At 40.5% G+C, this 144,179-nt stretch overlaps 2 protein-coding genes across 3 annotated transcripts in view; one reads left to right on the top strand and one right to left on the bottom strand.

Annotated features, from left to right (window-relative positions):
- Positions 1-40,416: 40,416 nt before the first annotated feature.
- Positions 40,417-128,841, top strand: BTBD7 (BTB domain containing 7). Of its 2 annotated transcripts, none has more exons than XM_046647351.1 (11): positions 40,417-40,622; positions 75,560-75,747; positions 76,440-77,519; positions 107,542-107,750; positions 109,314-109,389; positions 112,638-112,798; positions 115,210-115,353; positions 116,938-117,016; positions 120,036-120,214; positions 121,694-122,131; positions 123,556-128,841. In XM_046647351.1, the coding sequence occupies exons 2-11, from the start codon at positions 75,666-75,668 to the stop codon at positions 124,369-124,371; spliced, it is 3,264 nt and encodes a 1,087-aa protein (XP_046503307.1). In that variant the 5' UTR covers positions 40,417-40,622; positions 75,560-75,665; the 3' UTR covers positions 124,372-128,841. The 2 variants fall into 2 exon arrangements, with proteins under 2 accessions (XP_046503307.1, XP_046503306.1); XM_046647350.1 differs by having other exon boundaries at positions 116,827-117,016.
- A 13,690-nt stretch (positions 128,842-142,531) lies between these two features.
- UBR7 (ubiquitin protein ligase E3 component n-recognin 7) overlaps positions 142,532-144,179 on the bottom strand; it is a 13,662-nt gene continuing 12,014 nt past the window's right edge. Inside the window, exon 11 of the mRNA XM_046647514.1 lies at positions 142,532-142,702. Within this exon, the coding sequence (XP_046503470.1) occupies positions 142,610-142,702 (93 nt within the window). The 3' untranslated portion in view covers positions 142,532-142,609. The remainder of the gene's footprint in view (positions 142,703-144,179) is intronic.

Genomic DNA, 144,179 nt, shown 5'->3' with positions numbered 1-144,179 from the left:
CACCTCACTCCTTTCTTGAATCTTGCAAACTCCACTGCCTCAGCTGCAGCTGTATGTCACTGGAGTCTGTCTACTCAGGCCTCTACGGATCCCACAAACGGAAAGGGAATACCGTCGTCATGTGTAAGCTCGCATGGGGCTGTAGGTGAGTGTGTAAGAGAAAGCTAGAGAAAATGAGAGGGGACAAAAGAAAGAGAGAGAGAGAGAGAGATTTGGAGTTCAAAGTGTTTCCACTACCAGGGCTGCTGCCCCTGGGGTTTATCCTGAAGAAGCAAACATAAATATATTACAATGCAATGTCATACCCTGGATTGGATCCTAGAACAGAAAAAGGATGTTAGTGAAAAACCTGATGAAATCTGAATAAAGTCTGGACTTCGGTTAACAGAAATGTAACAATTTTCATTTGTTAGTTTTGACAAGCGTCCCACGGTTATATGAGGTGTTAACGTTAGGGAAAACTGGAAAGGGTATATGGAAACTCTGCATTATCTTCGCAACTTTTCTGTAAATCTGAAATAATTCCCAACTAAAAAGTTTATTTAAAAGTATGTATGCATATATATGTGCATATAACACACACACATATAGTTATATATGGACATATACATGTAAGACTAAATAGAGAGCGCCAATGTAAGAATTTCTTTTCTTCAGAAAACCACCAACTCGAGTCTACTCCAGAAGGTACTAGTGAATAATGTTAACTTTCCTGAAGATTGTGAGGGAAGATGAGGGAAAGGTTTTACATCATCACAAAGCACATGAAAAACTTAAATCTTTATAAATTTGTTCTGTTTGTCCCCAAAAATCTGTCTGGCTGCCTCAACATTCTTTTCTCCCAATACATATTAAGTGTTCTGGTTATCTATTGCTGCATAACAAACTACCCTGAAACTTAGCGGCTTAAAAGAACCAATTATTATAACAATTTTGTTGGTCAGGAATTTGGGCAGGACTAAGCTTAGTGATTTTTCTGTTCTACGTGGCATCAAGTGAAGTCACTAGGTCATTCAGCTAGCAGATGGAATAATGTAGAGGGTCCAAGATGGCATCCCTAACACGTCTGGCACCTTGGCAAGATGACTAGAAGGCTGGGCACAGCTTGAACCACTGTGCCTATACACAGCCTCTCTACCAGAGTGGCCTCCAAATAGTTGGACTTCTTACATTGCAGCTCAGGGCTCCTACAGTGTTTGCAAGGATAGGAAGTGGAAGCTGCCAGTCTCTGAGGGCCTGTGCCCAGAAACTAGCATAGCATCACTTCTACCACATTCCATTCATGAGAGTAGTCACAGGAGAGTCTAGTCACTGCCTAGATTGAAAAGGAAGCAGCACAGATGCACCTCCCCATGGGAGGAGAGTCAAAGAATCTGGAGCTATGCTGCATCTGCCACACTAAGTGCTTAGCACACATTTCAGACTGATTTGTCTGATGAAGGAAAAAACTGAGTCTCTGCCTTCAAAAAGCTAGCTCATGATGTAGTCCAAATGACAGACACATAGACGATTATTAAGCTAGAGAGATATATTTTATTGTGTAAAAGAGATCGTTCTGCTTTCATTTCCTGGGAATTGATTGAAAATTGAATGAATTATCTTTGATTCATGGGAGCTTATCTTATTCTTTAATTCAAGTTGGACCATGGTTTCATTTTAAAAATATTTTCTATATTAGCACTAGTAAGTTAAAATACAGCCGTTTTCTTAAATTCTAAATTTAAGAGTTAAGATGATACTTTAAACGTACTGAGTGTGCCAAATTTTCTTTTCAAGAGTATATGAACATCTATTAAAACACAAAAAACAACAAGTGCTAACAAGGATACAGAGCAACTGGAACATTCATACCTTGCTAGTTGGAATGCAAATGGTACAGCTACTCTGGAAAAACAATTGAAAAGTTTCTTATAAAGTTAAACACACACCAGCAATTTCTCACCCCTAGAGCAGAGGTTGGCAAACTATTTCTGTCAAGGGCTAGCTAGGAAATATTATAGGCTTTGTGGGACATACAGTCTCTGTTGCAACTATTCAACTGTCATTATACCCTGAAAGTCACCATAGACAATTTGTAAATTAATGAGCATGGCTGTATTTCAATAAAACTTTATTTATAAAAACAGGCAGTGGGCTGGATTTAACCATTGGGCCTAGAGAAATAAAAACTTATATTTACACAAAAATGTTTACAGCAGCTCTCTTCATAACTGCCAAAAACTGAAAACAACCCAAATGTCCTTCAACAGATTAATGCATAAACAAACCCTGGCATATCCATAAAATGGAATTCTACTCAGTAATTAAAACCAACACTGATGCATCAAACAAAATGAAGGAATCTCAAAGGAATTATGCTAAGTGAAAGAAGCCAGTCTCAAAAGGTTGTTTGATGTATGAATCCATTTATGTGACATTCTAGAAAAGATAAAACCAAAGGAACGGAGATAGGTAGCAGACAGGGGTTAGGAACGTGGGAGGACGCACCTGCAAAAGAACCCAGCACAGGCAGTCTTCCGGGAGGACAGCACAGTTCTGTATTCTGACTGCGGTGGTCGTTACAAATTTATACATGTGGTAAAAGTAAGAAATGTACACCTCCTTAAAAAAGTCAATTTTTACATGTTATTTTTACAATAAATAACATGAAAAGGTTTTTTTCACTATAAATTCATCAAGCAAAAAGACTATTTCTGTAAACAAGAACTGGAGTGGAGAGATTAGGATTGGAATCACATTTAAATTCCCACTCAAAACTGTAAAGGCATTTACAATAGTTTATTTATATGTCCCTTGCTTTTTTTCTGCCTTCAGCCTTGAAGTTCAGAGACTTCTCAAGTATATATGTTGAAGTTAAACATTCTATATAGTTTTGTACTAGATCTGCACATTGCAGTCCTTCTACTTCAGAAGAGTTTTCTACTATAATTTTGTATGTCTGTTTCTGTTTTGCTTTATTCTCTTCTTTAGGAACAATTATACACATGTAAACCGAACCAGTGAACCCTGGGCCACTGAAGTCCAACGTGAACTTAGCCGCTACACCACTGGGCTGGCCACAGGGCCACGAAAATATGAGTAGCTGAATCTAACAAGAGCACAGTTAGGAGGACAGTTAAGAGGTGAACCTGGGGCTGGATGAAAAGAGGTGGTCAATGTAAGAGAAGTTAAAAATGTAAAATCAGTAAGATTTTGTAAGATTAGGGCTACGGTAAAGAAAAAGACAGTCAAGGGGGGTTCTTACATTTATTTCTGGTATAGGCAGCTGAAATAGAGACCATATTATCACTTTTGAGATTCAAGGCAAACCTGATTCACTTCTCCTCATGTTTACTTTCATCAGCTTAAATTACTTGTGTTATCTTCCTAAAACCAGATCCTACCACTCTCCTGTTCAAAAGCCTTTAAGAGCTTTCCTCTATGTATAATAAAATTTTTAATCCATAAAATGGTCTATAAACTGTGGTGTCTCCCACCTACCCCATCATCATGTTCTCACACTTTCCCTCTCACCCACAACACTTAGGGTTGTGTAGCTTTCTGCAGTTCTATCAAGTATCAAGATCTTGGCCACCTTAAGGTCTCATACACGATGTTCCTTCTGTCTAAACTTTTAATTTCCTTCTCCCATTCTTCACCTATTTATCTTTCAGGTCTCAACTTAAATATTCTAGCAAATATACCCTCAATGACTACCTCTCCACCAGCTGAAGTTAGGCCCCCTGATTTTTCCGCATATCCTATTTGTGATTATGTATTTAAGCTTACGTGCTTGTCTGTCTCCCCCTCTAGACTAAGTTAGGGCAGTGACTTTATCTATTTGCTTCCTCAGTATACATCCAGTACCTAGCACAGTGGGACAGGGGTAGACAGGAGGTGCTTGAATACTGAATGAATGTATGCACACAAGAAGAAGAGCAGATATGAGAGGAGAAAGATTTCAGGTTTGGATGTTTTTAATCTGAAGTGTCTGCAATATCCAAGAGAAAATGCTAGGCAGGCAGACATAACCACCTGGATTTCAGAAGTCAGATCTAGGACAGAAAGACTGACTTGGGAGTAATCAACAAGTAGATGGCAAATGAAGTCATCCAAAGGGATGACAATATACAGGCAGAATAAGTTTTAAACAAAAGGGGATGGAAAGTTAAGACTAAGAAAGAACAATCAAATTCATGGGAGGTAAATAAGAAGTAGACAAACTATAAGTGTGTGATATCATTGAAGATTATTTCAAAAACAGAGTAAACAGTGCTAAATACTGCAAAAAGCTAAGGACTAAAAACTATCTACTAGATGTAGTGACAAAGCCACTGATAACTTTAGATAGCAATATCAACAGGATAGGAGCAGAAATAAATTTTCAGTCAGGTGAAAACTAAATGGGAGAGAAAGTTGAGAAGGCTACCAAAAACTTGAATGTTTATGTTAAAAGTGAGCGGAAGGGATTTTTTTCTTTTTTAAAGAACAGAAGCTGAGCATATTAAAATTATCATGAGATCGAATCAGTAGAGTGAGAAATCAAAGTTAGACACTCGCTAGAGCTTTGTATCCCACAGGATAGGAAGGATGTAGGACCCAGAGCACAGGCAAAGGGATTAGCCTTAGAATGGTAATTCTCCTTCCACTGCAATTTGAGGAAAGATGGTGGGGCCAGCCCAGTGGTGCAGTGGTTAAGTTTGCATGTTCCACTTCGGAAGGCCAGGGTTCGCCAGTTCGGATCCCAGGTGTGGACCTGTGCACTGCTTGTCAAGCTATGCTGTGGCAGCATCCCATATATAAAGTAGAGGAAGAGGGGCACAAATGTTAGCTCAGGGCCAGTCTTCATCAGCAAAAAGAGGAGGATTCGCAGCAGATGTTAGCTCAGGGCTAATCTTCCTCAAACAAACAAAAAACAACAAAAATATAAAGAGGGGTAGAATTCAGTTACATTTGTAGATATTGGGGAAGTCATTAAGGAATAGTTTCACCTTTCTCTGTGAAGTAGGAGGTGAGGCAGTCTGCTAAGACTGAGTAGGGGTCTAACAGAATAAGAAGTCAAAATGAGATTTAACATAGCCACTACCATGAAAAGAGAAAAGAATTTCAAGCAGCACTGCAGGCTTATGAGTTTGGAGACAATGAATTTCTTATAGCACTAATAGTGTGATTCTTTGATTCCCTCTCTAGCACTTGCTTGAGCCAAAATCCAGGACTAAGACTGATCCAGGGTTTGTACTCTGTAGGGTACATAAACAAAAAGATAAAAGGCAAAGAAGTTAAAGGTATGGCAATAGAACACTTAAAGTGGATAAGGTGAAAAGACCAGATAAGTGAAAAAGGAAAAATCAGAGGATCCTGATGGAGGAGAATGGAGCAGAAGTCTAAGTGATGCCAAGGAAAGGTGTGGTGGGAACAATGGAGCAATAAAGCCGAGAGGAGTGAAGGCTGATGTCATGTATATGACATTAGAGAAGTGATTTTCACCATTGATGGGCCTACCCATTGATAAACATACATCATATTGCATGTTTATGTTTCTGCAGATGTGCATAAGTTATAAATAGGATCAATTTTAAAATAGTACTTGATCTATAAAGTTTAATTCTTACTAACCTCAGGTTTACTGTTAAAAATTCTTTTCAAAATGTCCTGCTTACATGGTAAGCCACAAAGTCTTTCAATGATGATATAATAATTTGAATAAAGCAAAAAGTTAAAAACAACTGGTCTAGGTCAACCTGTTCATTTTACAGAAAAGGAAACTGGCCTCCAGAAATTAAGTGATCTACCCAAATTCAGCAACTTGCCATAGCAACAGAATTTTAAAAATAAAGGGAACTTAACAGAAAACATTTTTCCTGTATTGAAAAACAGCTCACTCTTGATTCTTCTGAAGAGAAATATTTTATAATTATCACCTTTCTCATAAAAACTAAGAATATTTCCCACAAATATTGAATTTATCATGCTTACTAATTAAATATTATCATGCTTATAAATATATTACATATGATTTACAAGGTCTTGCCTACATGTAGACCTAAATTTACAAATTCTATAAATTTTTTTGCCAAATGTTATGAAAGAAAAATATGCTAAGTCAACATAAATGCTACATTTTATTTATACTGCTAACTAAAATTATCCCATTTCTTCTATAATCTTCCTCAACACAGCACTACAGACAGCTACTAAGAGAAAAGATGGAAACTGGAGAGACGAACCCTGTCTGTCTTACCAGCAGTTTAACCCACTCAATTAGTATTTAAAAAAAAAAGCTCAGAATATGTGCCAAGCATTAAGCTGGAAAAACACTTAGATAGAACTGTCTGTGTTACCATCTACAGAATACTTAATAGATGTTCACAAATACTTGTTTATACGAAGAAGCAACTTCAGTCTTCTGATCAAAGAGTAAATATTCTGATTTATCCAATATGCTTCACCTAAGGATTAAAAATACTACCACAACAGGGCCAGCCCCATGGCACAGTGGTTAAGTTTGGTGTGCTCCACTTCAGCAGCCAAGGTTCACGAGTTCGGATCCTGCGCACAGACTTACACCACTTGTAAGCCATGCTGTGGCAGCAACCCATACACAAAATAAAGGAAGACTGGCAGAGATGTTAGCTCGTGGCTAATCTTCCTCAGCAAAAAAAATATATATATTACCTATTACTGTATCTCACTCTTCCTCCAGGAATTTTAAATCTGGCTGTGGAGATGAGACAGATAGACATTATTGTCTATATGCTATGAGTTAACCCTTTATCAGATACCAGAATTTTATACCCAACTGGATGTTGGCCAATAAAGTAATTATCTGGGAAACGGATAGTGAAAGCTCTAATCCACCAATGATATCATTATCAAAATACTCTATAATCTCCCCTTCACAGTTTCCCTCAGTCAGTTTCACCAAGAAAATCATTAATCATCAAATCTCACTTTTTAAACCAAGAGTTGCACTACTTCATTTATTCCCCAAAGTCAAACTCACATTTTTTTAACTATTCCACAAAAACCCAACCTCAAGAGGTGGTTTCTCCACACTTAATTCTTCCCAAAAGAACATCCTGAAAATTCTTAAAATTTCACAGTAAGAATTCCCAAAGTTTCACAAATGGGAGCAAGACCTCCTCTAAGAATTACACTTGGTCCTCATTATTTGTAGATTCCATATTTGCATATTCTACTTGCTAAAACTGATTTCCAAACCCAAAATCAACACAACGCTTTCACATCATTCACAGACGCATAAAGTGGCAAAAGTTTTCTATCAGCCAATGCTGAGGTTAAATAAGGCGACATTCTGTCTTCTTGTTTCAGCTGTCATACTGTAAACAAGTGGCCTTTCTAAGGTCTATTTAGTGTCACATCTTTTACATTTTTGTACTTTTTGTTGATTTTGCTCCTTAAAGTGCCCCACATGCATAGTTCTGAAGTGCTGTACAGAGTTTCTAGGCACAAGAAGACTATGATGTGTCTTATAGAAAAATATGCATATTAGATAAGCTTCATTCAGGCTTGAGTTATAGTGCTGTTGGCCATGAGTACGATGCTTATGAATCATGAATCGACGACATACATTAAATAAGGTGTCTTTAAACAGAAACACATGAAGCAAGGTTATGAATTAATAGGTTGACAAAAAGGTGACTAGAGGCTCACAGGAACCTAACCCTGTATTTGCTCTAAGAGCAATATTTTAATATTCACTAATTCAGTGTTCACAGTGACTTTATAGAACATAACTACCCCAAATAACACAAATCAACTATACCTCGAATGTGGCACCTTTATGCATGTAAAATTAAGTAACAAGACAGGGCAAAAGGGTTCATCCATGAAAATAAGCTATCATTTCCCAACACATAGCATTATTCCATGAGAATACTCAATAAATAAGAGTGTCAAATAAATGGTTCCGAAAATTAAGTGCTAAAGTTCTATGGAAAAGATTCCTAGAGATCAGTATTTTTCCCCAGCCAGGAGAAAAGTAAACCAGTCTTTTGTCATTAGTTGGAACACAGGGAGGCAGACATCAGAAGCTTAAACACAAAGTCATCAGAGTCAGAGAAGAAAAAACTAAGTTCAAAATGGGCAGCAGGAATGTGGTCTTGGTGAATACAAGAAACCAGAAGATTGAGTCTGTGTCCTGATGGGCCAGAGTTCTTTAAAGAGCCTAAGAACAGGTTTGCCACTAGTGAACAGAGAAAGTAGATCGAACAAATTAGTAAGATTTCAATTAGCCACTCTACTCATACCTTTAAATTTTAGGAGTATCACAAACGCTTTTCATGGTTTCCCTCTGAAAAATTATTTTATCCAATTGTGATAGCTAATTTTGTGTCAACTTGGCTAGGCCACAGTACCCAGATATTTTGCCAAATACTACTCCAGATGTTTCTGTGAAGGTATTTTTCGGATGGGATTAACATTTAAATTAGGAGACTTTGAGTAAGGTAGACTGCCCTCTATAACGTGGATGGGCCACATCTAATCAGTTGAAGGCCTTAAGAAAAATACTGACTCCCCCTGAGGAAGTTAAATTCTGCTAGAATACTGACTTCAGACTCAAACTGCAACTCTTTCCCTACTCTCCAAGCCTGCTGGTCTACCCTGCAGATTTTGGACTTGCCAGCCTCCACAATTGTGTGAGCCAATTGCTCAAAATCAGTCAGTTTTTCTCCCTCTCTTTCTCTCTATACAGTCACGAGCCACATAATCATGTCTGGTCAAGGATGGACCGCATATACCACAGTGGTCTCATAAGACTAGTACCACATGTGTAGTGTGTAGCAGGCTACACCATCTAGGTTTGTGTAACTGGACTGCGTGATGTGCACGCAATGATGAAATCACCTAACAACACATTTCTCAGGACGTGTCCTGTCGTTATGTGAGGCATGACTGCATACACACACACGTACACGCATGCTATTGGTTCAGTTTCTCTGGAGAACCCTAATACACCAATATAAATTTCAAAATGGAAAGATAAGAATAGTAAAGCAATGAGAATGCAAGTTCTCCAAGCCCTACAAGAGGCAGGGATCCATTTCTGGCTTACTGGCCTTGGACACTACCTGCCACATCACAGGAATGCACTCCTTGCTGAATGAACGACTATTAGCAAACATACCTTCTCTTAACAATAAATCCTATTTATTGATTACTCTGTCTAAGGCACCATGCTAGGAAGTGTTTTATCTTTGTTCAATGTTTTATTCCCCCATAACATCCCTTCAAGATGAAAATTTTAAGTTCCTATCACAGAGAGAAGGAAATCGAAGCTCAAAGTTGCACTACACCGGCCAGTCACCCCAGTCAGCAGAGCGAGCTAAAATCCCAACAGCTGAACACGACTCTTCAAACTTGAAAGATGACATGGAGAGACTAATAGAATCAATAAATTAAGAGAGATATTAATAAAGTACACAGGTACTTACTAAATCCTGGAACGTAGAAATTTAAAGAAGCGTTTTAAGACAAATTAATTAAAAGTTATATTTCTCAAATTAATAAAAAGTTCATTTCACAGTGAAAATCAGTGCCTGGACCTCACTACTGTAAGTGGCAGTACCAATGGGACACAAAAATGGTGGGAAGAACCATTTAACTGAACTTATGCTGCCTTGCTGCTACATATCCCGTCTTTCGATGATGTCACTGGAGACGTGCATTCGCTCCCATAATATAACCCTTGACGGCACCATCCCAGTCACTACGTCTGACCCTTCCCAGCAGTTCTCATTATTGCATTTTTCACGAGTAAATTTCCATCAGCTCTAAGGATGTTCAGAAAACAATCTGTGATCACATCTAATACCAAGCATGAACGTTTCCATTTTATTTAATAGTTTTCAATGACTATACAACGCATCTTTATAGAATGCACAGGATTAAAACAGTGCAAAACATTTCCCATAAACATCCGGTTATGAAAGCGAATACCCACAATGGCTGCATCACCAACCCAGCTAAGCGCCTTTTCTCATTTATGGAAGCCGCGGCCTTGTCTGAAAGCGCGCTGGACGCCAGCTGGGGCTGCACACGCTCTTCCGTCTACTGCCTTCCGAACTGCTTCAGGCTGCTCAGCACATAGCCACACGGCGTTAAGAAGGCGGTAAAAAAGACCACGAGCCCGACGCCCATTTCCTGGAACAGAAGATGCAAAGTGCTGTCAATGGGGACGGCTTCCCGGGCCAGACACTTTCTGCCCAACAGGACCGCCTGAACCGTTTTGAGGAATTTGGCTGTTGTCCTAGAAACGGGGGCCTGACGAAACCTAAAAAGCAGGCATTCCATTCCTCGACGACCCAACTTAAAATTTGTGGAAAAAACTCATTTTTCCTCTAACGGTTCCCCGGTTCCGACCTCCGAACGCTGGAAGCTAGACGCTGCCCAGGATTCCCACCATTTTAGGGAACACGCTAAGTCTCGGCGACCAAGAGGGCGTTGGAGGGCGGCAGAGGCTCTGCGGCCAACGCCGGCTCCGCCCCTCGGACTCCGCGCCCGACACGCGGCCGCACGCAGGCCCGCCCCTCGGGCCCCGCCACGCGCGCTCGGTTCCCCACAGCGGCCTCGGAGCCCCTCAGACGGCGGGAGCCTCCTACGTGAGCGAGGGCCCCAGCCGACTGCCTCCCCGCCCGTCGGGGCGCCCCCGCCTCGGCCACACGCTCCCACCCGCCCCGTCCCGTCCGGGCGCCATGGCTGGTGCGCCCCAACTCACCACGGGCGACGCGGGCTCTTGGCGGCCACGGGGTTCCGAGTGGCCCAGGCGGCGGCCGAGCTGCAGGCCAAGCGGGATCACGCGGCGGCGGCGGAGGAGGAGGAGCAGGCAGAGAACGGGCAGGCGAGACATGGCGCGTTCGTCGAGGCGAGGCCGAGCGGACGGTATGGCATGGCACGCGCGAGGTAAGCCCTGACGGGATGAGCTCCAAGACTGACGTGGCCGATCTGCGCAGGCGCCCTGGGCCACGGACAGTGCCTGCTTGCCCTGTCCCCGCCCACGCCGGCTTAGCCCCGCCCCTTCCGCTCACTGCCCTGCTATGCTCCGCCCCTGCCCCGCCCCTTCCGCTCAACGCACTCTCCTCAGCCCTAAGCTCATTCGTATTCATTGCTGCCCCTCGGGCATTCTCTGTCTCATCCCGGTCCAAATACGGCACCCATCATCCCTCTGCTGCTAGATTGGGCTTCCTACTCCTCCCAAACTGCCTTCTCACCTGCCTGCCCTACCCAGCTTCCCAACACCATGCGCAGTATCTCAATTTTTTGCTGCGACACGTGAGGGATGCAGCACCCATTCGCTTCCCTTTATCTTTCTTTCTTCTCCACTTATACCTTTCAACGTGCCGTTACTTCTCATTGGCAGAATTTATAACTTTTATGCTTTGTTCTCTAATGTTGATTAAATCTTACTTACAGTGTCAATACATTAACTCCCAACGTTGAAAACCAAGAACGAGTATCTGTAGTGTGCTGAGGATATAAAAAATATTCATGGCAGAATCAAATAGAGCATTTGAACCCAACAGAGAAGACGATGTAATTATGTCACTAAACTTGCAGTTCTTGAAGGGAAAAATGGAATATATTGTGATTTTTAAATGTAATACTATAAGAAACCTTTATCTACTCTTTGAAAATGATCCAGTTTCTACACAATATTTTCTTTTTAGGCCTATTATACAGCCAGCATTCTAGAATTTCCTTTGATTTCCCTGTTTCTGCAAACTGGTATTTTCTTCTTTCTTAGAATCTTATTTCATTCTGCTATAATACATCTTTAAGCAATTCATTCAGAAAGGATCTATGAATGATAGATTCCTCAGCCCTTGGAAGTCAAAAAATCTATTTTGCTCCCTATTTAAATGCTCATTTGGCTAGCTATGGAACTCTGCCTCAAAATCATGGTCCCTCAGAAAACTTAAAGGCATTATTTCCTCTTTCTAGCAACTAGTATAACTGATAAGAAGCATGATAATATAATTCTCATCTCTTGATGTACCTTCCATGTTTTTATTTTTGAAATCTTTTAAGGGTTTCTTTTTGTCTTTGAGCTTGTGAAGTTTCTCCAAGATATGGCTAGATGTGGGTCTTTCTTCATTCACACTGATTGACAATGGGTGAGACTTTCAATTTGAATACTTGGCTCTTTCTTTGGCTCTGGGAGATCTACTTCTATTGTTTATTTTCTTCTATTTCCTCTATTCTCAATCTGAAACTCCTGTTAGATGGGTGTTGGCCCTTCTTGGTGGGTCTTCTTTGTATTTCAACTTTTCTCTTTTTTTTCTCCTTGTTTGACATTCTGGAAGATACCCTTGACTTTTTTTCTAGCCCTTCTATTGACTCTTTCACTTTAGAATTATATTTCTAACACTTATTAATTATTTTGGGGGTTTTTTTAGAGTGCCTATTCATATTTTATAGATGCACTGACACCTCAAGTTTCTCTGAGCATATTAGTTTGAACATTTTTAATAGTTCTCTTCTGGTCCCTGAACTATTTCTGTTTCTTCTAGGGTGAATTCTATTTATTCACTTTGGCCCTGCTGGTTTTGCTCAACTATCTTATGACCCTTGGTTGTCCTTTCATGTTTATGAATATGAAGGACCAGGTGAATTACTTGAGTTCTTTTCTATTACCAATCTCTCCCCAGAATGAAAATGCTGATTACATGATTGTGTGCAAGCTGAGTATGTCAGCTGCCAGGCAGGAAGACATCCTCCCTCACCCCTATGCCAAAGTGAGTAGGATTCTACATTAGACTTCCCAACTCCTGCCATCCCAGGAAATAACTTAGTTTCTTTAGAAGAATTTCTCTAGCCTCTGCGTAGGATAAACACTGCCAAAATACACACAAGGTTGGGGGAAGAGAAGAGGAGCAGTTGACCCACATATCCTTTCCACTGACTGTTTTCCATCAGTTACCTTGAACTGGTGCCTTTCCTCCCACTCCAGTTGTTTGTAGATGTCATTTTAAGTGGCTGGGATGCTGTAGAAAGATCCTCTCTTGTCCACTGCAGTTTCTTCTGTGCTGAGAGCTGTGGCTCCTTCTTCTCTGCTTTACCCATCAATAAGATCTCATCTACCTTCAGTCTTAGAGAAATTCACCAAAATCTTGGATTTGCTGATGTAGCCCTGCTTCTCCACCCCTTATTTCATTCATGGATTCATTTCCTCTTGTAATTCTTTACTGTAACTGTAATGGGTTTTCAGGAAGAGGGATTGGTAAACATGTGAGCTCATTCATTTACTTCAAAGTGGATGTCCCACTTGAATCACTGGGATTACTAAATGTCATGGGAAGCTACTAGAGGCTCTAAGTAGAGGCAATGTGATCTGATTTCCGTTTTTCAAGGATCACCCTGACTGCTCTGTGGAGAAATATGGGGTAAGAGGTTATTGCAGTAATTGACACCCACTAACCTCATGTGCTGTCTAATATAATATCCACCAGCCATAGGCCGCTTCTGAGCCCTTCAAATGTTGCAAACTGAATTTTTAATGTTATTTAAATTTAATTTGAAAACTGATACTTGATTCAGTTGTTGGAAAACTTTTAAATTGGGAACAACTGGCGTATTTGAATCTACTTTTTCAACTATAAACTTTATGAAATCTAAATGCAAATGGAGTATTTCAGATGAAAACTTAGCATCCAAAATGAAATGTGGCTGTAAGTGTAAAACACAAAGATTTAGTGCCTTAGTCTGTTCAGGCTGCTAAAACAAAGTAGCAAAGACTGGGTAGTTTAAGCAACAAACATTTATTTCTCACAGTTCTGGAGACTGAGAAGTCCAATATCAAAACATAGATTTGGTGTCTGGTGAGAGCTTGCTTTCCGGTTCATAGACAGCTGCCTTCTCGTTGTGTCCACACATGGCAGAAGGGGCAAGGGATCTCTCTCGGGTCCCTTTTTACGAAGGCACTAATCCTATCCATGAGGACTCCATGCTCATGACCTAATCACCTCCCACAGGCCTCCCTCCACATACCGTCACAATGGGAGTTAGGATTTCAACATATGAATTTGGAGGGGAGAGGGAGAACATAAACATTCAGTCCATTGCATTTAGTAAGAAAGAAAAATGTAAAACATCTCATTAATACAGTTTTTATATTTCTTACATATCGAAATGATACAATTTTGGATAAATTTGGTTAAAAATAATAAACAATAAATATTGTACCTGTTTCTTTTTAGTTCTTTTAACACAGTAATGAGAAAGTTTAAAATTACACACAAGGTTCACATTATATTCCCCTTGGACCACTCTGCTCTAGAATCCTACCCTGACGGATCAGGTCGTGCATGAATGTGCCTGGCTACCCCCTTAACCTCTTCTCCTGGTCTCCACTCTCCCTTTTGTTCATGATGCTTGAGCCACACCAGCATCTTGAACCTACCTAGCTTTGTTCTGTCTCACTTGCTCGTCCTTGCCTAAGAAATCTGCCCTGGACACTCCCACGACTGACTCCCCTACATCATTCAGTTCTTGGACTACCCTGCAAGAAGCAGCCATCGCTCTGCTGCCAATTGCTTTCTTTTCCTCATGGCCCGTAACCACCATCTGAACTTATACATCTGATTTGGTAATTGTGTGTCTTCTTCACTAGGAGGTGGGCACTGCAAGAGCAAGAGTCTTGTCTGACTCGCTCACCCTGCAGCACCCCAAAGAGCACCTCACACGTAGATAGTACCCCATAAATATTTGTTGAAGGAATGCTCACACGTCTGTGCTCTCTTTTCCTTTCCCTACTAAAGACACTGTCTGGAGAGGGTGGAGGATTAAATGCTAGAGGAATTATACCCTCTCCCACGCAGCAGAAGCTAACAACGTAGGCAAGGGAGGCACTGGATTGTGAAGAGAGGAATTGAATGCATGATGGCACATTTTAACATTGGTCATTTCTTTTCAGCCATGAGGTTAACCACGAGAGAGCACAGCCAGATATTAATGTACAATTGTTCCCAGATGTTTCTCTCCTTCTGTGGGCCAAAGAGGACTCTAGTTTTGCCTACTCAATTTCTTTCTTTCCCTCATCCTCCAAGATAGGGGGAAGAGGAGTGTCAGAACTATCTCTTTGAACTCTTGTAATGCAGAATCAGGAGGAAAGGGGAAGGGGAGGACAGGAAGCCCAAGATACTATTGGGAGCAGTTTTTTAAAGAGTTGAAGAGAAAGGAGTGTGAAGAGTTGCACTGCGTGAGAAGAGTAGAAGAAAAATGAAAGGGAATTTTGAGGATCGTTGTAGTCTATGTATCCACTTTAGGATATCTGAAAAATTGCAATTAAAAAACTTGTAATTTTGAAATTGCTTTTGGGTCACAAATTATATGTCTCAATTGACATGTCTGAGCCTGGACCACATGGTCAATGACTGTAGATGTTTAGACCATTTATATTAAATGCAAATAAATGTAAATAATAAAAGGCAGAAGTTGTCATATTAGTTTTTTTTAATGATGCAACTATGGGGCTGGCCCGGTGGCACAGTGGTTAAGTTCACACATTCCACTTCAGCGGCCCGGGGTTGGCCAGTTCGGATCCCGGATACGGACAAGGCACCACTTGGCACGCCATGCTGTGGTACCACGTCCCACATATAAAGTAGAGGAAGATGGGCACGGATGTTAGCTCAGGGCCAGTCTTCTTCAGAAAAAAGAGGAGGATTGGCAGCAGGTGTTAGCTCAGGGCTAATCTTCCTCAAAAATAAATAAATGAATAAATTAAATATGCAACTATATACTGTCTAAAAGAAACCCACTTTAAAGATGAAGGTATAGATAGGCTAAAAGAAAAAGATATACTGTGCAAATGCTAGTTACAGAAAGCTGGAGTGGCTATACTATCAGACAAAGTAAAAATCAGAGCAAGGAATATTAGCTTAGAGGAGGAGAGACATTTCATAATGATTAAGGGATCAATTCATAAGAGGACAAAAAATACCAAAATGTATATGCACTTGATAACAAATTTTCAAAATACTTGAAGAAGGGGCTGGCCCCGTGGCCAAGTGGTGAAGTTTGCATGCTTTGCTTGGCAGCCAGGGTTTCACCTGTTCGGATCCTGGGCCTGGACCTAGCACTGCTCATCAGGCCATGCTGACGCGGCATCCATATAGCAGAACTAGAAGGACCTACAACTAAAATATACGACTACACATTGGGGGGCTTTGGGGGAGAAGAAAAAAAAAGATTGGCAATAGTTGTTAGTGCAGGGCCAATCTTAAAAAAAAGAAAAGAAAGAAAGAAAATAGTTAAAGAAAAAACTGATAGAACCAAAAGGAAAAATAGACAAATCCACAATTATAGTTGGAGAATTCAAAACTCTTCTCTGAATAATTGACAAAACAAAGTAGACAAAAAATCATTAAGGATATGGAAACTTGAACACCTCCATCATATTGGAGTAACAGACATTTCTAGAACACTTCGTTTAACAATACCCAAACACACATTCTTTCCAAGTGCACATGTAATATTTACCAAGATAGAATATATTCTGTGCGATAAAACAAATCACAATAAGTTGAAAGGATTAAACTCCTACACAGGATATCTTTTGACAACAATGGAATTAAATTAGAAATCAAAACTAGAAAGGTATCTGAAAGAAAATCCTCAAATATTAGAAATCAAGCAACACACTTCTAAGCAACCCATAAGTCAAAGAAGAAGTCACAAGGAAAATTAGAAAATATTTTCAACTGCATGAAGATTACAACACAACACATCAGACTTTGTGGGATGTAGCTAAAGCAGTACTTACAGGGAAATTTTTGGCATTAAGTGAAAATATTTAGAAAAGAGCAACAGTGTAAATAAGCCTTATATCTCTACTTGTGAAATAAAAGACTTTCTTTCTTATTAAAGACTTTCTTTTACTCTAGACAGGAGACCAGATGGAATATTAGAATGATGTTGGACTTTCAGTGTAACAAATCTAGGTTCAATTCCTGGCTTTGTTGTTTTTTAACTCTGTCACATTGGGCCACTTGCATCCTCTCACAGCCTTAGTTTCCTTGCTTGTGAAATTGTGTTAATAACACTTACATCTCAGGAATGCTGAGAGGATTAAATGTGCCTTTGGCATGTAGAGGGGCACACAATGGGTATCATACTTATTCATGTGTCACCAACAGGGGAGGGCAAATTGTGGGTTAGGGCACAGCAAACACTCGAAGTAGATCTAAAGAGGAGCCACGTAGGAAAAGTTGCTAACCCTGCAACCTAGAATCAGCTGTCATCTTGTTAGAGGAACTCGAACTACTGAATGGCCTAAATCAAGAGCTGTAGAGCCCAGGTAATGAGGTAATTTCTACCCTTGCACTTCTTTTTGTGTAGTATCTGTCTTCGTCTAGGAATCCTAGATACTTTCCTACAATTTTCTCTGAATGGTTCTTTTTTGGTTCCAATATTATTGACAGCTACCATATTCTGTGATCCTTTCTTTTCCGGGACCCACCTCTCCCACATCCACATTGTGGTGGTAGTGGTGGTTGTTATTATTATTGCTATTATTAAGCACTTCTAAAGCACTGACTCTGTGCCTGGTACTGCTCTAAGAACTTTACAAGTATTAACTCTCTTACTCTCCCATACACTTCTGAGGTAGGAGCTGATATTATCCCCATTTACAGATAAAGAAATTGAGAGACAGAAAAATCAAGCAAGTTGCCCATAGTTACATTAGTGGTTTGTGAACTTTTTTATCTCAGGACCGCCTTGAAGATTACTGATGACTCTAAGGAGCTTTTGTTTATGTAGGTTATAACTAATAATACTTACTCTATTAGAAATAAAAACTAAGAAACGTTTAAAATATTTATTAATTCACTTAAAAATAACAGCAACAGGGGCCGATCCAGTGACATAGTGGTTAAGTTCGCACACTCCACTTCAGTGGCCTAGGGTTCATGGGTTCGGATCCCAGGCACATACCTCCACACTGTTCATTAGGCCATGCTGTGGCAGCATCCCGCATACAAAATAGAGGAATATTGGCACAGATGTTAGCTCAGAGACAATCTTCCTCAAGCAAAAAGAGGAAGATTGGCAACAGATTTTACCCCAGAGCCAGTCTTCCTCACCAAAAAGAAAATTATAATAACAGTAACAAACACATCACATACTAACATAAATAATGTTTTTATGAAATATATATATTTTTTTTAAATAGTGAGAATAGTGGCATTGTTTTACATTTTTAAATCTCTTAAATGTCAGGCTTAATAGATTAAGCCACCTGGATTCTCTCATCTGTTTTTGTGTTCAATCTGTTGTCATATTACATGTCATGCAGCCTCTAGAAAATGCTGCTCTACTCCCTTCAGAGAACGACTATAAGAGTCAAATAGCTTAGTATTATTAGGAAAATAATTTGTGTGAAAATTAATAAAGGGAAAGCTCATTTAAAATGGAGTCAGGAGGTAGGAGGGGGGAGCTCCCACACAGTACTACTCAAGGTCAGTTACAGGAAGGATTGTCAGTTACAGACCCCAACAAGAAGAATTGTCAACAGGAAAGAACCATCAATTACAGGCCTCTACAGGAAAGATATATATTGCTTCTCTTGGAGGAAATTGGCTAGCCCGGGAACTAAGCAGATGAGAACCTGTCATCCACCCTGAATTCTTGCTTTCCTCCAATAGACTTTTGTTTAAAACAACGTCTCCCAATTTCCTCCTTTTTGCTCTATAAAATAAATTCCCTTCCTTTTCTTCTTGAACTTGCCTATGGCCTTTGCTATAGCTTGCTTGTCCCAAATTGCAATTTCTCTGCTATTCCCAAATAAACCCATTTTGCTGGTAAAATAACAGCTGTATTATTTTTTAGGTTAACATTATTTGGTGTCAGAAGTAGGATCCAGAAAAGACTACCAACAACTTCAAAGCTGGTGAACAAACAAGCATCAGTACCCACACACTGAACCCATTGAGCTCAGTGCTTTCTCACCAACCCTGGAGTTTGAGGGTAAGTTTCTTCCTGATTTGAGCTCCACCCTTTTCGTGTCTAGAGCTCTCCAGGCTTTATTCAGGATCTATTTTACAAAAGCTTTGTCTTTCTGTATAAAGGCTTTTATCCTTTCTGTAAGTACTTGTTTGGCCTTTGGTCCAATTCCTTTTGGACCCAGGCTGTTCCTATTGGAACTGTGCTGTTTTAGCCTTTCAGCTGACTCCTTCAGGATTAGGCTGTTCCTATGGGAACTGGGCCATTCAGCTTCGGCTTGACTTCTTCAGAATCAGGCTGTTTCTATTAGAACTGTGCTAGCCTTTTGTCCAATTCCTTTGGAACAGGGTTGTTCCTACTGGAACTGTGCTGGTCTTTGGTTCAATTCCTCCTGGAACTGGGCTATTCTAATTGGAACTATGCTGGTATTTGGCCTACAGCCTGTTTAGGAATTTTTACTTTGCTCTAAAGAAAAACCTCTGAGAAATAGGATCCCCGTCATCTAAATATTTAAGGGCACCCCCTCCTTCAGGGACCCTGGCCGTTTTTATGTTTAAAAACTGCACTCCATCCTCATGACCGTTTCTAACTAAATGGACCAATTTAACCAAAAGGAATTTAGAAACACCAATGGCCATTAGTGGGCAATTTTGAACTCCCCTAACATACTTTTCTTAAAAGTAAGTTGGACAGCCAAGGCTCTAAAATTGTCAAAACTGAATGGAACACCTATTTGGATTGGTATTTTGAGGCTTCCAAATGTTATCAGAAGTCTAAAATTGTCTCTCTACAAAATACAATTTCTAAATTAACTGAGGCAAACAATTTTTTAAAAGACAAAGTAGCTACAAAAAGACAGCTAAACGGATCATTGAAGCATGCAAACAAACAAACAAAGAACAACCACCAACAACAAAATGTCTTTGGCCATCTGAACAGGTAATCTTAACTTAGTCCATCTGCCAGACACACAATTTGGATCCAACTGTTCTTTTGAAGTCTCTATCTTTGTGTCTGTCTGTATGTTATATGTGTATGTTATAGATATGTGATATTTCTCTGCCTTCAAATGGTATTGCCAAAATTAATTCATAAAAAGAGCTCTATTTAATTGGCATAAAGAAAATTAAGTGTTCATATAACGTAAGTCCTCAGAAATGTAATAGAAACTAACCGAAATGTTTTCAGGCTCATGTGATCTGCAAAAATATGTATGGTGTTTTGTTTGTGTGTTTTTGGGTAGGGAGAAGGTATGAGCTATGAAGATACATTTTTGTTAACAAAAAATAAAGTAATTTTGTCCTAAAATAAACTGGTTACTAGAGTAAGAAAGGAAAAGATAGGGCAAATCTGAATATAAAAGAAAAGTTGGAGAAGATTTGTGAAACAGGAATCTTTTAAAAGAAATTCTATATACAATCAAGCTGAATAAGATTAAATAAAATTACTGTAAGGGTTTTGGAAACTGCCTTTAATATCCATAGTGTACTTATGGAAAACTGGAACTTAATTTTCTTTTATCTCCTAAAAGTTATCTTCTCAACATCAAAAGGAGCTAAGGTTTTTTACAACTATTTAACTTTCTGTATTTGCATTTAACATTTTCTATTGTCAGTTGATTAAGTGAGTAATTCAATATTGTTTCACAGTGACCTTTGTAATCCTACTAAAACCTTTTGATAGTTTAGACAAAATTCCAAAAAATCACATTCTAAATAAAGTCTTTTTGACCTGAAAGCAACTTTGGAAATTTCCCAAAGGTCCCTGGGATGTCTCAAAGGATTTGTTCTCTTTTCTTATAAAAAGAGAGTTATTAGGCTTATTTGATATATCAAATTATATCGGAAGCACTGTCACATAAATGATGATAAACCTTCTTAGGTTATATTATATAGGTGAAGATTATTAAAATAAATGTTCTAAAGATTGTATGAAAATTCCTAGAATTTCAATATGTCCTGATATATTATCAGTCACAATTTAAAAATATGTCACAGAAGTGACCAAATTTATTTGTCAGTTATGTTATATTGAACCTGCATCAGATCCTTAAACATTGCTATTTTTCAGTCTTTTGTCATTATCAACAGTTATTGCTTTACTCCGGTGCTTTTATGAAAATGTTTCATCTTAAGAGCAATTCATGGAAGAGATTCTGACAAATATTCTAGATTGCAGGTGTTCGATAACTTTAGGATCATCACACTGAACTAGATTTAAAGTACCTTCTTTTCTGCTCTCTCTTGAGAATAACATATCTTTACAATAGGAGTTAAAACATTTATCTTTTTCTCCCTACCTCATCCCTCCAGGATTCAGAAACTCTTAAGTATTCCTTACGTGTATGTGCGTAAATCAACGAGAACCTGTTCTCCTATGATGGGACACATCAGAAATATTGGTCATATTATCGTGGCTTTGACTGGAATGTCATATTTGAGAAAGATACACATAGACTCAAATATTTACTATGCTTATCTTTGATAAAAATGGGGATAATCGTGGAGAGAGGAATTATGTCTGCAACTTTGTAGATATTAAATTCTAGTCCTATTAATTGTCTTTAAGATTTTGTTATATACCTGTAAGCTGGACTAAACCCCAAATTCTTCTAGTTTCCTTAAACGCCTGCCTATTACTCTCCAAACTAACGTTTCCAATTTTCTTACTGTTCACTACCTAGATGGCAGTTAAACTTCAGGAACTCTAACTTGGGTACACATCTCACAGCTATAGAGGCTCCACCTGACATCTGGTCCTGTACAGATGCTGGAGACCTCCAAGCCAAATTGACTAAGAAAAGAAGTAGCCAATATCTGAGGCAGACAGCTTTCCCAAGACCTCAGGACCAGGCCTGAATACCTTTTTCTCACTGTTTCTTATTCTCTCTCTTTCGTAGAAAGAAGATGCCCTTGTTCACATTTCCCAGACCCTTGCAAAAAGGGAAAACCTCTTCTTTGTCACAGGCTTTTGCCTTCTGAGATTCTGTCAATGTTGCTGCCTCACAGGGTTGATCGTCCTGTTCAGGAAATAATTCTTTCATTTGTTATGAGCTTAATATTGTAATTTGTGTTTGGTCTATTGAGTCTTTAGAGTGACAACTGGTTTTATCACCAGTTTTAACTTTTGAGATTGATCATTTATTTGTTGGGCCAGAACCTTCACGTGTGTTCCCAGCTTCAAAACCATGGGAAAACTCTTTTTAAAAGTTCTGACAACTGAACATGTAGGTATAAGATGAATGTCTTATCGTCAAGAATCTCATTCCTCACAGGATCCTGGGCAGTTTAATTGCAAGACACGTCAATTTCCTGAGCGTTTAGAAAGTTCAGAATTCACAGAAGTCTTTTATTTGAACTATTAACTGACTTTGAATTTTTATCAAAATTCATGGTCTCTGAATTTGCAACCTTACAGCCTGTATTATTGGATAACACATTTAGTTCCAAATGACTCTGAGATTACGGTACTGTTTTTAAATGTCTTTGGAGTTTTGCTGTTTTGTGATGATTTCACTAGCTATTCTTCATGTTCATTCCTGAACTGTGTGTCCAATGTGCTCAGTTAATTCTTTCAGTTTGAGTGTGCCCTTGCTATATTCACTATTCTGTTTTGCCTTCATGGCCCCCTTAAGTGGAAACTTCCAGGAGGCATATATAACTCTGGGTTTACCCTTGTAGAGAGAGCCTTTTCTCCCCTAGATTGGAGTGAATGCCAATGAAAACATGATTAGAAATCTCTCCTTAACATTAGGAGAGCTAGCCGATGCCACAGCCAAAAATAGTAGCAACCCAACAATAATCACTTACAGTTGTTGACTAAGGTAGTTTTAGACAATCACATAACCCTCAATTCCCCACTTGAGCAGGAAGGCATTGGTGTGATAGCAGACATCACCTATTACACATTGATAAACTCCTCTGGGGAAACAGAAACTCAATTGCATAGAATCAGGGAGCAAGTGCACTTGTTGAGACAAGTCTCACTTGACTCTCCATGGTTTGTTCAGTTGGCTACCTTCAGGTTTAGGCTCCAAGTTTAGAACTGTTATACATTCATGGCTCACTTAACAATGGGCATACATTCTGAGAAATGCGTCATTAGGAAATTGTGTTCTTGTGCAAACATCATAGAGTGTACTTATATAAACCTGGATGGTATAGACCACCACACACCTGGGCTAGATGGTATAGCCTATTGCTCCTAGGCTACAAACTTTACAACATGTTACTATATTGAATACTGTAGGCAATTGTAACACAATGGTATTTGTGTATCTAAACATCTGAACGTAGAAAAGGTGCAGTAAAAATATGATATAAAAGATAAAAAATGGTACACCTGAACATGGCACTTACCATGAATGGAGCTTGCAGGACTGGCAGGTGCTCTTGGTGAGTCTGTGAGTGAGAGGTGAGTGACTGTGAAGGCCCAGGACATTACTATACATGCTGTACACCTTATAAACACTGTACACTTAGGGTACACTAAATTTACTGAAAAAATACTTTTCTTTCTTCAATAATAAATTGACCTTACCTTACTGTAACTTTTTTACTTTATAAACTTTTCAATTTTTTAACTTTTTGACTCTTTTGTAATAACACTTAGCTTAAAACAAAAACACGTTGTACAGCTGAACAAAAATATTTTCTTTATGTCCTTATTCTATTAACTTTTTTCTATTTTTAAAATTTTTAATTCTTTTTTACTTTTTAAACTTTTTTGTTGAAAACTAAGACATGCACACGTGAGCCTAGGCCTACGCAGGGTCAGGATCATCATTATCACCGTCTTCCACCTCCACATCCTGTCCTGCTAGAAGGTCTTCAGGGTCAGTAACATGCATGGAGCTGTCATCTCCTATGATAACAATGCCTCTTCTGGAATACCTCCTGAAGGACCTGCCTGAGGCTCTTCTTGAGGAGATGTCATTCTTTTCAGAAATATGTCTATGGTGGTTTTCTTGGTTTGTTCCTTTTTTATCATAGATTTTCTTGTAAGCAGATAATGCACGAGGAAAATTCCTCTTTATTGATGAAAACCTTTCAGCACTGAGGTCCATGTTTTAAAACTTTTTAAGGAGCTTGTTGAGGTCTCCTTCTGAGGTTTCCTTTTCTCTTGCCTCTTCTTCGGTTATGCGTTCCTGTTCCATTTCCAACAACTCGGCATTAGTCAATTTCTCAGGAACCACCTCTAGGAGTGCTTCATTGTCATTCTCACCCACACCAGGTTAAAGTCGTTTGCCATCACAACCATAGATTTGTTAGTTTTTGCAACTTCCTCATCCTTAGCAAATCCTATGTAGTCATGGACAAACCTCTTGAGTGTCTGCTTCCAGATGCCTCTCATACACTTCTTGATGACATCACCCCAAACCCAAGCAAGGTTCTTGATGCAGTCATAGATGTTGTCGTAATCCTTCCAAAATTGTATCCATGTCTTCTCGTTGTCTTCCTCAGTTGCAGCAATAGCCTGGGCAAAAGATCCTCCTCAGGCAGCAGTTCTTAAAAGCTGCTATAACTCCTTGATCCATTGCTTGGATCAAAGAGGTGGTGCTTGGAGGGAGAAACACCACTTTGACATTGGCATGAAGATCACCAATAAAAGGAGGGTGTCCAGGAGTTCTATGAACATTAAGCAAAATCTTTAAAGGTATGTTATTCTCCCAACAGTACTTCACCATTTTGCTATCATAGCAATTCAGGAGGTCATCCTGGAAGAGGAACTGGGTCGTCCATGACTTCTCGTTGCTCCTGTAGTACACTGGTAGTGTGTGCTTATTGATAGGCTTCAAGGCCCTAAAGTTCTCACTGTGCCAGATCAGAAAGGGTTTCAATTTGTAGCCCACGACATTGCCCATAAACAAAACTGTTACCTTGTCCTTAAAAGCCTTGAAACTTGACTATGACTTGGCCTCCTTAGGGATCAAACTCCTTTCAGTCATCCATTTCCAGAATAGGGAGGTTTCATCCACATTGAATATTTGCTCTGGCAAGTAATTTCCCTCTACAATCAGCTTATCTAGTTTCCAAAATTTTTTCAGCTACCTTCACATCAGCACTCACAGACTCACCACCACTCACTTTCACATTATGCAATGAATAATGATTCTTGAATTGTTTAAACCACCCAGAGCTAGCAGTAAATTCAATATCGTAGTTAGGTCCAGTCTTTTCTTTCAGCATTGGAACACACTTTTTGCTTTGGCTGTGATCATCATGGTGCTGAGAGGGATACACTTCCATGTCTGGTCTTCAATCCAGGTCATTAGAAGTTTCTCCATGTCGGATATAGGCCCTTCTTGAATTTTCGTTCGTCTCCTTGCCTTCAATGAAGCAGATAATTGGACAGCTTTTGTCACTTTGTTCTTGTTCTTCAAGATCATAGCTATGGTGTAGTAAGACATGCCTGACTAGCGAGCAATAACCATCACTGATGTTCCATCTTTGTAGTCCTTAATCACTTTTAATTTTGTTTCCAAGTCAGTCACTCAAGGTGGCCTCTTACTGGCGACATTAGTAGTAGATTTTGTACACTTAGGGGCTATGATAAACAAAACAGCATGAGATTAAATCAAGCACAAGAAAAAATGGTGCAATTAAGAGCATGGTAAACACGAGATGTATAAGGCTGCTGCCAGCGTAACACAGCATACTGTTTTACAGTAAACTTTCTTTATAAGCAGAAAGAGTACACTCTAAAATAACAATAAAAAGTATAATATATTAAATACATAAACCAGAATATAGTCATTTATTATCATTATCAAGTATTATGTACTCTACATATTGTATATGCTATACTTTTATATGACTGGCAGTGCATTGTTTGTTTACACCAGCATCACCACAAACACTTAAGTAATGCATTGTGCTGTGATGTTATGATGGCTACAACATCACTAGGCAATAGGAATTTTTCAGCTCCATTACAATCTTATGGGATCACTGTTGTATATGTGGTCCATCATTTACTGAAACGTCATTATACAGTGCATGACTGTAATTGTCATGTTACTCTTGACTCTGTTTTGTGTAATTATTTAAGTTTTATACTTTTTGCCTGTCAGTCCTTTGTAAAATAATATACCTAATAAGGTGATGTTGGTCCAACACTTTGAGATAATCTCCAACAACTATGACCTTGAGAAGATACAGGCATTAGACGGCAAGTAACTGCGAGTTCTCACTCCTATCCCTCCTTGTTACTCAAATGTGACCGCAATAGGTTTCTGATGTGTGCACTTTTTCTCCAATGTGGGACATGACACCCAGGAAAGGTCCTTCCTGACATCAAGGGACAAAAGGCCACTGAATCTGGAAAAACCTAACTCTTGATTAGCAATGCTTTTGGAGAAAAATCTTAACCAAAAGGGGAAAAAGTGTGAATTAACAAAGGGAAATCTCATTTAAAATGGAGTCGGGAGGGGACTGGCCCCGTGGCCGAGTGGTTAAGTTCGCGTGCTCCGCTGCAGGCGGCCCAGTGTTTCATCGGTTCGAATCCTGGGCGCGGACATGGCACTGCTCATCAAACCACGCTGAGGCGGCATCCCACATGCCACAACTAGAAGGACCCACAATGAAGAATATACAACTATGTACTGGGGAGCTTTGGGGAGAAAAAGGAAAAAAATAAAAAAAATCTTTAAAAAAAAAAAATGGAGTCAGGAGGCCGTGCAGTACCACTGGAGGTCACTTACAGACCCCCAACAAGAACAGTCAAGAAAGAATTGCCAATTACAGGCTTCAACAGGAAAGATGTATATTACACCTCCTGGAGGAAATGGACTAACTCAGAAACTAAGTCAATGAGAACCTGTCATCGCCCTGAACTCACTTTCCTCCAGTGGACTTTCATTCAAAACAACTCCTCCCAATTCCCTTCTTTTTCTCTGTAAAATAACGTTCTTTTCATTTTCTTGTTGGACTTGCCTATGGCCTTTGCGATAGCTTGCTTGTCCTAAATTGCAATTTCTCTGCCATTCCCAAATAAATTCATTTTTCTGGTAAAATAACAGCTGTTTTAATTTTTAAATTAACAATTATTCCTTTTTAGTGAATATAATTTTGACATTGTGGGGCCCCCAAAAGGGTCTGGGGACTCCTACATCCCCAGACAATTTGAGCACCTCTGGGTTACATATGAGTCCTGTAAGAACTGATTAGTACAGCCTGTCCTCATTTCCTGGCCACAGTTGATTGGTTGAAAGTTGGGCTCCTGACTCAAATATTGGGCCAAAGAACCCTTCTCCAGGGATGTTATGCTTGGGACCAGGGGGCTGGAACTCAGACTCTTTTATACAATGAATAGTCTAATTTGGGAGCCATGTTTTTTTCTCTACCCATGGAGAAAGCCCTTCCACAGTGAGTTAATAATGAGGCTAAGCTGCGGAAAGCAACAGAGAGAAGTGACGGAGGGAACATCTGACCATATTCAAACCCCTGGTTCTCACTATTCCTAAAGCTCAGACACTTTCCTGACCTTGAGTTTTGGGTCACTCTTTATTTTCTTGGTGATAAATCCCACTTTCGGCTTAAACTAATTGGAGCTGGATTTCTATCATTTGCAACCAAAAGAGTCTTAATGAAGACTATATTAAGTCTTTTTTTCTTCAGATTTTCCCCCTTTTTAGTTAGAAAAAGGTAACAGAAATGCTGAAGTTAGCTAAGAAAGAACCCAATAGGAGACAAACCTGGCTGCACTAATTCTAACCTTGAGAAGTTTAGACTAGAGTGCAGCTGATGTGAGAATCAAGCATTTTAGGCCTTTCTCTGTGGAAAAAAACCTTAAATTACTTTTGACACTGTCAGTAAATCTGACTCCCAATTCAGCCACAACACAATTAAGCTCCCTGCCGCCCACCCCCACCCCAGGAGGTGGCACTTTTAGCTTCTCAAATTACCAGTACAAACAACCTTCCTCAGTTTCATTTCTCCAAGTCACAAAAGACTAGCACTGTTAACTCAAACCTCTACAGTTTTCAATAAAGGGTTTAGTGGGCCCTGGATTGAATATATTCTCAGTGACCTACAACTTGGGACCTTCCTGCTGCAGTTATATAAAGGACATAATTAGAGCTGTAGCCTAGAGATCAGGTTTTTTGAGCTCTATGCATACAATGAAAAAGAAATGTACCCACTTACTTCTTTTTAATGTGATTTTTATAAATGTTCATGTTCTAAATAAATTGATGTTAGAGTTCTAGAAAATTATGTAACGTATTATGACTATCCTCAGTCTCAAACATCTTGAATTCTCTCCTCTCTAGAAAAACACATTTAATTGCTGTTCAAGGACCAAAAGTCTTTGAGGAATGCAGTGCCTCTCTCTGGGTCTGTTTGTGTCTGTCTTTACAATTGCATGACCTCAAAGACAGAGGAACTCAGATAAGCAAGCAGCAGGAGCAGAAGAGTTGCAAAGGTGAGAAAAACATTCAGTTATGCAACTGGTAACACCAACAATGCACTTTTGAATTGAAAACACAATGGTAATATAAGATTCAACAAAAAATCCTGAGATATAATCACCAAGACAAAAAGTAGCAGATGTTGGAGAGGATGTGGAGAAAAGGGAACCCTCACACTGTTGGTGGGAATGCAAACTATGCAGCCACTACAGAAAAAAGTATAGAGACTTCTCAAAAAATTAAAAATAGAAATACCATATGACCCAGCTACCTCACTACTGCATATTTATCCAAAGAACTTGAATCAACAATTTAAAGAGACTTATGCACCCCTATATTCATCACATTATTCACAAGAGCCAAGAAGTGGAAACAACCCAAGTGCCCATCCACAGATGATTGGATAAAGAAGATGTGGTGTATATATATACAATGAAATACTACTCAGCCATAAAAAGAGAAAAAATCATCCCATTCACAACAACATGGATGGACCTGGAGGGTATTATGTTAAGTGAACTCACCCAGACAGAGAAAGACAAACACCATATGATTTCACTCATATGTGGAAGACTAACACACGGACAAAGAGAACAGTTTATTGGTTACCAGGGGAAATGGGGTTTGGGGGTGGGCACAAGGGGTGAAGGGGTACATTTATATGGTGACTGACAAATAATAATGTACAATTGAAATTTCACAATGTAATAAATTATTATGACCTCAATAAAAAAAAAAAGAATCCTGAGAAAGAATTGCCCTTAGGTGGTTCAAAAGATAATCTTGGCCTTCCAAATTCACTCTTTTGAACTTGTGCAACATTGTTATTTCTATTTAAATCTATTCTTTCTTCAAAAAGATTATGTGATGATAAAAACAATTTTCGATTTTGTACACGACTTTTTCGTTTTTAAGTTTCACATTCCTCTTCCTCTTCTGAACTACATTCAGAAATTCATCAATGGATTTCTGTTATGCTGGAGTGAAAAGAGGCTGGCAGTCGGAGCCAAAAGATCAAAGGTCAGCCCTCAGCCCTATCATTTACTAGCTGCAGAGCCTCAGACAAATAAAGTAAGTACAATAATATTTCTCTTAAAATGCTGAAATTCTTAACCAAATCAGGCAAGCAGATGTAAAACATGAGATCAATCACACCCAAACATCTTGATTGGGAAAAATGAGGAATTATGAGGAAGAGGGAAGGTGGGAGATGGGTGATAGACCATGACAATGTGTGAGAATGTGCCTTGAAGTAGGATGCTGAGTAAATGGAGGTGAATTCCATCTTTAAGTTTTGTGGAGAAAACATATCCTTCCAAAGGATTAAGAATTGGCTGGTACCGTTGTTAATTAGACCTCCTCCAGAATGTTCTGTAGATCTTAAATACTTAGGATTGTATCACCACTACTCATCCTTGCTTTTCTATGTAGTTTAGATCTTACATATCTATAAACCAAATGGTTTAGCTTTGCTTGTTTTTGTATTTTATAGAATTTTAAATGACATTATTTGATGTCTCACTAAGAAAAAAAATCTATTAACTAAATCATGACCCAGTGCCAAGAAGTCATCACTTGTAAGACAACAAATCTCAACATTGTTTAAAAATGTAAAAATAAAAAAAGTGCATCTTAGAAAGGGTGAAATACAATACATGGCATTATCTTGTATGATTACTTTTGTGTCTTGCTTCTTTAGCTTAACATCCTGTTTGTGGGACCAGCCTTGTGGCCAAGGGGTTAAGTTCATATGCTCTGCTTTGGGGTTCAGGGTTTCTGTGGTTCGGATCCTGGGCACGGACCTAACACTGCTCACCAAGCCATGGTGAGGTGGCGTCCCACATGCCACAACTAGAAGGACTCACAACTAAAATATGCAATTATGTACTGGGGAGGCTGTGGGGAGAAAAAGGAAAAATAAAATCTTTATTAAAAAAATCCTGTTTGTAATTCATCCATGTTTTTTATAGCTCAAGTTCATTTAACGCATGAATATACCACATTTTTTTATCCATGCTATTGTTGATGAATATTTGAGTTGTCAGTTTTCAACTCATATAAAAATGCTACTATGAACATTCTTGTTCATATCTCCTGGTTCACATGGGCATAAGTTTCTCTGTATACCCAATAGTGGATTTGCTGGACCATAGGAAAAGCCAATTTTCATCTTTTTTAGGTAATGCCAGACTGCTTTTCCAACTGGTTCTTCCTGTTTTTCCTCCCACCAACAATGGAGAGAGTTCCTATTAATCTATATCCTTACCAACTCTTGGAATTTTCCCCATCTGATCAGTCAGTAGTGTCATCTTATTGAGCTCTAATTTGTACTTCCTTTATACTAATGTGGTTGAGCAAATTCAATTAGTCTTATTTGGATTTCCTTATTTCTTCAGGCCTTTTGCCCATTTTCTATGTGGTTGTCTTTTTCTTCCTGAATTGTGGGACTTCTTCATGTATCCTGGATATAAGCCTTTTTTTGGTTTTATGTATTGCAGATATCTTTTTCCATTGTGTGACTTACCTTTTCACTCTCCTTATTGTGTATTTTGATGAACTGAAGGTAGTGTTTTAAATGTAGTAGAATCCATGTGTAGGGGAGGCAAAACTTTACCTCTCCTCTTTTAGGGTCTTGGCCTGGACTGAGAATTAAAGTGGCATAAACAGATTAACAGAAAAAAGGCATACAAATTTTTACCTGTGCATAGGAGCCACCAGAGGAAAGTGAAGACTCAAAGAGCAGTTAGAGCTGAATGTTTATATACTAAGTTGGACAAAGAGTAGTAAATAGTGAAAAGGTGATAAGACAAAGGGGCTTGGGCTAGACCAGTTAATCATGGCAAAGTGATTACGAAGATAAGGGTTAGTTTAACAAGATTTGTTCGTATAGATTTCCCTCATCCTTGATTCTCATCTCCTGTGATAAGACTGTGTCTTTCCAGTGGAAGCAGTAACTAAATTCTATCTCTATGCAGAGGCACAAATACACGCCATTAAGCAGTATGAAAAAAATGCATTAAATCTCCAGAACAGAAGGAAAATGATAAGTACCCAGAAAACAATCCCAAAGACAATGAAATCTATAACCTAAATGATGGTGATTTCAAAACAGCCATTATTAAAAAACTCAATGAGTTAAAATAGAATTTAGATAGACAACTCAATGAGTTCAGGAGCTATGTCACAAAAGAGCTTGATACCATAAAGAAGAACCAATTAGAAATACTGGAGATGAAGAACACAATGGAGGAGATTAAGAAAAATCTGGACTCTCTGAACAGTAGGGTCGATAATATGGAGGACAGAATTAGCAATTTGGAGGATAGGAATATAGAAATGCTGCAGACAGAGGAGGAGAGAGAACTAAGACTAAAAAGAAATGAAGAAACTCTCTGAGAATTATCTGACTCAATTAGGAGATGCGACATAAGGATTATAGGTATACCAGAGGGAGAAGAGAAGGAGAAGGGGCCCGAAGGCCTGTTCAAAGAGATAATGGCTGAGAACTTTCCAAACTTGGGGAGAGAGATGGAACTTCATGTGACAGAAGCCAATAGATTGCCAAACTTTATCAATGTAAGAAGACCAACCCCAAAGCATATAGTAGTGAAGCTAGCAAAAGTCAACGACAAAGAGAAAATACTAAGGGCAGCCAGGCAGAAGAAAATAACCTACAAAGGAACCCCCATAAGGCTATGAGAAGATTTCTCAGGAGATACTTTACCTGCTAGAAGAGATTGGAATGAAATATTCAAAACTCTGAAGGACAAAAACCTGCAGCCAAGGATACCCTACCCAGTGAAAATATCTTTCAAATACGATGGAGAAATAAAAACTTTCCCAGATAAACAAAAGTTAAGGGAGTTCATTGCCACAAGACGTCCTCTTCAAGAAATGCTCAGGAAGAACCTCATACCTGAAAAATCAAAAAAAGGAAAGGGGTTACAAAACCCAAAACAAAGGAGATAAGCAGAAGGACAATGAGAGTAGCAGCTCTCCATCAGAATAGGTTAGCAAAAGTTAAATAAAACATTAAAGAGAAACGGAACAGAAACACCAAGAATAAATATAACCTTGTCATTTTAACCACAAACTCACAATACAAAAAGGAAGAGGGAAAAAAATCTGACAATAACAACCTAGAAGAGGAAGAGAAAAGGGATGGAAGGTTTTAATTTAAGGAAATAAGAGGCTATCAGAAGAAGGACTATCTCATCTACAAGATGTGTTACACAAACCGCCTGGTAACCACTAAAAAAATAACAAGAATAAAGACACAAACTACAAATAAGAAGAAACCCAATATAGAAATTTACCTACCTGAATTAGGAATCCAAAAATCATGTGACGAGAAACAAAGGAAATGCAAAAGAACTGGAAAACAAGTGATAAAATGGCAGCAGTAGGCCCCCACGTTTCAATAATCACTCTAAATGTAAATGGATTGAACTCTCCAATCAAAAGACACAGAGTGGCAGGATGGTTCAAAGAATAAGATCCAACAATATGCTGCCTCCAGGAAACACACCTCAGCCCCAAAGACAAACACAGACTCACAGTGAAGGGATGGAAGACAATACTCCAAGCTAATAGTGAACAAAAGAAAGCAGGTGTTGCCATACTTATATCAGACAAAGTAGACTTCAAAGCAAAACAGATTAAGAAAGACAAAGAGGGGCAGTATATAATGATAAAAGGGACACTCCACCAAGATGACATAACACTTATAAATATATATGCACCCAACACAGGAGCACCAAAATTTGTAAAGAAACTATTAACAAAACTAAAAGGAGACATCAACAACAATACAATAATAGTAGGGGACCTCAACACCCCATTAACACCAATAGATAGATCATCCAGACAGAAAATCAACAAGGTAATTATAGAATTAAATGAAAAATTAGACCAGATGGACCTAATAGATATATATAGAACACTTCATCCAAAAACAGCAGGTTACACGTTCTTCTCAAGCGTGCATGGAACATTCTCAAAGATAGACCATATCTTGGGAAACAAAGCAAGCATCAATAAATTCAAGAGGGTTGAAATAATATCAAGCATCTTTTCGGATCATAATGCTATGAAACTAGAAATCAACTACAAGAATAAAGCTGGGAAAGGGACAAAAATGTGGAGACTAAACAACATGCTACTGAACAAACAATGGATTATTGAAGAAATTAAAGAAGAAATAAAATATTATCTGGAGACAAATTAAAATGAAAATACACCATACTAACTTATTTGGGACGCAGCAAAGGCAGTCCTAAGAGGGAAATTCATTGCAATACAGGCTTACCTCAATAAGCAAGAAAAATCTTACATAAACAACCTCAAACGGCACCTAACAGAATTAGAAAAAGAACAAACAAAGCCCAAAGTCAGCAGAAGGAGGGAAATAATAAAAATTAGAGCAGAAATAAATGATATTGAAACAAAAAAGACAGTAGAAAGGATCAATGAAACAAAGAGTTGGTTCTTCGAAAAAATTAACAAAATCGATCAACCCTTAGCCAGACTCACTAAGAGAAAAAGAGAGAGGTCTCAAATAAATAAAATTAGAAATGAGAGAGGAGAAATCACAACAGATACTGAAGAAATACAAAGGATCATAAGAGAAAACTATGAAAAACTATATGCCAACAAATTGAACAACCTAGAAAAAAATGGATAAATTCCTAGACTCTTACAACCTCCCCAAACTGAATCAGGAAGAAATAGAGAATCTGAATAGACCAATCACAAGTAAAGAAATTGAAACAGTAATCGAAAACCTCCCCAAAAATAGAAGTCCAGGACCAGACGGCTTCTCTGGAGAATTCTACCAAACATTCAAAGAAGATTTAATACCTATCCTTCTCAAACTATTCCAGAAAATTGAGGAAGGTGGAGCACTCCCTAACACATTCTATGAAGCCATCACCACCCTGATCCCCAAACCTGACAAGGACAACACAAAGAAGGAAAACTACAGGCCAATATCACTGATGAACATAGATACAAAAATCCTCAACAAAATTTGGGCAAACTGAATACAGCAATACATTAAAAAGATTATACACCATGATCAAGTGGGATTTATACCAAGGACACAGGGATGGTTCAACATCCGCAAGTCAATCAACGTGATTCACTACATTAACAAAGTGTGAAACAAAAACCACATGATCATTTCAATAGATGCAGAGAAAGCATTCGACAAGATCCAACATCCATATATGATAAAAACCCTCAGTAAAATAGGTATAGAAGGAAAGTACCTCAACCTAATAAAGGCCATACATGACAAACCCACAGCCAACATCATACTCAATGGGCAAAAACTGAAAGCCATCCCTCTGAGAACAGGAACAAGATAAGGGTGCCCACTTTCACCACTCTTATTCAACATAGTACTGGAGGTGTTGGCCAGAGCAATTCGGCAGGAAAAAGAAATAAAAGGAATCCAAATAGGCAACAAAGAAGTAAAACTCTCGCTGTTTGCAGATGACATGATCTTATATATAGAAAACCCCAAAGAATCCATTGGAAAACTATTAGAAACAATCAACAGCTACAGCAAAGTTGCAGGGTATAAAATCAACATACATAAATCGGTAGCATTTCTATACGCTAACAATGAACTAACAGAAAAAGATCTCAAGAACTCAATCCCATTCACAATCGCAACGAAAAGAATAAAATACCTTGGGATGAATTTAACCAAGGAAGTGAAAGATCTATACAATGAAAACTACAAGACTTTCTTGAAAGAAATTGATGATGACATAAAAAGTTGGAAAGACATTCCATGCACATGGGCTGGAAGAACAAACATAGTTAAAATGTCCATACTACCTAAAGCAATCTACAGATTCAACGCTATCCCAATCAGAATCCCAATGACATTCTTTACAGAAATTGAACAAAGAATCCTAAAATTCATATGGGGCAACAAAAGACCCCGAATTGCTAAAGCAATCCTGAGAAAGAAGAACAAAGCCAGAGGCATCACAATCCCTGACTTCAAAGCATACTACAAAGCTACAGTAATCAAAACAGCATGGTACTGGTACAAAAACAGATGCACAGATCAATGAAACAGAATTGAAAGCCCAGAAATAAAACCACACATCTATGGACAGCTAATCTTCGACAAAGGAGCTGAGGGCCTACAATGGAGAAAAGAAAGTCTCTTCAACAAATGGTGCTGGGAAAACTGGACAGCCACATGTAAAAGAATGAAAATTGACCATTCTTTTTCACCATTCACAAAAATAAACTCAAAATGGATCAAAGACCTTAAGATTAGGCCTGAAGCAATAAGTCTTCTAGAAGAAAATATAGGCAGTACACTCTTTGACATCAGTTTCAAAAGAATCTTTTCGGACACCATAACCCCTCAGATGAGGGAAACAATAGAAAGAATAAACCAATGGGACTTCATCAGACTAAAGAGCTTCTTCAAGGCAAGGGAAAACAGGATTGAAACAAAAACACAGCCCACTAATTGGGAAAAAATATTTACAAGTTATTTATCTGACAAAGGGTTAATCTCCATAATATATAAAGAACTCACACAGCTCAACAACAAAAAATCAAACAAGCCAATCAAAAAATGGGCAGGGGACATGAACAGACATTTCTCCAAAGAAGCTATACGGATGGCCAATAGACACATGAAAAGATGCTCATCACTACTCATCAGGGAAATGCAAATCAAAACTACACTAAGATATCACCTTACACCTGTTAGAATGGCAAAACTATCCAAAACCAAGAGTGACAAATGTTGAAGAGGCTGTGGAGAAAAAGGAACCTTCATACACTGTTGGTGGGAATGCAAACTGGTGCAGCCACTATGTAAAACAGTATGGAGATTTCTCAAAAAGTTAAAAGTAGAAATACCTTATGACTGAGCCATCCCACTACTGGGTGTCTATCCTAAGAACCTGAAATCAGCAATTCCAAAAGTCCCATGCACCACTCTGTTCATTGCAGCATTATTCACAATAGCCAAGACATGGAACCAACCTAAGTGCCCAGCAACTGATGATTGGATAAAGAAGATGTGGTATATATATATATACACAATGGAATACTACTCAGCCATAAAAAAGGACAAAGTCATCCCATTCACAACAACATGGATAGACCTTGAGGGTATTAAGTTGAGTGAAATAAGCCAGACAAAGAAAGATGAACTCTGTATAGACCCCACTCATAGGTGGTAGTTAACATATAGACAAAGAGAACTGATCAGTGGTTACCAGGAGAAAGGGGGTAGGGGGGTGGGGAGAGGGCACTAAGGGTGAAGCAGTGTACCTAGAACATGACTAATAATAATGTACAACTGTAATTTCACAAGGTTGTAAACTATCATAATCTTAATTAAAAAAAGAATGTCTCTTTCCTCTTGGTATGGGAAGGACATATTTCACATCTTGCAAGGTATCAACTGTTGTCCTGGGCACTTTGACACATGTGTTTTCACTCCTCTTCACCTTTTAGACTCCAGCAGATTTAGAAAACATCGGAAATAGTATCATTATATGCAAAGCATAGGAAGAAATAGAATTTTCCTTTTCTTCATAATTTTGAAAACTCAGCTTCCATATTTCCAGAAAGATGAGCCTAGAGAGGGGCTTTGGTGGATGGTTATGTATGGCAGAAAAAAGAACAGATTGGAGTAACAGAAAATGAAATACACAGTTAATGTAGAAAATGACAAGTTTTCAGCTTAAGTGACAAAGTGGATGAGGTGCCGTTCACTGATGGAGGGAGGAGGAAAATGTACAGAACACAACTTTAGGACTCTTGATTGCAAGTAACTAAAACCCACTGTTTTTACACACTTCCAACTAGTTTAAGATTAAAAAGGGGAGGGGCTGGCCCCGTGGCCGAGTGGTTAAGTTCGCGCGCTCCGCTGCAGGCGGCCCAGTGTTTTGTTGGTTCGAATCCTAGGTGCAAACATATGGCTCTGCTCATCAAACCACGCTGAGGTGGCATCCCACATGCCACAACTGGAAGGACCCACAACAAAGAATATACAACTATGTACTGGGGGGCTTTGGGGAGAAAACGGAAAAACATAAAATCTTTAAAAAAAAAACGATAAAAAAGGGGAGTTAGGGCAATTTAATGGCTAGTAGAAATGAAAGACCAGGGATGGACTGGTTTAGGGCACAGCTATGCCCAGGAGTTCAAATGATGTCATCGATTCCCTTTCTCTCAATTTCTCTGTTTCTTTCTGCTGTGGTCTTCATTCTCTCCTATTGCTCATGGCTTTCTCCTCATCGCTAAGGAAGACAATTTACACTGTCCTTTAAGGTCATAATCTCAGAGAAATAGATTAAGAGGAAACATCTCCTAGGATGGACTGGCAGAAATTTCTAGAAAAGGTTCTGATTGGCCTGGCTTCTGTCACATGCCCACTCACATCTGTCTGACTCTAGAACTCATACTCTTCACCACTACTGACCACTATCTTAGCACTGGCCTTTTTTTTCCTTTCAGTCTGTCTCCCTATTTAGATTCTAAACTCCTCAAGGGCAAAGAATTACTTTTTACCTTGAGCATCTAGCACTGTGCTTGGCAGATAGTGCTGGATGCTTTAAAAAAATGTATGTTGGACTGAACTGAAATAGACAAATCTAAACTCTGACTGAAGTGTAAACTGAGTTAATTCAGTATCTTGAAAGAACAGCTAAGTGGTATAATAAGAAAACACAAGATGGATCAATTAAAGGGTGGAAAAATTCATGGAACACGTAGCATATTTTCTGTGAAGGCAAACTGGTACCCAACTAGTCTACTAGATAGATAGACAAAAGGACAAGGTGGCACCAACAGACCTTATTCGTCTTTTCAAAAAGCCTTTGATAGATTTCTACATCAAAGGCTTCATAAAAACGGTGTGAGTGGGGCTGGCCCCGTGGCCGAGTGGTTAAGTTCCGCGCTCCGCCGCAGGCGGCCCAGTGTTTCGTTGGTTCGAATCCTGGGCACGGACATGGCACTGCTCATCAAACCACACTGAGGCAGTGTCCCACATGCCACAACTAGAAGGACCCACAACGAAGAATATACAACTATGTACTGGGGGGCTTTGGGGAGAAAAAGGAAAAAAATAAAATCTTAAAAAAAAAATGGTATGACTACGGAATTTTAGAATGCTATTGTTGTTAGTATTGTTTTAATTTTGTTTTTCAAATTGTGTCTAGGAACTAGAACCAAAGTCAAGCAATGAAGATTAAGAATAAATAAGAAAGTGTAAATAGTGGGGATTTATTTTATTTAACATTTAATAAATTATCAAGGAGTGGTATGGACAATGGAATTTTTAGTTTGCATATAATAGCTCTTTCAGCTAATATAATATTTAACTGATGAAGACAAAGGCAAAATAATGTAAAATAATTATAGGTGGCTCGAATTTTGATAAGATTCCATTATGTGTTTAGGGGAAGTATAACAGTATAGGGGAATAGCAGGTGGGCACCCAGAGCCAATTCTTTGCTCCAAAGAGATGAGCCTCTCTCTCTTGTATTTTCTCACCTTTCCATGCAGTTCTTGTCTACTGTCCACACCGGTGTGCTCAGTTGAAGAGAACCTTACCAGCTAGAGGAGACCTTTCTTTCGACAAGGGAATATTATAATGCCTGCTACAATCTCCAAACTTTCAAGAATTGGGTAGGAGGAGACACACAGAGTGAAAGGGGAAAAAGGAATATAAATTGGAGAGAAATATCTTTTCAAGAAAGTAAGGAGGTAATGAATGCGCACAATAAAGATGCAACAAATCTGAAGAAAGTCCACAGAAAAGCAGTGATCATATTCAGACAGAAAATCTTTCCTTTGAAGGATGTCAAAAAACTTAAATCCTCCAACCAAATACGAAACATATAAAATAATGAAGCACCAAGAGATGTTTAAAAACACAGCACAAAGTTCGAAGTTTCTCTTATCTTTTTGAGCTTAGAGGTAGTTTGAGAATAACAAAAAGGTTCAGTGTGACATAGAAAACGTGTTTCTCAAAGGGTGGCTAAGAGATTGAAAATGCAGATACTTTAAAGAGGGTTTTAAATAAATTCCCAGAGGACAAATACATCATCTATTGCCAAAGCCTGTCAGAGACCTGTGACAGGTAATGTGCCTGGTGACCAGGGTCAGAATGTCTGCGTTCTAGTCCTGGCTTGCCTACTCAGTAATGCTGCCTATGCGCCCGTGGGCAAACGACTTAGTACTCCTGCTATTTTCCTTAGCTGTAAAACGGCTTAATAATACCTTTATCTCAAAGAGTGGTTTTGGTGTTCAAACGAAGCCATGTATTCAATGGTGTTTTGAGAACTGTAAGGTTCTGCACAGATATAAGGTGTTTTTCTTATTGCACCCCTGAAATTATTACAAACTTCTAGACAAGGTGCATCTAGGGAAGAGCGATTTGGCTCTCCCCTGTGGCGACTGTGTGCTTTCATCACTTCTTTTCCCTCGTTTATGGGGGTATCTTGTTGAGGTAAACTTTCAGTGGTTTTTTTTTTTTTCAACCTATTGTACAACTAGCAAGGTGGTGTCCATAAAATTACCACGCAGACAGGGCTTAAGATAAACTGCCAAGAAGCCACCGAAAGGCCAAGACCGTCAGAAAGGACTTTTCCTTGGAAGCGCAGTCTTCTCTTTGCGAATGATGCATTGTGCTCGGTCAATCAGGATGCTGGCCGCCGAATGGAAACACGAACTGGTAGAACTGGTCCCCTAGTAACGTAGTTATTATAATTCCGTTCTGATACACTTCATGATTTGTCACAAGTCCCTGGAATAAGCAGGATGCTGCAACGAGCTTCCAACTCGCAGCGCCCTGCCCCGCGCTCGCGGGCGTGGAGCCGGGATAATGCGCGCGCACTCGGCTCCAAATGCTCCCGGGTCCCGCGAACGCGCCTCCCCGGCGCGCGCGCCGCTGGCGGCCCACATGACCCCGGGCGCGGCGACGGCGGGGACGGGCGGGGCCTCGGGCCGGCGCCGCAGCGCCGCGCAGGCGCCCCAGGGCCGCGCCGAGTCGAGCCCCTCCTGCTCCCGCTAGGAGTCAAGATGGCGGCGTGGGGAACCTGGAGCAGCCCCGGAGCCTGAGCCACTGACAGGAGCGGAGAGGGCGGCGGCGGCGGCGGCAGGAGGAGGATGGCCGGGGGTGCTGGCGCCGGCGCGGACGGCGGTGCTGGTGGCGGCGGCAGGGGCGACGGCCGCGGCCCCCGCGGCGGCAGCAGCAGCAGCGGCGGGAGGAGCCTCCGGGGTGAGTGTCCCTCGGTGTCTCCGAGGCTGGGAGCCGAGGCTGTGCCCGGCGCGGCGCGGGGCGTTCCGGCGAGGAACGGGCTGTGCCGGGGCGGGGGGCGCCGGGCTGGGGCCGGGCCGCCGGCGGGGAAGGGGCGGTCGCCCGTCGGGGGCTGAGGCGGCGGCGGGGGACCGGCCGGTCCCGGTGCGCTCCAGGGGCGGGCTGGGCTGGGCTGGTCTGGGCGCCGCCGTCCCGGGGGCCGGGACGCGAGGTGTGGCGCTCGGGGCGGGGAGGGCGGCCCGGCCGGCTCCGGGCTCCGAGGGGCGGGACCCGGCGCTCCCAGGACGCCGGGAAAGCGCTCTCGAGAGTCGGGCGCGTGTTTACCCGGCTGCGGGGCTGCGACCGCCCCGGGGTGGGCGTGAGAGCGGCCGGCCGGAAGCGGGGAGGGACAGGCCTGGGGACGGCGGCTCGAGGGGAGAAGTTCGATTGTCCGCGTAAGTTACCGTTACGGGGTCGAACTGGAATTGCGTTTGACAGGTCGGAGGGGAGACAATACCGAGCGTTCGATAAGGGAGTTTGTGCTTGGGGTACTCGAATGGCAGAAAACGTGCATGTTTCAGAGCCTTTTCGTCTGCACAGCTGTTTACTAGCCTTACCCCGAGGATGAGAACTTTCTCACCGTGTTTTTGGAGAAGCTCTGGGGGGTGTTGCTTCTGCTTTGAACTACAATAGCACCTCTTCACATACCAGCACAGATAATAAGTACTCTGGGTTAGGCCTTGTCTGCAGAAGCAGTCTGGGTTGTCTTTACCAGAGAACTGTTCCCTTTGCTAAAACATCTTATCGTAAGGTGGAAAGAGGCATTTTTACAGGATTACTTAGTTTTTTCACCTAGCAGAATCTTTTGTCTCTGAAGAGCATCCATTTCTTTTAGGCTGCTGAAATAAATTACTTTCTTCCGGAAATGTGGAAGAAAGATTTAAAATTGCAAGAGTCGTAGGTGTTAATGGCAGCTGTGATTACACTTGTCCTGGAATTCTGGGGTCAGAAAAACCTTTAGAGATCTGGTGTGACTTGTTTTAGAGCCGGGTAACTAGGCCCAGGGAGATGAGCGATTTACCATGGGTCCTACAGCTGGCCCGTGCTTGGACCCAAACTACAATCTAGGCCTGTACGTCCCATTTAGAGAGCTCTTTTCACTACACTCCTGAGCCTCTCATGCTTCACTGATTGCATTCTTCACCAATACCCATCCCCATCCCTAGGTCTTTTGCAGTAAAGTTGAAAGCAGAAATGGGAGAGCAAGCCTCACTGGGATTCTGACAGCTACTGTCAGTTCACTCAAGTTACTGACAACGTTTTCTTTCCCCCTAATTTAATAAAAACTGACACTTCATTTAGAATTTTCATAGGCCTGTGACTACATTTTCGCCCAATTATAGCATGGCTCATTCTTGCATGCATTCAGTAAAACCCGTAGGTCAACTACTATATTGTTCTGTGCCTCAACACCAGCATTTAAATGAGTTCTTTGAATCAGACTCTAATTTTAGGATTTAAAACACCTCTGTTGTGATTGCCAGGTTATACCACCTGGTTTCCATGTATCTTCTTGAGTCACAGCGGTTTTCTATGTTGTGTGTCACAGGCTAACCTTTAGAAAAACAATAGTGTGAGATGGTTCTGATTGCATATTCTAGTCAGTGAAACTCACACACCGAAGTTGTACCTTGTGTTCAATTACACGGGTGATTATTGAACATCTGCTTTGTGTTTTGCATTATACTAGGTGCTACAGGAGAAAAGAAGGAAGTGTAATATATAGACCTTGCCCTCAGGAAAGATAAGATGTACCCCTTTGAGTCTAGGAGACAATCTGGAAGGTTCTACCAGTACAAAGAATGCTGTAGGTATGATGATACATGGAGATGAGTGAGGCCTCAGGAGTCGAAAGAACTTCCTGGAGCACTTGGGATTTGAGCTCACCTGTGAGGGTTTCGATTTACAGAGAGATTGGAGCAGTTACTTTGTGAGGTAAAAGCAAGAGTATAATGTGGAGATTAGCTTTGGGGGAGGGGCATAGAGGGAAAGTAGGGTGAGCCCACAGCTGAATTTCTTCGGGAGACTGAAAGGAAAACATCAGACAGTTGGAAGGATATCTTTCTCAAGAAGAGCTTGAGTTCTGGATTGAGGAGATTTGGATTTTTATCCTCTTGTGCAAGATATGGGGAGCCTTTGCGAGTCTGGAGGCCAGACATTAATGTGATAAACCAGCAAGATGAAGCCGTCACCGATCTGCAGGTTGAGTTAGAATGCGGGGAGAATGGAATGAACCAGGGACGGCAGTAGCTGTTGCGGTTACCTGGGTATGAAGATATGAGATCCTAGACTAGGATGGAGTCAGTCAGAAGGATGTATAGCAGACATTATTTTTGGTTTTGTTTTTATTGTGGTAAAGTATATATAACATAAAATTTGCCATTTGAACCAGTTTTAAGCATACAGTTCTGTGGCATTCAGTACATTCACGTTGTTGTGCAGCCATCATCACCATCCATCTCCAGAATTCTTTTCATTCCCAACTTAAACTCTGTACCTATTAACCACTAACTCCCCATTTTTCTTTACCCCCAGCCCCTGGCAACCACCATTCTACTTTCTGTCTCTATGAATTTGCCTAGTCTAGGTACCTCATGTAAGTGGAATCAAACAATATTTGTCCTTTTGTGACTAATTTATTTCATTTAGCATAATGTCCTCAAAGTTCATCCATGTTTGAGCATTTGACAGAATTTCCTTCATTTTTAAGGCTGGATAATATTCCGTTATATGTTTATACTACGTTTTGTTCATCCATTTATCTGTCAGTGCATACTTGGTTTACTTCCACCTTTCCCTATTGTGAAGAATGTGCTATGAACATGGGTTTACAAATATCTGTTTGGGTCTGTGCTTTCATTTCTTTTGGGTATATATCCAGAAAATTTTACATTCCCACGAGCAGTACATGATATTCCACTCTCCACATCCTTGCCAACTCTTGTTAATTTCTGTTATCTTGATAATAGCCATCCTAATGGGTGTGAAGTGGAATCTTATTGTGGTTTTGATTTGCATTTCTCTAATGATTAGTGATGTTCCTGTCTCTTCTGTTGCTTATCAGCCTTTTGTGTATCTTCTGTGGAGAAATATCTAAGTTCTTTGCACATTTTTTAATCAAGTTGTTTTTTTGTTGTTGTTGAATTGTGGGAGTTCTTTATATGTTCTGGATATCAGTCTCTTATCAGATATATGATTTGCGAATATTTTCTGCCATTCCCTACATTGCCTTTTCACTCTCTTGAATGTCCTTTGATGCACAAAAGTTTTTCATTTTGATGAAGTCCAGTTTAACTAGTTTTTCTTTTGTTGCTTATGGTTTTGGTGTTATATCGAAGAAATCATTGCCAAATCCAACGTCATGAAGCTTTCTCCCTGTACAACTCTTCTAAGAGTTTTTCCTCTTAAAAAACTCTTACACTTAGGTCTTTGCATGTGGATATCCACTTTTCCCAGCATCATTTGTTGAAAAGACTGTCTTCTTTCCATTGAGTGGTCTCGCCATCCTTATCGAAAATCACTTGATCATGTATGTGAGAGTTTATTTCTGAACCCTATCCTGTCTCTTCCATTGGTCTGTAAGTCTCTCTTTATGCCAGTACCGCACTGTTTTGATTACTGTAGCTTTATAGTAAGTTTTGAAATCAGGAAGTATGAGACCTCCAACATTGTTCTTTTTCAAGATTGTTTTGGCTATTTGGGGTCCTTTGAGATTCCATGTGAATTTTAGGATGGATTTTTCTATTTCTGCAAAAAATGTCATTGGGATTTTTTTGAAAGCGATTGCAATCAATCTATAGCTTGTTTGGAAGAGTGTTGACGTGTTAATGTTCAGTCTTCTAGTTTGTGAACACTGATGTCTTTCCATTTATTTGTGTCTCTAATTTCTTCCCACAGTGTTTTGTAGTTTTCAGTGTAAAAGTCTTTCATCTCCTTGGTTAAGTTTATTCCTAAGTGTTTTATTCTTTCTGATACTATTGTAAATGAGATTCATTTCTTAATCTCCTTTTTGGATTGTTCATTGTTAGTGTATAGAACACATTCATTTTTGTGTGTTGATTTTATATCCTGCAACTTTACTGAATTCATTTATTCGTTCTAACAGGGTTTTTTTTTTTTCTGTATGAGGAATCTGTAGAGTTTTCTACCTATAGGATAATGTTGTCTTCAAACAAAGATAGTTTTACTTTTTCTTTTTCAATTTGAATGCCTTTTATTTTTTTTTCTTGCTTAATTGCTCTGGATAGGACTTCCAGTACTATATTGAGAAGTGGTGAAAATGTACATCGTTGTCTTGTTCCTTATCTTAGAGGAAAAGCTTTCAGTTTTTGACCATTGAGTATGATGTTAGCTGTGGGTTTTTCATAAACAACCTTTATTACATTGATATAATTTCCTTATATTTCTGGTTTGTTGAGTGTTTTAGCAGGTATGTTTTAAGAGAAAAGCAGTTATGGGTGCTAAGATAGTGTGCATTATGTTAAGATTGGAATAAATAGGAATCACTTTAATTCAATGCACAGAACATCTTTTAAATCACAGGATTCGAAAGAGTCCCCTTTTTTGAGCATTGTTGGAGTTTTTAGATATAGTTAGATATAGTTTTGATGTAATAGAACATTAGACTAGGAATCAAACCTCCATTCAGATTCTGACTACTTTTTATAGTTTTGTGTTCTTAAGTAAACCATTTAGCCTGTCTGAGGCTTAATTTTCCTCATCTGTAGAAAAGAAATATATAGATAGATAGATAGAAAGATATATGTATACACACACAAACACACGTACAGCAATGTGTTACATGGCAGCTTTGCCACCTTGTAAGTGTTTTTTATTCCATCCTTTCCCTCCCCGTTACCACTTCCTTACTAGCTTGGACTACTTATTGAACAGCCTACCCTCCAAGTCTCTGCCATTTGTTCTCACCCTCTCCTTCTCTGGCTGTTCTCCATATTGCTACCACACTTATGTTTCTAAAAAATCCAGTTGGAACATGTTACTTCCCTATTTTAAAAAACCTGTGTTAACTTCCCATTATCTATAGGATAAAGTCCAAACTCATAAGAGTTTGTAGAATGTGTCCAACTTTAGATTTCCCATCACTCCAGCCATACCAAGCTGTTTCTTGTTCCTTGTGCTTTGTTTTTCATGTGTTTATCCTTATTTATCCTTAGAATTCTCCTTATTCTTTGTCATCCAGGAAACTCTGAGAAGATGATTCATCTCCCACTCTAGGGGGAAATTTTGATTACTCCAAGTCAATCAGCTTAAGGCATTTCCCTATAAACTATTATTTGTCCTAGTCAGTTTGAAGGGAAGGAGTCATTCTGTTTCTGTGGGAGAGAATTTTTCCCCTATTGTATATGAACAAGAGAACATGTGCCCCAGTGGCCACTGGCAGCTGTCTTGTGACCACAGGGGTGATAAAGCATGCCCTAAGGGCAGCAGAGCAGAGAGAGAGAATGAACCTAGGTCTTTGATAACATCATTTTAGACACTGGGCCCAGGGCTTTCGCTACCACGGGATTTCTCCTCGTGTAGATAAATTCCTTATTGCTTAAGCCAATTCTTTGGAGTTATTTGCCATCAAAAATCTCCTGATTGATATAGTTGTCTTTATTCTTTAAGACCCAGTTTAAACGTTACCTTTACCAGTAGTCATAAACTTTCTGTCTTAGTACTTTGGACCTCTCTTCCAGACTTTCTGCACTGTATAATAACTTGCTTGTGTGTCTGACTCCTCCTCATAACTCTGTACTTTGAGCCAAAGCCTACAGGATGTAGCACAGTGTCTGGTACATTATAGATACTGAGTAATTGAGTTGTTAGGATGAAACTAACATGAACAAGTGCTTTGTAAACAATTTTTAAATAAACATGAGATGTTACTGTCTTTAAACTAAAGTGAAACGGAAAAATCCATTATACCAGACATGCAGAGTGTTGTTTGCTTGCCCTTTATTATTTTCTAAAAATGTTCATTTAGATTAAAAGTTTGACAGTCTCCTCTGGCCACAGTCCCTTAAATTTTATAAAAAATCTTACCTACTAAAGCAAGATTCCTGGAAGGAGCAATAATGGATTGTATTGTTACTGCGCAATTTCCTTCCTTCTTTAGGGGGAGACTTGAATGCCAGAGTTAATTTCAAGTATAATATATATCTTTTTTCCTATATTTTGAAATTAGATCTGTTTTATCTGAGATTTATTTGTGAATTTTTCTTTAAAGAAAAATTCCATAATATGCTTCATAAGACCTAATAATCTTGTCTTCAGAGTTTCCTAAAATATCTCTTGCTTGCTTGAGACTAGACATGAGAATTTTCTGGTAAGCAAAAAAGCTTTGTGGCAGAACTAAATGAGTTTATAGTGAATGTTAGTAATAGCTTATGACAGAGAAATCTCTTAATAGCCTTAATTAGGAAGTCATAGTTCTGTCACATGCTTCCACAATAAAGACTGACAAAGGAGGAAGAATGGGGAAGAAGAGTTAAAATTCCCAACTCTGTATACTTCACCATTTGTTGGCTTCAGTCAAATAAATTAAACTTCAGCATAGTGATTTGTAGTTATTTTTAAAACAAGGAATAGAATATACATTAGAAATTGTAATATCATGTATCAGGATGATTATGAAAAGACAAATTTGTCACATTTGGTTATGATGAACAGTCTTCTTGTTTTGATAGCTAGTTTGTTACCTTTGTGCTTTGGACCAAGTAACCTCTCTGTACCTTATTCCACATCTGTAAAATGAGTAGTGTCACCCTACTCAGGGATCTTCTTTGATTAATTAAGATAATCTATGTGAAAACACAATATGGTGTCCAGAACATAGGTGCTCAGACGTTTCTTTTTTCTCCGTGAACTTTTCAAAATTAAGTGAATGCGTTTAATGCCATTTGGATTTCAACTTTTGAGTATTTAAGCCAAGATCTCTCTTCTGTATGTATGCATTCTTTCTCTCTTGTGGGCTTTTTAATTCTTGAATAAGAAACGGTCTGTCACTTAATTGAAGCATTAGTGTGTGTGTGTATATATATTTAGATATAGATATATACACGCACACATATATTTCTTTTTTTTTTTTTTTAATTAAACAGCAGTAAACAACTCTTTAGAATAAAGTTCAAACTCCTTATCATGGATCACATGGCTTTTGTTATCCAGCCTGGGCTCATATCTTACCACTGCCACAACCTGTTCCCGCTGTGCTCTACATACAGAATTACTTTTATTTCCTCGGTGAACCAGCTTTTGTTCTCTCCTTGGGCCTTCACATAGTCAGTTCCCTCTGCTCTTTGGAGCATTATTTTGGCGTCCCAACCCCTCTCCGCATTACCTTCACCAGGAAAAGGAAAAGTTTACACCTTTTGTTGTCAGTCTTACATCTTCTGTCAGATGTCACTCTCTCAACAACAGCCCCATAAGGTAGGCACTTTTATTATTGTTATTATTATTATTATTATTATTATTTTTGCTGAGGAAGATTCACCCTGAGCTAAAATCTGTGCCACTCTTCCTGTATTTTGTATGTGGATCACCACCACAGTATGGCTGCTGACAAGTGATGTAGATCCGCACCCAGGAACCGAAGTGACGTGCACCAAACTTAACCACTAGGCCATGGGCTGGCCCGTAGACATTTTTATTATTATCAGACACAGAGAAGATAAAAAATTTGCCCAAGATCACACAGTTTATAAATGGCAGAGCTAGACCCAGACCCGGGCAGTTTGGCTCCAGAGTTCTTCATCTCCACAAATCTATGCTGTTTCCACATAGTAATTGCCTCTTTCCCTGATTGCTCCTAAGTACCTTAAAAGCCAAAGTTTTGTCTGTCTTGTTCATTGTTATATCCCCATGTGTGTGTGCACATAGTAGGTGCTCAGAAAATGTTTGCATGAATGAAAATTCTCTTATTTGAGAGCAGAGTGTTTTGATTAAATCCCTCTCAGTGCTTCTTACGTGATACATATAACCACTGTTAACTCTTTTTAGCCTTTTATATCAATTTCACTTTGCAGCTTAAAAAAGTGGTGCTTTATAGACTTATCACATGGTATCCCTATGAACCGTTAAAATATAGATCATTTGTAACTAGTTTCTAAATGGCACAATAGGAAATTTTATAAAATAAAATTACACTAGTATATGGACTCAGATCATTTATATCTATTAACTTTTATTTTTTATTGAGTTAACGATGGGTTACAATCTTGTGAAATTTCAGTTGTACATTATTGTCTATCACTCGTGTTGTAGGTGTACCCCCTTCACCCTTTGTGCCCACCCCCCACCCCACCTTTCCCCTGGTAGCCACTAATCTGTTCTCTTTGTCTGCATTTTTAAATTCCTCATATGAGAGGAGTTATCCAGAGATGGTCCTTCTCTATCTGGCTTATTTCACTTAACATAATTCCCTCAAGGTCCAACTGCGTCCATTAACTTTTTAATGGATGTGAATTCTCTGGGTATAGGGAATTAAAAAAAAAAAAGTTTTAAAAAAATTCTAAAAGAATTTTAGACCTTGGCTGTATCCCAAAAGATAGGTCGTTTATGTCTATCTAATAGCCACAGGGTAGCTAATGATTTAAGGCATGCGCATTGTCTTCGTGTTTATGGGAGAAGTTGGAATGCCATTATATTTCAATAGACTTTTCAAATAAGTGACACCTTGAAGCTTCTTCCAGCATCATGCTCTAATCAGGGTCACTAGATAGAGAACCAGAGAAGTCTTCCTCCTCCATAAATGTTCTCACTTTACCAAAGACTGTTTCTTTGGTTAATCTTTCTCTCTTTTGTATCCCTTATACTCTGCATACAGGGTTTCCCAACCTTGGCACTGTTGACATTTTGAGCCAGATAATTCTTAGTTGTGAGGGACTATCCTGTGCCCTGTAAAATGTTTAGCCACATCCCCAACCTCTACCCATGAAATGCCAATAGTACCCTCCCCTATTCCTGGTTATGGCAACCAAAAATGTCTCCATGGGTTGCGAGATGTCCCCAAGGGGCCAGAATCACCCCAGTTGAAAACAACAGCGTTACTACATCATTTCTGTCCTCTTACTCATTTGCTGTTGTGGGGACCTGAAATTGGCCACCCCAAGATATGTTTCTTTGGCATCAGGATTATTTGAGGCTGATTGCTTTTGATAAACTGGGACAGGGAAGGAGGCTCTGAGGAAGGGAACTTGCCCTTTGTTAGGTCATATTTACATTTGTAAGGTAAATCTCTATCTGTAAAAGGTGCCTCCCTCTCTGTACCAGGAAGAAGAAAGGAGATGACCTTCTCTCTAAAAACTCTTAATCAATACCAAAGGCAAGGACTTAAATCTGCATTTTATTGTGCTTGTCTAGTAACCTCCTGTAACTGACTTCCCTCCCCCTCCCAACTTTGGCGTTTCTTTAAGGATTAAGCATCTTTCTTTAGGTTAGGAGCTGATTGCTGTGCCCACCTGTGACCGCCCAGCTCCAGACAATTGACTTGCCTCCTGCTACGCCCTCTGAGACAGCAGACCACTACCTGCTGTGTCCATCAAGGGCTGTGCTGACAGGGCAATCTTGTGACTATTGTGGGAGGGACATTTCAATCACATGTGAAACACCCTGTTTGGGGGTATATAACCACTCTGTGCACCCCACTTCTTCGGTGCCCTTTCTTCCTTCGGGAAGAAAGCCCCCGGGCCATGGTTCCTCATAAAGCTTTGTTTAATTTTCTCTTGCTATTCTGTCTCATGTGAATTTAATTCGTTCTCCGGCCAGACCAACCCACATTTGGGAAGAGGAAATGTCTTCCTCCCCTACACTGTAATATCTCCTCCTCTTTCATTCACACACCTTTCTAGACTTCCAGATCCCTCTCTACTACTGCTTTGCTTCCTGGCACCTTTTTGCAGCCTTTTTTTAAAAAAAGAGTTATAAAAGTAAAACTTTAAAAAGAGTTTTTAAAAGAGTTATAAAACATGTGCTCTCTCCAAATTTTCACTATCGGCTTAGTTTCCTCTCTTGAATTCTGTGAGACTACATTCTTCTGATTTTCCTCTACCTCTCTGGCTGCTCCATTTTGGTCTCTTGTATCAGCTCTACATAATTGGACAGTGGCATAATCTTTGCATTTTTCTTACTTTCTCTTATCTAAGTCCTGCCTTTCTTGCCTCGTTTCTTTATATGTTGTCTCTCACATGCCTGTTAATTCTTAAGCTGTTCTCTCTGTTGAAATGCTCTTACCTACATTTCTTATGTTTAAATTCTAACATCCTTCAAGGACCAGAGCAGATGTCATCTTTGCATGAAAGCCTTTCCTAATCACCCTCCTCCAACTTCCATGCCATGTTCATATTCTTTCTCTCTCTGTATCCACTTGCAGCTTTGTGTTATTTATTTACCGCAACACGTCCTGCACTAGACAACTCGTTTTTGTGTCCCTAACAGTACCTGGCTACGTTCCTTGCACATAGCTGGTGTTCAGACAGTTGTTGAAGGAATGATGAGAAGGTAGCAGTAGGGTGGAAAGAATTTAGTAAAAACAGTGGTAACCTGAGGGGTTACTTAAGGTAGGAGAAAAAGAGGAACAATGAAGAATATTTAAAATGGATCATAGAATTCTTTACATTCTCTCCTTTCATGGCTTCTGTGATATGGGCCTTTCCTGATTTTATTCTCCATTTCTAAGCACTTTATTTATTAAGGGCCCATTATGAGCTAGGCATTCTTCAAGGTACTTGGAATACATAGTGAAAAAGGACACAGTCCCAGTACTCTAGGAAATTAGTCTCTTTGAGGACATGGAAATCTTAATCACCCTCACAGAATGCTAAGTATTGAAATTGAGGTGTATCCAAAGCTTTCTGATAGCACAGAGGAAAGGATGACTTCTCAGTGTGAATTAAACTTCATTCAGATGCCACATCTTACATGCAGCCTATTCTGGTCACTACCCAGCCTAATTAGTGTTTTCCATGCTTGCCATTACTCAGTTCTCTTCCAGCTCCCAAGTCATCAGCATTTCCTGTGGCTCAGTACTTAGCCTTCCGTTCATTCTTCTATATCCTTTTCTTTAGGAAATGAATTTAGTTTCAAGGCCTCAGCCAACAACTTTCAAATCTGTACTAGCTGGCTACAACAAAATTTTTTTTTTAATTTTATTTTTCCTTTTTCTCCCCCCGGTACATAGTTGTGTATTTTTAGTTGTGGGTCCTTCCAGTTACGGCGTGTGGCATGCCACCTCAGCATGGCCCGATGAGTGGTGCCATGTCTGTGCCCAGGATTTGAACCAGTGAAACCCTGGGCTGCCAAAGTGGAGCATGCAAACTTAACCACTCGGCCACAGGGCCAGCCCCCAAAACATTTTTTTGTTGTGAAATAACATATGTACAAAGAAGTACATTAAACAAATTTAAGCTTAACTTAATTTTTTGGCAAATTATTTTAAAGCTGACACCACCCTGGTCATGAAATAGAACAGTGTAAGCATTCTAAAAGCTCCCCTCATGCTTCTTTCCAATCACAACCACCTTCCTCCTCTGTTACACGTAGCCACTATTCTGATTTTTATGGCAGTTTCTTTGAAGATTTTTTTAAAATAGCTTTATACCTGAGTACTAACTATTTATTCCAAAACAATATCGTTTCATTTTGGGAGGCTGGAAGACAGAGATAGAGGGAAACATTTCACGATATCCCATTTTGTACCTGCATTGGGATCCCTAAGACCATCCCAGCTTCACTAGGAGGACTCACAGGGCTCAGCATATAGTCATACTCATGGCTATCATTATTACAGCACAGGATACAAAAAAGCATCAGCAAAGAACAAAGGCTCATGACGTAAAGTCCAAAGGAAACCAGGCACAAGCTTCCAAGAGTCTTCACCTAGTGGAGTCACACAGGACACACTTAATTCCTCCGGCACTGACTTGTGACAACATGTGTGAAATGTTGTCTACTAGGGAAGCTCGTTAGAGACTCAGTGCCCAGGGTTTTTACTGGGGGGCTACGTACCCACTACCTAGCATGTACCAAAATTCCAGGCTCCCAGAAGGAAAGGAGAAATTCAGCATAAACCATATTGTTTGCACAGTTGAGGCACAGTGAACCATTCTTATCATAAGTTAAGGAACACTGGGAACACCCAAAATCCAAGTTCTTAGAGACCTTTCTAAGGATAGCAGTCCCAGGCATGCTGTGTTAACTTTTTTCTGGTTAATATCTTTTGATTTTTTAATTCAAAATTTAAATAAATAATTGGTTTCACATTGTGTTATTTTCTCTCAAAATGTGTCAACACCAGCCCCGTGCAAACCTTCTTCACTTCATACTTTGACTGCTACCATATGATTGAAAATGTGTTCCGTGGAACACAATACATGGCCTGTTATTGGTTTTTCTTAGAAAGATTTCCATGATTAGTCAAGTTAGGAGAGGCTGAATTAATCAGAGTTAAACGGGTGCTTTAGCTGCAGGACTCTCAGCCTTTTTCAGTGAGGTGTATGACCTGGTTTCTACCTACCTGTCCTGCCTTGTCTCCCATTAATCCTCCTTACCCCACTTACCCTGCATCGACCACCTTGGCTTTCTTGCTGTTCCTAGAATTTGCTAAACTGTTTACTCTGCCATAACTCCCCAACATCACATAACTGCCACCTCTGTTAATACATAATGTCAAGCATTGTTGATGTATTATTTATGTTTATGAATGTGTTTAAGTCAACATCTCTCTTCTGTATGCTGTGTGTTCTTTATGTCTTGTGGGCATATTAATGTCAGTAAATCAAATTACTCATTCTTTCTCATAGCAGCCCATGCTTTTCATGGCATTTATCCCAGTGTATAATTTTATTTTTGTTTAAGTGTCCGTTTCTCTCACTTGACTGTAAGCAGTGAGCACTAAGACTGTTTTGTTCACAATTATAACACCCAGCACTTAGCATAGGTCACATAGTTGGTACTCAAATACTTGTTTAGTGAAGAAGTCTACAAAACTGGGCTATATAATACGTAGTGTTTCCCAAATTAACCAGGATGGTTTTTTTCTTTTTTAAGGCTCATTTCAGTATATTTTGCAAGACGAGTGTTTTGTAAAATACATTTTTGGAAATACTGATATAATTTAATGTGTAAAATACCTGCAGAGTATGAACAGGAGATAGGATTTGTGGCTAGGAGTTTGTACTTATTCTGTATTCTTGATTGAACCTGTTAGGAAGATTAATTCGATGATGATATGCTAGGTGAATTCGACTGGAAGCAGAGAACAAGTTTGATTTTGTGACAGTTCAGGAAAGAGTTAATAAATAGTGGCTTGGTCTAAGTTTGCAGTGGGATTGGTGAGCCAGTTGATCTAGAGGAGAGGGATGAGGGAGAGATGCCTACCATTTTGACCCTGGATACCCAGAGTATCTTCAGTAAAAGACATTTGGATAGAGGGGACTAATTGAATTTCTTCTCCCCAAAAGCATCCTCCAGTTATCTGGAAAACATGCATCTCGTTTCTAAGCAACACCAGATAATTGAGTTGTCTTCATATTTAGGATTTAGTAAAATTTTTTAAATTAGCGCATTGAATTACTTAATAATAGCTGTGCTGTAAACTCTGTAACCACCTAATGTCAACTTTCTGATCTGGTTGAAGCGTGTGTTTGCCTACATAGTCTAATTTGGAGATTACAGCACAAGTTAAAAAGGCTTTTTCATAGTTATTCTAACCACTTACATATTTATATATATATAAATTTTTTTCTGATATAAAATGTTTACAGCAAGAACATGAAACCCAGAAGTTACAAGAGGAAAGGATTTAACCATTTATGACAAAAGCCATCATAGTTTTAAAAGGCTAATGTGAATATTCTCCCTAGATATTTTAACATTAATATAAAGTGCCAAAAATTAATAAAAAGAACTGCCAAATAGAAAAATGAGCAAAGAATATAAAGAAACATAGTAGAGGCCAATAAATATATTGAGATTCAGTTTTACTTATAATTAAAAAACAAAGATTAAAATAGTGGTATCATCTTTTATCTATCAGATTGGCAAAGACTAATAATGACCAGAGTTTTCGCCATTCTCATGCGGAGTTACTAGGAGTACGAATTGCAACTTTTCTGACAGTACATCTGCAAATTAGAAATATGGATACCCTTTAATCCAGTAATCCTACTTCTTGATATTTATTCTAATAGCATAATTTAGAGTGGTCAGTGTAAAAAAGATTGCAGGACTGTTTATAATATTGAAAATTGGAAATGATCCTCAGTATGGATTTGGTAAAATAAATTATGGTATATCTACACAATACAGTTCTATTTAGGGATTTTTAAAAGAGAGAGTAAAATTTTCTACGTCGCTATGTTTCTATATCCCTGGTATATTATGATAATGTCTAGAACTGTTTATAAAATATTCCTTCTTAAAACTGTTTAAACTTAATTTATGTCAAAAATGCTAAAAAAGTAGAAATCAAATTGTTACTAGTTATCTTTGCAGGAAGGGAGGCAGATTTTAGGGAATTGCCTTTCTTTATACTCTGCTGTTTGGGTTTTTTTAATTTAAACAACAAACATGTTATTCTCATAAGTGAATGGGGAAAATAAAGACTCTAGGGTGGGTAGAGAAGAGAAGATTTAGCAAATACCTTACTCTTTGTATATTATGATCTGTTCTACAATCTTTAAAATTCTTTTGAGACTCAACAGTGTAAATTCCAACTTTTCAAGTTCTCTGGTAATAGAAGTCAAACATTTCTAGGGAGAGGAAGAAACAGACTGTTATGCTAAAAAATTACTTTTCTCTGAGTTTTTAATAAAGTAAATAAAATATTTTAATTTTGTAAAATAGGAAAACTATTGGGGCATGGGATGTATGTTGTTTGACAGCAGTGCATGTGTACTGTCACCAAATAATGGTCTGTATTCTTTTTTATTTCTTTTTGGTAAGGAAGATTGGCCCTGAGTTCACATCTGTTGCCAATCTTCCTCTTTTTGCTTGAGGAAGATTGTCACTGAGCTAACCTCTGTGCCCATCTTCCTCTATTTTGTATGTGGGACAGCACCACAGCATGGCTTGCTGAGCAGTGTGTAGGTCTACACTCAGGATCCAAACCCGTGAACCCTGGGCCACTGAAGCAGAGCACGAAAACTTAACCACTATACCACTCGGCTGGCCCCTGTTTTGTATTCTTCATGCAAAAGAAAAGTGTGGATATGGAGAAGAAAAAGTTCATAATTTGGAGTCCTGCAGCTAATCGTCAAATTTGGAAAGAGCCCTTAAAGTATTGTATTCAAACTAATTCGTATGCTTGATGTCTAGCGGTAAAACATTAGTAACATGGTTCACTATAACTTTTTGTTTTTGTTGACTGTTTACACTAAATGTTTGCCATTTCTATTCTTGGATAACATACTTAAATATTGATATATTAATTTTACATTTTAATATACATCTGAATGCATAGTATTTAATCTTAAGCTTGAAAACTATAATAAAATGAGAAAATAGCTACATTTAAAAATTATTTCTAATAATTGAGTGTCTCTTTTTTTTTTTTTTGAGGAAGATTCACTCTGAGCTCAGATCTGCTGCCAATCTTCCTCTTTTTTTGCTTGAGGAAGATTAGCCCTGAGCTAACACCTGTGCCAGTCTTCCTCTGCTTTGTATGTGGGTTTCCTCAATAGCATGGCTTAACAAGTGGTGTAGGTCCACAGCTGGGATCCAAACCTGTGAACCTGGGCCACCGAAGCAGAGTGTGCTGGACTTAACCATTGCACCATGGGGCTGGCCCCTCGAGTGTCTCTTTTAATGATTCTTTCACTAGTTTGGGTTTTCTTATCCTATTTAGAATGATGAGCTACAAGATTTTCCTAGTGACTGTTCCTAGGTTGTTCATGACTCCTTAGAGGTTAGCTTTTTTTAAATCATTTAAACAGCTAAGACATAACAAATTTCAGACCATGCTAAATATGCATTTATAAAGCAGATATTTTATTTAAGTATTTCGTTAGTATTAGTATTCTTAGAACACCAGGAATATATAGTTTCATTTTAGTATCCAAAATTCAGATATTGGGGCCGACCTGGTGGTGCAGCAGTTGAGTGTGCACGTTCCACTTTGGTGGCCCGGGGTTCACCAGTTCGGATCCCAGGTGCCAACATGGCACCGCTTGGCACGCCATGCTGTGGTAGGCGTCCCACATATAAAGTAGAGGAAGATGGGCACGGATGTTAGCTCAGGGCCAGTCTTCCTCAGCATAAAGAGGAGGATTGGCAGCAGATGTTAGCTCAGGGCTAATCTTCCTCAAAAAAAAAAAAAAATTCAGATATCTCCTGCCCCCAAATTAAATTATGTATCTCTGCATTGTAACCAGAGTTCGAAGAACCAAGCTCACCTCTTCATCTCTCTGGATTCTTTTCCTCCTTTTCTAGTTTTAAAATTCTAATGGTTACACCTAAAACAATGTTGCATGGCTTAGTGGGATGTGATGTACTTTTCTATTTTTTTCAGATTGCATTTTAATAGGAAAAAAAGTGAGCAGCCAAGGACTGACAGCTGTTTTGAATTATTATAGGTTATATTAGAAAAAGCCCACATGGCTTAATAAGATTCTCCTAAGCAAAATTCTGACAAGTAATCTCTATTTGCAGTAATACAGTGGAATTTTATAGAAAAATGCTAATTTAAAAGATATCTTCATTTAGCATGAATAAATATGTTTTCTGACTTGACTTTTTTTGGTGGTAGGGAAATACTATTCTTACACATAAGCTACTAACTACAGGTCCACACTCTTACTTATAATTTGAAATTCCAAAAGTTCTGAAAACAGTTGTTTAGGGAGACTCATCTGATGGCAAACACTGATATGACCTAGATTCACTTAGCAACAAAACCTGACCTGAACTAACATGGCTTAGTCTAAATATTTAATATATTTTACTGTAAAATATTGTTTGATTATGAAGTACTATGCCAAATCTCACTGGGGGGTATTTACTTAGTATACAGTAGATGTTCCATATGCCATATTACTTTCTTTAAAAAAAACACGAAAGACAAGGCTGGCCCAGTGGAGTAGTAGTTAAGTTCACACGCCCTGCTTGGCAGCCTGGGGTTTGCCAATGGTTGCCAGAGGGGAAGGGGGTGGGGGCATGGGCGAAAGGGGTAAAGGGGCACATTTGTATGGCGACAGATGAAAGTTAGACTGTTGGTGGTGAACACAACGCAGTCTGTACAGAAACTGATATATAATAATGTACACCTGAAATTACACAATGTTATAAACCAATATGACCTCAATAAAACAATTGGAAAAAAATGCAGTGCCTAAAAATCAAAAGTGAAATAAAACTTATAAAGTGTATTTCCAGTTGGTGATATAATCACACAGAGTAAACTATTCCCAGTGACTTACATATACAGTAATTTGTAGGATATCTTGAGTTGGATGTATCCTAAGGGTAGAAAGAATTGCAGAAAAAGTAAAATGATTTTCATTTATCATATTGTTGATGGTAGTGTTGACATTTTAATTCTCGGCTGTTGTGTATTGTGGGATGAAGTAGATGAGCAGTTATATAGGCAGCATTGAAAATCGGGTTTTGGCATGTGAGAAGGGAGGAACAGATGAAAGATCAATGAGATTAAGTAAAAATCCTATAAACCTGAATTTGGATTGGCAGCATCAGTATAAAATGTAATATATTTGTGTGCGTATCTATATACATGTATATATAGATATGTGTGTATAAAATTGCCTAGTTCTGTACTAAAAACAGGCAACGAGCACCCCTAGCACCCAGATTGTGGCTTCTGAATACCATTTCCCAGTGAAAGAAATTAGGGCTTCTTTAAAGAGATGGCTGATTCTAGGTCTAAGGCAAGAAAAATACAGGATACCCCTGGAATAATATGTAACCCTAGAAAGCAAAGAAGCTATCAGAGACAAGTAGGGTTGTGTCATAAGGTCTCAGGAGCCAGTTTGAGTAAGCTTCCACTATGCAAATAGGGGACACTTTGAGGCTCAATAAGGATAACTATAAAGGATTGAAACCCATCAAATACATTTAAATCCTTGAATACTAAATTTTTTTTTAAAACTCACTGAGCATCTTTAGAGGATACTGGGAAGTTAATTGTTTTTGAAAATTAGTAGGTAAAAGTAAAGAATCATTCATTTATTTTGCCTTTCTGTACAAACCGTATCAGAGAACTGAGTAGCTGATGGGTCTGTCTTTCAGAAGTATTCCAGCTAATGAATAAAGAAGGAATGATAGCATATCACCATGTTGCAATCCTTAATGAATTAATGGCTCTGGTTGGTGATCACTGATAATTGTTAATGTCACAGACTGAAAAGTAGACACTGCATACCTTTTGTTGGAAGTACATCACTACCTGTGAAATGGTCTTGGCAAAATAAACTTTAAAAATGCAAAAATAATCCTGAATCTAATCAAGTCACTAGATCTGTCAATTACAGTAAATACAGGGGTCAGAGGAACATATTAAAGTACACCATAGTGATGCATTTGGCAAAATCCAGACTATGGGAAATTACCAGATAACCTGATTTCTTCAACAGAAAAATTGCAAGATGGTAAAAGGATGGGGGAGGACTTGTTAAAGTAGATTTAAGAGACACAGTCATCTAGTCATAATGTGTAGACCTTATTTGGATCCTGATTCAAACAAAGAAAAAATAAACCGGTTGGGGAAATGTGAACCCTCCTGGGAAGTTCATATTAAGTAGTTATTGTTCGTTATTTCAGGTGTGATAATGGTACCGTAGTTGTTCTTTTACATCCTTTCTTTTAGAAATGCATAAGGAAGTATTCACGGATGAAATAATATGCTGCCTGGGATTTGCTTCAGAATAATCGAGAGAGATTGGGTAGAGAATGGATTGGAATGTGGTGATAGAAGATTGCCACAAATTAGTAATTGTTGAAACTTGTTTATGGGCAGAGACTTGTTTTACTGTTCTCTCTACTTTTGTGTATTTTTTTATTCCTTATTACAGAAGTTACAAACGTATCTCCTGCAAAGGAGGAAAAAACAAGTAATAGGATGGAGCAAAAATAGAGAAGCATAGTCAAGTTTTCAGTATTGGAATGCTGGGGGATTGATATTTATGGAGTATAATCCACAATTCAGAAACTTTTTATTGTTCACTAATAATACTGAGCACTAGAGATTAATTTAAGATCTGTCCCTTAATCTTTGTTGAGTGATAAAGTGGAAACTTCAGCAGTTTAAGACTTGAGTAATAAAAACAGCAGTGTGGTGAAGATAGAGAAGCATAAGGAAGGCATGGCTGTTGTCTTGAGAAAGGTTGGTATAGGACTGAAGACTTTTTTTTTGTTGATATCATAATAGTTTTTAACATTGTGAAATTTCAGTCATACATTATTATTTGTCAGTCACCATATAAATGTGCCCCTTCACCCCTTGTGCCCACCCCAAAACCCCATTCCTCTCTGGTAACCACTGATCTCTTCTCTTTGTCCGTGTGTTAGTCTTCCACATATGAGTGAAATCATACGGTGTTTCTCTCTCTATCTGGCTTATTTCACTTAACATCAAGGTCCATCCATGTTGTTGCAAATGGGACGATTTTGTCTTTTTATGGCTGAGTAGTATTCCTGTGTGTGTGTGTGTGTGTGTGTGTATGTGTGTATCTCTATTTCACATCTTCTTTATCCAGTCATCACTTAATGGGTACTTGGGTTGCTTTCACGTCTTGGCTATTGTGAATAATGCTTCAGTGAACATAGGGGTCCATAAGTCTCTTTGAATTGGTGATTTCAAGTTTTTTGGGTAAATACCCAGTAGTGGGATAGCTGTATTGTATGATATTTCTGTTTTTAATTTTTGAGAAATCTCCATACTGTTTTCCATAGTGGCTGCACCAGTTTGCATTCCCACCAGCAGTGTATGAGGGTTCCCTTTTCTCCACATCTCTCCAACATTTATTTTTTATCTTGGTAATTATAGCCTTTGTAACGGGTATAAGATGGTGTCTTAGTGTAGCTTTGATTTGCGTTTCCCTGATGATTAGTGATGTTGAACATCTTTTCATGTGCCTATTGGCCATCAGTATATCTTCTTTGGAAAAATGTCTGTTCATATCCTCTGCCCATTTTTTGATCGGTTTGTTTTTTCTTGTTGTTGAGTTGTGTGAGTTCTTTATATATTTTGGAGATTAACCACTTGTTGGATATGTGATTTGCAAACATTCTCCTGATTGGTGGGTTGTCTTTTCGTTTTGTCCCTGCTTTCCTTTGCCTTCCGGAAGCTCCTTAGTCTGATGAAGTCCTGCTTGTTTATTTTTTCTTGTGTTTCCCTTATTCAAGTAGAAATGGTATTTGAAAAGATCCTTCTAAGACCGATGTCAAAGAGTGTACTGCCTATATTTTCTTCTAGTAGTTTTATGGTTTCAGGTTTTACCTTCAAGTCTTTGATCCATTTTGAGCTAATTTTTGTCTATGGCGAAAGATAATGCTCTACTTTCATTCTTTTGCATGTGGCTGTCCAGGTTTCCCAGCACCATTTCTTGAAGAAACTTTCCTTCTCCATTGTATGTTCTTAGCTGCTTTGTCGAAGATTTGCTGTCCGTAGATGTATGGTTTTATTTCTGGGCTTTCAGTTCTGTTCCATTGATCTGTGTGTCTGTTTTTGTACCAGTACCATGCTGTTTGGATTACTATAGCTTTGTAGTACATTTTGATGTCAGGGATTATGGTGCCTCCAGCTTTGTTATTTTTTCTCAGGACTATTTTAGCTATTTAGGGTCTTTTGTTGCCCCATATGAATTTTAGGATTCTTTGTTCTATTTCTGTGAAGAATGTTGTTGGGTTTCTGATTGAGATTGCTTTGAATCTATAGACTGCTTTTGGTAGTATGGACATTTTAACTGTATTTATTCTTTCAATCCCTGTGCATGGATTATCTTTCCATTTATTTATGTCCTCACCAGTTTCTTTCAATAAAGTCTTCCAGTTTTCATTGTATAGGTCTTCCACCTCCTAAATTTATTGGTCAAATTTATTCCTAGATATTGTATTCTTGAGTTCTCTTTCTGTTGATTCATTATTAGAGTATAAAAATGCAACTGAGTTTTGTAAGTTGATTTTGTACGCTGCAACTTTACTGTAGTTGTTGATAATTTCCAGTAGTTTTCCAGTGGATTCTTTAGGGTTTTCTATGTGTAAAATCATGTCATCTGCAGACAGCAATGGTTTCACTTCTTCATTGCCTGTTTGTATTCCTTTTATTCCTTTGTCTTGCCTAATTGCTCTTACCAAAACCTCCAGTACTATGTTGAATAAGAGTGGTGAGAGTGGGCACGCTTGTCTTGTTCCTGTTCTGAGAGAGATGGCTTTCAGTTTTCCCCCACTGAGTATCATGTTGGCTGTGGGTCTATCATATATGGCCTTTTTATGTTGAGGTACTTTCCTTCTATTTTTTTGAGAGTTTTTATCATAAATGGATGTTGGATCTTGTCAAGTGCTTTCTCTGCATCTGTTGAGATGATCATGTGATTTTTATTCCTCATTTTGTTAATGAGGTGTATCACATTGATTTGCAGATATTGAACCATTCCCTGTGTCCCTGGTATAAATCCCACTTAATCATGATGTACGATCTTTTTAATGTATTGCTGTATTCGATTTACTAATGTTTTGTTGAGGATTTTTGCATCTGTGTTCATCAGCGATATTGACCTATAATTTTCCTTCTTTGTGTTGTCCTTGTCTGGATTTGGGATCAGGGTGATGTTGACCTCATAAAATGTGTTAGGAAGTATTCCGTCTTCTTCATCTTTTTGGAAGAGTTTGAGAAGGATGGGTATTAAATCTTATTTGAATGTTCGGTAGAATTCTCCAGAGAAGCCATCTGGTCCTGGACTTTTCTTTTTTGGGAGGTTTTTGATTACTGTTTCAATCTCTTTACTTGTGATTGATCTATTCAGATTCTCTATTTCTTCTTGATTCACTTTTGGGAGGTTGTATGAGTCTAAGAATTTATCTGTTTCTTCTAGATTGTCCAGTTTGTTGGCATATAGTTTTTCATAGTATTCTCTTATAATCCTTTGTATTTTTGTGATATCCATTGTAATTTTTCCTCTTTTGTTTCTAATTTTATTTTTTTTGAGCGTTCTTTTTTCCTTAGTGAGTCTGGTTAAGAGTTTGTCAATTTTATCTTCTCAAAGAAACAACTCTTTGTTTCATTGATCCTTTCCACTGTTTCGTTTGTTTGTTTCAGTTTCATTTCTTTCTGGTCTAATTTTTATTATTTCCTTCCTTCTGCTGACTTTGGGCTTTGTTTATTCTTCTTTTTCTACTTCTGTTAAGGGGTAGTTTAAAATTGCTTATTTGAGATTTTTCTTGTTTGTTAGGGTTGGTCTGTATTGCTATGAATTTCCCTCTTAGGACTGCTTTTGCTGCATCCCATATGAGTTGATGTGGTGTTTTCATTTTCATTTGTCTCCAGATATTTTTTTTATTTCTTCTTTAATTTCTTCACTGATCCATTGGTTGTTCAGTAGCATGTTTTTAGTCTCCACATTTTTATCACTTTCCCAGCTTTTTTCTTGTGGTTGATTTCTAGTTTCATAGCATTGTGGTCAGAAAAGATGCTTGATATGATTCAATTTTCTTAAATTTATTGAGGCTTGCCTTGTTTCCCAACATATGTCTGGCCTTGAGAATGTTCCATGTGCACTTGAGAAGAATGTGTGTTCTGCTGTTTTTGATGGAATGTTCTGTAGATATCTGTTAAGTCCATCCAGTCAGGTTTTTCATTTAAATCCATTATTTCTTTGTTGACTTTCTGTCTAGATGTTCTCTTCATTGGTGTAAGTTAGATGTTAAGTTCACCTACTATTATTGTGTTGTTAATATCTCCTTTTAGTTTGTTAATAGTTGCTAGAACTGAAGACTTTTGAGATACATTCTCTTTCAGAGGAGAAGACACAAGATTCTGGATCAGAATGCCTGGGATCTAGTTTTGGCTTTGCCATTTTACTAACACATACAGTCAGCCCTCCATATCTATGAGTTCCACATCCAGGGATTCAGCCAACAGTGGATGGAAAGATCTGGGGTGGTTGCCTCTGTACTAATCACGTACAAACCTTTTTCTTGTCGTTATTCCCTAAACAATATAGTATAACAACTGTTTACATAGCATTTACATTGTATTAGGTATTATAAGTAATCTAGAGATGATTTAAAGTATAAGGGAGGATGTGCAGTAGGTTATATGCAAATGCTACGCCATTTTATATAAGGAACTTGAGCATCCTGGATTTTGGTATCCGTGGGGGTCCCGGAACCAATCCCCCATGGATACCTAAGGACGACTGTATTTTACTTTGGATAAGTCACTTCACGTTTCTACCTTAACTGCTTCATTCAGAGACTAGAGAATGAAGCCTGACCTGTCTACATTGTAGACTTGATGTGAGAATAAAATGACTTGGGGCCAGCCCTGTGGCTGAGTGGTTAAGTCTATGTGTTCCACCTCAGCAGCCCAGGGTTTCACTGGCTTGGATCCTGGGCATGGACATGGCACCACTCATCAGGCCATGCTGAGGCAGCATCCCACATAGCACAACCAGAGGCACTCACAACTAGAACTTACAACCATGTACTGGGGGGATAGCGGGGGGAGCTTTGGGGAGGAAAAGAAGAAGACTGGCAACAGATGTTAGCTCGGGTACCAATCTTTTTTTTAAAAAAAAAAAAAGAATAAAATGACTTAATGTGTGCTAAAGCACTTTGTAAACTATATATCCCTGTTATAAGATACTCCCACTACAGTCATTTAAAAAATGTAAAAAAAAGGCAAGACATGTCATTGCTTTTCTGTCTGTTTCATTAGGGTTTTTATTTTACATTTACTATTTTTTTGTTATGATTAAATATATATATAACATAACATTTACCATTTTAACCAGTTTTAGGTGTACAGTTATATGGCTTTGAGTATACTGACATTGTTGTGTAACCATCACTACCATCCACCTCCAGAACTTTTTCATCTTCCCCAACTGAAACTGCTTATCCCTTAAACACTAACTCCCAGCCCCTAGTGGCCACTGTTCTACTTTCTGTCTCTGTGATTTTGACTACTCTAGGTACCTCATATAAGTAAAATCATATAATATTTGTCCTTCTGTGACTGGTTTATTTCACTTAACATGATGTCTTCAGGGTTTATCCATGTTGTAGCATGTATCAGAATTTCCTTTCTTTTTAAGGCTGAATGATGTTCCATTGTATGTGTATACCACATTTTGTTCATCCTTTTGTCTGTCAATGGACACTTAGTTTGCTTCCACCTTTTGGCTATTGTGAATAATGTTGCTGTGAACATGGGTGTACAAATAACTATTCGAGTACCTGTTTTCATTTTTTGGGGTTATATAGCCAGAAGTGGAATTGCTGGTTCGTATGCTAATTCTGTGTTTAGCTTTTTGAGGAATCTGTGTGGTTTTTTGGTTCTTTTTTTTTTAAAGATTTTATTTTTCCTTTTTTTCCCCAAAGCCCCCCAGTACATAGTTGTATATTTTTAGTTGTGGGTCCTTCTAGCTGTGACATGTGGGACGCGACCTCAGCATGGCCTGATGAGCGATGCCATGCCCACACCCAGGATCCGAACCCGCGAAACCCTGGGCTGCTGAAGCAGAGAGCGTGAACTTAACCACTCGGCCACGGGCTGGCCCCTGTGTGGTTTTTTTTAATAATTACTTTATTGCTTATGTATTTTGAAACATCTCAACAGAGTCATATTTGAGGCTGAATGTACACTGTGATCCATGAGTCTTTTTTCCAGGAAATTTTTTTCCTCCCAAGTACTAGTGTAATTTTTAAATCACAGTCTTCTAAGAGTCTTAGACTATGTACAAGGAATATGGATCTTGAGAAACAATTTTTGGACTGAAAAGCTTAAAGAATGACTACAAACAAGTTTTTCCTTATTGAACGTTTATTTTTAAAAAACTGATTTTATTCAGCAGTTTTCAACTCAACACCTTTCAACTCAAACTCAGGCACTGTTCTATGTGCTGAGGATTTAGCGTTGAATCAGTGAAGTTCTGGCTCTCCTGGAGCTTCCATTGTATTGTAAGACAGTTAACAAGCAGACAAGTATGTCATTTCAAGTGTTGTAAAGGAAAAATAAACTGAAGAAAGGGGAGAGAAAATGATGGGCTTGGGTGGAATGTTATTTTATAGAGGGTGATTAGGGGAAGCCTTTCTGAGGGGACAGCATTTGAGCAAAGACTTGAATGAGAGAGTGAACCATGTGAAGACTTTGTTCGAGGTGAAAGGAATAGCAGGCCCCAAGGTAGGAGCAGGAAATGCTTTTTTTTCTTTTCCCCCTGAGGAAGATTCACCCTGAGCTAACATCTGTTGCCAATCTTCCTCTTTTTTTCTATGTGAGCTGCCACCACAGCCTGGCCACTGACAGATGAGTTGTGTAGGTCCACACCCAGGAACCGAACCTATGCCACCAAATCGGAGCACACCGAACTTAACCACTAGGCCACTGGGGCTGGCCCAGAAATGCTCTTTTAAGGAGACAATTCAAGACTCAAATGAAGACGCTCATCAAGCCATGCTGAGGCGGCGTCCCACATGCCTCAACTAGAAGGACCCACAACTAAAAATACATAGCTATGTACTGGGGGGCTTTGGGAGAAAAAGGAAAAATAAAATCTTTAAAACACAAATATAATGGTGCTTTCCTACTGTTCTATGCTTTGCTCCGTTAGTTGCCCCATTGTGTTCTGAATAAAAGCCCAACACCTTACTGTGTCATTTGGGGCTTTTTGATCCAACTCCTTCCCATACACTCAAACATATGTACTCCTTAGGCCTTTAGACGTATTATATTTGCCAACATTCATGATAATAGCTAACAGTCATTCACTCAAGTATTGTGTGTCTACTTTGTGTTCTATGGCAGATGGTAAGAAGTCTAAGATAAGCTGAGTACCTGCCCTTGGGAAACTTACAGTTTAGTGGAAATGTGAGTAATTACACTGCAATATTAGTAGATAATAGAGGTAGAGGGTTATGAGAACTGGGAATGGTGTGCTGACAGGGATGGGAGTTATTCCTGTTTATTCATCCTATTTCTTCTACCTTGAATGACCTTTCCTTTTTTACTTGAAGCACTCCTTCAAGTTACTCTTGAAGGACTGGCTCTAAATTTGGAAGCCAGAACAGTAATCTTTTTCTTAATTTCATAAGAAATCCTATTCAGGATGCAATCACTGCTGTATTCTCAGGGCCTATCAAAGTGCCTAGCATGTGGCAGGTGCTCAGAATTGGATGGCTGGGTGGATGGTTGGATGGGTGGGTGCATGATCAAGCATAAAAAAGTTTCATCCTGCCATCAAGAAACACGTAGTCTAGCTATAAATACTCAAAAAGGCACTTTTGCTTTGATAGCGTGAGAGATCCTTTTAAACACCAAAAGTTAGCAGTCAGGTGTGTACTCACTTCCCATTTCTGGACTAGAACTATATTTGTCTGCTTTGGAAATTTTCCTTCAAACATTACAGAGAAAAAAGTTGCAAACATTGTTCATAGATCTAAGAACCTGAATGCCAAGCTTGGTTCTGCAACTTACCAGCTCTGTGACTTTGGGTAAGCAGCTAAGCCTTCTATGCCTCCTTTTCCTAACCTCCTGGTCTCTCCTTGTGTAAAGTGGGGGTGATGATAGATCTACACCCCACATTGTCGAGAAAATTAAATGAGTTAATTCATGTAAACTGCTTAAGAATGGCTGTCTCATAGTACTCAAGAACTGATGGGTGTTATGATAATTATTGTAGTCACAATATACATGTATCTCTTTAGCTTTTTATTTCTATAAGAAGCTGATAACGGGGGCTGGCCCTGTGGTGCAGTGCTTCGGTTTGCACGTTCTGCTTCAGTGGCCCAGGGTTCGCCAGTTCGGATCCCAGGTGCAGACATGGCACCGCTTGGCACGCCATGCTGTGGTAGGCGTCCCACATATAAAGTAGAGGAAAGATGGGCATGGATGTTGGCTCAGGGCCAGTCTTCCTCAGCAAAAACAGGAGGATTGGCAGCAGTTAGCTCAGGGCTAATCTTCCTCAAAAAAAAAAGAAGCTGATAACAACAAACATTTAAATTCTAGCTATAAGCTTTACATATCAAATTCAAGCATTTAAAATTAGGCCAAAATAATTTTGATAATTCTGGAATCTGGGTGATTCAAGGCTTCGGGGCTCAACATCTCTTTATATTTTTGAAAATTTTCATCATATAACCTAAAATCAGAAATGTATAAATATAAAAGAGTGCAAATAACGTTTTTTCTAAATATCAAAATTAATTAAAGTGTACTACATTATTTCTGGCGAATATTATAATTTTATGAAATACTGTTTATTTTATTTGACTTTGAAATATTTGTATATATTTTATTAATGGTTGATCCAATGAAACATTCCTGAAATGGAAAGATTTTGCCTCTCTAAATTTTTTTCAAATGAGTTCTCTGATGCTTGAAAATAAATATAATAATAATCTATTTTACTTTACCTGGAAAAGAGATTTCCTTAGATAAGTGAATTTTGAACCTTAGCCATAAAGCTTCAAAGATGTTTTTTTGATGACAGTAGTTTTTTTGATGGCAATATGTATAATTCCTTTTTTTATTGTGGTAAAATATACATAACAAAATTTACCATCGTAACCATTTTTAAGTGTACACCTCAATGGTATTACATATATTCATATTGTTGTGTTTCTGTCACCACCATCCATCTCCAGAACTTTTCCCATCTTCCCCAACTGAAACTCTATACCCATTAAACAATAATTCCCCATTCCTTCCCTCCCTCCAGCCCTGGCAACCACCATTCTACTTTGTGTCTCTATGATTTTTACTACTCTGAGTGCCTCATATAAGTGGAATCATACAGTATTTGTCTTTTTTGTAACTGGTTTATTTCACTTAGCATATTGAAGGTTCATCCATGTCGTAGCATATATCAGAGTTTCCTTCCTTTGAAAGCGGAATAATAGTCCATTGTATATACATCCCACATTTTGCTTGTTCATCTGCTGAATAATAATCTGTCATATGTATACACCACAGTTTGTTTATTCATCCATTGGTGGACACTTGGGCTGCTTCCCCATTTTAGCTGCTGTGAATAATGCCACTGTGAACATGAGTATACAAATATGTCTTTGAGACCCTCCTTTCATTTCTTTTGGGTATAGGGCCAGAAGTGAAATTGCTGGATCATATGGTAAATCAATTTTTAATTTTTTGAGGAACAACCATACTGTTTTCCACAACGGCCATTTCTACAACATACCATTTTACATTCCCACCAACAGTGTGGAGAAGTTCCAATTTTTCCACATCCCTAACCAACACTTTTTTTCTCTTTTATTGATAGTAGCCATCCTCATAGGTATAAGGTGTTATCTCATTGTAGGGTGCTTGTTTTGGGTTTTTTGCTGAGGAAGGTTCACCCTGCGCTAGCATCCGATACCAGTCTGCCTCTATTGTATTGAGTCACACAGCATAGCCGCTAACAGACGAATGGTGTGGGTCCGTGGCCGGGAACTGAACCTGGGCTGCCGAAGTGGAGCGCACTGAACTTAACCACCAGGCCACTGGGGCTGGCCATCATTGTAGTTATGGTTTGCATTTCCCTAATGATTAGTGATGCTGTCTTTTCATGTGCTTTTTTGGCCATTCATGTAGCTTCTTTGGAGAAATGTCTATTTAAAACTTTTTCCATTTTTGAATTGGTTTGGTTTTTTTGTTGTTGAGTTGTAGGAGTTCTCTATATATTCTGGATATTAATCCCATATTAGATAAATGATTTACTAATATTTTCCCCATTCTGTGGGGTTATAATTCACTTTCAGGAACAAGGTTGACCAAAATAAAATTGAAGGCTTCTTCCAGCTCCATGACTCTGACTTCTCTGCCTTAATAAATTTGTTTAATGGAATGTAATTTTGCCTTTCCTTGATGAGTTGCTGCCATCATAAACATTGTTCTGTATCTTTGGAATGAATAGGATTTGTTTGTGGTGCTGAGTGGAGGTCAACTGCCTCTCTATTAGATGGCACCAGAGAGGCATGCAGGCCTAGTTGCTGGCTTTCTAAACTCCCTTCCGGTCTCATCTTTTTGAAGATGCCTTCAAAACGCAAAAGTCTATTGCCAGCTCTGCTTCTTGACCTAACTGTTCAGTCTCTTTTTGTTTTGTTGTTGTTAAAATATATCCAAGGATAGGGGCCAGCCCGGTGGCACAGCGGTTAAGTTCACACATTCCGCTTCAGTGGCCCGGGGTTTGCTGGTTCAGATCCTGGGTGCGGACGTGGCACCACTTGGCAAGCCATGCTGTGGCAGGCATCCCACATATTAGAAAAGTGGAGGAAGTTGGGCACAGATGTTAGCTTAGGGCCAATCTTCCTCAGCAAAAAGAGGAGGATTGGTGGCAGATGTTAGCTCAGGGCTAATCTTCCTCAAAAAAAAAAAATGTATCTAAGGATAGAACTGGAGGTTACAAAGTAATCCTGGGGGCCGGCCCTGTGGCCGAGTGGTTAAGTTCACTTACTCCACTTTGGCAGCCCAGGGTTTTGCAGGTTTGGATCCTGGGCGTGGACATGGCACTGCTCATTAGGCCACGCTGAGGTGGCGTCCCACATGCCACAACTAGAAGGACCTACAACTAAAATATACAACTATGTACTGGGGGGATTTGGGGAGAAAAAGCAGAAAAAAAAAAAGATTGGCAACAATTGTTAGCTCAGGTGCCAATCTTTAAAAAAAAAAACAAAAGCAAAGCAATCCTGGCTCTTTCACTTAATATGCCTCTGACCTTGAGTGAGTTACTAACTTCTCAGCCTCATCAGTAAAATAGTTATTGGGAGAATCAAATGGGTTAATACACATAAAAGCTTTAAAAAACAGAGTCTAGCCTATAGTAAACCCTCAGTAAATGTTAGTTGTGATGTTAGGTAAAACATGCTTGGGGACAGGCTTAGGAAGCCAGTCTTTTAACTTAGACTTTTGAGTTTTGTTTTTTTTCTTTTTAAACTTTGTTTTATTTGTAGCTTCTCTGGAAATGTGAGATTTGGCTATAGGCATGACCATTCATCCCACTTTGCCTCTTTAGACCTGAGCACACATGTTCCGGCATCCACCTAGATTGTACCCCTTTTCACTCTCCAGCATCCTGGTTTGAATGATACATTATATGGTCCCCTTAAATTTGACAGGAGTGAAGTATTACTATAGTTTTGTATTTCTCTTTCATTCTGAATTGTTTTTCACATTCACATGTGCTCCACATTCTTATCCCTTTATAACTGTCCCTAATAATCAGACTAAGGGGAAAATGTGTTTAAAATCCAAAGTCCGATTGCCTTTTTTTCGCCATACATGAACATTTAGAAATAACTCCCTTCCCATCCTCATTTTCCAAAGCAAGAAGTCATACAGCTTCATTGAATTTTAGGAACCCTATTTCAACTTCTTTATTTTACAGATGTTGCCACCCATACATCTCAGTTTCAGTTTATAAAAACTGAGATCCATAGAATTTAAATATGACAACTCACGTAAGTGGTAAATTAGTGATGAGAGAGCTCTATCTGGGATAACTTGACGTTCATTGTTCTTTCTGCTGTGTAAAGCAGTGAAAAGTTTTCATGGCAAAGGTCAGAGTTTTCCAGAGTGTGTTTTACAAGTTTATTCTTTTAATGTTCTGTGGGGCAAAGGGGCTCCTTTAGACCATGCTGAATACTTCCTTTTGGAGTTTTACAGTGCACTTTAGCACTTTAAAGATGCTGAAAAGTCTCGAAATAGACCTATCAGGCTTTATTTAATCCTGCATTTTCCAAACTTTGGGGAAAACTCTTTGCAAATGCTGGTCTAGGTTTCTGTTTTGTTTATCGAGGTCATATTGGCTTATAACATTGTGTAAATTTCAGGTGTGCATTATTATATTTCAGTTTCTGTATAGACTGCATTGTGCTCACCACCAATGGTCTAGTTTTTAATCTGTCACCATACATATGTGCCCCTTTATCCCTTTCACCCTCCCCCAACCCCCTTCTTCTCTGGTAACCACTGATGTATTCTCTTTATCCATGTGTTTGTCTTCCACATATGAGTGAAATCATACAGTATTTGTCTTTCTCTGTCTGACTTATTTTGCTTAACATAATACCCTTAGGGTCCATCCATGTTGTTGCAAATGGGACGATTTTGTCTTTTTTATGGCTGAATAGAATTCCAGTAGTATTCCATTTTTTATGGCTGAGTAGTATTCCAGTATACCACATCTTCTTTATCCATTCATCAGTTGATGGGCGCGTGGGTTGCTTCCACATCTTGGCTATTGTGAATAATGCTGCGATGAACATAGGGATGCATAAATCTCTTTGAATTGTTCTTTGGATAAATACCCAGTAGTGGGATAGCTGGATCGTATGGCATTTCTATTTTTAATTTTTTTGAGAACTCTCCCTACTGTTTTCCATAGTGGCTGTACCAGTTTGTATTCCAGTATATGTACAGTATATGAGGGTTCCTTTTTTTCCATGTCTCTCCAACACTTGTTATTTCTTGTCTTGTTAATTATAGACATTGTGATGGGTATGAGGTGATAGCTCATTGTCGTTTTGATTTGCGTTTCTCTAGGGGTTTTTTGGAGGAAGTTGACTTTTGTTTTTAAAAAACAAATCTCAAAGTGTTGTTAATTCTCTCTGTTACATTTGACATGATTTCCTCTCCCCCTCAGTTGGATCTGCTACGGTCACTGAAGCTTATATTAAGCCAGTCAGATCATCTGATTGAGATTGGTCATGTCGACTATTAACAGAGGGAGCTCCTCCAGAATGGTGATTCTACAAAAGGAATTTATCAGCTTTCTAGGGCCATTTGCATCCTTTGGGCCTCTCCCAGTTGACTGGGCCCTCTCTTTCCCTTTCCTTTCCTGTCATATCATTCAAAGATTGGATTTTACTCTGTTTTATATGGGAGACAGACAAAGCTTGTCTGGAATGAAAACAGCCTGAGAGAGATTAGTCTGTGACTAACTCTCCTTTCCAGCATCTCAAGGCAGCGGATTAGATTAAGAAATAAATAACATAATACTGTGCCTCATTTAGCATAGGTTTTTGGTTACCTAAGAAATAAATCAAATTGTCCCTTGAGACTTTTGAAGAATATGGCTTTAGTACTAGAATTGCACAGTCAAGGTTACCCCCAGGATTTGGAGCTGGGGACACAGGGTGTACTTAAGGGTTACAGCTGATCTGGAGAAATTCCTTCCCACCAAGTCTTTCCAAGGCCTATGTTTATTTTCGTATTAGAGTTCCAGTAGGAGATATGAATGTCACCCAAATAAATTCATCTTGAGGGGGATTTCCATTGACTAAGAGCTACCAGGAAGAGACTCTGTCCATAAGTCTCAAGTCAGCTCTCCTGGGTGAGACCCCAGCTGTCCCTGTGCTGCTAATTATGGTACAAATGGCCAAGCGTCCCTATCTCAGCCTGAGACTTCCCTGGTGCTTGCTAGGTGTTCTTCTGACTCCAGTGGGGCTAATGAGATCTTCTTGTAAGCCTTGTGTGGTTGCTTTAGAACATCTAATTGTGCTCATTATAAAATTGAGCTTTTTGTTTTAAGTCATTTTTGATGTAGTTTAAATCTCATACAGACCAATGTAGTAGTGTTTTGTGTCCCTACAAACTTTGCAGAATTCTTGGATGAAAATAATTCTTGTGTGTGTGTCTGTGTGTGTGTGTGTGTGTGCATGTAATGTAACAAAGTGAAAGTAGGAACTCTCTCCACTTCTGTGGACACACTGATTTTTCTTCATCTGGAAACAAGGCTCCATTCTTCCTTGTTTTGTTTCAACAGCATACTTTGTGTTGTGTTAGTGAGTTTGCTCTGCAGTCATTAAAAATTGAAAAGCAAAAAAAACAAACAAAAGTAACAATATGGAACCTCAAGAATGACTAGAGAAGGAAATGAGAAGAGGACTACCATGGGAGTGACACTTAGAAGCACTTGACTAGCACTTTTCACTGTCCACCATTATTTCCAAGTTCAGAGCTCATCTTTTTAATCTTTTTTCTCATTTTAGTGTAAAGGCTGTTATTTTGTGTAGTGTTTTTTGTTCTGGATTATTCTTAACATATTTCAAATTTGAGAAAGGATTGTCTGTGCTGTTTTTATGTTTTAAATACAGATCTTTAGTGCGTGAGAACAGAGTTTGACCTGTAAATGAGGCCACAAACTTGGCTTCAAGGACCCTGATTTCTTTTAAAGAACCACTAAAAATGACTGGTAGAATCTTGAAGCTTTTAAGGAGCTCAATTTGAAAACTAAGATTTATTAGACTTACTGTTTTTTGAGTTTCAACTGAAATTAACACAGGCAGATTTAGTTTCTAGTTTATAAAAATTGACTATTCAAAATGAATTACCAAAAAAAGCAGCCTTTTCTACGTTTCTAATATTTAAGAATAGAAAACTGTGAATTTACTTACACTAAGCATCAAACTTTAAGAAAACTGACTTTACTGGAAGAAGTAGTTTTCTTGACCATTTAACATTTACAAAATAGTCAGTATATTAAATTATTTAGATTGGTCTCTGGGTAGTTCTTACAGAATGCACTGTCACACCTCTGGCTGCCCATAGCCTTTCTGACTTCAGTAGCATGCACCGAAGGAAGAAGTCTAACATGCTGTATTTTCCTAGGTAGGGAGGTAAATTTCAGATAGGAAATTTGCTTGTGTGAGTATATGAATTGATTGAACGTACTGCTTTTGCATAATATCTAATTAGTAGAAAGTTTCCCAGTCTTGAATACTATAGGTAGATAATTCTATGCTTAGTTAAATAAATTTTTCATATATAGTGGAAAAAGATTGAAGAAAACCACAAGTGTTAACAGTGATTTTCTTAAATTTGAATTCCTAAGGTTATGCTGTGTCAGTAACAGAGATGAAAATAAATTCCAAGAATCTTAACACTGTTCTGTTTTCCAGCAGGTTTTGTGTGATAGTGTGTGCATTTAACTCAGTTTGTTAAAACACTTCATCCTTCCTTACGAGGCTAGATTAACTCCCTCTTGGTTGGTTTCCTAACAGTTCCAATAATAGATTTTAAATTATGCTTTATCCTAAACTATTCTCTCTTTTATTTTTTTTTTTAAGATTTTATTTTTTCCTTTTTCTCCCCAAAGCCCCCCACTACATAGTTGTATATTCTTCATTGTGGGTCCTTCTAGTTGTGGCATGCGGGACGCCACCTCAGCGTGGCTTGATGAGCAGTGCCATGTCCAGGCCCAAGATTCGAACCAACGAAACACTGGGCCGTCTGCAGTGGAGCTCGCGAACTCAACCAGTCGGCCACGGGGCCAGCCCCAACTATTCTCTCTTTTAGTCAGATAAATTTTTTCTATGTGGATGCTGTAAAGATGTGGAAGTATTCCTGTTAGCCCTGTCCTCTCTTAGAGCGTCTTCTCCTTGCTGCCGGCATATATCTCCTGCTTGCAGCTCTTGAGAGATAAGGTTCCATGGTTTAGAATTTATTCTGTAATTGCTAAAATTATCTCTTACCGGGACTGCCCTGTCTATTTAAGTTCTAATATTAGGTGACAGCATAATTCAAATTTAACTATTTGTTTACATTTTCTGAAGTTTTTATTGTGAATTTGATGGCATGTCATTATTTGCAAATAAAAGCAGTTGTCAGTAGCTTGCTTTTTTTTTTTACTGTACAATCTGAGACACATTTGAAAAAATGAGTAAAATTATTTTTGTTTCTTATCAAGAAATGGATGAAAAGAGGCTGCTGGATCCAGGCTTGCAAGTTGGTAAAGGCCTCTGGGGTCATACTCTGAAGAACCAGCAGATGGAATGCCTGAGTGACTGAAGAAAATGGGTGCTAATGCATCTAACTATCCTCATTCATGTTCCCCGAGGGTAGGGGGAAATTCTCAAGCCCAACAGACTTTCATAGGTAACTGTTTCACTTTTTTGTAACTTCATTTTCTTTTATGAATGTACATAGAACTGTGTTTTCAGTAGTCTTTTTGGATGAAAAAAAGAATTGAGCTGTGAAAAAGTTATTATAGATAATAACTCTGCAGTATCCAGATTTTTTCCCCAACAAATGTAAATCTGGTTTAGATGATTTTTATCCTAACCAAGCTGCTATAACACAATTGCTCTTATCTTTGGTTGTCTTAACCATAATTGCCAATTATCCTGGGAAAGCTAGCAATCACCATTGGTGTGAAAATAGTGCAATACATGTATCTTGTGTCCTGGTCCACTTATCTTCCCCATATAAATGTAACCTTGGTGTAGTTAAGAAGAAAAAAAGGAAACATTTCACAATTATATACAAGTAATATTCTTAATTTACAAATCTGCCTCTTATTTCCTAAAAACCCATAATTAAGATCTATGATATCTGGTTCTTGATAGCCAGAGAACTAAAAGCGTTTTTTTAAATTAAGAATAATCTGCTTGGTTTGTCCATATTCCTTATTTAATATAAAAATGAGTTATTTGAACTTTTTATCTTCCTTTATAAAAACAAAAGTCTGTTTTATTTGAATGGTTTAGGAATGTTTGTAAAAAATTTTAGCATGAAATATGTGTTAAAGTGAATGTTGAAAGTGAACATTTGTTTAATTTCCTTCTTAGGGACATCATCCTATTCTCAACAAGGCTATGGTTGTGAATCAAAATTATATAGCCTTGACCATGGCCATGAGAAACCACAAGACAAAAAAAAGAGAACCTCTGGCCTTGCCACCCTCAAAAAGAAGTTTATTAAGCGTCGAAAATCTAATAGGTCTGCTGATCATGCCAAGCAGATGCGAGAACTCCTCTCTGGGTGGGATGTTAGAGATGTCAATGCATTAGTGGAAGAATATGAGGGAACTTCAGCCTTAAAGGAGCTTTCTCTACAAGCCAGTTTGGCTAGACCAGAAGCCCGGACATTGCAGAAAGATATGGCCGATCTTTATGAGTACAAGTATTGTACTGATGTGGACTTAATATTTCAAGAAACTTGTTTTCCTGTTCATCGAGCCATTTTGGCGGCAAGGTGTCCTTTTTTTAAAACACTGCTTTCTTCCTCACCCGAGTATGGGGCAGAGATTGTAATGGACATCAATACAGCTGGTATAGATATGCCCATGTTTTCTGCTTTGTTACACTACCTTTATACAGGAGAGTTTGGAATGGAGGACTCAAGGTTTCAAAATGTTGACATCCTCGTTCAGCTCAGTGAAGAATTTGGAACACCAAATTCCCTTGATGTAGATATGCGTGGACTTTTTGATTACATGTGTTATTATGATGTCGTCCTTAGTTTTTCTTCAGACTCGGAACTGGTTGAAGCTTTTGGTGGAAATCAGAACTGTTTAGATGAAGAGCTGAAAGCTCACAAGGCTATTATTTCAGCACGGTCCCCATTTTTTCGAAATTTATTACAAAGGAGGATACGGACTGGTGAAGAAATCACAGACCGAACTTTGAGGACTCCCACAAGAATTATATTAGATGAGTCCATTATACCAAAAAAATATGCGAAAGTTATATTACACTGTATGTATACTGATGTGGTGGACCTCTCTGTTTTGCACTGTAGCCCCTCTGTGGGGAGTCTCAGTGAAGTGCAGGCTCTTGTCGCGGGGAAGCCAAACATGACCAGGGCAGAAGAAGCCATGGAACTGTACCACATAGCACTGTTCTTGGAATTTAACATGCTTGCACAAGGTATGAAATTCTGAGTTTTAATTTTGATTTCTGGAATTACGTATTTGTCTTCCAAGTTTAAAACACAGCCAATACAATCCATGATTTTAGTGTTTGGGATGTGACAGGGTCAGTTTTTTCAAATCTATACTTATGACATCTGAGACAGTTGAAAGTTAGTGTTACTGTGGCTCTTCACTTAGTATTAAAGCCAAGCATTCAAAACTAGTGACTAAGAGCAATAGATGAAACTTGAGACTCCTTCCCTAAGGTAAGATGATAGATGTGGAAATGTATAATTAGCCGCCTACCACCCACCTACGCGCTGTCTGCACCGACCTTTGAACTGGCCACATTTCCCACATTTCAAGGTTCCTCTTGATCTAGGACTCCTTGGATAACTTAGATTCTCATATTTACACTCAGTGCTTCATTGATGCTTAAATGTTTAGAATAGGAATGGAAGTTCGTTACAAAAGTGAATAGTCAACATTTGGATACAGATTTATTTGAATCGACTTGGGCAGGGTTTCTGATTTAAATTTTAAAATATTCTGTATCTTCTTTTCAACCTCAACTTGTACATCAAGCAACAGCCTACAACATTTAAGGCACAGTTACTGTTAGCCTCATGTGCTGCCTTCATTTAATTTAAACTAACATTTTTAAGTTAGGATGGCAGAGTTTTTGTGTTATAGGCAAATGAATACATGAAAGTTACGTTAAAAGAATTATATATCTGTTGGTAAACATTAGAATCTTACCATTTGAGAGCTTCAAAGAGACCTTCTGTGGGAGAGCACAGGGAATTTGCTGTCTTGACAGAATGCATTCTTAGCTTTCTGTGGCCTTGTATTAAAAGAAAACAAGCTATATGACGTGAAATTACTTGAGAAATTTAGCTAATGAGTATTTACTAAAAGAACATTAGAAGTTTCCAATTAGAAGAGAATGTTAATGGTTTGAGTAAAAGACATGAATTTAAATAAGGAAAGCTAAGCATGTTTTTATAACTTGAAAATAGTGTATATTGTATGGCTACATCAACAAATTAATAGGACTTTGAGAGATAAAAATAGAAGCCCCAATTAAATAACAAAATCGGTAATAAAATGGGAGGAATTATACAGGAGAAGGCATTGATAAACATGAGTGGCAAAAGTTGAGATTTCTATTACATAAATAATTTTTTTAAATCTTATTTTACCATTATCTTTTCAATAATAGTACTAATTTTATCACAATCAAAATGCCATTAAAATATTTTATTAGTTTAAAATAAGAATCATTATGTTAATAATAGTAGACTATTTAGATGTCACACTACAATAAAATATGTTATCAAAAATAACCTAGTAGCTTGACCTACCATTCTTTTATTCTGTAAAACCCAGTTTGTCAGAAAATGCCTCTAGAGAAAACTCTGAAGGTTGCAACATTACCAAAAAGGTATAATAATCTCTATTTTCTCAAATTGGTTTTATTTTTTGGCATGTTTAAATAATAAGAAACCAAAGTGTCTTATATGTACTTTGCTATTTTAAAAAGTGAGAAAGTATGTCTTAATATAGTTTTTTGTTGCTTGTTGTTTTAAGTTTTGAATGAAGAGTAGAATTGTGAACCAGCTGTTGGTTCTTAGGTAATACTTTATCTAGAGTTCTTTTATGTTAAGTGAGCTAATTTGTTTTTTTAATTGTTTAGGTAGAAATTGTATTTTTCTCAGTATATTTAAAGATAGAAATGTACAACACTCCTTGTATTACCTTGGTTAATTTAAAAAAAAAAACAAAAATATTCCCTTAAATTTGGATGTACATGGCTCTCTGTTTCCTTTCATTATTCAAAATACAGAGTTTGGGTTATTTGCTTTTCTGGTTTTTGCACTCTGTGTAGGCCTTACCTTTCCCCCATACTCAAGATACTGTTTTATTAGGGTTTACAACAGACCACACCCTCAACCTAATTTTTACTTCGTTTGCGTGGGAAGGAGAATATTTGGTCACTTGGGCAGGGATTTTATACCATAAAGCTTAGGAGCTCAGGCTCTGCAACCAGAAAAACTGGATTTGAATGCTTCACTACCATGTTTTAACTTGTTTGACCTCAAAGCAAATCACCTCTCTAAGCCCCTGTTTTCTCGTTTGTAAAATAAGAATAGTAACTCTGTAAGGTGGGCTTAGGAGGGTTAAAAGGAATGCTATATGTTAAGTGATCTGAATAGCACCCAGTACACAGGAAGCATTCAATAAATATTGGCTGCTAAATAATAATCATCACAACATCCTTCGTTCACTACCACATTCTTTTCTAAAACTAACTTTTTTAAATTAAAAAAAAATTTATAATTATATTGATTAAACCCAATACTAAGCATATTTTACAGATTTTTACTAGGTAATTATTGATTTTAAGATTTTCTTCTAATTTTATCACTGGTGAGTTGGTGCATGCCACTTATCAAACTATTCTAAGTTCTGGCTATTTATCGCTCTCCACCCTGTTTTTCTCAGCACGAGTTCTGCAAGCAGATTAAGGCTATGATACTCTGAGGCATCTATGTGTGTAATGAATTACCCTCTCTCCTGTGCATCCAGCATGGTACTAGTTATGTACCATTTTGGAGAGAATTAAGAAAATAGTTACCAAAATCACTTGCTGTGTTTTGTGATTCAGACAGGGACTCCCAATTAAGAAAACCCATGAGACTAACCTGTTGGGCAACCATATTGCTCTCATCTTTGTGTCCCCAATGCCTGGGACATAGTAGGCACTCAGTAAATGTTTTTAAATTAACGACTATTACTTTTATTCCAAATTAGATTTAACTTTGGCAGTTAAAGTCCAGTTTTAAGGGAGGTAAATTATATCAAGGGAGCCTGAGACCTTGAGACTAGATACTAGATACGCCCTTTGAGATGGAGAGGTGATTTAGTAGTTTGAAGAGCATCATAAAAAAAGAAGCAATATAGGCAGACAGCCAGAGTGGTTTGGCAGGTGGAGAAAAGGGAGGATTCCTGGCCCTCACTGAGATTCGTTCTATTCAGACAAGTAGGCAGTCACTATTAGGAAGGTTAATTAACAGGTAATGGGGCCTCAACTTACTGGCTTGGCATTTTAAGACTAGATTTAACTTCACTTGATTTCCTACGTAGCAGATTGAACATAGCTTTATTTCTATTCCTCCAAAGCCTTACTGTTACAACTAAAATATACAACTATGTGCTGGGGGGATTTGGGGAGAAAAAGGAAAAAAAAAAAAAGAAGATTGGCAACAGTTGTTAGCTCAGGTGCCAATCTTTAAAAAAAAAAAAAAGCCTTAATATTTTAGTAAAAGAATAAAACAAGTGTAAACCCTCAAGTACAAAGATACGTGAGAAGAAGACAACAGTGGAAAAAAAGGATATTGAAATGTTTGAAAGCTGGAAAGCACATAAAAGAACTGATAACTGGCTTATCAGAGAGCAGAGGTCTGTAACTGTAGAGCCTGTAGAGGGGGCTGCTGGCAATTCACAGAGGATAAAGTACTCTGGAAAGAAGGGGTAAGCATGGTAAGAACTGAAACAGAGATTTGACTTGAAGTCTGAATACTGAATGGGTGCACCCCTTCCCCACCCTGGCATTTAACTTTATATACAGTGTTAGAAAGGGAGGGGTTTTGTTTTACTCTGTATCGTGAGCTGGTTTTCTCAGTACCCTCTATTAAACAATCCATTTTCCCCCTGATTTGTGCCACCTTATATTAAGTTCCCATGTATATATGGGTCAGTACTTTTTCATTTTGTTTCAATGGTCCATTTGTCTGTTCTGGCATCACTATCCCTTGTAGCCAGGTGGCAGATCCTGACCCTCTCCTCCAATTCCCTTCTCAATAACCCCCTACCCACCCAAACACAGGAGACCTGAGATTTATTTACTGAAGAAATTGAGCTAGAGCGATTACAGATCTGGAAATGGCTACAAAGAGAAGCGGGGGAAGGGGTTGAGGGTAAGGCACAAGGTTGAAATCTGGGATTATGTGAAAGCCTACAAACTAAATGGTGAAATCACTCCCTTTCCTTCCCCTGCTCTAGTCCAAGCCAGACAGATGCAAAACAGTAACTTGGAGCTTTAGAAATGAACATCCCGAGAGCCTATAGCCCTGTAGATACTGGTGTTCTGGAGTTCCATATGAAGTTATGCTCAGGAGTTACATGATGAAAGAGCCAGTTTGCCTTCCAGTTGTTCTACCAAGAAGCCTTCTTATGCTGCAGAGCTCCCAAACAGTTGTTTACTGCCTCACTCTTACATATGAAAACCCATCTAAGGTGCACTGGACATTTGAGGAAAGCTTCCAAATTGAGACAGAGATCAGAACAAAAAAGAACAAAGTTCTAGAAGAAACAGGCAGTGAAGGAAGCAGAAGAAAACTTCAGTAGAATCAAAATATCCTTATATAAAAGAACATTTTATTGAATCAATGAGACAAAAATAAGATGCTATAAAAGTAAAAATAGGAGTTCTTGAAAATAAGGTAGCGGAAATGAAAGATGTAATAGAAGAAAAATGTAATTGAAAGGTAAAATTGAAGAAATCTAGAAAGTAAAATAACAGAGATGGACAACAGTGGAGACAAATAAGAAAAACTATGCTATTCATCCAGAAGGTGTAAGATCTTAAATAGTAGTTTTAGAAGCATATACCAGAGAAAATGGAAGAGAAGACAGTATCTAAGGAGTAACATAAATTTTGCCAAAACTGAAGGAATTTCTATATTGAAAAGTTTCATCCCTTTTGCTAGGGAACACTAGGGAAAAAGATTCTAAAATGTTGCAGAGAGGAAAAAACTTCATACAAAGAATTAGGAATCAGACTGGTATTGAACTCTTTTAATAGCAACAACTGAATACTATAGTACACTGGTGTAGTGCCTTCAAAAAGCCGATGGAAAGTGATTTTAAACACAAAATTTTGTACTGTCAATCACGTGTAAGCCTAAATAAAGGCATTTTTCAGTCTTGCCTCAAAAAACTTACCTCCCCTGCACCCCCACTCAGGAAGTTACTGAGGATATGTTCCCCTAAACGATGAAGTAAACCAATAACAGCCCTGTGTGAGGCACAGAAAATGAGGTCCAACACTGGAAAGAAAGGGAAAGGCTAGTTACTACCTGTGTAGTAGATCTCGTGGGCATCCATGTAGCCTGGACTAGGAGGGTGAAAGGCTCCAGGAAGTAGATATCTAGAAGTAATCAATTACTGGAATATGTGAACATTAATTGACAAGTGACATTGAAAGAGATCTTATGGATCTTTTGGTGCCTGAAACAAGTGGGAAAAGAGGAAATTTATATTTCCAAGAAAAATTTTAAATTACACGTGGAAGAAAATATAATGCTGGTACACAGCTTGGCTCAGCAGTAAGCAGTATTTAGATAGTCATCATAATATGAACACTGAATATTGATTTAATAAAAATTACAATATAGAGAGGTAAATACTAGAAGAAACAGCTAAAGAATTGAGAGTAGTTGCCTCTGGGGAGTAGGACTGGGAGTGGAAAAAAGATAGGGTGGGGGGTTTTGTTTTTAAGGGAAGCTTTTTATTACTACTAGTAATTACCACTGCTACAACACTTCGAAATAATGAACATATATACTGCTTTGATTACAAAATTAATTTTTTAAAATTGTGACATCAGTGCTCAGAAGAACCGGAGACACCTAGATAGGCTACAATCTTAAAGAACTGGGGAGTTTATCATATCTATCAGGAATGTTAATGAATGAGATCATGCTTATAATTTTAGTTTTACAAAAGGCTTTTACTTTCTCTCATTTGGTCATCTTGACAACCTATGGGTATCGTGGGGCTCAGATATTAATAACTAGCCTTTTCCCAAGCTTGTAAGTGGTGAAGTTGTGACTTGTACAAGCTCTTCTGACCCTAAGCCCAGGAATTTGGGCATGATGAGAGAGGGGAGCAGTATGAAAACCAGTTTCTAGGGATGAGGGCAGGAGGCCCCTGTGGCCTAATTGTAGGAACGTAACAGCAGACTAGTGATTGAAGCATCAACTCAGAGGAGCCTCAGCTCTGAGCCTGATCTGTGCTGAATCACTTGGTGTGAAGCTAAGCACGTACCTAAGGGAAATGTGGGCCCAGCTAGGAGGTTTAAAAACTGTGGGGCAGGGGCTGGGTGGATCACCACTCAGACTTTGCTTCAGAGCGCTTAGCCAAAAGCCAGAGGGCTTTGTACTGAGCAGGCCATTCTTTCCTGAATAGATGAGTGTTCCTGTGTCAGTTATTTGACTTTTTTGGCTGCCTAATATAAAGACCTTCTTCCTAGTTTTGGGAAATTCTTCGCTGTGTAGGTCTTGATAGAAGACAGAGCCCACTTCCCAGTGTAAAAACTAAGAGATGGGGTACTTACTTTCTTAGCCTTCTCTGTGATTAGGGCTTAAGCACATGAGCTAGGCTTTTTCAATCACGAGCTGATGGCAGGAGAAGTGGGGACTGTAGAGAATTCTTTCTGTAAGCAGGGTGGGAGCAGCAACATCTCATGGAAAAGAAGAGCAGTCAGCAGCAGCAGTACCAATGATGGCATTCACTGTCCAGGCACAGAGCACGATCTGGTGGCCTGTGTCCCGGGGCAGCACAGGGCGCTCTCTGGGCCATTTCTGTGATGTAGCCCTCACTCTGCAGCCTGCCTTTGTTCTTGGTTGTTTTCCAAGCCTGGTCTCCAGCTTTCCAGTGACTCTTGGCTAACAGTATCTTTTCAAATAAATCCCTTTTCTGTTTAAGATAACTAGAGTTGTTTTCTGTGGTTGCAGCTTTAGAAGCCTTATTGATAACAGTACATATATTAAAATGACTAGTATATAAAATCCCAAAATAGATGACTAGATTGGAAGAGTCTCAAAAGAATGACGTGTTTGATCACTGACTTTTCACAATGACCTTAGCACACACTGCATGAACAGCTCTGAAAATGTGAGAACAACACAGAATATACTATTGATTTAACATAAATTTTTGAGTAGAACTCTGCTCTTTAGAAGAACCATGGGTTTTCTCATGAACTTTTTTCTTTTAAAGATTTTATTTTTCCTTTTTCTCCCCAAAGCCCCCCAGAACATAGTTGTGTATTTTCAGTTGTGGCTCCTTCTAGCTGTGGCATGTGGGACACCGCCTCAGCATGACTTGACGAGCGGTGCCGCGTCCGTGCCCAGGATCTGAAACGGCGAAGCCCTGGGCCCCCGAAGTGGAGCGCACAAACTTAACCACTCGGCCACGGGGCCGGCCCCTCGAACTTTTTTTTTTTTTTGAGGAAGATTAGCCCTCAGTTAACTACTGCCAGTCCTCCTCTTGTTGCTGAGGAATACTGGCCCTGAGCTAACATCCATGCCCATCTTCCTCTACTTTATATGTGGGACACCTACCACAGCATGGCGTGCCAAGCGGTGCCGTGTCCGCACCTGGGATCCGAACCTGCGAACCCCAGGCCACCAAATCAGAATGTGTGAATTTAACTGCTGTGCCACCCGGCTGGCCCTTCTCACGAACTTTAACAACTACGAGCTTACTATAAGAATTTATTTTTCCTTGTCATAAATACTGTTGACCTCAGAACAGAATAGCCCAGAATTAGCACCAACGAGAACATGCATATTCCAGTGCAGAACATTTACAGTAGTACACTTTAAACTGAAGATTTTATCTTTTCATCTTGATCAAAAATGTATGTTTCAGTGTTTGGAATACAAAATTTATTTATAACTTTAGTTCCAAAATGGACTGTGTAATGCATTTCCCATATTTTTAGTCATAATGCTTGTGATTATATTTTATTGAATTAAAAATCTAACAGAGAAACAACTGAAAGCAGTGACCTAATTTTTTCCCTTAGCAACTTGGTGAGATTCCAAGAGTGTGTGACTTGAAACAAATGCAAAATAGCAAAGACTAAGTGTCCTGGCTCACTAATCCATCCTCCCTCTTTCTGTCCTCTCCATTGTCCCTGTGTTGACACTCTTCCTTCTGTCTCAGTTCACTTGAGCAGGCACTTCGTTTTACTTCTGTCTGCAGTTGTTTCCTCTTCAGCAGATGGGTCTGAATATACTTCCTAGAGAATAATGGAGCTAAGTTAGAGACTATTATCAACAGTTCAGGGGAGTAAATGTAGGTTTCAGTTAAACATCCAGCATAGATGAAGAATTCATCTCAGTTTCAGTAATAGCAGTTCAAATGACTCTCCAGTTATACATCTCTAATCATGATGTAACTTATAACTTAACCCTTAAAAAATTTTTACTCGGGGCTGGCTCCGTGGCCGAGTGGTTAAGTTCGTGCACTCCGCTGCGGCAGCCCAGGGTTCGGATCCTGTGTGCGGACATGGCACCGCTCATCAGGCCGCGTTGAGGCGGCGTGCCACATCCCACAACTGGATGGACCTGCAACTAAGATATACAGCTATGTACGGAGGTTGGGGAGATAAAGCAGGAAAAAAAAATTTTTTTACTCAAAATTATGAATAGGGTTGTAAAGTGTAATATTTAATGGCGTATTTTATTTTAGAATGTAAGCCGTGTTTCATATGGACTGCAAACTCTCCACTTCTGACCCTCTGCTCACACTTTTGTTTTGTCTTGGAATGTCTTTGCCTTTGATCACTAAATGTCCAAATTCTACCCTGCCCTTTAAGACCAAACTCCCATGCTACTTCCCTTGTTTTGTCTTAGGCATTCCAAGTTAGAAGTATTTCCTACTTCCTGCAAACTTCTAAAAGACTTCATTTTTATTTTAGGTTTTTACATTTTCTCATTTCTTTTGGAATTACCTATGGACGTGTCTCATTTCCTCTATCAACTGGTGTATTATATACTCCCTAAAGACAAGATCAAAATCCTGGTCATCTTTGAATCACCCTAAGAACCTAGCACAATATTTTTTGCTCTTAGTAGACTCAGTTGCATATTTTGAATCATCTTTAATACCTATGAAAACTGAGTAACTTTTTCTTTTTAAAAAAAGGAGGGGAAGTGTAATACTTGTTTAACCTCAGAAGTTGCAAATAAAATGAAAACACCAAACCTCAATCTATGAAATAAATATGAAGTAGTATTTATAAAAGCAAGTTTAGATGTGGTCTGAATGGTGTATAACTCTCTACCATTAAACACGGTTTTAAGTTAAATTTTCAATAAAATTGTGTTATCAACTCCTTATTTGTTAGTCCATTGATATAAAATAGAATTTCTACTCAATTGAATTGAATTTAAAATGTTCAAATGAATTTAAAATATTCCTGGAAATCAGTCAAGGCTATTAATCTTTTGAAGCCAAAAAAAGTTTACTTGAAGGGCAATCCTTTTGCACTATTATAATTTAGATCAAAGAACTAGTTATGTCTCAAAAATTTTAGCAATAAAAGTGCATTCACAGAAATAGTACAAATATAACTCAGAATGTAAACTAATGGGAAAATTTGTATTCTAAATTAGGCATCTTTTTATTTCTTTTTTGTGCTAATTTATTAAGGAAAAATAAAATTCTAAGGAGTTGCCATTGTTTCTGGTCTATTGAAAATGGAGTATTTATTCATCCTTATTTGTATACTTAAAAGATAATGAGTATAAATTAATATTATGGCTTGTTATATGACTTTTTGAATGTAAATGTGTATCAGATACTTTGTAGCCATAGCAAGAAGTGTAATTCCAGTACTTACAGTTCATTTGAGTCAGTCTATTGAGTGTCTTCTATTTCTTTTCATTTAAAATTATGTGGAATTTAACTAGAAGCCTTCTCTCAACAATAAGCAAAATCTTTTCTCTGTGATACTGAAATTGCAACGATGCCACAGTGGAAGGAAACAATGAAAGAGAGGAAGACTTGTTTGTTTTGTTTTGGGTTTGGTTTTTTCCTCAGTCCAAGTGTGTGTTTGTTATAGTCAAGGTCTGAGCAATTGGATTTAATTTGAACTTTACAGACATTAATATAATCAAATAAAAGATGAAATGTTATAGGTCAGTATGGAGATGAACACAAAACTTTAAACAACTTAGTACTACTCTGGAGTAAGAAAGAGCTAAAGATTTATATTATAAGAGTTTATTGAACTCGAGTCATCATGAGGATGGCAGAGAGAGCATTTCATCAGTGCTGCCCAATGCAACGTGTTCTGAAATACAGAAAGATTGTAAACTGATGGTATCGTATTTTGTCTTGAAATTGAGATATCTGTTCTTCGTTATGCTTTGCTTCTATCACCATTTATATATAACTTTTAAAGCAAAACAGAATAATTACATCAATTGATCAGAACTGTTTATGTCGGTAGGCCTAAAATAAGACACATATCTTTTTTAAATATCTTAAAAATGAATTTTTAAGTGTTCAGGTTAGCATTTATTGAACACCATTGCTATGCAAAGTGTGGTAGCAGGGAGAAGACAATTAAAATGAACAGTTTTTTTTTTAAAGATTTTATTTTTTCCTTTTTCTCCCCAAAGCCCCCCAGTACATAGTTGTATATTCTTCGTTGTGGGTCCTTCTAGTTGTGGCATGTGGGACACTGCCTCAGCGTGGCTCAATGAGCAGTGCCATGTCCGCACCCAGGATTCAAACCGACGAAACACTGGGCCGCCTGCAGCAGAGCGCGCAAACTTAACCGCTCGGCCACGGGGCCAGCCCCTAAAATGAACAGTTTTTGAATGCCACCATGTACCTAGCTTCAGGACAAGCTCTCCATATACATTGTTTCATTTCATTCTCACAACAATCCTGTGAAACTTGGTGAATGGGTTTCCTATTTCTGCAGAGAGGTTCAGAGGTAAATAACAGTGCCCAAATTTAATGGTATTTTATAAATATGAAGTCTGAGGTCAGATCTGTGTTCTAATCCTGGCTGTGCCGTGTGCTAACCATATAATTTCTGTCTGACTTCCTCATCTTAAGCTCATTCCTTCTTCGTAGAAGTGCACACAGCACATACTATGCCTGTTAAGCCGGGGTCACCTTAAAAATGTTTTAAAAACTGAATTGCATTAACGCTTTAGAAAATTTTTAAAGATAAGAATTGAGTTATTATCCCTACACATCATTTGGCAACTTGGTTCTAAGTTTCCAAAGTCTTAAAAACATTACTAGATTCAGACTTTAAGACAGTGATACATTCAATATTAGATGGCAAAACAGGGCCATAAAAAAATGGTCCATAGAGCTTTCCCAGGGTGGTAGGCTGTTTGGTCTAAACTCTCACTCCACTGTACCTTGATTCAATTATAGTCCCTTTTTCCCTTAGAAACACTAAGAGAAATGGCCTAATGTATTGCCTTTTCCTAAAGCCCCAATTTATTTTTATTTTTCTGGCTCTACCATAGTTAAATTTGAACTACTCCTCTTATACCTTCTGTTGCCAAGGAATACAAAAATTAATACAATTCGAGATGCACTTTATTTGGCATGAGGAAAATAGGATTGGGGAGGGCATTAGTGATTGAGGAGGGAAAAGTGACAGAAGGAAGAACCTCTACATTGTACAAATATCCTGGCTTTTCGGAATCAGTATTGAAAGTAGAGTTGAAGTTTCTGCCTTAAGACCAAATACTCCTCTTATCTCCTAAAATATCCAGAGAAGAAGGACTCTGACCAGGTACAAGCATTCTGTCTACTTCTGGTTTTGGAAGTAGCTAGAAGAAACTATTCCAAGAATTACGATAGATGAGTAATGATATTATTAGCTATTACTATGTGCGAGACACTGGACTGAGCTCTTTTTGTGGAATACCTGACTTGATCTTTACAGTAACCCGTATGATAGCTACTCACGCTCTTCCCGTTGTAGAGATGAGGAAACAAGTACTTAGGTTGTTACTTCTCCAAGGCCACTTCTACCGATCAAAAGATGGACTTGAAACAAGAATTTACTGAGTACCTTCTCTACACTCAGCAGCTAAGCTTCCTATATACTGTGCACTTTAAAAGACTTCAGATAGTAAGTTTGGTAACGTTCCTAAATAAACCATCCTCTGTAACAACTCTAAGTTTGAATCAGTTTACTTTAAAAGTAGTTCATGCTCAGTGTTTGAAAAAGAATGAGTGATAGAGAAACACAGTCTAGTGTATTTTCACCCACTACCACTCCTTTTCCCACATCCTTATTGATGACATACTTTGAGCAGTTTGATAGGTTTCCTTACAGACCTTTATATGTGCATGAATGTGTGTGTTTCACATACATATCTTGTTCTGCTGTAGTATAAATAGCATCACACTATGCATTTTATTGTCTTGCTTTTTTCATAGTTAAACTTTGGAAAAATTTTTAAGTATAGACTTTTTAAATAACATTTTTAATAGCATTTTTTTGTTTCTAAATAGATGCGCTAATGGTTGGATTTCAGATAGTGCAAATGATACAAAAGATATTTAAGAACCCTTCAGTCTCACTTCTCAGTGATAAATACTGTTAACAAGAAGTACCTTTTTTTTTTTCTTTAAGGATTGGCACCAGGGCTAACAACTGTTGCCAATCTTTTTTTTCTTTGTTTTCCTGCTTTGTCTCCCCAAACCCCCCATGTACACAGTTGTATATCTTAGTTGCATGTCCTTCTAATTGTGGGATGTGGGACGCCACCTCAACGTGGCCTGACAAGCGGTGCCATGTCCACGCCCAGGATCCGAACCCTGGGCCGCCGCAGCGGAGCACGCGAACTTAACCACTCGGCCATGGAGCCGGCCCCAAGAAGTACCTTTTTATAAGTATCTCCTAAAGACTGGATCTTAGTTTGTAGTATATTTACAGAACTGCTAAAACATTTAGTGAATATAAACCAACTAGAAAGTGCTTGCCTCCAACCATTTTTTCATATATTTGGATGAATAGACATATCAGTTTGTATTATAAATTAACATGGGCTAGCTTCGCTAGTTTAGATATATTAAAAGACTTTGAGCTCTATTTTGATTTTTTTTTTTTAAAGATTGGCACCTGAGCGAACATCTGTTGCCAGTCTCCTCTTTTTCTATGTATTTATTTATTTATTCTTCTCCCCAAAGCCCCCCAGTACATAGTTATATATTCTAGTTGTAGGTCCTTCTGGTTATGCCATGTGGGATGCCGCCTCAGCATGGCCCGATCAGCAATGCTAGGTCTGAACCCAGGATCCTAACCGGTAAAACCCTCAGCCCCAAAGCAGAGCACATGAACTTAACAACTCGGTCACGGGGCCGGCCCTATTTTGATTCTTTTGATTAAAACATTTGTATTCCTCTTAGGCGTTGACATATCTATAAACCTTCTGATAAATACATTTCACGGTACTTCAAGTTGAAATATCTACACATCTGAAAGTAGTGCCAGAAAACAGAAAACACAGTTTGCACACATACATGCTGCTTTGTCTCAAACCGTATTTCTCTTCAACTGTAGTAGTTAGGCATTTTCCAAAGTGGTTTGGTTTTAATACTGAGTTTCCACTGTCAGTGTTCTTTCCTTATTGAAGTTTACATTGAAGAGCAATGCTGAATTTTGACACCAAATGCATTAAAGTATTTCTAGAAAATACATGGGCATCACATTGGTTTTCTAAACCAGTTGATAGCCAAGCTTGTATCTAATTATGAGAGGTTCAGAAAATTGTCCAAGCTAAACTATGTGATTAAAATTTTCTTTGTTATTTTATGCCTCATCTTAAATTCTAGATTGAGAGGCTAGCCCCCTAGCCAAGTGGTTAAGTTCGTGCACTCCACTTGGGCGGCCCAGGGTTTCACTGGTTTGGATCCTGGGTACAGACATGGCACCGCTCATCAGGACATGCTGAGGCGGCGTCCCACATAGCACAACCAGAAAGACCTACGACTAGAATATACAACTATGTACTGAGAGGCTTTGAGGAGGAGGAGGAGGAGAAGAAAAAAAAAAAACAAGGTTGGCAACAGATGTTAGCTCAGGTGCCAATCTTTAAAAAAAAGTAATTCTAGATTGATAGTTTTTTGTTTATAAGTATAAACAGTAGAAGTATTAAGTATCTGAAGTCTTCAGTGGTATGAACCCCACTCCTAAACTGCATTTTGATGTCAAGTGTTTAGAGGTACTAAGTTAAATAGAAGTGGATGGATATGATCTTGTAAATGTGATCATTGTAATCTACAAACCTGAGAGAATAGCAGCTGCCTGAGTTTTCAAGCAAATAAAGGTAAAAATGAGAATGTTGTAGCAGGGAGGGAGGAAGATAACCTGTTGATTCAAATGAACCCTTGGTGTGGAAATAGCACTGTGTTTCCTGTAGTTTATTCATTTAGCCAGCAATTATTGAGCCCGTATGCCAGGCCCTGAGATTGAAGTAATGAGTAAGATAGTCTAGCCAGTTACAGTGTAAGTGCCTGGACAGAGCAAAGCACTGCATGCTAGGGGAGCACCCGGGAAGAAGAGGAGCCCCAGCCCCAGTGTAGGGGGTCGGGGAAGGGGGACAGCATCAAGAAGAACTTCCCCGTGAGGCTGAGACCTGAAGAATGAATAGGAGTTAAGTAAATAAAGATTGGCGGTAAAAGGGAACATACCAGGCAGCAGGCACTGCAGGTAAAAGGCCTAGAGATAAATGAGAGCAAAGCACTTTGGGTTTCTGGAGATAGGAGTTGCGGAGATAAGTGAGGTGTGGCGAGAGATGAGGCTACTGAGGCGAGCAGGACTGTCTGCTAAAGAACCTGGTATACTGTGCTAGACATGGGCTTTATCCTGAGCATGACAGGCCAAGTGACTGATTACATTTGCATTTTCTGAAAGATCTCTTTGGCTGCAGCATGCAGAAACCATAAGAAGTGTTCCAGAAATAGTGATTCTTTAAAAAAAAAAAAAAAAAAGTACATTCTTTTTTAAACACGCTCCTTTTAGCACCTTTTTTTTTTTTTAAAGATTGGCACCTGAGCTAACATCTGTTGCCAATCTTTTTTTTTTTTTCCTTCTTCTTCTTCTTCTCCCCAAAGCCCCCCAGTACATAGTTGTATGTTCTAGTTGTGGGTCCTTCTGTTTGTGCTTTGTGGGACGCCGCCTCAGCGTGGCCTGATGAGCAGTGCCATGTCCACACCCAGGATCCAAACCGGTGAAACCCTGGGCCTCCGAAGCAGAGCGCGCGAACTTAACCACTCGGCCATGGGGCCTGCCCCAATACATACTTTCTTTAAGGAGATAAAATCTATAAATAATACATCAAAAATTATGAATTCTTTTTTGAAGTTTCTTACTGTATTTATTCACTTATTCACTAGAATTTTTTGAGCACCTGTTCTTTGCCAGGCACTGTGCTAAGCACTTAGCTCACATTATCCTCTATGATAGATATTAGCTCCATTTTACAGGTAAACTGAGACTGAAAATAGTCCCTTTCCTGGGGTTGCAGCTAGAAAGTGCTAAGACCAAGATTGAAATCTGGTCTTTCTGACTCCAGAGCTACTGTTTCCCATTTGGGGGGTGTGGGGAAAGAATATGGTCTCTGTGAGAAGAAATCATCTGTGAGGTGCATTGTTTTGAAGGGAGCACATGATCTTATTTAAGAGTTAACTAACCAGTAGATATCAAAAAGTTTTCTAAAAATCATAATTACATGGCTTTATTTCCCAAAGCCTTGGATTTTTCCTTTATTATTATAATGGAATTAAGGATACTAACGTACTATTTTGTCACCAGTGGGATAATGATTTAAGCATAATGAGCAAGGATGGGTATTTTTTTTTCTTTTTTCTTTTTTAATTTTTTTTGAGTTAATGATAGGTTACAACCTTGTGAAATTTCAGTTGTACATTATTGTTTGTCAGTCGTGTTGTAGGTGCACCCCCTTCACCCTTTGTGCCTACTCCCCACCCCACCTTTCCCCTAGTAGCCACTAATCTGTTCTCTTTGTCTACATTTTTAAACTCCTCATATGAGTGGAGTCATACAGAGATTGTCCTTCTCTATCTGGCTTATTTCACTTAACATAATTCCCTCAAGGTCCAAGGGAATGGGTATTTTTTTATATATATATACATAAAGAAGTGTGAACCTCTGAGTTTTTCGTATACTGAGTACTATTATTGTTTTTATTTAACATTTGTAGATAAATGATCTGTGAGAGGAAAGTGCACAATACATTTAGGTTGTCATTGACTATTTCTGTTCTCTTTATAATTTTTGACTTGCTCTGCTCTCTTGAGCATAAGTCCCCGTGCTTGCTCTTGAATTGGAATATACCAGTAATGGTGGGCACCCTCATCAGGGAAACTTACTTCTAGTAATAGCTGCCATTCATTTGATGTTTACTGTAAGTTAAACAAGGCACTGGGTACCGTGTATTTATTATCTTATTTAATTCTCAAAGGAACCTGATGAGGTACATTTTGAGGATTAGGAAACGTTTTTCAGATGAGGAAACAGGCAAAATTTCACGCATCGCACAGCTAAAGGGAATTGGGATTGGGTCTCTGGTCAGTCCGATTCTGGTGGTGTCTCTCACTCTCTCTTTCAGCAAGATACCTGCACATAAGAACGTGTGTTCGGTTTCGAGGAGTTGGAGCATCCTGTAGGTCCCAGAGTTAGATCCTCCTGCATTGTAGTGTAGCGGAGGCTTATATATGATGCCTGTGTCCAGAGAACTGACATCCCCGTGCATGCTTCCCCCTTTCATTATGCTGTTGTCACCCCCAAAACGCTTAAGCGTAAGTATCTGGGGCCAGCCCGGTGGCATAGTAGTTAAGTTCACAAGCTCCATTTCAGCGGCCTGGGGTTCTCAGGTTCCAGTCCTGGATGCCGACCGAGCGCCACTTGTCAAGCCACGCTGTGGCAGCATTCCACATAAAATACAGTAAGATTGGCACAGGTGTTAGCTCAGCGACAATCTTCCTCAAGCAAAATGAAAAAGATTGGCAACAGATGTTAACTCAGGGCCAGTCTTCCTCACACACACAAAAAAACCACTTAAGCATAAATATTAAAATAAATATTAAAAAATTTTTTAAAATATTAAAATAAATATTAAATAAAATATTAAAATAAATATTGTTTATTAAAATAATTTTTAAACTATTAAATATTTTTTTAAACCACTTAAGCATAAATATTAAAATACCCTATTAGAGAACATTAATTCATAAAATAAACACTGAAGAGTTCTAAATCTATATTCAGTTAAGTATCTTAAGTGTTCTTAAATTTAGTCCTTTTTTTCCTTTTCCTTTCATGGCTTGAGAGAATCTTCAGTCTTTTGTCAGTGCCTGTGTGCTTTAGCCTCCTCCTTTATTTGCTGAGTTACTGAGGTTTTCCCTGGAAGTTTTCAGCTTCTTTCCCATCTTTCTCAGTCTGTTTTTTCCTTCTTGCACAGCTTGGCAAAAGCTGTACGAAGAAAGAGAAAGCACTCACTGTACATTCTCAGCCTGAAAGCAGCAGGAATCTCAGGGACGGCCTGTTTCCCCTGCAAGGGAGCTGTGTTCTCAGAGCAGAGAACCTTCTCGTCTCCCTCCCAGTGGGTGCTTGGCTTTGGTGGGCAGTGATGGGTTTTATACTGAGCTCTGAGGGAAGGGGCTCCTGGCAACTTCCATAGCCTAATGTCTTTGTTTTTTTATTATTTGATTTTTTGATTAAGAAATATGCTCACATGGAACACAATTCAAAAGGTACCAAAGGGTACTCTGTGAAGAGTCTTCTGCCCTCCCAACTTTTTATTGGCCTTCACAGAGGCAGCCAGCGTTCCCAGTTTCTTGTATATCCATCCAGATAGACTATCTAGAGATTGCCTCAGAATATAACTTTTAAAATATATTTAAAGGGAATGTAAGATATTTGGAATAGATCTATAATAGTAGCAATACCTTTTGGCATTTAACTATTGCAAGAAAATCTTATAAAACTATTCAAAGGGGCAGAAACTTCAAAGTTATACTTCCATGTAGGTAAATATATGTTACACTTTATGACTCTGCTTCTATATTATGCACCTCTGCCCAACGGACAACCAAATTGTGAACATTAGCTGAAAGGGTAGGAAAAATAAAACTCATCCCTTTTTTTTGCAGTGAAAATAGATTTTAATCTAGATTTCTTTTCTTTTTGCTTTTTTTTTTCCCAGCTTTAGTGAGATGTAATTGACATATAACATGTAAGTTTGGGACGTGATGATTTTTGATACACGTATCTATTGCAAAATGTTTACCACAATAAGGTTAGTTAACACATCCTTTACCTCACATAGTTAACATTTTGTTTTTATGGTGAGAACATTAAAGCTCTACTCTCATAGCAGCTTTCAGGTATATAATACAGTGTTCATTGATAGACACTTCAGTTATTTCCTTGTCTTGGCTATTGTGAATGAACATGGGGGTGCAGATCTCTCTTCCAGATAGTGATTTCATCTTTGGATATATACCCAGTGGGATTGCTGGATCATATGACAGTTCTATTTTTCATGTTTTGAGGAACCTCCATATTGTATTCTATAGTGGCTGTACCAATTTACATTCCCACCAACAGTGCACCAGGGTTCCCTTTTCTCCACAGCCTCGCTAGCATTTATCACTTGTCTTTTTGAGAATAGCCATTCTAACAGGTGTGAGATGATATATCGTTGTGGTTTTGATTTACATTTCCCTGATGATTAGTGATGTTGAGCACTTTTCATACCCTTGTTGGCCATTTGTATGTCATCTTTGGAAAAATGTCTTTTCAAGTCATCTGCCCATGTTTTAATCAGATTGTTTGTTTGCTGTTGAGTTGTATGAGTTCCTTTTATATTTTGGATTTTTAACCCCTTATCAGATATGGTTTGCAAATGTTTTCTCCCATTCCATAAGTTGCCTTTTCATTTTACTGATTGTTTTTTTATGCTGTGCAGAAGCTTTTTAATTTGATGTGGTCCCGCTTGATGATTTTTGCTTTTGGTGTCACAGCCAAAAAATCATTGCCAAGACCATTGTCAAGAAGCTTTTTCCTGATTTTGTCTTCTAGGAGTTTTATGGTTTCAGGTCTTACACTTAAGTCCTTAATCCATTTTGAGCTAATTTTTGTGAGTGGTGTAAAATAGGGTCCAGTTTCACACTTTTACATGTAGATGTCCGGTTTTCCCACTACTGTCCTTTCACTAGTGAATATTTTTAGCTCCCTTGTCAATCAACCTATTTTTTTTTTGCCGAACTATGATGCATTTATTTGTTTACCTAAAGTGTTGATTGCAGTTCTTACCACTCTTCAGAGAAGTAATAAAGTTAGATATGTTCTGAGAAAAGAGAGCTGAAGTTGATGAAAGGAACAAGTACTAAGGGCAGACTAAAATGATTCCGAGTGTCCAATATGTCAGAAAGGGTATTGCTAAGATAGTCCTAAACCTACTGTGACATGTAGACCCTAAGGTGACCCCTAATGATCCCCATCTTCTGGTATTCATACCCTTATGCAATCCCCTCCCCTTAAGTGTGACTGCAGCCTGCATCTTGTTCCTAACCCATACAGTATGGCAAAGATGATTACGTTACGCTACGTCTTGATAACAGACTTGCGCTAGAGACTTTTACACTTGCTGGCTTTGAAGGAATAAGCCACTGTGTTGTGAGATGGCCTGCTGATGGCAAGAAATGCAGGCAGCCTCCAGGAGCTGCACGTGTGACCACCCCAGCCAGTAACCAGCAAGAAGCTGAGCCCTTAGTTATGTGGCCACAAGGAGATGAATTCTGCCAACAACCTGAAAGCAAATTATTCCTCACTTGAGCCTTCAGATGAGAATGCAAGCCCAATTGATAGATTGATTGCAGCCTTATGAAACCCTGACTGAGGACCAGGTGACCTGTGCCCAGACTCCTGACCCACAGAAAACGTGAGGTGATTTGTTTGTTGTTTTAACCCTTTCAGTTTGTGGTAATTTGTTACACAGCAGTAGAAAACTGATAGATTATTTAATCCTCTGATGTTATTTTCATAGGTCAAAACAGTTTTTTAGGGGAAAACAGTAATTGAAATCCATTTCATCACAGAGCCTTCAAGGTGGTAACCAGCCCTGCCTCTACAAAAGACTCAGTTTAGGAAAGCTGCTGAAATTACCCACAGTCCCAGCTGCTGCACTGGCTGGAGGCCGTAATTGACATTCTCATCATAACTGTGTCACTCAGTTCAATCAGGGGAGCTGAGCAACTCTGACTTATGGGATAAGGGAATTATTATAGGACTTGGGCCTTACACAGTTGAGGGAGAAGCTGGGGAAGTGAAGGTCTGAAAGGGAGAGGAATAGATTACAGAGAGGTTATCAGCCAGTCAGCCTGAGAAGCCATGCACATCGAGCCACTGAAGTGGGGCTGCAAAGGGGAGCACGTGGAGAGTGGCTGTTCTGTCTGTGGATCTGCAGCCAAGCATCTGGCTGGGGCCTGGAGCTAGTGTTGTCACCATTTGGGAGGGAGAGCTAGGCGTGGAGTAGAGGAGAGAAGGACAAGCTGAAACTTACAGGCACTTCTGCCTCTGCTTGTCGCCACATCTAGCTACAGTGGCTTTTAGAGAGTAATGGCTGTTGGTTCTGCCTTCCAAATCTCACGTTTCCCTTGGCCAACCTTAGCTTGGAATCATACAGGGATGGAGATTATGGGAAACAGTTCTAGCTCAAGCAAGTTGAAAAGTACAAATTAGCACAGTCTTCTATCACCCAACCTAGATTTTCATCACACTTTACCAATATTTCAGCAGGTCTAGGTAGCCTGCCAGGTGGGGTGACCCAGACATTCATCCCAAAAGTGTCCAAGCTTTTAGTTGCTTTATCCATGGTTGCCACGGTTTCCGGTTTCCATTATCACTGTGTAGGGAAGCACTTAGAGATGCCCCAGTGAATCCCTTGGATACTGGATGAGTACCTTCCTGCTCCTGTTGTATTGCCACAAACCTAGCACCCTGCTTCAGCACTCTCAAGATCCACTCCCACACATGTTCCTCCAGGACCTGCCCAGACGTGTAGCCAGGTCTTGGAATTCTTGGGTGTGTACATTTTTTCCTCCCAGAACAGGGGCTGCATTTTCTCTCTCAAACTATGATCATGAGTGATCAGATCCTGGTTATTGGTTTGGAGCTAGTGAGAGGAGGCGGGGGCAGATCTTGAAGAGGACGAGCATTATCTTTTCAGGCTCTTGCAGGGTCTCCTGACAAGAGGGTGCCACTGTCCTCTAGCAAGGAGTTGGGGAAGCTGCTTCTCCCAACCCAGAAAGTTCAGGCAAATCTTGGGGTTTAACATTCCTAGCTCATCCACCTAAATATCCCCATTTCAGACTTCTGTGTCCAGTTGTTCCTATCAGGACCCAGATTTTATCATTGAAGATTTGTCAAGGCTTTGCATTGAGGTTGTCTTTGTAGCTCTGATATCCTTGAAATTAAATCTGGAGCCTGAATTTTGGTAGTCTGTTCTGCAGCTACAGGAAATAAGGGTCTCTTTAAACACTGACCTAGAAGTCTTCTGACTTTGACAGAATACCTAGACTTGAGGGGGCTAACCTGAGCCTGTCGTTTTCTTTTTTCATGACTTCTAAAGCTGTTAACTAAAGCCAGCCAAACATCAGGTCCTTATAATTACTGATGTTCCCATTCCATTCAAGTACCACCACTATTGCTAAACTAATACCACACTTAGTGAAAAACCTTAGTGTTGTCATGCTGCTGCATGCAGGGTTTATCACCACCCCACTTACCATTAGGAATGGTGTCCTTTTTGCCATCTGACCTGTGAGTGATCTAGTTGGAGAATCGCTTTTGAGAATCTTGTTTTCTAGGGCCAGTTCTGTTACAATTATTGTATGGGTGTCTCCTCCCATTTCCCCACAACGTGTGCTAAAACACAGCCTAAATAAAACAAAGGCTTGTGTGCAGGTAGTTTATTTGGTAAGTAATCCCATGAACAGGAGTGAGAATTAGGGGGAGTTAAGCAGGGGAGGGAGGAGGGAAAGCAGTACGAGAGTGAGCCAAGGGGCTGGTCACCACTGGAGGCACCTGGGGTTCAGCCCGGGTAGGATCCTCTGAGGAGCTCTGTAGAATCTTCTTCAGCGTGGTCCTCCTGAGGAATAGCAGAGACAAGCATTTATCCAACAAGCTCTCAGAAGTTGCAGCGTCCAAGGAGCGGCAATTAAAAACAGTGAGGCGCAGATTGCCTTGTCTTCTAATCCACATGTCTGACGCTCATTTTCTGCTTTGGATCCGGAATTCTGGTTGCTTTTATGAAATAGAGTTATGCAGGGATGATGTGTTGGTAGTAGTAAACCTTTGAAAGGTGTGCTATAGTATGGATTGGAATGTTGAGAGAGGGAGGCAATAGGAAGCTTTTTGGGAATTGATGTGTAAGATACTGAGGATCTGGACAGTGGTGCTGTTGGTGGGAATGCAAAATAAAGAGGCTAATGGAAGACCATTTTGAAGGAAGAATCAGTAGGACACATTGACTAGTTATATATGTAGGTCAGAGGAGGGTGAGTTGACACAGCTGATTTAAGATCTCTAGCCTAGAAAGAGAGTAGTGTTGAGGGACAGATTGGCTGCCCAATATTATTTAGCATAGTCCTCAGAACTCTGAAGGGATTATTTCATCCTATATATGGTGGAATGAGCCCCACAGAGGATATGCTTTGATCCAGCACAGGGTGATGAGAGAGAGTCAAGAGTTAGCGATGTGACTGTCTGAATTCAAAGCCAATATGCTCTTTCCCCTACTTCAGGCTGCCCTCACTTCCCTCTTGTTTTGTAATTCCTTTCCTTAGGATTCGGAATCAGTCACATACAGGTTAGTAGGAGAGAACTGAAACAACTTTTCTCTCAGGCCTATTTGCACTTGAAGTCTTATTTCTAACTCTGGTGCCACTGAAGAGTCACTGTGCCTGCTCGAAGGCCAGCCTTCCTCTAAACTTGTTACATTGTTTTATGTTGTATGACAAGCTGTAATCTCCCTCCACAGTTCCTTTCCTTTCTTGCCCCTTGCCTGCTTCCCTCTTTCTCTTCCCACCTCAACCCCAGTATGGAACTCTGAATCTGGAAGCTGCTTATACAGTTCCTGATGGACATGAGCCAGTGAAAAGGTTTACCACTGATCCTAGTGAAACGAGTATTTAGGGTACACCTAGGAATACGAAGAGTATAAGGGTGGCAATAAAGACAGATCCTGACAGTGTATTCAGGAGATATGTCCACACTGAAGCTTATTTTAGTTATCAGAGGAACACAAAGCAGAGAAAAACAAAAATGTTGATCATAAAAACAGAAAGTGATCCCATTTAATATGCAGCAATAAGAATCTTTTGTATTACTCAGTGTCGAATTAATTTGTTTTACTTCTTTATATCTCTGCTTTGGTCGTTCGTGTTATATAGCTCAAATTTTGAAAAGAGGCATTTTTTCCCCAAAATGAAGGGTTAGAAAGAAAGTATTTTGGTGAAAGAGAATAGAAGAAAGGATTAAACAACTAGGAAATGGATCTGTAAAATGTGGTTATCATGCAAGCAAAAAGAATTCTAAGGGGCCAGCCCCTGTGGTCTAGTGGTTGTTTGGCATGTTTGACTTCAGTGGCCCGGGTTCCATTCCCAGGCATGGACCTACACCACTCATCTGTCAGTGGCCATGCTATCGTGGCAGCTCACATACAGAAAGAGGAAGATTGGCAACAGGTGTTAACTCAGGTGAATCTTTCTCAGCAAAAAAAAAAAAGAAAATTTTAAGAAGTTGACTTCACACTGTCTGCCAACCTCGCAGCCGCATCATTGAAAATCTGCCTGAGCAGAATGCATGGGCACCTTTGAGCCATTAAATGTCTTGACTATACATGAGTTTTTCTGTTAAAAGGAAATTGTTAAAAACTTTTGAATTCATCCAAAAAGTTATATAGTTTATTAGTCAACCATTGCTGTGTAACAAACAACCGGAGAATCTCAGTGGTATATAACAATGAACATGCAGTTCTCACAAATTTACAGGTCAGCTGAAATCACAAATGTAAGTTTGCAGCAGCTAGGGTCACTTTTGGTTGCCACTGTGGGTCAGCAGGGCTGAGTGGCTCTGTTCCCACTGCTGCTCATTCTCCTGGGACCAAGAAGCCAGCCACGGTATGGTGTGGCAGTGGCAGAAGGCAAGAGGGCAAGCCCAATTCCCCAAAGTATTTCTGAAGCCTTTTGTCACAGCATGTCTACTAGCATTTCATTGGTCAAAGCAGATCTCATGGCCAATTCCAAAGTCTTGGGACAGAGAAGTACACTGTGCCCATGGGTGGGTAGGTGGGATCAGAGGGCTGGTCGTGGCAAATATGTCTGAGCAGTAATCTCCCGTATGTGGGAAATAGTCTAAGCTCTAAATTTCTAGTTTAAAAAGATAAAGTAGTCATTTTGATTGTCGTTGTCTTTGAAGAAATAAAGATATGTGCTATTTTATCTGTAGTTAGGAAATGGAGTCAGTAAACTCAGTAGGGAAAAAAGAGTTCCCTCTGAAAGTTAATTAGTACCAAACAGGAGGAAACAAATTTGACCTCCGTATATCCTAAAGCTGGCATAGGGGAAGGAATTCTAGACAGACAGTGCTCTTCAAAATGTGTCTACAGTGAGATAAGTACAGAAATTGAGAGTAAGCATTTAAAACTCTTGTAGCAATTTGACATTGCCGCAATATTCCAGCAGCATTTTTACGGAACGTTACTAAAGTATTGGTCCAACAGATTGGACGTTTAGAAAGAAACAAGAACAGAAACTGTTCCTTGACCTGAGATGGTTTGAGAAGAGCTGAGATAGAATGTGGCATTCTGCTCCCTAGAATGAATACCTGGCACTGTGTGTAAGTGGACCCTCTAATTTATACATTTGTCTTTGGGATTTGGATTAGTGTCACTTTGTCACCAAGAATCTGTCCATCTTTGAGTGTGCTGATAGTGTTTTTGGCCCTACAAGACTGGTCCAGAATTTACCAAGGAAATGGCATTGTGCGAAACTTCTTTGCATCTCACTTGCTGGCCTTTCCCTGCCCGCATCCCTTCGGCCTTCCTGCTGTGTTTCCATTTTCATTTCATTATCGATAACCTTGACAAAAGGCAAATTTACCTCCACCTGAAATCCTTTATCATGATATGAAAATATTAATTTTGACAATATAGATAAATCTCTTTAAAAATATACCTTTCAACATTCCATTTTTTTTTTGCCTGTCTTCCATTTACCTTTGTGAGTTAGTATCACCATGTCTGGTGTATTTATACGGTGCTTTTCTGTTCGTGTGAGAAGTGGTTTAAGTGAAGAAGTTCTGATGAGTGTTGACTGGTATAAGATCTTAGTTTAGAGACAGAGAAAGCGGGGTGGGGGACGGGATTTTGGTGGTGGTGGTTTTGTTTTGTTTTGTTTCAGGAGGATTATCCCTGAGCTAACATCTGCTGCCAATCCTCCTCTTTTTGCTGAAGAAGACTGGCCCTGAGCTAACATCTGTGCCCATCTTCCTCCACTTTATATGTGGGACGCCTACCACGGCATGGCTTGCCAAGTGGTGCCATGTCTGCACCCAGGATCCAAACTGGCGAACCCTGGGCTGCCAAAGCGGAACGTGCGCACTGAACAGCTGTGCCACTGGGCCAGCCCGGGGACGGGATTTTTTAGGAGGGAAGGGAAGGATATGTTTAGTTAGGTATGACTTATCTTTTTCCAAAGTTAATTAATCTTTGTGAGTCTCAGTTTTCTCATCTGTAAAATGGGAATAATAATAATACCCCCTTCTTTGAGAAGATGTGCTAGAATTAAATATTCTAAGTTAGGTACAGAGCTTGGCACATAATAAGTTTCAAAAATGTTCGCTATTACATTTGCTTTTAATTAATTATCTACTAGGTTTCAGGCTCTCAGAGATATGTTGGGGCGTCTACCCCAAAGGAGCACTCAGTCTCGTAGAGGATTCAGACAAGTGTATCAGAAAGGTAAAATAGCATGAGAGTTTAGTGCTGTTATAGAGGGAAACACAGGGCGCCATGGATACGTTTAGGGAGGAGGAACAGCTGATCCAGGCCTTGGGGAGCAGGATCAAGGTAGGTTTTTGAAAGAGGCAGCATCTAAGCTGAGTGTAAAACATGTGGAGGAGTTAAGAAGGAGAATTAGGAGCATCTTAGAAAAATGGAACAACATAGGCAAAGGCCTAGAGGTGAGAGAGTCTGCTGGAATTCTAGGAAATTGTAAGTAGCACAGTCTGACTAGAATGTAGGATATGAGCAGGGATGGGGCTGGAGAGGTTGACAGGGACCAGACTACCAAGAGTATGTAATTTGGGTTTTATCTTGAAGTCGTTTGCAAGCTATTGAATAATTTGTTACATATATAATCTAATTTGCATTTTAAAATATCATTCTGGCAACAGTATGGAGAACTGATTGGAAGGGAGGAGGACTGGAGATGGGAACTTTTTTAGGCTGTTTCAGTAGTGCAGGGAGAAAGTATCAGATTTTGAAACGGAGGTGGTAGAGATTCAGTGGCGGGGATGGATTTAAAAGTAGAATGAACAGCATTAGATGGTAGATTGGATGTGTGCTTCTGGAGGAGGAAGCAATAACAGAACTCAGATTTCTGGCTTTGGTACTTCGGAGAGATGAGCTATCCTTCTCTGAAACAGGGATAAAGAAGGAGGGAACTACACGTATTTCCAGAGAAAACAAGTTGACTTTTGTCTGCAGAATATCTCTGGAGCTCTCCAATGGGAGGTTTGAGTGAGTTTGGGAGTCAGGAGAGAGCTCTGGGTTGGAAATGGAGACTTGAAAGTGGTAAAGATGCGAAGGGAGTGAAGGCCCTGAGAGCAGATGACACCACCCAGGAAAGTGTGTGTTAAAAAGAACTGTGTACTCACAGTGCTGGGCAAGTAAGTCCTCCAGAATGTTTGAAGGAGTGAAGTGTCCAGGGTACAGTCTCATTTAAATCTCATTACAGCCCTGGGTTAGCAGTATAATCCCATGTTTACAAATGAGAACAGTTCAGGCTCAAGGAGGTTAAGTGATTGGCCCAAAGTGACTGCTGCTAAGTGGCCAGGGTGGGATTTCAAGTCCAATCTGTCTGATTTCAAAGCCCATTTTTTCCTACCATGTCTCACTTCCTTGTAAACCTCAGAAGTTTAGACACATGATATTATCATTCATTCTCTTTCTGTACCTCTGCCAGCATCCTTGTTTAGTAGAGTTGTGATACATCGTTTTAAATAACCACTTTTTCTCTGTTTTCCTCTGCTTCATTCCCAAACATTTCTTTCCTGTCAGATTGACCCACCCTACTCAGCTCTACTCCAGGGCCTACTTTAAAACAGCAGACTGACAGAAGTCCTCCCCCAGCAACTGCGTGAGGCCTGCCCTCCGCAGCTTGATGTTCAGGGCACGCCGTAAAATCACAAGAACTGTTCAGAGCTTTTCCATATTTCCCGCTTCTCATCAGCACATACGCATGCCTTTGGGTGTTGTTTACATGCAGGTTTCATTGTGGTGGTCTCAGTATTCCTTAAAAGGACCTCATTTTAATGTTTAGATTAAATAAATCAATCTTTAATCTTTAGATTTAATTACTCTTATGTTTAATTGTGTTACCACTTTTCTAAAAATGATTTTATCTCTGTGATGAAAGGAGCTTGGATGTCATCTGACCTTAGTTCCGTATCCACTGTAGGGGTTCTTTGGACTCTTTCCCTAATGTGATGAGCCAGCCTTTGCTCCTACATTTTTGTAGAGGGGAGGGGAGGAGAGCAATTCTAATTGTTAGAAATTTCTTAATATTGAGTCAGAAATCTCCCTTCTTTTAACATCTGTTTGTTCCCCAGGACGTACCCTTGGAATAGCAGAGAAGTCAGTCATTTCTTCTCTTCATTTCTCATGAAGGTCCCTTAGACATTTAAAGATAGTTCTTCTGTCTCTCCTCCAGTCGCTCTTACATAAGCCAGATCATCTTGTTTGCTTGGAGCTTTTCTCCTGTGACAGTCTCAAATTCTCTACTCTTCTTTTCCCCTTCTCTAAGAATTCTAGAATTTTGTCAGTGCCCCATCTAAGACATAGGGCTCAGAACAGAACACAGCACTCCACAGGAGAGCAGTGCAGCGTTCTTCCTTTGATTAGGACTTATGCTCGTATCCTAAAAACCTGAGATTGCTTCAGCTTTATAGCAGCCATGTCGCATTTTGCATTTGTTCAGTTAAAATACCCAGATATTATTTTTACATGAATGGTAGTTAAGCTAGCTCTCCCCTATCATCTATTATACAGTTGATTTTCTTTAATTTAAATATAGAACTTTATAATTTTCCTAGTTATATTTCATCTTCATTTTGACCCATCTTTTTAGCCAATTAGGATCAGGTTATCCAGTTTGTTGTTAACTGCACATCCCAGTTTTAGGTCATTTGGAGATTTTGAAACATACTTTCCACATCTTTATTTAAGTTCATGACAAACATCACAAAAACAGACTCCCCACTCCATCCCCTGAGTTAATCAGTGCTACTTAGAAATGTAACCACTGTTCTGTCATCTGTCTGTATCTCATCTTATCTACAAAGATCTCATTTGTAGATTGAACGAATTTTTCTTTAGCGCCTACCATGTGCAAGAAAGTGCTAGAAATACAGTGAAGACAGCAGTCCCTGTCTTGTGGAGCTCACAATCTAGAGACATCGTGAAGTATTTTATTAAAGGCTTTTCAGAACTCAGGTTACACAGTTCTCTATGATATTCTCCTTATCTGGTACCATTATCAGAAAAGGGAATGAAGCATTACTTTTTGCAGACTCTATACTGGCTACTAATGAGCCTGTCTCACCTGAAAATGGGATTTATTACCTTTTTCTTTTCACCTTTCATGGTTTCACAGTAACTCTGAGCTTTGAAAGTCTCAGGAGTTTATTGATGCCCTTTCTTTTGGCTCGCTCTCTCTTTTTACAGGGAGAGATTCACCCTGAGCTAAGATCTGTTGTCAGTCTTTGTCTTTTTTTTTTCTCCCCAAAGCCCCAGTACACGGGTATATATCCTAATTGTAAGTCATTCTAGTTCTTCTGTGTGAGCCACCACCACAGCATGGCAACTGACAGACAGTTGGTGTGGTTCGTGCAACCAGAAAACAAACCCGGGCCGCCAAAGCAGTGAGTGCCAAACTTTACCCACTAGGCCATCCAGGCTTGCTCAGGCTCTCTCTCTTAAAGCTCTGAGCTCTTTAGAGAGCAGCCTGTTTAGCCACATTTTTGCTGGTGGTGGTGGTGGTTAAATACCTCTTCTGCACACGCACACATTATCAGGTTCTTTTTTATTTTTAGTAAACTTAATTATGAAGAATTTCTGTCCAGCTTGAGCTGTTTTCCCTTCCACAATCTTTATCACTCAGATTTTACTTATATTTTATCTTTATATTTTGAAATGATCTTTCCTAAGGGAAATAGCTGACTATCCTCAGATTTTCTTCTCTTCTTTAAGCTCTTAAGGTGCCATAGTCACTTTCTCCATGACCCTGGTCCTTTTCACTTAAACCACTTATTTCTTTTTTTTAATTCACCAGAATTAGTCCCAGATGAGCATAAAACTACAGTATTTTATGTATCCTGAGGGATTAAACTATCAACAATGCAAGTTGGTATTGTTTATTAGAGTGATACAAAGAACGGATATCCTCATAGTTCATAGAAGATAGCCCACCTATCTTCTGCTAAAGTGTGGATTCTCTTATAGTCTAGTGTCATCCATGTCCTTCCTCTGACTGACCAATTCCCACAGCTGTATCATTTCTGCCTACTCTTCTTTCCCCTTTGGTCCAATGCTCTGCACTATAGTGTCTTATTCAAATTGTTGGATTTGCACATCGATTTATTTTCTTGAACAGTTGTAAGGATTCTCTGCCTTTTTCTATGGATCTGTCTCTGTGGGACAGCAGATTTCCTATAGATGTCATAGTCTGTTGTTACCCCATCCCACCAAGTCTTGGTGATTTCCATGAGATTTTATTTATCTCCTTGTTCTTTTTCACTATTGCTACTTTTAAGTATAGTGTCTATCACACTGATGTTCAATAAGTAATATTTATGATTAATCTCAAGAAGTATTTGCCTTCTCTTTTAGGCTGTGAGGATATCATTGCTGAGAGCATCTCATTAGATACCTTAATTGCCATCCTCAAGTGGAGCTCTCATCCATATGGCTCTAAATGGGTGCACCGACAAGCTTTACATTTCCTCTGTGAGGAATTTTCCCAGGTCATGACTTCGGATGTTTTTTATGAACTCAGCAAAGACCATCTGCTTACTGCTATCCAGTCTGACTACCTACAGGTAATCATTTATTCACTCTCAAATCATTGTCATCCATATGTGCACCAAGAAACCCATCTGTACTCTATCGTTCTCCCATCTAGGGAGATCAGCCCACTCAGGAATGCCCTCTCCAGGTTTGTACAACAAAAGCCTTCTGGCTCTCTTGGCCCTTCGTGCACACTGGTGCTGATTCAACATTGTGAATAAGCTCGGGTCCTAAGCAACTACACCAAAGGGGTTGAGGCAGTAGGCGAGGTCAGAAGCCTATCCCAACAGTGATTTTCTTGGCTTCCTTTAGTAGTAGATTCCCTGTAACAGTTTCTTACTTTTGGCGGAGTATCAGATACTTAGACTGTAGATAGTAGCTTAAGCAGCACAAAATAAGAATAATATTCAGTTTCTGGTCTATTCAAATGCTTATAAAAACTCAGTGTATGTGTCCTGCCAAAGTATAATAATGTTTTCAACTATTTATTTTTAACCGGAAGTGTTTTTAGCAAATTCTTGTGTCCTTGATTTATGTGTAGATTTAATCTGGTAATTAAAACTAACAATAGATTTAAAATACTGCAGAAAATACTTTCAGGTAAAGTTTGTTCAGATTTTTTTTTTTCCGCATTGGTTGTATGAATTTTATGCTGAAAACTTTACAACAGTTTTATTGTTAGCAAGATATAAACCCATTGAGCCATCTCCCATTTCTTTATATTTGTAGTAGAAAAATTATAAAATGCTTCCATCTCAGTCAGAAATGCCCTGAAGAGTTTAATAATCTACTTAGCATCTGTGCCTTTCCTTCGTACATTGCTTTGATGGCAGTACAAATGTTGTCATAATTGGATTTGATTTATTTAGGATCTGTGTTCATTAACCTTGCTTCACTGTCCTGATCCAGACTGTGTGCATTATGGGAGTTAGGATTTGTCAGTTCTCTCAGATTATTGTCTTTCGGAGCTTTGTGTTTCTTCTTAGAAAGTAGGGAGGGAAGAAAGTGAAAACCATGGAGAACTGCCTGGATTCGCTGTAAGATTTTAAATGAAGCACAAAGAAATGAGGAGCATATTGCCCCTTCACAGGTTGGGCTTGAAGGGTCCTTCCCAATCAGTAGCTTATCCCTCGGAGATGGTCCTCTGTTCTACCTACACTAGTTGCCATACTTGTTTTTCTGTTCCTGCAGGAGATAGTAGTCACTCTGTGTCCATATAATTTTACTTTCATTTAATTATATCCACCTTGTCCCAAAAGGAATTTAAGGCAGCTCTGTAAGGACCATATAGTAAGATAAAATAAATTTAAAATAGGTGAAGAGAAAAGGATAAAGAAAATAGAAAGATAGAAATAAGAATAAAAAATATGGTTAGAGCCAAGAGAGGTTACTGGACAAAAGACATGTAATGCTGTCTTATGTATTTGCTGTTGGTGGACCACAGGGTTAACTCAGACATTTCACACAGCCCATTTACAGAGTGAAACCTGGTAAGTTGCACACGGTATTTACATTTTGACATAGGAAAAGTCATTAATGAAATTAACCATTTATCTAATTTCACTAAAAAATATGTAAACCGTTTTTTCTTATAGGCAAGTGAACAAGATATCCTTAAATACCTGATTAAATGGGGAGAGCATCAGTTGATGAAAAGAATAGCAGACAGAGGTAAGCTCAGAAAATTAGCTTGCACTGTTAAGTTGTTCCCTAACGCTTACTGAAATGCATGCCGCACATCAGTCTTGACAATAGCCACTATTGCCTGCTGAAAAAAAGAAATTTTTACAATTGGTGAATCCTTTAGTGGAGAGGGTATACTTTGTTGGAAATAAATATACCAGGAAATTTCACTTTGCCACTTTAAAAGGATACTTTTAATGTTATCTTTCTATGTGCTTACTGATATATGTTGACTGACTTATGGAAGTATTAAAATGAAATATTTCACTTAGTGATTAAAGTGTTACAGAAGCATATTGTTGATGAAAACGTTCTGGAATTAGATGGTTGTGATGGGCGCACAACATTTTAAATATACTAAAAGCCACTGAATTGTACATTTTAAAGTAGTTAAGATGGTGATTTTTATGTTATGTGAATTTTACCTCAGTGAAAAAATATATGACTACCCAAAAACATATTGTGATTTATAAATTTTGTGGAAGGTAAAGGGGAAATAATACTTTTGGATGGCCTCCAACTGGGGATACTGCAGAAGAGATGGAAGCATTCTATGTAGGAGGTGGGCTTTCCATTTTGGAAGCTTATGATTCCATAGCAGTCTTCTGTTTACATCTGGGGTTAGCCCACCCTCCCATGGTCCTTCCCTCATAGAATATTGTGTTCCTTTATATAGTGAACCCAAATCAAAAAATTTTAACTAGAAAAATTAAATACAGATTTCCCTTTCTTGTCATTTTTTTAACCGGTTTATTTAGATATTATTTACATATCATAAAGTTCACCTGTATGAAGTGTTCAAGTCAGTGGCTTTTAGTATATTTACAAAGTTGTCACTTTTTTTTTTCTTTTTTTTTTTGCTGAGAAAGATTTACACTGAGCTAACATCTGTGCCAGTCTTCCACTATTTTTTATGTGGGCCAGTGCCACAGCATGGCCCCTGAGGAATGGTATAGGTCCATACCTGGGAACTGAACTGGGGCCACTGGAGCAGAGCACACCAAACTTAACTACGGGACCAGCCCCTATTGGGTCACATTTTTAAATATATAAAAATACCAGGCTAAACCTGCCTTCAAACCTTTTTATAGTGTCCCTTTAGTGCACTCCTGCCTGAGCACTAGGGAACAAAAGCAGTCCTCTTATATTCTTTCTCCCCATTTATTTCTCTGTGGCCTGCAGAAGACATTAGCAATTCTCAGATGTGAATTTCTTAAAATATAAAAACCACTACTACTAATTTGAAATTCCAGTGTATCATCTCTCCTCCTTGTTTGCAGATTCTCTATTTTCAAATTCACCTACCTGCTAAAATTTATTTGTTACCCCAAAATCGATAATCATGGCACTTTCATGGTCATTTGCAGACATGCTCAGGGTGATGAAATGTTTGAATCCCCTGACACACGTTGCCAGCTTAAGGTGGAACAAGGACACTCTGCCTTCTTGTTTCAGCTCTCATGCTGTAAACAAGTGTCCTTTTTCATAGTCTGTTTAGTGCCATGTTTTTCACATTTTTATGGAGTTTTTTGGTAACATCTCTGTTTAAGGTGGCCTCCAAGTGTATTTCTTAGTGCTGCCTAGTGTTCCTAAGCACAAGAAGGCTGTGATCTTCCTTACAGAGAAAACGTGTATATTAGATAAGCTTCGTTCAGGAATGAGTTACAGTGCTGTTGGCTGTGAGCTCAGTGTTAATGAATCGACAATATATATTATTGTGTGTTTTATTTTTTGTTTTTCTGTATTTTTGGGTTTTTGTATTTTTTGTCTTATTGTTGTTTTACACACATAAAATAAGGTTGTGTCTTGATAGATTGGTAAAAATGTTGTGACCAGAGGCTCACAGGAACGTAACCCTGTGTCTCCCTTGGGAGCAGTGCTTCAGTGTGTGCTGGTTGGTTGCAGTGACTTTATAGAACGTAACTACCCAAAATAACAGGAATTGAGTGTATGCAACACTACATAATCATTATAGGTCGTAGGTTATAAAGTTGGTAATGATGAAATGTCATATTTATTTGGGACAGATAATAAGCATTCTTGATAAAATTTCTCTTAAAACATTAGTTTTCAGACTGGAATTAGTTTTAGAATGGAAGGCTCTTCCTCAGGGATGAGAAGGAAGCACGGTGACCCAGGCTGTGCAGTGACCTTCGTGTATAAGGGTTCTGCCCTTACCTGTTACATATTTGGGAGTTTCATGTAAGATTTCATTTGAAAACGGGGCACCACTACTTTAAGAGAAAAGATGTTTTTTGAAAAGCAATGCTTTGTATAAGTATGAAGCCAAATCATAGCAAGGCAAGGAAAAAAAACCTGTTTCCACACACTTGCAATTATTTTATTTTGAATGACCAGAAAAAGCTTAGCTTCTCAAAAACAATGTCTCTTTATCTACCTATCTTTCATGTGATTTAAGGGAAATACCAGTTTTTCTATAGAGTGTTTGCAAAAAATCCAGCATTTGTATTTGTGAATGATAAAGATCTTATTTTTTTAAGAAAAAAATTACAGCCTTCTGGATTAAAGACATGATTAAAGATTCCCAAAATTTATGTAATTTTTCTTCCCACCTCAATATCACAAACATATGTACCTCAGGTCTTCCCCTTTCACTCATACCCAACGAAGAAAACCTTTATTGTCTGCTCCGGACAATGGAAATATATTACATGTCAGAGATCAAAGAGTTCACTTTTATGCAGTAATGTTCCCATATTGTGGAACTTTAGGAGACTATCATAAAAATCTTAAATAGATTACACATTAGGTTTTGCTGCTTTAGATAACCGGTGACTAATATCTTATTAAATTACTGTTAAATATATGGTAGCCTAATGAGCATGCTGATAACCTACAGTGACCAGAAGTAACATTTGCCCTGCAATGCCCTTGTCCTACTGTAAACTGGCCACAAAAGTGAGAAAGCTTAAGAAAAAGCCATTGGTCAAACTAGATTTTAACAGATTGTCATCTTTTCTCCTTTGACTTACTATGCGGAAAAGAGTCCTTTATTATTCTTTAGAGCAGAAGAGTCATAAAAGAATGTTACTGTACAGTTGACACCGTGCTTTTGCTTTGTCCAAAAACATCTCTATTAAGATTTGCTTATAACCCTTTTTAAAGCAGATGTACTTAAGTATAAAGCGTGTTACTAAAAGTGTATGAGAGAAAAAAGAAAGCCTTTCTCTGAAAATTTGGATTTGGTTGGAGACTTTTCGTTTTCTTTCTCATAGAGCCAAACTTATTGAGTGGCACTGCTCACAGTGTGAACAAAAGAGGTGTGAAAAGACGAGACCTGGACATCGAAGAGCTTAGAGAGATCCTCTCCTCTCTCTTACCGTTTGTGCGAATTGAACACATCTTACCTATAAATAGTGAAGTCCTCAATGATGCAGTAAGTCCTTTCTACATTGATCCCTTTCATGAAAAGAAAATGCACCAAAATGTCAGGTTTATCCTTTTTTATAATCATTGTAAATAATTTCTACTACTAATAGAGTATTGTGAAACTCAATTCCATGAGAACTGAAGTGGATGTCTGTTTTGTACTGTATTGTGTATCCAGTGTCTGGCACATGGCACAAATAAATGTTGGGTGGATGAGAGTTGAGTGGGTTATCAGTCTTTTGCAAGAGGATAGTTTCTAGGGGAGTTAATTCAGCCATTTATCAGTGAGGATCCTTTTTTTAAAAGGAAAGGGTAGAAATTACCTTTAAAGACTCTTCAAGAACAGCAGTAAATCAGAGAGAAGGAGATTGGTTCAGTATAAAAAGGAGGAATGAATCTTAGGATTGGTTTCAGTTACAAATTAAGGAGCTGATCATATTACTTTCATAATTTTTTTAAAAAAGTGAATTTTTTAACTAATACAATTTTTTGAATTAATTTTTTAATTAATGGGAAAATAGTATAAATATTAGTTCATCACACTTTGGTTTACAACTTTAATGCAATGCTTATAAACATCATAACAGTTTTCCCAACTGCACAGAAGCATAAAAATCATCTGGGGAAAAACTGGTAAGAATTTTTTTTAAGTTCTCTAAAACGAACATAATGAAGAAGGGATAACTCTTCCAGAATGTAAAATATATCTTAAAACTCTAATATTTAATCTGTGATGCTAGCATAACAGACAAGACGAAATAGCCCAGAAAAAGATCCTATTTAATAGAAGAATTGAACATATAATAACAAGCTATCACAAATCCTTGTGGTGCTAGACTAACTGATGAGTGGGGGAGGGAGGAAATTTGTTTACAGTTAAATCCTCATTTCACTTGCATGCAAAATTAATCCCTGTTAGATGGAAGAATGAAATATTAAATTGAAACATGGAAAAACTAGAAGAAAACAATTAAATATTTATGGAATCTCTGCTTAGAAAAATCTTCAGTCTCACCAGTAATCATGCACACACCAGAGAAAGCAAAGTAAGGCAGTGTTACCATTTTTCCACCTATTAAGTCAGTTATTTTTGAAATAATATTATTATCCAATAGGGGAAGTATAGCTACATTGGTAGCGTTGTCATTAAATATTTGGAAATAGCTTAAATGTCTAAACAGGGAAAATAAATCATCGTACAACTCAACAGAATATTTTGCTGCCCTGAACAGTGGTTGTAAAGGCTAATACAGCCACATGGAAAATGCTAAAGATGGAATATAATTTTAGAAATAAGGCTACAAAATATGCATTTTTATGTATTCTAAAATTCAATTATATAAAAATTTATTTGAAAAAGACTGGAAGGAAATATATCAACATTATTACAGTTGGAATAGATCAGAGTTAGGAGTTTTTTCTCTGTTTTCTAAGTACTATCTAATGTTATATCTTATTAGTTAAAAATAATTTTAACTAATACAGCAATTAGACATTTACTATATTTAACAAGCGTAATATTGGAGAAACAGTGTTTGGTTTTGTTTAAAACCTGGGACTCAAACCAGATTGAACCCTGGATTTGGTTTAGAAAAATATTTTAGAACTTCGTTTTACTAGACTTAGAAAATGTATATCTCTGCTCTTAATTCCACGCCTAACACATAATAGGTCTCCAGTGAGTTTGCTAATAATGACTTAACATAATACTCAGTATGTGCTAAGCGCTGTCAAGTACTTTATCTGTATTACCTTCATTTTATCCACCTGATGAGCTGTAGGTACTTGATTTATATTCTCCTAGCACAGATGAGGAAACTATGGGGCCACCCCATTTAGTTAGTTGTGTGGTGTCCCATCTCCAGGGCCATCTGGGAGCCCTTAAATGAGGCCCAGGTAAAGGGACATGCACATGGTCATGCAGCTGTTAAACAGGGCGTCGGGGCCTTGAGCAAGTCTGCCTCCCCTAGAGCCCTGCCCTAACTCCTTGCACACTGCCTGTGTCTGTGCACTGTAGCTACAGGCCCGAGAGGATGGTCTTGTTCTGTCTTGTAGAGGCTGGCGTGGGGACAGAATCAGTTCCTGGATGAGTAAGGAAAAACATAGAAATTGGGTTTTCATTAAGAGTTCTGAAAGTTAGTCCAACTCACTATATTTTTAATTAATATAGCTCTTGTTTTAAAAACATCATTCCTCTATTTAGAGAAAAATGGGAAATTGTAGTACCTTTTTATTGCTGAATCCTTTAAATGTTAGTAAAACATTTGAAGTATTCTTGAATTTCACATATTTTCTTAAGTTTTTATTTAAGTGGTAAAGTTTGAACGTTTTGATTTATAGGTATAATTATTTTTGTCTTAGTAGTATTGTAGTACTACACAGACCTCTGGTTTATCTAAACAATAATTTTTTTTCAAGATGAAAAGAGGCTTGATTAGTACTCCTCCATCAGACATGCTTCCTACAACAGAAGGTGGAAAGTCAAATGCCTGGTTACGGCAAAAAAATGCTGGAATCTATGTTCGTCCTCGACTGTTCTCTCCCTACGTGGAGGAAGCAAAGGTAATGAAAACCAGTTTTAAGACACTAGACTACCGTATTACAGCCTATAGGCTACAGGGACACTTGTTGTAGGATCATTTAAATATCTGGAAATAGCCTAAATGTCCAATAATTGGGAAAGTGAAAGTCAATTCTAGGTTTCTGAAATGTTTTATTATCAAGTGTGTTTTTGTAACTTAGGTCATGTTAAGTTGCATTTTACATTTTTCTCTTCTTAGTTGCCTTGCAAATTGTTAACTTGGAAAAAAATTTTTACTGAAGTGGTTGTCAGTATTTTGTGATCTTCAGAGTGGGGAAAATGTTCGGAAAGAAGATTGCACACATTTGTCTTCCTTCATAAACTAAGGACCAGACATGGTTTCTTGTAATACATTTCTGTAATGGCTGAAATTGTGTTAAAATTGGAAATTGTGTTTAGTTTTAGAATAAATGCTCAAACTAAGAAAAAATTTCAGGCCTATTAAGTAAAACGTTGGCATTATGTAAATTATAACATAAAGAACTCGCCAAGAAAATATGGTAATGTGAAAATGAAAGACTGTAATTTTTTATTAGATGTATTTAGCCATAAGAACTTTGGGGTGGGCTTTTGAAGAACTGACAGTCTTTGAAAGTCAGAAATATGAAAGAACAGACAAAACAGTGTGTTGGGTGTGGAATTAAGTTACCTTACAATTTTTCTCACTTTTATTGTCAGAGTTCCTATTTTAAGATATGTGAAAGGATTTATGAGAAGTTTATTTTATTAACTAAGTTGATAATCTATCTCTTATTGAGTAGTTGACTCCAAATAGTTCTCAAACATAGGAAAAAAGAAGATTGAGTCTGGCGATAAAAGGTCCGTAAAAAACTTGGACCTACCCTCCCTCCTGCGCTGTCTCACAGCGGGACAGTGGCAGGCTGGTCAGGTCGTCCTCCTGGACTTCCCTGTTTCTCAGAGGGCTGTGCCTTTGCTTAAGTAGATAATTGCCACAGCAAACGTGGAAAACGTTATACATTTTATCATTTGGCCATTCGGTAGAGATAGATTGTTGAAATAGATTGCTCTGAAACTAATTTAACAATTGGGTTTGTTTATAGATCTGTTGACTTTAATATCAATCTATAATATTTTGTATTTTGAGCATTTCTTGTTGGATCTGATATTTAGCCCATGTGTACATTATTTTTTTATAGTGACTTTATGTATAATTTACTTCTGATTAATTTTATATCCCTCCTTCAAATTTTAAATACTTCAATTAAAAGCAAACTTTTCAGAAGATGATTATTTCTTTTCAAAGATGCTCCAAAAGGTTTCTTTAAAAATTAAAGAGGTAGGGGTACTTACTCCTTTCACCACTGATTTTAAGCTTCATACACTGGAAACAATAATTCCCTTTTTATATGATGAAGGTAATAATCTTTCTCCAAATGTGATTTAACAGAGATGAAGGATTGACTACTTGTATTAATACTGAAATGTTATTTCAGTCAGTGCTAGACGAGATGATGGTGGAACAAACAGATCTTGTGCGTTTGCGAATGGTTAGAATGTCCAATGTGCCAGACACGCTTTACATGGTCAATAATGCTGTGCCACAGTGCTGTCACGTGATCAGCCACCAGCAGATCAGCAGTAACCAGTCAAGCCCTCCTTCAGTCGTAGCCAATGAAATTCCAGGTAAGGCAGTAGCCTTGTGTCAAGCATTTATATTTAAAGGAATAGTCTGATCATTTTTTGTAACCCCTTTATATAAGCTAATTCTTTCCATGTTCCAATACCCATTATGCATTGTTCGCATTAAAGAATAAGTACTTATAAGCTAAGTTTTTTGTTTTGTGTTTTGTTTTACAGTAACAAATATATGCAGTTTTTTATTTTACCCCAGCATTTCTCAACCTTGTCCCACTTGACAGTTAGGGCTAGATCATCCTTTGTCATGGGGCTGTCCTGTGCATTGTAGGGTGTGCAGCTTCCGTGACCTGTACTCACTAGATGCCAGTAGCACATGCACACACAGTCAGACACACACACCCCTACCTCTTTGTGACAACCTTTTGGAAACATTTGTATATTTCTAGACATTGCCAGATGTGTCCTGCAGGGCAAAGTTGCCTCTTGTTGAGAACCACTGGTTTAGAGGAATTCAGATTTTTTATCACCATAGGGTATTTCTCACATTATCAGACCCTTTGGGAAAAGTATTATAAACTACTGTCTTTGAGTCTAGACATGTCCCCCAAAACGTGATCACTATTGGTTTCTTGGAGATCCGGTTTCCCAAGATCTGCTCTGTGAATTGTACTGTAGTGCAGGCTCATGTCTTATGACTTTGAGTAAACCGGCCACAGATAGAGGTAGAGCTGTCACGTCCAAAAACTTCTGAGCGTCGGTTAATGTTGACTTTAACCAAAGGGCTCTATTCTCAGTTTCTTCGGTAAGAAAATCCATAGCGATCTGGGGTTCCGAAATTTGTAGCTCTTTTTTTCCGCTGTAGAAATCTCAGGTATTATTTTAATTATTATGTAGTGGCTGAAATACATGTGACTTGGGAGATAAAATGCAATGTTCTTTTTTGTATTGAAGTATGGTTGACATATAATATTATATTAGTTTCAGGTGTACATCATAGTGATTCAACATTTATATACATTACGAAATGATCACCGTGGCAAGACTAGTAACCATCTGTGAAATTTATAGCTCTTGCCAATTACCATTGCAAGATTCAAAAAATCAGCAAACTGACTGGAAATGGTGCCAATATGTTCTGCTTATAAATGTCTGTTTCAATTAAGGATAAATATAAGACAATGACAGAACTTTTAATTGAACACATACATTTTATTCTGAGACAATGTCTGATTGTTTGTTGCCTTATCAGATTTGGCCACTACATGTTTATTTAAAGTATACATTAGACAACAGTATGAAGAAAATATCTCTGTAGCTGATTTGTGCAGATGTTGAAGCTTTGGTAATTAGCACGAGATCTGTCAGCTTGTGTTAAATTGAATAGCAACATAATTTAATCTTAGAACTGAATCTCAAAGGCCTAAAGATATTCACAATTAACTATGCTCAGAAAAATAAGACTTGTCTGTCTGTTGTTTATTGAGACATGGCTCTGTGCTGTGTCCTGATTCTTCCTCCCTTGCCCACCACACTCTAACAAAAGGCTGAGAGCTTATTGGAGATGACTCGTGGGCTCATATCGTGGCTCTGCCACTTTATTTGTGTGACTTTGGGCAAGATATTTACTTCCCTGAGCATTAATTTCCTTGTCTGAGAAATGGGGATATTATCTTCTTTGTAGGGTTGTTGTGAAGATTTAAGGAAGCACCATGAATAATGTGCTCAGGAGTTTGCCTGGCGCAAAGTAAGCACTCAGTAAATGGTTGCTACCCTTTCCCCAAAATAATAATCAAGGACTGCTCTGGTCAGTTTGTCTCACAGATATTTCTAGACTTCACCCTGTCTTCCCCAGCCCTCAGCTACAGCCTTAGTCAAGTGCCTAACCTGGGTTCCTGCCGCTAACCTTACTCCCATTCTGGCCTTTACACCGGGGCTTGGCAGACTTTTTCTGTGAAGGCCAGATGGTAAACATTTTAGGCTTTGTGGGCTAGGCCGTCTCTGTCGCAACAGCTCATCTCTGCCATTGTGGGCCAAAAGCAGCCATAGACAATACCTCAAAAAATGGGTGTGGCTGTGTGCCAGTGGAAGTTTATTTACAGGTACAAGTGACGGGCTTGATTTAGCCCAAAGGCCATATTTTCCAGCCCCTGCTCTGCACTACTCTAAGTATGCCTGCTACATCACAGCTCTGATGCTATCGTTCCCTTGCACGAGTGACAACCTGTTGTACACAGATGCAGTTTAAACTCCTCATCATGACCTACAGAGTCATTCATGATCTGCCCCTACCCGTCCTTCCAGCCTTCTCTCTTTATACTTTTCCTGCTTATACCTTTGAAACCTGGGTTCTTCTAGCTGTGCCAACTACTGGTGCCACGCGGTCCCTTATTTGCATGTTTTACACGTGCCTGGTCCTTCTGCTCAGAAGCTGGCCTTCACTCCAGTTTCTTTACCTGCCTGCTTCTCTCATTCAAGACTCCACCTGGGTCACTTTGTCTAGGAAACCTTTCCTGCCGGCCTCCAGTCTGGGTTGGGGGCCCCTTCCTGCAGACCCCTTCAGCCTCCTTTCATATTTCTCTCTGGGACTGTGTATGGCCTGCACTGTACTGACTTATGTAGTTTCCTTCACTGAAACCAGAGCTCTTTGAGGACAGGGACCACATCCTTTGATCTGTGCACCCTAATAACTGAGTCCACTCCCTGGTGCATAGTCAGGACTCAAAAAATTATTTGAATAAAAGAATGGATGTTTTAAAAGACTTATGAAATATGCTGAGATTCAGAAGAAGATATATGCAAGTAAAATTTTATTTAGGCTATGAACTAATAATACAGCCCAGGAGCTGTTTGTTATTATCAAGAACCTTTTGGGCACAGTGAAATTTTAAAACATTAAAAAGTAATTAGAAGTATATAAATTACTGTGTGCCAGGAAATTAAAATACTATCAGCAAATTTATAAGAAGATTCTGATGCAAAACACACGCTTTTTCCCTTGTGCTCAGTGGGATGGCCTTTGGCGTAACTCAGCTATTTTGCCCACAGACTGCTTTTCTTGTTGCAGTTCCTCGTCTCCTCATCATGAAGGACATGGTCAGACGTCTGCAGGAGCTGCGACACACCGAGCAGGTGCAGAGAGCCTACGCGCTCAACTGCGGGGAAGGTGCCACGGTCAGCTATGAAATTCAGATTCGCGTGCTGAGAGAGTTCGGTCTGGCAGATGCTGCTGCAGAGCTCTTGCAGGTGGGAAGCGGCATTCAACTGTTTAAAGTGGGGCGCCTCGATCATTATTCAGCAGTGCTTTAGACCCCCCCAGGAGCCCTCATAGTCTGCCTCTTTGTCTTCCCACACTGCCTCTAGTGTCTTGGATGAGCTGAAAGCCCCCCTGGTGAGAGGCAGTCTGGTAGAGTAGATGGAGCACAGGCTCTGCAGGGAGAACTGGGTTTATGTCCTGGCTCTGCTGCTTACCAGTTAGTTAACTTGGACCAGTTACTTAACCACTCTGAGCATTAGTTTCCTTACCTGTAAAATGGATTGTGGTGAAGAGGAGAGGTGCTCTCTGTAAGCAGCTATGTCTCTCTGCATAATAAGCATATAAATGGGGACTGCTGAAAGCTCTTGGTGTGTGTGCCCAACAGGTGAAAGAGGAAGCAGACGATTGTGACCCTCCCCTGCCGTCTCCCTGATGTGGTCACCCCACTGCCATACTTACAGATCTTCCAGGTCCCCCTCTTTTTCTTCTCTCTCCCTCACATTATGAGAAATTTTCTGCCTGATGGGTTAAACTCTGTAAGCATGAGAATGAAGGAATGGGTGCTTTTTTTTTTAAACTAGCAGGAAAAAAAACTCATTTCTAATAATTGTTAGGTACTAAAGCGGTGACACTGGTTTTGCAATGAAGATAGAATGTGTAAAGTAGCCTGCTCCCAACCACTAATTCAGAGCCTAAAATACAATTCAAGTCCCTCTGGCTGAGTGACTGAACTGTTTTCTCACCACTGACTCCAAACCCTGAGTCTTCAAAGGGGAGCGTGCTGTGGTGTTCTTAGGCGAGGCAGCAGGCCATTTGTAGGTTCTTGACTTTCATTTTTTGCTGTGGTTTCCCCCCTAAAGTAGGTAGTCTTATTTTCTATTCTTTTCTGTTCTCTTTGTCATCCTAAATTGTATCTTAATTTGATATCTTAAGTTATATAAAAGTTTTATAATTTAAGTATTCCCATGTAATGTTTATCACAATATTAATCAGACTTGGTCATATGTAATAGGTAAGGAATTGTTCTGTAGTTTTTACCTCAGACTGAGAGTGTACAGCTCTTTTGTCAGCAAGTTCTAGGAGGATCCTCCCTTGTATGTCTTTTCTACCTTTGGTGTCTTGTGTTTATTTTATTTTCTTAGCAAAGACATAGTTGGATTAGGTTTTATTTCCTGGTTTTGTGTTATCACATAATCTTGCCAGAGATTACTGACCTGCTTGCTGGAATATCCAGTTAAGCAGCTCTCCTTGACAGCTGGGTCTTAGGCTGCAGAGGCCACCCTCGATCCTTTTGTACTATTATTAAGGTAATTTTTCCTTGGGCTTCTGGCCTAGAAGAATATGCTTGCCTTTTACTCTTGCTGACCGTGGTTTTCTTAGGTACTCACTTAACTCTCTCAGCCAGTAAATTTCCATCTAGGAAATCTGCTAATAAATGTTCTAACTTTTTTTTTTTTAATCTTTCTTAGAATCCTCACAAGTTCTTTCCTGATGAACGTTTTGGGGATGAAAGTCCGCTCTTGACAATGAGACAGTCTGGGAGATGTCGAGTTAACAGTACCCCCACTGCAGAAACCATGTTTACAGATCTGGACTCTTTTGTGGCCTTCCATCCACCCTTGCCCCCTCCACCGCCTCCGTACCACCCCCCGGCTACCCCAATCCATAACCAACTCAAAGCAGGCTGGAAACAGAGACCTCCCAGTCAGCATCCTTCACGTTCGTTTTCTTATCCCTGTAATCATTCCCTGTTTCACTCTAGAACAGCCCCTAAAGCTGGCCCCCCTCCAGTCTATCTGCCAGGTGTTAAAGCAGCAGCACCTGATTGTACCAACCCTGCAGCACTGGGGAGGCAGACGGTAGCCGCCGCCGCCGCCTCAGCAGCAGTAGCATCTGAGAAACAAGTGGTAAGTCAGTACTTGCATAACTTAACCTAAAATGAACATTTATGGAATATTAGAAGCAATTCCCCTGGCTCCAAGAGCCCTACTGGGACTCATCAGTGCCCAGAAGTGTTACTGACAAGCTGAAAGCATAGACTTGAGGGGTATGGCAAAGGGGGAGAGAAGGAGAGTGTAGGTGAATGAGAAAGGACAGGGAGAGAGACTGGAGGTGTCTGTGGTGGGCGTGGTCGAGTCCCGTCCTTATCCTCATGTTCATTTGCGGGTGTTCGGAAGGGCTGCGGTTACTGGGCGATACAATGGATGTTACAAGCTTCTTAGTGTTCTATTCAAGCATGTGTCTAGAATCTGTCCCTGAATTCTCTTCTGTATACTCTACTGTTCTACGAAATGCTCCGAAGGGGCAGGAAGGGGAAGTTCCTTAGAGCAAGTATACCATCAGGAACAATGTGGCAAGAGACTCCCCATTCAGAAAATGAGCAGTCAGTCAGTCCTCATGCTTGTCTCTGCCCATCAGAGCGCTCACTGACTGCCGATCACAGGAGGTAGTTTACTAGTTGCTAGTAAAATTAGGCAAGATTTCTTTACTTGATTTTGCACTGCATTAGAGGTTGAATTTGTTTTATATAATACATTTGGGGGAAAAAAAGTGATTTTTAACTCTTCCTGCTCAGTCACACCACACTGCATCAGTAGCATTCAATATAGAGAAAAACAAAAGATGCATATATTAGTTCAGGGAATCTTCGTTAGAATACAGCTTTTTGGAATCTGTGGACTAATGTGCACCTTGGGTCAGATTGGGAACCTTACTCACCTACACCCTTCTCCCTGCTCTCCCTGCTGCCCCTCTAAACCCCCAAAAAGAAGGAGCAGCAAAGGTGGATAGTGTTTGATAAACCATTTCCCTGTCTTGTTGGCCTGGCTGTCAGTTCTCCAATTAAAAGAGTCCTACTACTTTACATCTTAAGTAAACTCTCTATAAAGGTAGTCAGTGTGTATGTTCGTTGCAGTCTTGATTATAATAGGGAAACGCTGAAAAGAAGCTTAATGTCCAGCTGTGGGAGAATGGTTAAATAAGGCATGGCTCACCAATACCGTGGAATAGTACACAGTAATTTAAATAGTAATCTCAAAGAAGATTTAATGACAGAATTATGTATGCACTAAATTTTGTGAAAATTAATATATGTGCAAAGAAAAACAAAGAGAAATACCTCAAAATGCTAATAGTGGTTATCTCACAGTAGGTAAGGTTAAGGTGGGGGGTTTTTTGCCTTTATATAAAGTTTTCTGTATTTTTATCATTCTTAAAAATAAGCATGTATTACTTTTATAATGAGTAAACAAAATCAGTGAACATCATTTTTGCAAACAGGGAGTTGTGGGCCTTTTTCTTTTAACCCTCCGTGCTTTGTTTCTGTTTGCAGTGTACACAACCTGTGCTAAATGAGCTGATGCCAGATATCGCCATGGGTGTGTCCACACTATCACTCAAGGACAGGAGGCTTCCAGAACTTGCTGTGGACACAGAATTAAGCCAGTCAGTTTCTGAAGTAGGACCAGGGCCTCCCCAGCATCTATCGTGTATTCCACAGAGGCATACACACACATCTCGAAAGAAACACACACTAGAGCAAAAAACAGATGCTCGAGAAAATCAGCAGGAATATCCGGATTTCTATGACTTCTCGAACGCTGCTTGCAGACCTTCTACTCCTGCTCCTGGCAGACACACCCCTTCCCCTTCGCAAGGTGGATATTTTGGTCCCGATTTGTATAGCCACAGTAAGGCTTCACCAAGTGGCTTAAAGTCAGCCTACCTGCCTAGCCAGACCTCTCCTAAAAAGCAGGAAGAAGCCAGGAGAGAGTATCCACTTTCCCCTGATGGGCGTCTGCACAGACAAAAGAACGAGCCGATACACCTCGATGTGGTTGAGCAACCTCCCCAGCGGTCAGACTTTCCCTTGGCAGCCCCAGAAAACACCGGCGGTGGTCCGGCCCCTGTGAGGGGACGCACAGCAGCAGAGACCGACCTGACCTCTGGGCTGACCCCTAGCAGACCTTCCCATTCTGCGTGTGGCTCTGACGCTCCGCAGGAGAGGCCCAGTGGAAGACTGGCAGACGGCGAGCCCCTGGGCCGCGGAGCTCAGCGGGGTACTGATTTGGAAAGGGAAGACTCAGTGAGCAGAGGAAGGAGGTCGCCCAGCAAGCCAGACTTCCTCTACAAAAAGTCCGCCCTCTGAGCGCAGCCTCCACGTCGTCTGTGCCTGAGCTGTGAAACACCCCCTTGACGATGCAACCCGACAACTTAGAGGCCAGCTCGTTGATGCCAGCTGAGACTCAGTTTCACATTATTTTATCCTAGCTTTTGTATATACATGTTTATTAGACATGGCATGCTGAGAGGGTTATTTTGAATGCTGCATCTGTCTATTTTGTGTTTGAAAAATTGTGTGGGGAAGCATTTTTAAGAGCAAGCAAGCTGGCACTTTTTTTTCCTCTTTAAAATGATGGAATTTTTTTTGCACTTGTACATTTATTTTATCTGTATTGATTTTATATCAGTATGTTAAACTTGATTGCCACATTTAAAGGACTGTATTTTCATACTTTTTTGCATTTTACCTTTCATCTACCAATTTCCACGTGCATTGGAATGCACACTAAGATGTATTTTCTTATGAAATAGCTCTGTGTTTATTTTTTAATTATAGAAATTCCAAAGAACAGAACATCAAAACGCTCCTCTCTTTTCAGTAATTGTTTTAGTTCAGAGATCTTCCTGCTCAATCTCCATACATCTAATGTCATTCTTTTTTAATAAGTCTTGGGAGCTAGTCTTCATTCCTCCAGCAGGAGTCTGGCCAGGATCCTGAAGTTTTCTGGTTCGGTAAAGAACAAGAAGGAGAAAAGCCTTTTGTGCCCAGGCAAAAGCTAGTGCTTTATTCACAGAGTGGACACTGTCAGGATCGTGTGAATTCTGGTAGTGTGGATTGGGGTGCCACCCAACGAGGTTCTAAAGAGATGGGATTTCTTGGGGTCAGGAAGCAGTGGAAATAGCGAAGTGACTTAAAGGTGGCACCACGCAGTTTCTGGTTCTGCACTTCGACTCTCCAGCTGCGAAGGCGCAATGACTGCTTGCTGCCTTCAGTTGTCTTGCTCTCTGTGGGAAAAAACAAAAAACAAAAGGGCTTCAGTCTTATGGATGTCATTTGGTGTTTGTAAGCATTAGTTTTCTTTTAAATGTTTTTCAAAGTGTGTCTGAACTTTGGTGTCCTATAAAAAGTTGTTGTATAATGCATAATGCTTTGTCACCAAAAAAGAAAACAAAACTTTTTTTTTCATTGAAACACTACATGTCCTACTTGAACTCCAGTGGGGACGCTGGTTTGGGATTTTACTGAACCACTGAGCACACGGGGTCTTTGAAGACCCTCTCCCTTGGAAGGGCAGTGTGTGAGCTAAGGACTGTTTTTTTCTTACTCTCCAATGTAAATATATTAGTATTTGAGTTTTTAAATCACTTCAACATTATTCGAGTATTCACTTTGTATTTTTACAAACACATACACACGCAGCCGTAGCACTTAGAAGAAAAGAGACGTCCTGGCCGCTCCCTCCCGTGAAGGCTGTTTGGGAGCCTCTTTTCTATGTATGTGTGTGTGTGTATATATATATATATATATATATATAAAACTATGAATCACTCACACTCACTCGGAAACTATGCAGGGCTAGGGAGCCTTTACAAGCTACCATTTAAATGAATTACATGCACTTTTAAGTAAATAGGTTTCTATTGGGTGTTAACAACTCTGATTTCTCCTGAAACTGTAGTTTCTCTTACAGTCTTTTCCCACTTTACCCTGTGGATATACACTCAGGAATAATCTGACATTTAAAAAAACCCTAACAGTAGATAGTCTCAAAATGGGAACCACGTCAGTGTCTCTGTGCACACCGGCAGACCGCTACCACTCGTTCGCTGCCTGACTAGTTAGCTGCTGCTGGTGCACTCGTGTTGGTGACGTCGCATCCTGGCTCCAGGGCCCCCAGAGTTCACGCTCGTCTACTGTAAGGTCCGCTACGCAGCGCCTTTGAGGCTCCTTTTTTTAAAGATAGAAAAACATAGGACTCTCTTCTCATTTTTAGGAGGTTTGACTCTTTATAATAGATGATGGTGTCTTTTGAAGCCAATCTCAGTCTGTCTCTCTTCAGAAACAAAAAATTGTTAATTCCACCATATTGTCTAATGTGTGTTTATATACGTTATTGACATGAATTATTTTGATACTGTTTTAAATTTCTATTCTGGGCTGGTACTGCAAATAAGAATGAGTAGAGCTAATTTGGGTGGAGAAAAAAACTTTCTCATCTCTGACCTGTTTTTCTTTTTTTAAAACATTAGACGAGCTATTGTTGCCACACATTGATTTTTCTGAAAATTTATTAAATATTCTTTCATATTCCCAAAATATAATTCTAAAAATAAGTGGCCACGGTTCATAGTTTTGTTTAATTTGTGAACTTTGCTTGTAACCATTTAGCAGCTTACCTGGCTAAACTGTGTGTGTAGAGAGAAACTTGCTTTAGTCTGTGGGATCGTGGGCTGATGTGACGTGCAGAAGGTCCACGGATGAGGTTTGTGTGTGTTAGGGTGGGTGTCGGTGGGCTTTCAATGTAGCTTGTGAAGTATGGTTGATAGGGTAGATTGAATGGCTATGTGCCTCTGGCTTTTGAACCCATCTATTCAATCTTTTTTAATGCTTACTAAGCATTAAAATCTTGTAATGCTGTACTAAGGTAAATGTGAAGTCTGAGTAAGATTGCTCTCAGAAAAAAACATGTATAATAGAAATTTAGGCCACAGGACCTGCCATTTTATTCAGTGTAGAAATTTCACGAGAACCAAATCTCAAAATACCAGATCTCCTCTTGAGGCCACGGACAATCAGGCCGTCAGACAATCGCCACCTTTGGTGCCCGCCGTGTTGAGGTTAGAGAACTACCATTTAGATCCTGGAGCGATCCACGTGTATCCAAGATGCTGTTGATCTTTTTCTCATATTTTTGTTTTAGGTTTGTGATTTTGATGAATAATTTAAGTTCTGACTTCTAAGGGAAAAAAAATAGCATGAAAAGCAAAAATTATTCCTGAAAAGTAGTTGTTTGAATTTTCCATGTTCCATACCCTTTCTCCACTCACCCGGTTAGCTTTCTCTAGGCACGTGCCCTGGACCTCAGCTCTCCTGACATTTCAGTAACCAGTTAGATTTTAAGGATTTTGAATAAGTTCTTTATATTTGAATCTTTTTCTGGAACTCTCTATGAAACCTTACCTAATTCTTGATTTTGCTTCCTCAAAAACTTTTTTTGTTATGATTGCCGTCTTTTATTGGGTTTTCTGTTGACTTCTTCATGTCCTAGCAGTGAGCACTACTTGTCCATCTGAATTAAGGCGGTGATGCCCGGAGTGACAGGGACAGCGCATGCGGCAGCAGCCGTGCGGCTCCATGCTGACCCCACGCATCAGTCTCCAGAGGGGAAGGGCTGACATTTCCCATGACTGTTTGGCAAAATGTGTGTTTTCATAACGTTTAATCCACCTTTTAGGGGAGGGTATGTTTTATGAAACACTTGTAAGATACTTGTTTTGCAGTTCTAAGGCATTTCTGTCTTTATCTTGGGACTGAACTCAAAGGGAAATGTTTGACTTGTTAATTATTTGGTTGACTTTCAACTCTGTGCGGACAGTTGCTGCTAGAGCAGCAGTGATGGGTGCTATTCCCGGTTCTGCAGTGCTTTACTTCGTCTCCTAAGTAATTTGCTTTCAAACCTCGTTACAGATCACCTTACTAGAAGAATTACTGTCACATGCTAGAAGATACTTTACTATTTTCCATGAACACTGTTGTACGAACAATGGTTTATAAAATGTTAAGTTGTCTTTTTGTCCTATAGATTGCAATAGCTGTTGTGTAATTGTATTGGCAAGTCTTTTTGATTTTATTTTTCCTCTAGAAAACCCTCAGACCATGTGTCAATCTTCCATATTCTGAATATTATAATGCTGTGGCCGTTTCTCTGGAAAGATTACTTGCAAGTGTGTGTCTTGAAAATAACCTCTTGTGTTTGTGTGTTTATGTGGATTCTGAGAGGTGGGATAAGCTCTGGAAGCTTCGTCGGGTACCTGCACGTGACTGTCGCTGGGTTCCGTGGGCAGGTGGTGTGGAACCCTGCTCGTAGGTGGGGCAGCTGAGAGGGAGAGATTCCTGAGCTCCATTGCTGTTCGTGCACCACGTCTGTGCTTCAGACGGGTGGTGCCCTCCACACACTGCATTTCTTGTGGTTGTGCTGTTACTGGTATAAAGTCAAGTGCCTTCAATGCTAAAGGCTCAGAAATTTTTCTTAAACTGATTTCATGTCCTATGCAAGTGTTTTCTACAACCTGCATAACCAGTACTTTGTAAAACTTGTTTACGCTTCAATTGTACATAGTGTTTTTTAAAGAAATATATAGTATTTTTATTTAGGTACCTCCAAACTTGAATTCGTCTGTGTGAAGCATTGTAAAACGATACATTTCTCTTTTGAGTATCATTACAGTTGTACAAAGGTTTTCACTGGTTCTATTTTTCTACTGTTACTGATGAGCATGTAACACTGACTATCCTACACATAGTTGGCATTTCGAATAAATGGCTTGTCTAGAACCTGCTGAGTTGGATGCCGTCTGTTTTAGCAGGGCAGCACGCAGCCCTCCGTTCCGGCACCCCTTAGGGTACGACTGGGAGGTTTCCTCGGAGAGCTGCCCTCTGTTTCTAGGATTTCAGTTATTCAGAGGCTTTTGTTTATTATTATGGTTTTCTTGGAAATACTATGTTTTCATCTGAATCAAGTTTATTATTTTCTGTTATTTCATTGGGGCATTTCTGAGAGATCTCATTTTAAAAACATGAGCAAAAAGTGTGCCCAGGGGTCTCCAGAGGAGGTTCAGCGTTCCACCCACATGGACGCAGCACCTGGAGTGTGCCGAGTGCCGGGCAGTCAGCGAGGCCCCAGGCCTCCAGGCGTTGGAGACCAATCTGAAGGGGAAATGGAATCGTGCTCTGGAGTGTAGTTCTCTGAAAAAACATGCAAAATAGAAAGTTTTCTAATTTCCACTTTTTTAATGTTATAAAATATTACTTAAAATGTTTATTTTGACCATCTCACTATTAAGTTGCATCCTAGCTTTTCACCCTTTGTGCCTCACTGAGGCAATTCTCTCTTTATATTTTGTATCTGTTTTAGGTTGGACTGTGGAGTATCAAGATAAAATCTATGGGTTTTGTGGGTGAGCTGCTTAAAAATTTAAGAGAGAAAATTGAGTGGGTCAACTTTCACTTCTGTCCTGTGGATTGCTCCCAGAAAAGTGAGCTCCGGCCCCGCAGGCCTCTCCTCTCCTCAGTGCATTAAGGAATATTTCTCCAGTCCACTCTTCCCAGAGTCTCGGAGTATGAAGGCAGACCAAGCAGACAGCCTGTGCTCAGAGACTGTGCACTCGGGCTGGAAATGACGTTTGTCCTAAAAACAATCAGAAGTAGGAGGTTCTGGGCCCGCCCCGGGGCCAAGTGGTTAAGTTTACGCACTCCGCTTTGGCGGCCCAGGGTTTTGCTGGTTTGGATCCTGGGTGCAGACATGGCACCGCTCATCAGGCCGTGCTGAGGCGGTGTCCCACACGGCACAACCAGAGACGCTTACAACTAGAGTATGCAACTATGTACTGGGGGGGCTTTGGGGAGAAGAAGAGGGGAAAAAAAGAAAAGATTGGCAACAGATGTTAGCTCAGATGCCAATCTTAAAAAAAAAAAAAAGTAAGAGGTTGTTAGCTGTAGGAGGTTATCGTGGCTGAGGGGAAGGCGGGCTTGATGTGGCCAAGAATGAATGGGAGAAGACATATGCTGGATTCAGTGCTAAGCACTTGCTCTTTTTTTCTCTAATCAATGAATTAGGTACTGTTTCCTTTAATCCTCTGAATTACATGCTATTATTAGTGCCATTTTACAAATGAAGAAACCAAAGCGCAGAGATACCGATCACTTGTCCAAGGTCACACAGTAAGTTGGCAGAGCCTGAGCTCAAACCTAGGCACTGTGGCTCCAGAGCCCAAGTTCTCAACCACAGAGTTGTACTGCCACCAGGAAGTAGGGTGCCCAGGCAGGGGATCGTCATGTGCAGGGGCTGGAGGGAGGCACAAGTGTGGCATTCGCTTGTTCGGCAAACACACCCAATAAGTAAGCAACTTCTACCTGCCAGACACGGCTGCGTCCTGAGCTGACAGTCATGAACAAGACGGTCACAGTCCTGCCAGTAACAATTCTAGGGTCTCAAGGGAGAAAAGACATTGGCTAATGACAGAGGTAAGCTTAGGGGTCTCGTGGGTCCTGGGATTGGGAAGATCGTCCGTGTGGAAGTGACCTTCAGTGCGGGTGAAGGAGAGTCAGGAGCACAGGGCAGGGAGGAGGGGATTCCAGGGAGGGTTCCAGGGAGAGGGAGAGCCTGAGGCAAGGAGGGCTGCCCACGGGGAAGTGAGCTGCTTCGTGGGGGAGAGGCGGGTGGCCCATCTTGCCAGCCCTCCCAGGACGGGCTAAGAATTTTCAAGTTGATCCAAACAGCAACAGGAAGCTGCCCAGGGTTTGTGAGCAGGGGCACAATGTAATCAGCTTTGCGTGCTCCACGTCACCGGACGGAGGAGGAGCAGGAGTGGGTGGGGAAAGCAGGCAGGGGAGAAGCCAACAGAGAACAGATGACGATTCTGAATGCAATGAGGGTGTGCTGTCTGCAGGACTTGGTGATGGGGTGTGAGGAGGAGAGCGGAAGGAGTCAGATCTGGGGGAAAGACCTTGAGTTCAGTGTTGGTCGTGTGCACTTGGCAATTCAGTTTCAGCTGGGAGCTCGGACGAAAGGGTCCAAGCCGGAGGCGCCAGGTGGGAGTTGTCCACAAATGTGCGTGGTACTGAAATCCTTGGGAGTAAATGGGGTGACTTAGGGGAAAGTTTAAAGACGAGAAGAGGGCCCAGGAATGCACTTCGAGGAGCTCCAACCTCCACAGGTGGCTAGGGGGGGTTGCTGGCCAGGGGGAGCCTACCACCTAGGAAAAAGCCAGCAGCGTGGTGCTCAGGAGGCCTGGCCGCCGCTCTGTGAAAAGGAGGGAGCATGATCTTCAGAATATATGAAGTGAGAGAAGTAAAATACAACACAGTGACTATGTGTGCCCCCATTTGTGGAAAGACAAGAAAAAGGAGATATAAACGTGCGTAGATAAAAATGTCTGCAAGGACCTATGAGAATGTTTACAGGACTGCCTCTGGGAAGGGGCGTTGTAACTGGGTGGGAGGAACTTTATTGTTTGTACTGGTTGAATTTTTTAATTTCGTGCATATATTACTTTTCCAAGTTAATTAAAGGGAAGAGATTAAGGATCAATTACCTCTCTCCCCAGAAGTTAACTCAGTGGCTGCTGCTCAGAGATTGTGGAAGATGAGGCCCCAAAGATGCTTTGGGCAGGCACCATGGAGAAGGTGAATGAGGTTGGCAAGGGTAGTTGGGGGGATGGGGAGAGAAGCCAGGTGGGGTAGGTGGGCTGAGAAAGGAGCCACGTGTAGACACATTTTTGAGTAGCTGCCTGGTAAGGAACGCAGAGAGAATGGCAGCTGAAGGAGTTGTGGGGTGTAGGGGTGACCATAAGACGTCCACTAAAGCTGGTGATGTCATCATTACAAGCCAACCCCCACTTCATCTTCGCGAACCTGTCATGGGAGACAGGGACGCGCTCAGGTGCACCCTGGCTGGGGCTTCTCCCCTACCAGAGGAGAAATGGTAAAAGGCCAGCTCAGCAGAACGTGTTCTTAAAAGACTCAGTGCCTAATCACAGCTGCTTGTGAGGACTCAGAATCCTTCAGCAGTAGCTGGTAGTTCACTGTAGAATCGTCTAGGCTACACCTGTGAAGGTCCCCAGTCCAGAGTTCCAGAACCTGCCATCCCCTGCTTAGCACCAAAGCAGATTAACTGAGACGTGACCTAAAAGGTGTTTGCTCACCCAGTGCAGACGGACAAGAGTGTGCCAGGTCCTGGAAGTGACCTCAGGGTCCACAGGTACCCCCGCCCCTGGCCTGCCACGTTTGCCCTTCTCGCCCGGGTTTGAGGGGTGCTCCCTTTGACGGAGAGGATGGAAGTGAGTTGCATGGTTCTGCCCTCCATCCCCCGCTAACCTTGCCCTAACTGTCCCTGGCCCACGTGCAGCTTTACACGACCTTGATAAGGACATTGGGTTTTTCATGGGCCTCACCTCAGTCTTCCCCTCAACGAGCCCCTGACATGTCCCTCCGTCTGCACGCCTCCTGCCCTTTGATCGGGTCTCTGAAACCCCTGGGGCTAGCCATTCCGTGTAGCCAGGTGCCTCTCCCCAGATGCCAGCCCTGAGCCTCTGCCTCAGCATTGGGGTTACCAGGTCCTCCTCTGAGGTCCCCCAGTGCTGTGAGCCCCACTGCTTTGCAGGGCCTCGGATTTGGGGGCCAGCGTCATTTGTCGCTAAACTTTGAGGCATCTGCACCTACAAAGTCTGGTGTCCAGGCATGCTTGTGACCACTGCTGGATGTGGGCGAGCCTGGGAGAGAGGGAGGAAGCCGAGGCCGGACACCCAAGGCTCCGGGACTCATGTTCCGGAGGAGGACTTGCTGAGTGAGGCCGTCGCCAGGGCGCGAACGAGGGCAGATCCGGCCCTGTGGGCCTGGCGCAAAGCCCCCAACCCTCAGGGTCCTCGGCCTTAAACAGGGTGACAGTGGTTCACTTACTGAGCTCTGATTGTGGCCTTGAATCCCCGAGTCACCCTGAGACAATCTTTGTATTCCATTCTCAGGTGAAGAATCCCCTCCTCAAGGCCTGCCCTGCAGGGCTGCTGTGAGGGTCGGGGGTGCCTGCTGCCTGTGCACTCTCCTCCTGAAATCCCTCTGCCTCAAACTTATCTAGCTACATAAATATCCTCCATTTCTGGAATCTTCTATCAGATGTACCAAATACCTTCCCACCCTCTGTGACTGAACTAAAAGCATTTGTTCTTCCCATTGCTCCACGTTCCATAGATCCACGCAAATGCCTGAGGGTTCTCTGGTTAGTCCAGGCGTAGATGACCCCTGAGAGCCGAGTGTCCCCACGCCCCATCATCCCCCGGGGGCTGCCGGGACAGTGCTCCTTGCAGCTTTGTGGTCAGCTGAGGCCCTGTACTTGCTGTGCCCACTCTCTTGAGTTGTCTGCACAGCCCTCTGGGTTCCTCCCATGGTGCAGCCCCTCTGGATTCCCATGGAAGTCCCCTGACCCCCGCCCCCTTCCCCCCCCCCCCCCACACACCCCCCCCCCCCCCCCCCGCTGCCCCCACCTTCCCTCCTCCTCCTCTTCCACCTCTTGCTTTAGCTGAGTCCCAGCTCTCCTCCCACCCGCAGCCCTCTCCCAAGAACGGGCACCTTCTCGCTCTCTCCATGGACTGAGGTTCAGGACGGGTGGCGCACGGCGGTCTCCGTCTGTAACACCCCTAGCATCTCTCCAGCTCCTGCCATCTGGCTGTCCCACTCTCACCCTCGTGACTGTCACTCCTGGTCACTCCTTTCATACCCTGAAGGCCTTGGCTCAGCCTCGCTATTGTCCTCTCCATTCCAAGGCCAGCCATCATCCTGGGTAGCAGCCAGGCCCACCTCCAGCTATCTGCTCTTCCATTTCTGCCACCCACTCCACGACACACCGTTTCCCTTGTCCCCAGAAGGGCTCCACCTTGGAAATTTGCACCTCATTTCCTGTTCTCAGGCCACCATCTCTCCCTGTCCGGGTCCTCCCAGATGCCCCTCCTGTGTCTTCCTCTCGAACTCTGGCCTCTGACCTCCTTACTCCTCTCTCCAAGACAGCCCAGCCTCCACAGGTGTCAGCCTCCTCACCCTGCTCACCTTTGAACTCATCCTCCTGGCCAAACTCAACCCATAACGATGGACGTGTCCATCTCCTGGGCCTGGAACCAGCTTTGGGGGACAACTGAAGACAGTTGCCCAGCCACAGGCCCCATAGTCCCCAGGCTCTTGGCCTCAGCGTGCCCAGGCCCTCTGAGTCAGCTCAGAGGCCTTGTGCTCCCAGCCACTTTCCAGCCTTCCCACGTCTGCCTGGTGCCACCCTCCAGCTCCCTCCTCACTCCTCCACCTCACGGGCAAAACAGACATCTTCAGATGGGCACTCCCTCAATTTTGGCCCTCAGACCAGCACCCTCACCCCTTCGGCTTCCAGTAGAAGGAGGCTTGGCCGTCCTCTGTCCCCCTTTGCTTGGAGTCCACCCCATCCCGTCTCCTAACAGCTCTTACTTGATCCAGGATGCTCTCACCTATGGCTGCCTTCTCTCTCTCTGTCACTTCACTCACACACATGTAGTCACCCAAGTGTGTCTCTGATCTTTAACCCACAACCCACTAGACCCACTTCCTGCGGCTCCACTCTCCCCTCTTTCCTCCACGAATCGCTGCCAACAGTCCCTTCTGGCAGTCTGCGCCTGCTCCCCACCACTCCTGCCGCTGCCTCTGGCCGCCACCCACCACACACAGGACCTGCTGTCGCCAGGGTCGCCGACCACCTTCCCACTCAGCCACTAAACTGAGTGGGCCCTGCCTGCAGGGGCACCTCCCGCCCTCGCTTTCCTCCACGCGGAGGACCGCGTCCCGGAGCACAGCCGCCTCCCCTCCTCTCGTTCCTCTGACTGTCGGGAGGCGTCGGCCCGCGAGGCTCTGTGCCCTTCCCCCCCCTCCTCGCCTTCCCCTTGGGCCCAGCTGCCCAAAGACGGCAGAAGCAGGAGTGGCCGACGGGGAAGCCGAGCCGTGGGGGCCCTGCTTGTTTGTCCTGCAGGCTGGGTGCCTGCCAGTGGGTGAGTCTGCCGGCTCCCGAGCTCAGCGTCGGGAGCCCGTGACACCGCAGAGAGAGCCATGTCACCCAAATCAGCTTTATGGGAATAAGGGGGGGGGGGGGGCAGTCCGGCCTCTTACCTCGGTCTCGCTTCTCACTTGGTTTAGAATTTGTCTAAGTCACAGCAGGCGCTTTTCGTCTTACGTGATTTGGCAGCACGGACACCATGACAGCCCCAACTTCTGTGGCGGCTCCTGGTCTCCTCCCACCTCTCGGCTGCCTCTTTTGCGGCTCGTCCTTTCACTGTTGGAGGTCCCTGGCCTCTTTTCTCCTCACTCTTCACCTCCCTCCCTGTGGGAGAAGGGTGCATCCATTCCCATGGCTACAATGACCGAGGGTGCTGATAATCCCCAATCTATCCCCGGCCTTGAGCCCTGGACCTCAGACCCACCAACAACACCTCCTTCCCGAGGCCCAGCAAGTACTGTACCTCCACGCAACCCAGCACCTCCCCTCTCCTCCCAAACCCACCCTGTGCCACCACAGAACCTGTGTCCCTCCCCAAGCTCTTGGATCCCAAAGCCCCAGCTGGCAACTGGGAGGCAGCGGTCCCGGAGCCCACAGTCTCCTACCCAAGTCACTAGCAGACACTGTGGGCTTCCTCGGACACCGTGCAGTTGGAAGGACCTTACGTGCCTGTGCCTTACACACCACGAGCTCCAGGAAGTCAGCAGCCTCCCCATCACTCACAGTGGGGCCTTGGGCAGCGGCCTCCAGCCCCCAGCAAGCTTCCTTCTGGGACCAGGGCTTCCATCATATTGACAAGCACTTGCCCCCTACTCTTCCAGGAGGCCCTTCCCCTTCTCCCCCAGGGAGACTCGCCTATGTTTGTAGAACACGCAGGGCTGTCAGTGAGAACTACACACAGGGTGCAGGGTCAAAGGTTATGGAAACATGACCTCCTAGGTCCTGTCAGACTCTGAGTTACAAAGGTTCAAATGCTAAATATGACCACAGCTGCCCCCCAGGCAGAGGGCTGGACTGAGGAGGTACCACGCTGATCTGGAGGGTGCGCATTTATAAACACTTATTGTGTACCATCTGTATGCCATGCCCTGCACTGGGGATAAAATGGTGAAGGCAGGAAAAACCCCTGCTGGCAGGGCACCTGCTGTGGGATGTTTTCATTTCAAAATACTTCCACCCTGATTATTTCCCTGATTCAGCCTCCTCTACAAAACCTACCGAATCGGATCCATACTGAGAGCCTTGGGCTCCATGCCATCCTGCTCTGTTACCGGCTCATCTCTGCTCCTCAGCCCCGGTTTCCTCACCTGCCAAGCGGTGACGGTGATGGTTCACACTTAGTGAGCGCTTACTCTGCTCCGGGCCCCTCATTCTCACAACCCGGTGAGGGACATATATCTTATTACCCCGATTTGGCAGATGAGGAAACTGAGGCACAGAGACTGACATGGAGATCCGAGAGCAGGTCTGTCCAACCTCGTAGGTAGAGTTATCGCTGGACCCCTGCACCACTGCCCTGGTCGTGGGGTTGCCGTGGGGCCACTGAGAGTTGTTTTAAGCCTCACCATCTGGAAAGGACTTTCACTCATTAACTCCTTCCCTCGGAGCTGCAGGTGAGCAGCAGCTTCTGGCTCCAACTCAGGCCTGCCCCTACCCGCCGCAGTGGGAGGGCCCAGGGCTCTGCTGCCCGCTGGGGTCGGTCCACGTGCCTGACAGCCCTGGGGCCTGGGCGACAGGGCGGGTGACACCCTCCCTTCACTTCCCACGGTTCAGCAGTTCCATTTTCCAGCCACGAAGCAGCTGCTGGTGTCCTGATCCGAGTCTGCTCCAGTCGTCAACCCCATCTCACCCAGTTTCCCGGGCCTTCCTGCCACCATTTCCCTCATCCTCCCTTCCGTGTGACACTCTGGGACACGAATGCACTGAGCTCCCCTTCTGGGGTCACCTTCCATTCCCAGCCTCTCGCTTGGGGAGGCTGAGCTGGAGTCAGGTTTCTTGGAAGGTTTAGAAAAACGTCCGGAGTGGTTTCGATGCTGGAAGAGAGTCCAGGTCTGTCATGTAAGTCTAACTTAATTTACTGAAACTAAACCAAACCAAGACAGAGTCAACGTCCCTCTGACCCTGGGGTAAAATACGGCTCTGTGATTTAGGCAAAAGCTGTAAGCATCTTCCTTCACTTCTGCCCCGAGATTCTTAACTGCTCCCAGGTGCCCCCTTCAGTGAGGCGGGACTGGTGGGGGGAAAACGAGCAGGGCCTGGGGTCGGGCAGGCGTGCATTTGACCCCAGGAGTCACCACTGACCGGCTGTGGAGCCTCAGCTCCTCGGAGCCTCAGTTTCCACATCTGTAAAATGGGGGTAGACAATGGTATCCTTAGGGTCATTGTGAGGATGAAATGAGAGCATGTGCACAGAGCTTCCAGCTCGTGGATGTGTTCGGCAGACCCCTGGATACACGCATGAGCGCTCCCCTTTGTGTATTCGACAAACAGTGGAGCACCCATCGGGGGCCGCCAGCGGGCCGCTTCCAGCACTGTAATAATGAGCTGCAGAGACAGTCCCTGACCTCACAGAATTGATGGTGTAGTGAGGACGACAGATCTCAGGCAAAGAAACTCACCAAGACATCATTACTGACTCGGGTAAGTGCTATGACAAAGGGAAAGGAGCCACACCAGAAGTTCTCAGGTCTTTCCATCCGTGATTAAGAGGTCACTGAGGGGCGGGGATGCCAGGCAGGAAAAGGAGAGCAGGAGAGCCTCCGTCAGCAGCATTTGACTTGCAAATGGACCAAGAAGAAACCCCGGGGATGAAATTAGTGACTTTTGGTTGTGCGGCTTTGTGAATGAACTGTGTGGAGAGGGTGCACTCATTGTACTAAAACAGCAACTTTTTCCGAGTTGCTGCCCCGTTTTGTTTCTGGCGCCAGGGCTGCTAACCGGGGGGAGCACTCCTGAGGGAGCTGAGAGACGCCTTCCCCACAGGGGGGTGCTGTGACCCTGACGTGGCCACCCCACCGCTGTGCTCCTCGGCTGGCCTCTGACAGTGGGCACCCAGGGCAGGAGAGAGCGTAACAATGGGCAGAGCGCAGCCCACTGTTCATCCCAGGGGGCAGGGCACACAGGACTCCAGACCCCAGGGGCCCACCTTCCTCCACAAATACTGCTTGGGGTCGAACGAGATGAAATAGATTGGTGGTTGTGATGGTTAATTATATGTGTCAACTTGACTGGGCCATGGGGTGCCCAGATATTTGGCTAAACATTATTCTGGAAGTGTCTATGAGAGTGTTTCTGGATTAGATTAGCACTGGTACCTGAGACTGAGTAAAGCAGCTGGCCCTCCCTTGTGCGGTGGGCATCATCTGATCTGCCGAGGGCCTGAACAGAACAAAAAGGCAAAGGGAAGCATTGATCCTCCGCCTGCCCGTTTGAGCTGGAACACTGTGTCCTGCACTAACCCTGAGACTCGCTTCATCAGCTCTCCTGGTTCTGGGGCCCTACACCACCAGCTCTCCTGAGTCTCCAGCCTGCAGATGACAGATCGTGGGACTTCTCAGCCTCCATAATCACATGAGCCATATTACATATGTATGTCTCCTATTGGTTCTGTTTCTCTGGAGAACCCTAATAGAGCTGTAGAACTTTTCCATTTGGCTCATGGAACTATTGGTCAGCTGTGGCTTGAAGCCCTGAGGCAGAAGCAAGAGAGAGAAGCCAGGAGACTGGGATGTGAGTGGGGGAAGCAGCAGTACGAGCCATGGCCCCGTGCAGGAGGAAAGATGGCTAAGGAGAAACCCAATGGGTGTCTCCAGGTGGTGGGGCAGGGAAAGCTGCTAAGCAGGTGCCAGGGAGCACCATGAACAGCCTCCACTCCTGCCAGAGGCATCATTGGGAGGAGGTCAGAGCAAAGATTTGTATGGGAGGCCAATGGAAAAGTCCAGAAGCATCCAGCCTTTTTCTATAAGAAAAGACACCAAGACTGGGAGAATAGGGAATGAGTGCTTATGAGGTAGTGAGCCCCCTGTGCTCAGAAGCAGAAGCTAGAGAACAGTGGAAGTGTTCTCTGCTATCGAAGTCTGCTGGTTGCACAAGCTTCAGGCAAGGCTCAATGCAGTGGCTCAGTGCCTCAATCACCGAAGATCTGGTTCCTTTCTCTCCTCTTTGCCCTCCTGGGTGTTGACTCCCTCCTAAGTGCTCCCCCAGTGCTCACACGATTTATACCAGCGGCTGGGAGAGGGATGTGGCCAGCGCCCCTCAAATCACATGGCAGGGAAGTGGAGGGTAGCGAGCTAACTGAAAATTGGGGCACTGGCACCGAGAGCAGGAAGCATCCATGCCGAATGGCCCAGACCAGCGCAAGTGCCCTGTGAGGACCAGCTTGGGGGAGGGACTCCTGTCCTGCGAGGAGGCGAGGCTGGGTGGCTTCTCAGGTCCCTTCCAACCCAGAGATCTTGTGATGGTACGTATGGAGCCCACAGCCATCTAATGCCCAGTGGTTCAGGGGGGCCAGTGAGGTACCACTGTGGCTTTGGCCCAGTGTCAAATGCCTGATGCCGCCTCAGACCAAGGCTTGTGTCTGGCAGCTGCTTCAAGGTGACCTGACTGGGAGGCAGCCTCTCTGGCTTCAGGGAGCTCTGCTGGGCTGGTTTCCTGTCCTTCTCTCGTTTTCCAGAAAGCACCCATCTTCCACAGGGGGCAGAGCTAGGTCACTGCCAAGGTCCAATAATCACTTGGATCGCTCTTTCAATTTTCCTCTGCTCCACGAGGGTCCTTCAGGGGAGCTGGGAGGGCTGCAGGTTTCCTGTAATCCTGAGTTTTCAGACACGTGAGCAGGGCTGGGGAGAGCCCTTCATTCACCCGGGCTTACCTCACCCTGGGGGACGACCCCAGTCTATCATTTCCAAGGAGGCATGGGCTGGGACGAGACCAAAGTGGCCTTCCACAGTGGCGTTTTGGGCGTTTTCACATTTCTCTCTGAGCATGGCTACCACGTAGGTGGCCCTCATCTCCTCCTCAGACTGCAGGCTCCCAGCCCTCCATCTGTGCACGGCCACACCTGGACAAACTGCGCTCGGTCACAACCCACGCCCGTTTCTTTGTTGTCCTGCTCATCTGGGCCCCAAGAGGAATCATGGAACGCCCTCCCAGGTGTTGTAAAGCCAGGGGAGTGAGACGCTCTGCTGGTGGGACTTCAGATCAAGTCACCTCTATCAACCAGCAGGAGAGAAATGAACCAGTCCCTCTGCGAGAGCAGGACCCGGGCAGGAACGGCCGGTGGAGTACACTCAATATTATACTCGTTTCCTTACAGCCTGCCAAGGGAGGCTGTGTGCATTTCAATATGACTACAGTCTGAAAAGCCACTATTTTGAATTGGTTTTATTTAAATTTTACAGAAACCTGATTGGAGTTAATATGTAATTATAAGTCCAGTAACAATTCTACAAAAATGCACATACAACGCCAGAATTCCTTAAAAGCAACTAATATCATATTCTTATTTTGCATAAAACGTGCATTAATATCAACTGTCACATGTTGGCCAAAATCAGTCTCTACAAGCAGAGACGGTCCAATAGTCAATAAGAAAACTAGTTGTGAACAATAGGTAAAAAAAAGAGGTTTTTCTGGTTGATGTAAGAGCAGGAACAGCCCCTTTCACAGAGCGAGCCCTCCAGCGCTGGCGGATCTGTACCGCGCTGCACAGTGACGCGTCGCCTCTGAGATTTGGTCCTGACCTGTCATAAGGAGTACGGAACTTTCTGGTAGTGAAAGCAAATGTTTGAGAAGATGCAGACTTTCAGGCCACAACGGTACACTGCTAGTGCATCTTTGCAAAGGAGGCTCAGAAACCCTCGGACCTGGAAGGATCCCAAGCTGGGGACTGGAAACCCTCACACTCGCCCTGAGCTTTCCGCCCTGGCCTGTTTACCCTTCTCCAAGGCCAGCTCAGGGCACACAAGCATCAACTGTGGCCAGCAGGCCTTCCAGCTCCACACACCACTCTCCATGGGAATCTGTAATTAGGGGTTTGTTTGATGCAGAAAAACATGGGTTGGACCATTTCTTTGAGGCCTTGACTTTCTGTCGCCTAGTTCTTTCCATCCAGGGCTCAGTGGGCACTCAGATACGTGACTGCTGGACACACGAAGGAATAGTAAACACGTGTGGTCCCAAAGCCTCAAACGCTTATAGTCACGTACCTCAATGTGTGCCATTATTGTCAGGAAAGACCACGTTCCTCCAGAGACAGCAACTGAGGGCTCTGCGTTTATCAAAAGGTGTTTTCACATAGACTGAGGGGCTTTAAAGAGATGTCATACCAACTGAAAGGACGTCCCCTTAAATACGGGGCTTCATACAACATCCTATGAGCTTCTTCAAAAGAAGATCTCAGTCACTAGGGACCCAGCTGCAGACGTGAACGTGTATATACGTAAAGCTCATCACTCGTGCAGCCCAGGGCCTTGTTTGGACCTCTCCCACATTCTGCCTCTTCCATAACAGGGCCCTCACTGCCCTGTTCCTTACAAGGAAGCTAAACCAGTATCTTTTTCTTCAGCACAGATTTAAAAGGAAAAAATAATTTATTGGGGTTCTAATAACATTTTCATAACAGAATAATATCAAAATAGGTCCGTTTTTAATATATGCTTATGAATATCCCTGATAATATAAAGGAATCCAGAGGACTTTGTAAACCACCAAGATTTCACAGGGTAGTACCCGGTCTATTTTTAGGCAGCAGAAGAGGGACGAGCACACTGGCAAATGTTTTCCAGGAAGCACTGTGAGCGCGACAGTGCTGAAATTCTACTACACTAGTGCCAGGAGAATCGTGAGTGAAATTTTCACTTTAAATTTATTAGTCAAATCTGCAACCAAGGTTGGCTTCCTCGATCCTGCCATCAGCCAACCTCCTGCCTGTGACAGTCGTCCAGGCCAGAAAACCATCAGTGCTGCTACTCTGGACGCTGGGCCAAGAAGAAACAAGCTCCAAGATCCTTTCTAAGCCGTGACCAAACCTCAGAAAGCAGGGACGTGGGAGGAGGAGCAGACCAGGCTTGAGGCGGCTCTGACCCAAGGCACCAGGATCTCGGGGGCGAGGGCACCACAGAGGTTCTAGCTGACAGGAAGAGAACTTCTGCGATGCCCCACAGAGCACGTCCTGGAAGACAACAGCTCTGTGGCAGAGAAGACACATTCAGGAGTTAAAGGACAAGTCACTAGAAAAGAAACTAGTTTACTTTCTCAAAACGAAATCAAACATCTTAAAACTTACAAGCAAACAACCCTGGGCAGACAGGGGCGGGGGCGGGCCTGTGGAATGATCACATTGAGCTGAGTCAGCAAGAATGCTGGTTGTGAAATCAGCATCAACATTGTGGCTACTGTAGTTAAGGAGAGTGAAGGGAGCTCAGGGCCGCAGGAGGAGGCCTCTCCAGAGAGGACAAGAGGACCAAATGGGAACTATGCCTCTTTTATTCCTGGAACAGTAAGTGGCATTTCATTGGCCTGGAGGAGAAGGCGCCATGCCCCCCTCTAGCTGCAGTAATACTGCATGCCGTCCACTCTTCTTCTCTTCTTGGACTGAAATTCTTCAAAGAACTGCTGGATGTCCTCTCTCTTAACAACCTGTTGATGAAAAGCAAGGGTTAAGGAAAGGGAACTACATCACAGGACAGCAGTAACCGCTCGTAACAGTCACGAACGAGTCCAACAATGTTGCTGATAAGAATTGTTCTGTGTAATTAATTTACTATCTCCATTTTATAGGAGAGCTCGTCCAGGCTCACAGGGGCCGGCCTGTTCTGAGTCACACAGCCAGGCAGAAGAGCCTAAGCGTGCAGAGCACAGATGCCACCACGAACCTCAGTTGCCTCAGACAAAATGAGAGAAAGCAGCTCCTATCTAACAGGGTCATTTGAAGATGAGATGAGATATAATGCCTGCAGAACACTGCCGGGCACCTAGGACATTCTCAATAAATATTAGCTGAAAAGAAAACTGGCAGAGCCAGGACAAGACTAAGAACCCCAAGAGGCCCCTAAGACCACTGCTTGCTCTCAGGACACAGCTGTCTTTGGAGGGGGGGGGGTCCTCCAGCTCTGTGTCAGCACCCACAGAAAACTAAGGCTGTTCTGCTTTGAGATTTGTGCTTTCTTCTTTGCTGAAAAAAAGGAACCACAAAACTTTTCCCCCTTTCAGAGTCCAAAATTAAGGTGTTTGCTATATAAATGGAAAAATAATTGGTAAAAGCTATAGCACACTTTTAGTAAATGGAATACGCATGTTACGTAATAAAAATGAGAAATTTATCTTCCAGTTTATTGGAAAAAGGACTGGAGTATCATACAAAGGTATTTATGATATTAGCAAAATAAAATAGTAAAAAGAAGAAAATAAGGCAAAAGGAAAATATGGATAAAAAGTAAACTGGGACAACCCAGAAGCTAGTCCCTGCTCCCCCAGAGAGAGTCTATGCCAGCTGCTCTGGTCTAAAGCTGTTTACGGAAATCACAAGAGAAGGTGTGAGAATTTACTTTTTAATTACAAAGGTAACACATGCTTACTGTCATGAAGGAATGAAGGTGGGGCAGGGAGAGGGAGGGAAAGAGAAACAGAAAGAGAAAGCACATGAATGCCTGTGAGCAAGAGGGAGAGAGAACGTCAGAAAGAGGACAAATACTTGTGTATAGAGTGAAATCTCCCCCCACACCAGGGTGGAGTGCTGCTAACAATCGCAAACAGAATGCTGACTTGAGCCACTCTCTTGGGGTGAGAGTGAGAGAAGATACTTATTAATGCTCCCAGTAGGACTGAACCTTTTGTCAGTTCTCCACCACAGTCTGGTAGCTGATACACCAGGTTCACAAGCACCAAGAATAAAACTGCTGGTCAGCTGGTGAGGAATGAGAGCCCCTAACAGATTCAGGATCCAGATGGCTAACACACTGAGATAAACGACCGTGGCTCAAAACTCTAACGTACTTGGCTAAAAGGCTTGGAAACGGACACTTACAAAATGCTACTAAATAGGATACTTGGGAGTTCTAATATGAAAGATCCATCCTTAGCTTGGAGCACAAACATTAAACACTAAAAGGCAATA

This window comes from Equus quagga, chromosome 20, assembly GCF_021613505.1.
Source record: "Equus quagga isolate Etosha38 chromosome 20, UCLA_HA_Equagga_1.0, whole genome shotgun sequence".
NCBI classification, from domain to species: Eukaryota; Metazoa; Chordata; class Mammalia; order Perissodactyla; family Equidae; genus Equus; species Equus quagga.
This window is presented reverse-complemented; position numbering and strand designations above follow the sequence as displayed.

Bases quoted from the DNA above. Each gene is read 5' to 3' on its own strand.
- BTBD7 (XM_046647350.1), top strand. From the start codon at position 75,666: ATGGGTGCTAATGCATCTAACTATCCTCATTCATGTTCCCCGAGGGTA. The intron at 77,520-107,541 runs GTATGAAATTCT...CTTCTCTTTTAG, and splicing joins ATTTAACATGCTTGCACAAG to GCTGTGAGGATATCATTGCT. The intron at 107,751-109,313 runs GTAATCATTTAT...TTTTTCTTATAG, and splicing joins TCCAGTCTGACTACCTACAG to GCAAGTGAACAAGATATCCT.